Source organism: Nuphar pumila, chromosome 6, assembly GCF_984573655.1.
Source record: "Nuphar pumila chromosome 6, dmNupPumi1.hap1.1, whole genome shotgun sequence".
NCBI lineage: Eukaryota > Viridiplantae > Streptophyta > Magnoliopsida > Nymphaeales > Nymphaeaceae > Nuphar > Nuphar pumila.
The window spans coordinates 24,357,996-24,496,343 of record NC_143254.1 but is presented as its reverse complement, the minus strand read 5'-3'; the positions used below and the strand labels follow the sequence as shown (position 1 = coordinate 24,496,343).

General features: G+C 38.3%; 4 protein-coding genes and 4 pseudogenes across 4 annotated transcripts; 4 read left to right on the top strand and 4 right to left on the bottom strand.

Annotated features, from left to right (window-relative positions):
- Positions 1–6,635: 6,635 nt before the first annotated feature.
- On the bottom strand, positions 6,636–7,295 carry LOC149834379 (secreted RxLR effector protein 161 pseudogene; annotated as a pseudogene).
- A 25,659-nt stretch (positions 7,296–32,954) lies between these two features.
- Positions 32,955–95,010, top strand: LOC149834377 (SIT4 phosphatase-associated family protein). Its single transcript, XM_090011363.1, has 19 exons — positions 32,955–33,351; positions 34,618–34,721; positions 62,642–62,728; positions 62,830–62,905; positions 63,407–63,481; positions 63,696–63,749; positions 66,724–66,783; positions 67,169–67,285; positions 67,476–67,570; positions 67,721–67,923; positions 72,139–72,236; positions 72,519–72,622; positions 72,733–72,898; positions 73,003–73,122; positions 89,551–89,633; positions 92,161–92,302; positions 93,335–93,364; positions 93,681–93,751; positions 94,072–95,010. The coding sequence occupies exons 1-19, from the start codon at positions 33,313–33,315 to the stop codon at positions 94,643–94,645; spliced, it is 2,298 nt and encodes a 765-aa protein (XP_089867489.1). The 5' UTR covers positions 32,955–33,312; the 3' UTR covers positions 94,646–95,010.
- On the bottom strand, positions 80,848–83,177 carry LOC149834378 (putative transcriptional regulator tpeD). Its single transcript, XM_090011364.1, has 2 exons — positions 81,116–83,177; positions 80,848–81,017 (listed from the first exon to the last, which is right to left on the bottom strand). Exons 1-2 carry the CDS (start codon positions 83,125–83,127, stop codon positions 80,873–80,875), a joined length of 2,157 nt encoding a protein of 718 aa, XP_089867490.1. The 5' UTR covers positions 83,128–83,177; the 3' UTR covers positions 80,848–80,872.
- A 17,383-nt stretch (positions 95,011–112,393) lies between the features above and the next one.
- Positions 112,394–115,676, bottom strand: LOC149834376 (BTB/POZ and MATH domain-containing protein 1-like; the record flags this gene model as incomplete). Its single annotated transcript, XM_090009354.1, has 5 exons — positions 112,394–112,512; positions 112,773–113,031; positions 113,192–113,540; positions 113,758–114,115; positions 115,655–115,676. Coding segments are annotated over 5 exons (1,107 nt in total), but the record flags the coding sequence as incomplete, so codon positions are not given.
- Positions 115,677–116,104: 428 nt separating this feature from the next.
- Positions 116,105–118,163, top strand: LOC149834375 (cationic amino acid transporter 1 pseudogene; annotated as a pseudogene).
- Positions 118,164–118,783: 620 nt separating this feature from the next.
- LOC149834374 (cationic amino acid transporter 1 pseudogene) lies at positions 118,784–120,766 on the top strand (annotated as a pseudogene).
- A 1,348-nt stretch (positions 120,767–122,114) lies between these two features.
- Positions 122,115–126,746, top strand: LOC149834373 (accelerated cell death 11-like; annotated as a pseudogene).
- Positions 126,747–127,530: 784 nt separating this feature from the next.
- On the bottom strand, positions 127,531–133,751 carry LOC149834372 (small ribosomal subunit protein eS12-like). The gene is made up of 5 exons (XM_090011360.1): positions 133,698–133,751; positions 133,566–133,612; positions 128,249–128,540; positions 127,885–127,950; positions 127,531–127,787 (listed from the first exon to the last, which is right to left on the bottom strand). Exons 2-5 carry the CDS (start codon positions 133,574–133,576, stop codon positions 127,728–127,730), a joined length of 429 nt encoding a protein of 142 aa, XP_089867486.1. The 5' UTR covers positions 133,577–133,612; positions 133,698–133,751; the 3' UTR covers positions 127,531–127,727.
- Positions 133,752–138,348: the final 4,597 nt, after the last annotated feature.

Below are 138,348 nucleotides of genomic sequence, written 5' to 3'. Positions count from 1 at the left end.
TTTTTATTTTTCTTCTTTTTTCCCTTTTTAATTTTCGGCTTTTGTGCCACATAGGGAGGCTCCCCAAAGAGTCATTGGGGAGCCTCCAACGGTCACATATGTGACCGTTGGGGGCTCCCAACGACTCTCTTGGGAGCCCCCTTTGTGGCTCCTTTTCTTGCTTATAAATAGGGGCTCTCCCCTTTGTATTTTCTAATTCTTGAGGGAGCTCTTGCTCCATTGTAATGGGGTTTTTACCCCTTCTCCATTATTTCTTCAATGATATGCAACTTATGACTTTATGTCATATTTTTCCCTTTTTATGGGTTTTATGTGTTAGCACATTATGTGCTTGTGTTGTTTCCCTTTAATGGGTATATTTGCACTTCACGTGCATAGGTATGGGTTCATTATTGAACCCAATGTATTTCAAGTCATTTTCTAACATGGTATCAGAGCAAGGTCACGATGGGGTTGTCCTTGGGTGCAACGGAAAGCGTGTCGCTCAAGAAATGGTGAAGTATTCATTGCTCTTCCTTTTTGTTTTGAAGTTATTCGGTATGTATCCCTTTTCTTAAAGTATTATGCATTTGAAAATATGTTTCTTGCATATAGTTTGTTCGTTTAATGGTTATGATAGTTGAATTGTGTCTTTTCACATTTCGTATGCTCGTATATTTTAAAAATATCTCCCTCAAATTTGGTGAACTCGTTTGTTGTTCAAATATATAATTTGCGTATATCGAACTACTCATCGCATATAATAGCAATTTATGTTTTTTTAAAATTACCTTCAATTATGTGAGATTTATAATTCTTACATAAGTATCTCATGATTGACCTATAAGTTAATTTTTAAAATTATATATATGTTTTCTTGCTAAAGTAATGATCTTTGCTTAAAATTTCTTAACTCTCATATGAACCCTAATTTGATTTGAGTTCCTCTTTTCGATTATGAATTTTAGTGCATTTTTTGAAAAATTTGATATAATCCTTATATGAAAATCTCTCACATCTAAAATCTTTGTTGAATCCTAAAGTAGTTCTTGTTAATGATAACTTATAAGAACTCCTAAAAGTTTTTTCAATGTTTCTTTTTTGAAATTTTTTTTATGATAAACCATTAGGAAAGATTTTTTAAAAGGAATTTCTCACACTACATAGAGTGCATAGTTCATCTATTGCATCCTTTTGGTATAAATGATTTCATTTTTCATCTTTATAAACTTGTTGGTTTGTATTTTTCATAAGGTTTCGAAACCTCTTAATAATATCTTTTAAAAAAATGCCTACATTGGCCATAATATGGTTTTCTTTGTCCTCAATTACAATTGTTAAAGTTTGAGAATTTCAAGCATTGCTCTTTTTATAAAGTGCATACTTGCTCACTTTTGTGTATTTTTGTATTTTGTGCACATTTGTTTCTCAAATATTTGCGCTTGTATGCATTCCCTCTTTTTTATGATATACATGCCTTAGTGCATGTTTGTTTACACCTTGGTGTGTATTTTTTCAAGTATTGTATGAGTGCCTTCGTGCACATCTTTTATAAAGCCTTTTGTGCTTACATGTGTATTGTCTCTTCGTAGACATTTTTGCATTATGGAGCCTTTATGCGCATTTCTTTTTGTGAAAAAATATAATGAATTTAGATATTGAGTCATTTTTAAATCATTGTAAGTGCTTTTAGCACTTTGTATGTTTCCGCATATCTCATCACAATCAAAGGATTTTTTAAAAATTGTTGTATGGGACTTAATCCCTAAATCTATAAATTTTCAAGTGTTTTAAATATTCTTTCCTTGAGTATTGTGTTAAAGCCTTCTTTGTGAACCATTACGGTTCTTATGATTTCTTTGATTAAAAGCTCGATTGTCTTGATGAATTCTTTATGTTGTTGTGTTTATTGCTTAATAAGTCTTTTTTTGGTATAAATGACTTGTTTGAAGATTAAGCATAATTTGTGTTTATGCAAAATTGTTGTTATAAAGCACATTATTGATTATTGGACCTTTTTTAATCGGTCCTCTTTTCTTTGAAAAATGATTCCTAAAGTGTTTATTGCCTTTTTGTGGCATTTATATTTGTCCATCACATGTTATTTAATGCATCATTGTTTTGGCCTTATTATTGTTTTATTAGAGATGTTTGTTGAGGTGAGTTATGGGCACCTCGTGTTATATCATTTTAGATTGTCCAAATTGCCATATTATAGATGGTGGTTGAGGTAAGTTATGGGCACCTTGGGACTGTAGAATGATTTGGTATATGATCTCTAATTATGAGTGTGACACTCGTTGTTATGTTTTTTTAGATTGTCCACTTACCATATTATAGATGGGGGTTGAGGTGAGTTATGGGCACCTTGGGACTCTAGTATGATTTGGTATATGAGTGTGTCACTAGTTTGATGTTGGCCATTGATCTTATGGATACTCTTATTTATATATAAATGTGATGAATATATGATGTTTGAAACCTTAAAATGTTTTAAGGTATATTGAAATCAAGAATTTCGGGATTATTGCCCAACCTTCCACTGTTTATGAAAATTATGAGTGCATTTGCACATTTATGATTTTGTGCTTTTTTGCACAAGTGTTTCATATGTTCTTGGTGTGCGTATGTTCACACATTTATTTTCAAGAATTTTATTTTATCGATTATAGTATCTTGTTGAAGATATTTTTTTACATGCATGTTATTGTTATGAGAATTCATTTTTAAAAGGAGTATTGTTTTATTCGAGGTTTATTTTCATTACAAGTTTATTGCCTCAAAAGTCTTTTCCTTTTATGCCCATTATCTAAGTGTTATCATATGTAGACAAGAATTTTATTACACCTTCGTGTGTTTTTAGCCCTTTGTTGGCTTTTTGCTCTCTTGGTCTAGTAGCTGAACACATTTGACTTGAGTGTTTTTATATGTAGACAAGGCACGTTAATTCACACCATGGTGTGTGATTTTTAGCCTATGTTGGCGTTTGTGTTATTGTTCTAGTCGCTTAGATGTATGCCCATGGTTGGCTTATTTCACTCATTTCAAGTGCCATCTTATGTAGACAAGATATGCATTGTGTTTTAGCCCATGGTTGGCTTATTACTCATGTTCTAGTAGCTGAACATACTTGGTTTTAAGTGTATTTTTTACGTAGACAAGAGATACTTTTTAGTCCATGTTGGCATGTATTCTCTTGTTCTTGTCGTAGATGCACTTATTTCAAATATTATTATATGTAAACAAGAGGTTCTTTTACACATCTTTGTGTGTGTCTTTGGCCTTTAATGGCTTTTATATTCTTGATCTAGTAGCTTATACACTTGATTTATGAGTCTTGGAGGACTAATGAGGTAGTTGTTTGTAATGAATAAACTATTGTTGAAATTTGCAAAATTTCATTCATGACTTGTGTTTTTCAAATGAATCATATTTTTGATATGCATATCAAGTTAATTTCTTAGCATTTAATCGATATATTAAGTGCTTATGGTTTTTGCCACCCTTATATGTAGAATGTGTTTTTTGTCAATTAAGTGGGACTTTCATAATCATTTTTAAAACCTTGTGAACTCTTGGGTTTATTTTGCCTAAAGTATGCTTGGAAACTTCGTTTCTCTTGTTTGGCACTTCATTACATGTTTGAAGCATGTTTTCTTTGAGTATTAAGTCATTTAATTATATGTATATGCATATGCTCTTTATGGCCTTTTTTGGGCTCTCATTCAATAAAGCATAGGTATTTTATGCCTCTTCGTAGGCTTCTTGTGGTATCCCTTTGTGGATCATTTTGTTATTCCTCATTATGGGGTTATATTTGTCCAATGTTGGATCTTATGAATGCATTATGCATTCTTACAATTTATTTTTGCATAATTTGCTTCCGCTCAGTTTGTTTTAACATGATGTATGATTTTGAAACTTTAAGTGTCATTTCTGCATAATTTGCATAATTTCTAACATAGGTCATCCATAACTATGCTAGTTAGAAATGGTCCATTTGAGTAAAAGTGCAAAGATATGTTTTACTTGTTTCTTTGTTGATTCTCTACAGGATCGTTAAAGATGTGGAACATTAGATGCATCATGGATTCGATCGATGGGGAATTGGACTTGAAGACCTAGCTCAAACTGTCATGAAGATGGAGTTTTTTCTTAAAGACTTTTGAAGAATTGGACTTCGTATCAAGACTTCCCTTTGATTTTCCAAACTTTCGGGTTTTTTCCCCGCAAAGTTTGAGGGGGGATGTTAAAATATGTGTATTATCGTCATTTGTAATCTCGTATATATTTATATTCATATATATATATATATACATATATATATATATATATATATATATGTATATGTATATCTATATAGATATGAATATAAATATATATTCTTTATTCACCCAAAAGGGTATTTCTATAAATTCCTGTTTTACGCATATTCCACTTTGGAATATTGCTTGTAATTTTCCATTTTTATTTTTTATTTTTCTTCTTTTTTCCCTTTTTAATTTTCGGCTTTTGTGCCACATAGGGAGGCTCCCCAAAGAGTCGTTGGGGAGCCTCCAACGGTCACATATGTGACCGTTGGGGGCTCCCAACGACTCTCTTGGGAGCCCCCTTTGTGGCTCCTTTTCTTGCTTATAAATAGGGGCTCTCCCCTTTGTATTTTCTAATTCTTGAGGGAGCTCTTGCTCCATTGTAATGGGGTTTTTACCCCTTCTCCATTATTTCTTCAATGATATGCAACTTATGACTTTATGTCATATTTTTCCCTTTTTATGGATTTTATGTGTTAGCACATTATGTGCTTGTGTTGTTTCCCTTTAATGGGTATATTTGCACTTCACGTGCATAGGTATGGGTTCATTATTGAACCCAATGTATTTCAAGTCATTTTCTAACAGCAGGGTGTTTATCATTGTCAATTTTTTTCTCAGCAAGGTGTTTATAGTTATTCTGATGTTTGTTTATAATCTGCGCTCTGTTTAGGTATGCATTATCACTTGTAAATCTGCCTATGCTAATTCAGTCCCATCCGATTGCATATGATTGTAGCAACATGCATGATGCATCATATACGATAAAACTTTAGTTTTCCAAGATCTTCGTGAGGTACATTATCCTTTTTTTCATGTTTCATATGGTATTTTCACACAACTTCATGTCGCATGCCTTTGTTACATGGATTCTCTGTTCAAGGGTGTGAATGTCATGATCATGAAATTAGCGAAATATTTGCTGTCTGATCAACTAAGAAAGTATATCTGCATTTTGAGAAAAGGACACTAAGCAAGTGTTTCTCTTGACCTTTTTCTAGGGAATTATGCTATGGAGACGTTAATTGAAATGATAGCTTTACATTTGGATGCTACATGTGGCACATCCTACGTGTGGCAAGAGCTTGCTATGCTTCTTTTAAAAGTTCAAACCGAGCATTTTCAATCTGAAGAGGATCGGTTCTCCACAAGACAGAGTGAAAGTAGCACAAGGTTATCTTTGTTTATGTTGACAAATTCATTGCCAAAAACAATTTCAGCGCAGAAAAAAGTTTGGAAACTTGGGTGCCGATGGTGGTCTACTCGTCACTTCTGCTGCAAAACTTATCTTGCTGAGAAACAAGCAGGATTATCCAATGTTGCTTATGTTTTTGATGTTATGCCGGCTTGTTCTGTCAGTTTCTTTATCGTTTATTTTTAATTTCTTTTCTGTTTCTGCCTGTCTTAATTAAATTCTAGTATAGTTTGTGTTGGCCCAGATCAGGGCCTCCCTTAGATACACTTGTCCCTTCATGATAGGTCAACTCCCCCTATTTCATGTATGATGTTGACATGCTCAAAATTTTGGGTTATTCTGGTGGATCCATGCTTGGAATCCAGTGCTTGAAAGCTTGTGCTTGTAGGGTTTAAATGGGTTCATTCATTTTTTTTTATATACATGAAGTAGAAGCATTTTTCGATTTGGAAGTTCCCTTAATTTCATCTTGGCCTTACAGGTCATATATGCATCTCCCTCTCCACCACCTTCTTCTCCTTCTTCTTCCTCTTCTTTTTCCCCTTCTCCTCTTCTTCTTCTTCTTCTTCCGCCGCTGTGGGTTCTTGTGAAGACTATAAAGAAAAGAAAAATTTTGCTCGTTTCTGGGCCTGACCTGACCCTATCCAGAACATACATACCGGGTTGAAAGCGTAAGAGAGAGCGCAGAGAGTAACGCATGAGGACAGGATCATGTACGTGGTTCGGCTGATATCAGCCTACATCCACGGGAACTCCTACCGAATCTCATTATAAGCTTTTCGTAAAATGATACACGCCCTTGATGGGTTTATATACACAGCAGCCATAACTCCGAAATAAGAAAACTATATCAGCTACACCAGATAACAGGAAAGCACCGAAACAGAAGGGAGCCGTTGAAGCCATTTTGGTAGATGTTGGTCATCCATGCGGATGTATAGGAGGTTACCATTATCTTCAGCAGGGAGACGTTAGGGGATCTTCAACAATATGGAAGGTTACCATTCTGGTGGGATCCGTCAGGACTAACGATGCTTATCCTCAACACTCCCCCTCAAGTGGGGCGTGTATGTCAAAACATCCCCACTTGCTTATGTAGTTCTCAAATTGAACTGAGCTTGTAGCCTTAGTAAGTGCATCTGCCAGTTGTTTTAAGCTTTTGGTGGAGGGGTTTGAATCTCACCTCTGGTAACTTTTTCTCGGATGAAATGGCAATCGATCTCGAAGTGCTTGGTCCTTTCATGGAAGACTGGATTCGCGGCTATGTGTATGGTTGCCTTGTTGTCGCAATGCAAGTTCATAGGGGCTTCAATTTTGAAGTCCAGTTCCTCCAGAAGGGATTTAGTCCATGCGAGCTCCCCTACAGTTGATGCCATGGCCCTATACTCCGCTTCGGCGCTTGACCTGGCTATGACGCTTTGTTTTTTACTCTTCCAGGTGACTATGTTACCTCCGACGAAGATGTAGTATCCTGTGGTCGATTTTCGGTCATCAAGGTCTCCAGCCCAGTCGGCATCCGAGTATCCCTCAATCTTGACATGATTGTTTCTTTTGAATATGATGCCTTGCCCGGGTGCCTTCTTTATGTATCTTAGAATTCTGTCAACAGCTTGCATGTGAGGGACTCTAGGGTCGTGCATGTACTTGCTCATGGTATTGACTACGTAGGCCAGGTCGGGGCGAGTAAGTGTAAGGTAGATGAGTTTCCCGATGATTCGTTGATACCTTTCTTTATCTATGGGAGTTTCGCCTTCGTGTCCTGTGACTTTGACATTGAGATCCATGGGAGTTTTGGCTGGCTTGCACCCCATTTTCCGATCTCTTTTAGAATCTCCAAAGCATATTTTCTCTGAGATAGGAAAATTCCCTTTTTTGAGTATGCGACCTCGATTCCTAAAAAGAACCTTAGTCTTCGGAGGTCCTTGATATCAAATACCTTATGAAGGTAGGTTTTCAGGTCTTCTATGAGGAGTCTGTTGCTTCCTATTATTATGATGTCGTCAACATAGACTAGAAGGATAGTGGTATATGCGCCTTCTTTTTTGATGAATACGGAGTTATCCGCCTGACTTCGTTGAAATTTTTTGCTTTCTAAAGTAGAGCTGAGCTTGGCATACCATGCTCTTGGGAATTGCTTTAGGTCGTATATGGCCTTTTTTAATTTGCAGACGAGGTCACTGTTTGCCTTAGGGTGCCCGAGAGGTAATTTCATATATACTTCCTCCTTTAGTTCTCCTTGCAGGAATGCATTTTTGACGTCTAGCTGATGTAGGTCACATCCTTGGTTGCATGCAACGGATAGTAGGATGCGAACTGTCTTCATTTTGGCTACTGGGGCGAATGTTTCGCTGTAATCTATGTCATAGGTTTAAGTGTACCCTTTAGCAACCTACCGAGCTTTGTATCTCTCTATTGTCCCATCACTTCTATATTTGATTTTGTATGTCCATCGGGATCCGACTGCCTTGTGCCCTTTGAGGAGGTGAGAGATTTCCCAGGTATGATTTTTCTTGAGAGCGGTCAGTTCTTCCTCCATGGCGTTTACCCAGAGATCATCTTTCATTGCTTCTTCGTATGACTCAGGCTCGCGATTTTGACTGATCTTGCATTGGTATGATACATACCGAGGTGTGAGGCCTTTATAGCAAATTTGTTTATTGATGGGATAAGTGATATGAGACACGTAGTCCTTAAGCCGTGTGGATGGTCGAGTGATTCTTTCTGACTTTCGGAGAGGTTTTCGGCAGCCTGAGACGAAGGATCGGATGGGGATTCATTCTCGTCATTGATTTGTTGACTGATAGTGGGATCAAGTTGCTTGTTCTGTTGTATTACAGTGCATTGAATGAGATCATCGTAGTCACTTGGCGCTGGAGATTGGCTCACCCTGATAGTTTGCATCAGGCTCTTTGGAAAGGAAGTAGGGTTGTTCTTCATCGAAACTGACGTCCTGGGATATATAGAGTTTATGTGTGTTGCAGTCATAACACTTGTACCCCTTCTTAGAGGAAAAGTAGCCCAGGAATAAACATTTGGTCGCTCTCCTGCTGAGTTTATCTCGATTGTGAGGGGATATCCAAACGTATGTTGTGCACCCGAATGTTCGAAGATGCTTTAGCTGTGTCTTCTTCCCTTTCAGCCTTTCCCAGGGAGAGTCACCCTGGAGTCTTTTGCTGAGAGTCCTGTTGATTAGGTAGCAGGCGGTGGCTATAGCATCGCTCCAGAATCTTTTTGGCACGTTAGTTTGGAACATAATTGGCCTTGTTACTTTGAGGAGATGACAATTTTTCCTTTCAGCTACCTCGTTCTGTTGCGAAGTATCCACACAGGTGGTCTGGTGATCTATGCCTTGCTGTTTGCAAAATTCATCGAAGGCTCAGTTTTTGTATTCTCCGTCGTTGTCGGTCCGAAGGGTTTTAATTTTCTGGCCGAATTGAGTCTCCACCATTTGAGAAAAGATTTTAAAATTCTGGTAGACTTTGTCTTTAGATTTCAAGAAGTATATCCAAGTGGCTTTTGAGAAATCATCTATGAACGAGACATAGTATTTATAGTCCCAAATAGAATTTTCTGGCGCTGAGCCCCATACATCAGAATGAACTAAATCAAAAGCATTTGTGGAAGTGCTTACAAAAATAAGGTAGTGTGTGTGTGTGTGTGTGAGTTTTGCGTATCGACACACTTCACAAGTATTATCATCAAATGAAAGTTCGGGGAATAGGGCTCTAAACACCCGGTTTGAAGGGTGTCCGAGTCTATGATGCCAGTGTCTCCCTTTATCGACTCTACTCATCATTGCTTCTAGCCCTTGATGGATCTGATAGAGCCCGTTGACCTGTCGTCCTTTACCAATTGTCTTCCCCGTAGTTAGATCCTGAAACTCAATGTTAGTTTTAGAAAATATGACCCTACAGTTAAGTTCTTTTGTGATGGTGGACACAGATAGGAGATTGGCTATCAGGGATGGGACGTATAGGATCTGGCTGGCAGTTTTGAAGTCAAAGAATCTGGTGTCACCGATTCCCTTGAGGGTCATGAGTGACCCACTGGCGGTGATGATAGATTCTTTATCCTCTTGGTGCCTCAACTGCACGTTTCTTAAGTCCTTGGTCATATGGTGAGTGGCCCCAGAGTCAACAATCCATGGTTGGTTGTTTATGGAGGTAAGTAAAGAGTGTGTACCTGTCCCGCTGGAGGCGTTGAGATCGGAAGAGACGATAGTCATTCCTGCGGTCTTCTCCTTCTCCTGCGTGCTCGGCTTGTGAAGTCCGAGCCCTTTGAGAAGTTCAGCCATAGTTTTGACAGTCAGTGGGGTTCCAGCAGTGTGGGCCTGAGCCGTGTGAGGTCCGCTTGGGTCAGGCTCGACCTTTCCTCGCATACAATCCAGTTTGCTATGAATGAACCAGCAGGTCTTGTGCAAATGGCCTGGTTTTTTGCAGTGAGAGCATCTGAGCCTTTTTCCCTTGTCCCAGTTGGTGCCGTTGTTGTTGGCGTTTGACTCCCCGTATTTGGAGCGAGGCTTGGAGCCTCTATGATCGGAGTAGAAGGCAGATTTTTTTGGGTTGTCTTTGGCTTCTTCTGTATCGCCTATCGGGTTCATGACTTTGCGTCGAGCCTCCTCTCGCATTATGGTGGCACAGACAGAATTCAATGATGGGAGGTCGCGGGTCATAAGGATCTGACTCCTCAGACCTTCGTATTCGGGTCCAAGCGCGGCGAGGATATGAAAGACGCGCTCTTGCTCTTTCAGTTTGGTCGCGTCTCTGGGGTCGTTGGTGGTGACCTGGTGTGAGTCCAGCTCGTCCCACAGGCTTTAGATGTGACCCAAGAACTCGCTAAAGTGGGCGTTGTCTGGTTTTTTTGCGTCACGGATTTCTTTGGTGAGCTGGTACATCTGAGCTATGTTGTATTGTTCCCCGTAGAGCTCCTTGGCGGCTCTCCAAATGTCTTCGGCTGATTCAAGGAATAAAAAACCATTTGCGATTTTGGGTTCTATGGAGCTCAAGAGCCAGGACATGACCTGATGATTACCGGATTCCCATTCCTCATACTTGGGATCGGTAATTTCTGGTTTGATCTTCTTGCCGTTTACGAAGCCAAGTTTCGAATTGCTGCTCAAGTATAATGTTGCGGCTTTGGACCATGGCAAGTAGCTGAAGCCATTCAGCAGGCTGGTGGTAATTCTGATATTAGGAGTTACCTGTTCATGGATGACGACTCTCTAAGCAAGAGCCTCTGTATTCGTTGATGAGCCTTCACGGTTTTGGTTCGCCATTGGCAGGGAGCGGAGGTTAGTTGTAGCAGCGTTGAGTCTGGTCGAGAGGATCACGCTCTGATACCATGAAAGCTTAAGAGAGAGCGCAGAGAGTAACGCATGAGGACAAGATCATGTACGTGGTTCGGCTGATATCAGCCTACATCCACGGGAACTCCTATCGAATCTCATTATAAGATTTTCGTAAAATGATACACGCCCTTGATGGGTTTATATACACAGCAGCCATAACTTCGAAATAGGAAAACTATATCAGCTACATCAGATAGTAGGAAAGCACCGAAACAAAAGGGAGCCGTTGAGGTCATTCTGGTAGATGTTGGTCATCCATGCGGATGTATAGGAGGTTACCATTATCTTCAGCAGGGAGACAATAGGGGATCTTCAACAGTATGGAAGGTTACCATTCTGGTGGGATCCGTCAGGACTAACGATGCTTATCCTCAACACGGGTGTTTGTCCCATTCCCATACCCATACCCATGTCGACACAGGTACTTGACCCCGGGTCACATACGCATGACATAGCTTAGAATATATATAAATTTTGAGTTCATGCTGTAAGGTGAGAGACTAGAATTAGGAGTCAAAGGAGCACGAGCTGCGTTGATTTTTTTGTTTCTTGGGGCAGCTGATCACCAACCTGTTGTGTTCATCCCCAGTTGGTGGACATCATGTTTAGATGCAACCTGCATCAGAATTTGCTGTTGTATTTATATTCCTTATTCACGGATTTGTGATGTTCTCTCTGATGAGAGAGTTTGGATATTAGATGCATTATGCATGCCACCTTTTCTCGAGGACGGATGATGATAATCTTTGGTTCTTCACCTGATTTTCTGATCTTCTGTTGCTGTTGACTGTTTCATATCATAGGACACCACATAAAATATAGCAAACTAACCATAGATTGCCCGAATTGTGCACACTTGGATGAAAATATGATTGCTGTATATTCCTTATTCACGGATTTGTGATGTTCTCTCTGATCAGAGAGTTTGGATATTAGATGCATTATGCATGCCACCTTTTCTCGGGGACAGATGATGATAATCTTTGGTTATTCACCTGATTTTCTGATCTTCTGTTGCTGTTGACTGTTTCATATCATAGGACCACCACATAAATATGCAAACTAATCATAGATTTCCCGAATTGTTCACACTTGGATGAAAATATGATTGTTGATTATATTTCTTGCAACTCCTATAAAGGATTTGAGAGTCACTAAGTTTTAGAATAACCTACAGGTGATCTGCAGCTTCTAACATTCAAGGCAGCATGTGCGGCTCACTTTTATGGAAGGTCATTTCAGTATGTTGCTAATGTGTACAGTGATCTACAGAAGCATGATGACAAGGGTCATATTCTGATTTTGGAGAAGCATATGGAGAGTTGTATTGGTCTGCACAATAAATTTAACAGGACACCATGAGAATGTAATTTTCCATCAGAAGAAAATAAAATGAAAGAAATCTAATTTATTTCTTCGACTAAAGTCAGACTTTTCCTTCTGGAGCAGGATGTCCTCTTGAAAGTTGCTTTTTTAATGTCTGTGTTCTCTGGCCACTCACATGAGTACATAGGCATCATGTGATTGGAAGCCATGGGGGTTATATACTTGCAAGCAGCAGCAGTCTGTAGGATTTGAACTGCCACCTGAGTGTGGACAACCCTCTGGTCCATGGACTAAATCCCATGGTTTTGTAATCATAGTTTAAACTCAGAACGCTAGACCACTGAGCCTTGGCGTGTGTTGACACATGTTTTCAATGTTTTTTTTTTTTCTGTTTCTAGTGTTCCTTGTGTGCTATATCAGGTGCAGATTTCTTACTCTTTCCATCTGAACTTGCTTGACTCATGTAACTTTGAAGCTTATAAATTAGATATTTGCTTCATGCAACCCTGCTGTTAGGCCTTATCGATATATGCAAGCAAAACTCTGCCCAAATGGGTCTGCATTGTCCTTATCAATTGGCTGGGATCTGTAAGTTTGTGAAATAGATTAGTGGCTTAAAGCAAGACAGCAAAACCCATCTGTATCCAACTCCTCCATCCCACTTGCACAAGGTAATTGTCAGCTTCAGCTATTGCAGGGACCACATTCAAAGATAAATTAAACTTATGAATGACACTACTAGAGATGACGAGGAAACAAAAAAAGGAAAGAAAGAGAAAGGACCACCAGCACCATCTAATGCTAGCTGGAGGACACTATAGTATGCATGTCCTGGTTCCTCTGGCTCCTAATATGAATTTGAGTCATCAAAGCCTTTCTGACTCAGACGTGCCAGTACTTGGCAAAAAAATTGCCGTTGTTTGGCACCTTTTTACAAAGAAGTCAGAAGTGAAGGAGTAGACAACGAGCTTCGCGAAGCAAGCAAGTTTGCAGCACAAGCTAGGCAGACACTTGATGATATCTGAAGGCGAAGACAGATGCCTCTAACTTCACTGCGCTCATCCTTGCCTTGCTTTGTTTTGTGCTAAAAGTCATCTGTATTTTTTTGTGCTTGATTGTGAGGGTAGTTGGTTCCATATAACACCATTTTTTTTATGACCAAGTTCCCCACCGAAGCGGGTAATCTCCGAGTGGGGTCACCAACACCAAAGCCCTTACAAAAGGCATCCTCATTGGGAGTTAAACCTGAGATGATAGGGTCAGCACCTTCTCCTCAGGCTCTCTGTACCACATATTAAGGCACTAAAATTTATTATCTCTGCTGCATGTGCATGTGCATGTCCCTGTGCAAATATAATAGGTTCACCCTTGAGGGATAAACATGTCATGGTCCTTGTCACCGTGTGGCCTAAGGCAAACTAGTTTGTTTGGCTATGTCTCTAGGCCTACATACGAGTTGAGCAGAACCTGAGCTCAAATGCTTGGCACCCTCAGTACTGGGCTTGAGCTTGGGCTGAGCTCAAATGCATGTTCAAGCTAGATAAAGATCAAGCTCGGGTTGACTAAGCTTAGACTGAGCTACACATACCAAAAAGATGTATTTTTCAAGTAACCACTGTAACTGTCATGGGCTTAGAAGCGAAGGCCCCCGTGCGACGAAGTAACATTGGCTTTGTATGAGTTGTAAGGTTCACTTAAGAATCAATGGGGGGCTCCGCGTAGTTGGCAGGAGCTGTCAGTGCACGTCTCCTTGTGTTGGGACGTTGCAGGTTCAAACCCCAGTGGATACGTTGAATAGTAACTGGTGGGGGGTCTGCCCAACCCCAGCTTGCCTTTCAAAAAAAGAAGTGTCGAAATTAAGAAGCCCATCCAATTAATTGAGCTTAAGCAAGCTCTTAATGAACTCAAATATAGCTTGAACTTGAACTTGAACTTGATAAAGTAAATGATCTTGCGACTAAGCTCAACCTTGGATTGCTTACTCATTAAATAAAGAAACCTGATATGTGCTTTAACTAAGCCAAGCTGCTCGAGTAGGGATGTAAACGCTTCAGATTCATATCGGATGTGGAAAATACCATATTCTGCTAATTGGATGTTGGCTAAACAGGTTCAAATTCAGATGTGGATTCTGATGGTGAAAAGCTCATATATAGTAGATCCACTTTTTTACATGTAAATGGATTTGGATATCCTTCAAATTCGGATATTTGTAGTAGTTAGTAGAAAAAGATCAAAACCATGTCCACATCCGATTATAATCAGATATGGTTTTGGCTTACTGAATGCAACTAAACAGAATTTAATTTGGTCGGATATTGGATAAAATCCAATTCATTGCTAGAACTTGTTTTCTCTAAATGGCTTCAATTAGAGTTCGGGTCCTTGTGTAAATTAGTTAGCCATACAGATCAGAGGGACTCGGAACTTGGAGTCTTCCCATTGATGGGTGTAGATTTGAGTGAAACTGTAGACCCCTATGGGTTAATGGGTTTGAGCATAATTCAGATTACATATAAGCAGATTGGGCTTCAAAAGGACAAGTTCTTTTATCGAGTTCAAAAGTTTGATCAGAACACGAACCAAAATGAAACAGATTTGGGTTTGGTTTTGGGTATGTACTGGGTCGAAGAATTTTGGATTCAGGTTTGGTTTTTGGGCATGAACTAGGTCAGGTCTTTAATTATATGTTCGGATATAAAAAGTCATTGGGTATGAAATGGTCGGACCCATAATGGATCATGTTTAGTTTAGTTCTGATTCAAACAAGACGAGGTTCAGATCGATTTAGTTCAGGTGCGAAACGAATTTAATTCAAGCTTAATACAAAAGTTTTATGAGCGAACTAGATTTAGGAAATCTTGAAGTAAAAGATTATCCTTTAACATGTTAATGTATTAACAAACTCTTACCATGAAGTTTTGTAATTGGAAAGGTTTATAAGAATCATCATTTGGAAGCATACCAAAGATTTACAGATGAAAAGAACATTATTTGAAAACTAACCAATTATATCAGTTTAAATTGAAAACTACATTAATATGGTATGATAAAGTGAATTAAAATCAATAAGTTTTTGAATAATTATTCCTTGAAATAGTTACAGTATCAGGTCAGCTATGAAACGGGTTTGGGTGCAAACTGGATTGGGGATTTGGTCGGTCTGGGTACATATACTACATAACCAGATGGATCGGGTTCAGGTTTGGGTCTAATATTTGTTTAGATCTGGGTCAGTTCTCATACAGATAGCATAGTATCGATTGGGTCAAGCATAAAGTCAGGTGGAGTACAAATGAGTTCAGGCCTATAATTTCCTTATCCAAGAGCTACCCCATTTTTGAAACAGGTCTGCACCTGACTGGAACCCATGGCCATGGGTCTATGAAGATCAAGTCTGGTCGGGTCAGGAATGCCCGACCCAGTTACACCCCCTGATTGAAATAATGTCTTTTGCACGTCTCTCTCTCTCTCTCTCTCTCTCTCTCTCTCTCTCTCTCTCTAACATGGACTTGCTTTTTCTTACTTTGGATACCCTGATCATGCAAGTGTAAATATAACCCATATAAGTCCATCAGATAGGTGAGAGGATGGATCTCAGTATTCAGATCCAAAGTCTATAAGCTACAAGCTTATGTATTTTATAGGATAGATACAAGTCACAGACTCACATCCTGCTAGTTCTAGACTTGATACAAACCACATAATCTCAGTATGGAACGTATATAACTGGACCTGAAATACATACATGGTCCGGATTGAACCCTTGTTAATTGGTTCTAGTCATCTATTCCCACCCTAACAAATGGATCCGGCTCATGAACAGCTCCTATCATCGAATCTGGCATTGTTGAAGCAGCTATTCATTGAAGCTGTTGCTTGCCCCACCAAATATTGGCATATTTTTATCATTCCAGGTAGGAGTGTCAATGGGTTGGGTTTTACCAGGACCCGACCCGTACCATACCCTATAGGGTCAGGGTTTGGTGATAAACAAGAAGGTCCGATTAGAATCTGGGTTGGACCTGAAGGGTCCGATTAATATATGGAACTGGTTATGGCTTGTGAAATTTCATACCAGACCCATGTCTGACCCGATTTCCGATTAAGATCCACAATTTTTCAATGTAAAAAAGATAAAAAAAAAAAATACTATTTTACTGGCTATGGTCCAGGTCTGGTTCATGAAACTCTTATATGATCCGGGTATGGTTTCTCTTATGGTGAGTCCGGTTAGACCCAGATCCGGACCCAGTACCATCATCTCAAATCAAGTATGGGTTTGTTTCCACCTGGGTCCGAACCAAACCCGACCCGTTGACATACGAGACCACTGATAGATCAAATTTATTGGCATATTTTGATCCAAAGTCCAAATATCATGAGATCTGCCTTCTTAGCTCACAGGAATTGTGAAGACGTGCACAATTTGCCTTCTTAAGTCAACTTTTTCCCACGTTACTTGCTTTCCTCCTCTCCAAGATATTGGTCATATTTTGAAAATATCATGAATGAACTTCCGTTTATTCAAAAAAATGTCAAATCGCTATAAATTTGTGGCATATTAAAAAAATTACTCAGTTTTAGACATTATGATTCTATTCTTAGGTTAATACTTTTTTTATTTAATATTTGGATGTGGGGTAGCAAGTAATAAAACAAGGTAATTGATTGGTCTAGGGATGTCAATGGATCAGACATATGTGATACCCGATGTCAAATCTCATTAGTCAGATTTGGTTAAGAAAACTGAAACCTATCAGTAATCAGATTCAGATTCAGTTTAGAATCTCATGACCGAATGTGATTGGGTATCCGAGTATGATTATAGGTATTTTTTTGGATTCTGTATTAGTTCTTTTCCTATCCAGATTTGAATCCAAATCCGAGTCCAATTAGCTAAGATCGGATTTGGTATTGGTTATATATATATATGTATATATATATATACAACCCCAATCCAAAGATTCTCCTTAGATTGGTCTTAGTTCTTCCTATTCTGCTTTCCATCCCAGCCTTTAGTTGCATTCATTTAAGGGATGAGAATAAACAAAAACTAAAGAAAAATGGTATGATCTACTGAGTTCATTTGCATAAAACCTCAAAAAGCCCTTGACTACCAGGAAATACACTCAGCTTCGGCCTCATGGCAAATGGCGCACACCCTTAGGTTTTGAATTCGTGACATCCCGTCAACTTGGTAATAATTAATAAGCGCCTCTACCAGATGCCTGAAGCCCTCGTGGGCCCAAGACCAATAATTCTTCCATGTAGTGATTGTAATAGATGGGAGCTGATTGTTTTGCACTTCAAACTTGTTGTTTTGGATCTGGATCTGGATCTGGATCTGAATCTAGATCTATACATCCATGGTCCTGCATGTGCGTCACATAATGGACAGTCCGATCATGTCATGTTCTTATTTGTGGTTCTATGAATAAAATTTAGAAAGATGGTAAGTGGAAGGAGTGGATCTCTCTATTTTTTTTTCCTTATAAGCTCAGCCTTGGCTGACATTGGACGCAAAAGACGTCCAAACAAGTTTTTTACACCATTTTTTTTTTGTTTTAAGAAAATGAAAGACTTAGGTGTGAATAGGATAGACTTAGTTCGGATCTAGGCATTACCAAATCTAACCTAGTCGGTTATACCTTAATTAGATCCCGATTCGGATTCAAAGTCAGATGGGAATCAGCTAAAACCAAATCTGAATCCAACTTTCATTAAAATTCAACATTTACATATATAAGAATTTAGATTTTACTCCGACTTCGACTTCGGATGCAAAAAATTGGTACCAAGTCTGGATTTTCTTTGGCCACCGACTCCGACTAAATGGATTCGAATTCTGTCAGATATGTGATCTGAATCTTAACAGTTTATATCCCTATTAAGGTTGTTCAGGGTTCTTGAACTCATCTGAGTCACATAAAATTGTTACACAATCTTAACCAAGAAAATTCAGGTTTCAATTATTGGAGGCCACCAGTAACTTAAACTATTGAAAAAGAAAAAAAAATGGAATTTGAATAGTTGTAATCAAATAGTGGCACATTCCTATAAGCACAAAAATTAGACCATATTCAAGAAAAATGATATTATAACTAAAAATGTACTCACAACATTTTTGAAACGCTTGCAAAGCAAAGTAAGTTTGCAATACAACTTTATTGGTAAGTATACTTATTCTAAGTAACAAAAAATACATAAGAGCTAGGAATTTGGACATAAATTTTTAGTGAATTTAGGGTTTTTAATTATTATTATTATTTTTTGAAATGCCCATTTAAGTATTGGTTTTCTCCTAGCATTTGAAGGAATGGTGGGAAAGCAATTACAAATTTCATTTCAATTTTACAAAGTCAACCTCCTTTTTTTCTCATGACAAGACCAAAACCCTCATCCTTCAAGCAGAAAGTAGGAGTTGAATGTCCCAATTTCGCCAATTCCCTGAGAATATGTCACAAAGATACGCTTGCTATTAGAAAAATAAAATATGGCAACATAGATTTTTTTAATATTTTAATAACTTAAATATATTTATTAAAAAAATATTGTTATTATTAAAATAATATTCATACATTTTTTTTTAAAGGCAAGCTGGGGTTAGGTAAACCCCACCAGGGTTAGGGAGACCCGCCATTATACAACTAAGACCATTGGGTTTGCAACGTCCCAACACAAGGTGACGTACAAACCTCACCAGTTATTATTCAACATACGGCTGGGGGGGTTTGAACCTGCAATGTCCCACCACAAGGAAAAGTGCACTGACAACTCCAATCGACCACATAGACCCATCATTGGTAATAATATCCATTAGGAGTGTCAACAGGTTGGGTTTACCCAGACCCGAACCATACCAAACCCTATAGGGTCCAGGTATGGTGATAAATGAGAAGACCTGGGTTCGGACCCGAAGGTCCGATTAATACATGGAGCCAGGTATAGTTTGTGAAATTTTATATCAGATGGGGCCCGGCCAAAGTTTCGATTAAGATGCACAAATTTCAATGTAAAAATGATAAAAGATATTATTTTATCGGGCATGGTTCATGTAATTTTTATCCAGTCTGGGTATGGTTTCTTCTATAATGGGTCTGGTTAGACCTAGGTCCAAACCCGATACCATACCCAAAGTTTGGGGCCAAGTCTGGTTTCACAGTCCGAACAAAACCTGACCCGTTGACACCTCTAATATCTACGGTGTCAGCATGTCATATATAGCACATCTAACTCATGTCGCGCCCTCCAAATGGCATGTCGTTGTGGCATAGATATCAAGTTGATATAGTGTTTTGTTAAATCATATTGCACCCAATCCAAACTTATTTTAGATGAGAGAGGATCACGGCGGAGGAGACACCTTGGATGCCGTTCATCTTAAAAATAGATGACACCCATTCTGATGTCGTCCATCCAAAATATGAACAACATTGAAAAACAAAGAGTGTGGCCCATCCAAGTGATGAGCAGCCCATCCCCACAGGTTTTAGATGCTGTTCATCTTGAGATCAATGGCATCCAGAGCAGGCTCCCACCTGATCCCATCTCATTTTAGATCAATAGCAAATCTGCAATTCTATGACCATTGCTTCCTATTCAGCTGACTTCACAAGGCCTGATTTTCCTAAAGAAGGGTTAAAAAGAAATAACAATCTTGTATGAAATCTGGCTCCCCTTGTCTGGTGAGAGCAGCTACTACACGTTAGCTTGAGATGAGACGTTGCAAGTTCAAACCCCAATGGTATAGTTGTATAACCTAACCCCAGCTTGTCTTTCAAAAAAAACTAACCACCTTGTATGAAATCTGGCTCACACGATTCAACAACCAAGGTGTTATGGTGATAATGGAGATGATAGGCATTTTGCATTGTAATATTAAAGTTTTGTCATTTTATAACATTGAAGTTTGAGATGATGGTGTTTTTATTGCTGATTTTTTTTTTCTAAGGTGAAACCACTGTTAGGGTTCAGAGTCCAAACATGTCACCCCATTCCCATGTTGGGTGCACAAAATTATTTGAAGTATCTTTTCCTTACTGTAACACCCCGAATTTTCAAAACAAAGCTAACTTAAAATTTTCATTTTTTTTTTGCAGCGAAACTTAGAAAAATTTTTAGCAACGGAATCAGATGATAATGAGTCATCAGTTTTAGAAAACTCTGGGCGAGTCACAGGTATGTGGCCAAGCACTCCTTGACCACCATGGTGTTCCATTTATCAAAACCACTTGTTTATTACAAACATCACTGCTTGAGAAAAACAATATTTGGTTTAATAAAAGAAGCAGTACAACAATGTCTAGAGAAAACTTGAAACTCGATGTCGTCTTGCTCCACATATCGCAACACAGGTCCAACACCTTAAATTCTCATTAAATAGGGTCAGAACCATTGATGGTCTGATAAGCAAGAAATCATGTATTCATTCAACTTAAGTAAATGCGTTGACCACTCAGGGTCACAATTCGTAACAACGACACTCACACAACTTGGCGTATATCGCAAGAGCCTCTTCAGGGCTACGAGTTGAACATTCGCTCAAGTCTTCATGACCTAGCGCAAGCCTCTTCAGGGCTGTGATTTGAATCTCTCACTCAAGTCTGCATGACTTAGCGTAAGTCTTCTTTAGAACTGTGATTTGAATAACCTGCTCAAGTCTCCAAGACTTAACATTGACCTTTTCAGGGTCTTAATTGGGATGTCAAAGCTCAAGTCTACATACTTGGCGCATCTGTATCTTACGAGCCTAAGGCACGAGCTTCGCTTAGTCGTACACATACAATATGGGTATTTGCTCAATAAGTTTAGTAGTATACCGACCATGATACCTTTCATAAGGTTATGCAGGACTTGACACAACAACGTCCATCCACTCATACATTCAATACATCACTGAACCTAAAGCTAATGCATTATTTTGATATTAACATTTTACCCCATAGTACACGAGAGAATTCTTTGTCCAGGCATCAACGCGACATTCTAGGGGTTGATTATTCTATTTATTTTAGATACCCCAGAGGCCTGATGACTTCATCCATGTTAGGGCGGAATTCTCGTACTGAGAGAACCCTAACATGTCAATTTGAATGTATCATCTACTTGCATTAGTTGGTTTCAATCCTTATATATTTAAGAATAACCACGACCTCAAACCCCTTGAGTGACTGAGGCCTCATTGAACTCTGTCAGGTTCAGTATCAAACATATGTCACTCAAGTTGTACCATCACCGTCTTTTATGATGAGTCAGTCCTGAAAGGGTTCGTCAGCCTACACTACAACAAAGCAGTGGATTAGCGACGACCCCATTCTGTTGCTATTTCGTCGCTAATCAGTCGTTAACCGGCTTAACGACGGATTAACGACAAAGAGGCGACGGACAACTTATGTTGCGAATTTTTTGACGCTAATTGGCGACAGAATAAATTCGTCGTCAGTTCTGTCGCTAATTGTGACAGAATAACGAATGACGGATTCCGTCGCAAATCCGTCGATACTAAACGGCGACCTCAGCTTGGCGATGGATTTACATCCGTCGCAATATTATATATATAGCGACGAATATATCTGTCGCTAATCCATCGCAAACAACAACAAAAATAAAAAAAATTTATTTGAAAATTAAATATCGAGAACACTACAATTTATATTTCCTGTATAATTTATATTTCCTGTAAATAAAAAACAAAGTACACATAAAATTTCATATAAAAGGAATCTAAAACAATTGATCGTTCCACTTTAAAATTAACAAGTTTAATTATTTACAATTCAACAATTATATTTTCGAAACAAAAAAAAAACTTCTTCAACACATTAATCTAATCATCGCCAAGATTTTGTGCGTCTTCTTGTTCATTGCCTTGATCTGTCCCTTCAGCTCCGCTACGCTGATTATCGCTAGCAACCTACACAAGAAAAGAACAGTCAGTATTGATAAACAAAATATATTGAAATAAATTATACACTATATGTGATTCTATCATGTGCTCATATGTGTTCTAAGGCAGTAAAAAAACTCTATATGTGATTTTATCATGCTCATATATACTCTAAGGCAGACAAAAAACTCTATATGTGATTCTATCATGAATGATATGTGTTCTAAGGCAGTAAAAAAACTTTATATGTGATTATATCATGCTCATATGTGTTCTAAAGCAGCCAGAAAAACTCTATATGTGATTCTACCATGCTCATATGTGCTCTAAGGCAGGCAAAAAGCTATATATGTGATTCGATCATGCTCATATGTGTTCTAAGGCAGTCAAAAAATTTAATATGTGATTATAGCATGCATATATGTGTTCTAAGACAGTCAGAAAAACCTTATATGTGATTCTATCATGCTCATATGTGCTCTAAGGCAGTCAGAAAAACCCTATATGTGATTCTATCATGCTCATATGTGCTCTAAGGCAGGTAAAACAAAAAACTTTATATGTGATTCTATTATGAATGATATGTGTTCTAAGGCAGTAAAAAAACTCTATATGTGATTCTAGCATGCTCATATGTGTTTTAAGACAGTCAAAAAACTGAATATGTGATTATAGCATGCTCATATGTGTTCTAAGGCAGTCAAAAAAACTTTATATGTGATTCTATCATACTCATGTGTGCTCTAAGGCAGGCAAAAAACTTTATATGTGATTATAGCATGCTCATATGTGCTCTAAGGCAGGCAAAAAACTCTATATGTGATTCTACTATGCTTATATGTGCTCTAAGACAAACAAAAAGTTATATACGTGATTTGATCATGCTCATATGTGTTCTAAGGCAGTAAAAAAACTGAATATGTGATTATAGCATGCTCATATGTGTTATAAGGCAGTCAAAAAAAACTCTATATGTGATTCTACCATGCTAATATGTGCTCTAAGGCAGTTAAAAAACTATATATGTGATTCTAACATACTCATATGTGTTCTACGACAGTCAAAAAACTGAATATGTGATTATAGCATGCTCATATGTGTTCTAAGGCAGTCAAAAAAGCTGAATATGTTAAGGCAATCAAAGTTATATGAAATCTAACGACATGCAATATATTGCATGAAACTTTCATATCTGAGAGGGATCTGCAATTGAAGTTCCCATGTTCAGCAAAAAACTTTTGAACTCATCTCGAAGAACATCAGCGACAATTTTATGAAAGTAGTCACGCATTGTGTCCTTAACGATCTGGCGTACATCTTTACCGAAAAGAATAGGCTGCTGCTTGGAGCTTATGTCGACGGAAGAAGTCTGTGAGCCGTAACTTGAAGAAGTAATAACAGATGAAGTGTTCATATTACTCCCAAACCCGAACACACGACCCTTTTTGGGTTCACCTGCTGCAGTCACCCATGCTGCAGGACCAAATGATGGATGTTAAGTAGCGTCATCGCCATATCGCTCTGCAATATGTTGCTCATATGCCTCCTACAAAATGATGTTTAAAGTATGCATTAATAATTAATGATAACTTGCATATTGCAATGATTATTAATAGAATAAATGCATACCATTGTCGTTCTCGCCTTCTCTGATACGAAGTCTTCCGTGGTCTTCCGTTTATGTGTTTTTCAACAAACACATCCTTATATGGTACAATGCCTCATTTTTCTCTTTCCTGCAAAGTTAATTCATAAAAGATTTAGTTAACAAGTTTGCAACAATACTTATAAAATTAATATTATATATTGATGAGTTACCATTTTCTTCAGGTGACTTCGAAATGCCTTAGATCCACCTGTGTGTAGATGGGCTTCGAGCATTTTCGCTCGATTTTGTGCAGCCTTCGCAAAGCGATTTCGAAATGCATCCCCCGCCCACTTATCGCACATTCCATATCAATAATCTCTCATGATAGTAATAAGGTCATGGCCTTTCCACTGTAGTGGATCATCTATTCTGCCACAAACTTTTTTTGTTGTAGTCTTCATATTGTGTAGCATGTCTGCAAATCGATTGACAGCCACCTTCTGCCACATCTTCCTTGCATCATTTTCCTCCATCGTAGTTGTGAAGCGATTCGAAGCCTATAAATATTTTCAGAAAGTTAGTAGACATGACTAAAAAAAATTTAAATATGAAACACATTAACTATGAGAAACAACTATATACCGTGAATGAGGACCACAATCTATCTATCACATTTTTTTGATACTTTTTCCATTGAGCGACTGGTCCTGGTAGATGTTGAAGAAGTGAATTCCTAATCTTGTGTACTACTTCTTGTGGCTCAAACCTCGTGTTGCACATAAATTGGTACACAATAAATATCAATATAAAATATTTATAAGATATGCAATAATTGAAAACGAAATACTTACGGTCGATTATCGATATACATTATTTGAATGAGTCTTCTTGTGCCAGACTGAGAAGACCCTGCATCCTGTGTTGGCTCCTGACTTGTGTGATCAACTGGTGTAGGTGGGTCATGTACAGGCAAAACATCATCTGTAAAAAAATACGTTAGAAATTCTCAGAATGCGCATTTCAACTAATCAGGCATCCAATTAGTTAAATGATATATCTATCATAGGAGCCCGTGAAGATAAAGGTTGTGTCTGACTACTACTGGATGAACGACCAGTGTAACCTCCAAGAACTATATTCTAACAAATAACATATGTCATACAATACATTCAAATAATTCGCATCAAGTATTGCTATACATTCAAATCATTCGCATCAAGTATTGCAACACATTCAAATGATTCACAACAATTATTACAATACATTCAAATAATTCAAATCATTCACATCAAGTACAATACAACTCATTCATTTGCATCAAGTATTACAATACATTCAAGTCATTCACATCAAGTATTACAATAATTCAAGTCATTCACATCAAGTATTACAATACATTCAAGTCATTCACATCAAGTATTGCAATGCATTCAAATCATTCACATTAGGTACTGCAATGCATTCAAATCATTCACATTAGGTATTGCAATGCATTCAAATAATTCAAATCATTCACATCAAGTATTGCAATACAACTCATTCATTCGCATCAAGTATTACAATACATTCAAGTCATTAACATCAAGTATTACAATGCATTTAAGTCATTCACATTAAGTATTACAATGCATTAAAGTCATTCACGTCAAGTATTGCAATGCATTCAAATCATTTACATCAAGTATTGCAATGCATTCAAATCATTCGCATCAAGTATTATAATACATTCAAATCATTCACATCAAGTATTACAATATATTCAAATAATTCAAATCATTCACATCAAGTATTGCAATGCATTCAAATCATTCGTATCAAGTATTACAATACATTCAAATCATTCAAATCATTCACATCAAGTATTGCAATACAACTTATTCATTCACATCAAATATTACAATACATTCAAATCATTCACATCAAGTATTGCAATGCATTCAAATAGTGGTTTGTATTACAAGATTTTGCTCACTAACTTGAGAATTCTTCCTCGTCATTTGTTTGACTTTCATATTCTTCTTCTTCTTCATTGTTTACCCATCCACTTGGTATATCATTTGAATCACATTCTTCTATGAATGTTTCATCGACCAATGGAGATATGACATGCATATCATGCGCAACATCGTGACCATAAGCGAAGTCATAGATATCATCTGATTGATAGTAATCACTGTCTTCAGCTAACTTGTCTTCCTGTAACTGATCATACTCAGGGTATAGTTTGAACTTCACATTGCAAACTGCCCACCATTCATTTTATATCTGACTTTTTATACTCGGATATGAAGTATAATAAACATGTTGAGCTTGCGAGGCTAATATGAATGGTTCATATGTTCTAAACCTTGATTTATGATTCACTTCCACAATGCTTGAAGCTTTGTCAAGTTTTGTTGCAGTTGGATCAAACCAATAACGCTTGAATAAAGTTACCATATTATTTATGCCTAAGTAAGTCAACTCCATTATTTCCTCTATAACACCGTAGCAATCATGTTCATTTTCACCGTAGCTGCAACCCTTGACACACACGCCACTAGTCATCATTGATTTGTTTATACCGTAATCTTTTGTATGGAATCGATAACCATTTACGATGTACCCGTTGTAGCATTGCACAACTTTGGTCAGACCATTTTCTAAATAACGTATTCCTTGATCTTGAACATCACCATGGCGGACCTACGCACAGCCATAAACAATGTTTGTGATCAAGACCAATTAAGTAATTTAGTGTTGTTTACAAGTACAAAATTTATGTTATTGTCCTTACCAACTGTTTCAACCACTCCACAAACTTAGTTTCACGTTCTTTTTGTACTGCTGCATCAGTGAGATGTGAAACTTCTCTTTGCAACTCCAGATCAAATTGTCTCCAAACCACAAATACTTATATTACCGAACCATGTATACACGTATATAATATAAAAGAATTTATAATTGTGTTGCGTCTACATATACTTACTCGATGTATGGGTCAATCGCTGAGCAATTAAAAAGAATATAGATGTGTGTTGCGTCTTGCTCTCGATCTGTCAAGTGCCTTGATCGGCAACTACCAAATGCATGCCCAAGTGGTTGAAATATCGACAGCTTGTCAGCTACAGTTACTTGTTCTCCATCATCGTTAAGGGGCAGGCATGTGTAACGTGTTGGAATGTGAGGTTCAAAGTACATAGATGAGAAATTTGAAATCTCTTCTAAAGTGTACGCCTCACAAATAGAGCCTTCTAATCTTGCTTTATTACGAACCTTTTTTTAAGGTCAAACATGCATCTGACAAAAATATATATTTCAAATTTGAAATATCTGTCATTAAAGAGACAAATATAAAAACATATACCTTTCAAATGGGTACATCCATTGATATTGCACAGGACCACCAACCCTTAGTTCATATGGCAAATGTATGATCAAATGTTCCATAACATCAAAAAATGCTGGCAGAAATATCTTTTCTAGCAGACAAACAGTGGCGATGACAGAGTCCTCGAGATTCTTTACATCAGATACTACGACTTCCGATAAGCATGATGTTCTAAAAAATCTACTCAACTCAGACAATACCCCCCATATAGGTTTGTCTAACATATCATGGAATGCTAGGGGTATTAATCGTTGCATAAAGATATGACAATCATGGCTCTTCAACCCATATAACTGTCCATCGTTAATCTTCACAGCCCGAACAATGTTAGAGACATATCCATCTGGAAATCTCAATTGTCTCAACCATTGACATACATGCTTTATTTGATCAGGTCCAAGCACGTACTTTGCCTTTGGTTTCAGTACTTTGCCATTATACTCTTTGAGTTTCAATTATGGTCTTTTACATATTACTTTTAAATTCATACGGGCTTTCAGATTACTCTTCGTTTCCCTTTAACATTCATTACTGTATTGAACACATTATCAAACACATTTTTCTCCACTGGCATCACATCCAAATTATGTCGTATCAATAGGGTCGTCCAATACGGTTGTTCCCAAAAAATAGATTTCTTCGTCTAATTGTGATCCTTCCCAAATATACGAAAGGGTGTAGGACTGCAAGCATCTGTTAATACATCTGGAAAGTATCACAATCTTCTTAGAATCTCTATACTAGACAATCTTGTGGATGAACCTTCTATTTCAGTTGTGCATGCTTTAAACGCGTTATTTTATCGTTAGAACGGATGATCGCTCCATAGAAATCGACGATAGCACTCAAACCAGCAAGACTTCCTTTCATGCGTCAATCTAAAAGCTTTGAAATCATCCATGTAGTAGGGACATGCCAACCTTCCATGTGTGTTTCAACCAGATAGCATACCATATAAAGAAAAGTCACTGATTGTCCATAGAACAACGACCTTCATGTTGAAATTTTGTTTTTTGTGGGCATCATATGTGGTAACACCGTCATCCTAGAGTACTTTTAGTTCATCATTCAATGGCCTTAAATTTACATCAAGATTTTGGACAGGTGAGGTCGGATCAGGGATCAACAAAGACAAGAAAAAATTTGGACGTTTCATACACAAGCTTGGTGGAAGGTTGTATGGAGTTACAAATACTGACCAACATGAGTATGAAGTTGATCTACCCCCAAATGGATTAAATCCATCTGCACATAGACCGAGTCTAACATTTCGCACTTCCATTGCGAAGTTCTGATGAGTACGATCAAAGTGCTTCCAAGCTTCAGCGTCAACAGGATGCATGATCTTGTTTTCATCGTGTCGAACTTTATTTGCATGCCATCTTATGTGTTTAGCTGTCCTTGAAGACATATACAATCATTGTAATCTAGGAGTGATAGGAAAATAGAGGAGCGACTTGTATGAAACTTTTTTTGATCTCGTGCTACCATTGTCTCTTGTCTTTAGCTTAAACTGAGGATGCCCACATGACGGACATGATATGTTATTTTCTTGCTCCTTGAAATACAACATGTAGTGATTTGGATAAACATTAATCTTTTTGTACCTCATACCTAGAGCATTGACCATAACTTTCGCACGATAGAAATTGTGGCAATTTCTCATCTTTGGGCAACATACTCTTCACAATCATGCACAAACGGTCAAAACATTATTGACTTAAATTATACTCGGACTTCAAATTCATTAGTTGAAGAACGCAGACAAGATAGTGTGTCTCTCGCAACCGTTCCAAAGTGGCTCATCAGCAATTCTAAGTAAATAATAAAATTTACTATCTGCATCGTTTGATGATTCTTCATCTACGACAGTTCTTATATCACTAGGACTCATAGCAGAACCCAATTCTGTTCCTGCGGCATCAAATATCAAATCCATATATGGATTATCGTGAACCACATTCACCCGTGCATCAAAATTGTTTCTAACTTCTTCTCCATGAAACGTCCAATTCTGATAATCACTCACAAAACCATTCCTGTATAGGTGATGTTTAACGCCATGAGGTTTTATAAATCTTGCAGGGACACCTAATCCGACCTATGAGATCCACTGTACTGACACTTGCCGTTGCAAATTCAATAAAACTTTCAACACCATCCATATATTCATGCGATAACTCATTGTCCACTATCCTACGGTACATTCATTCACGGTTTGCAGTTATTTTCTTATGATGTTACGAATAATAACCTAACTAGTTAAAAAAGAACCATCAGAATGCTATGATGAAAAAAATATCAAATTTATCATGCAATATATGATGTTATATAATAACAAGAATTATGATGCATGCATTAATAACTTAATATTTTCATGTGTAAACTATTAATGACACGATACAATCATTTGAAGCATGCTTTCATTATACAATTTCACATGAAAGCCATAATCAAATTAAAAGTAACGCAAGCATGAATACAATTACATCAAACATTGCAATACATTGTAATCATTCATATCAAACAAATGATAAACATGTACATACAACAAACACACTTTAATATTCCACTAACTACTATTATGCCTAGCATGAAATCCGTACTCAAAAAATAAGAACAATTCTATATTCATACATTAAAATCATGCTCAACATGATCTCCGAACTCCAACAAAGCAACCCTAGATATCAACAACTAAGTGAGTGTGTGAACAATAAAATGTTACATCTAATAAATTAAATAACATGTGATACGCTTGCATCATTTACACACTACGAGTATTTACCCAATTTGCATTGTTTTTGTCACTTACTTACCATGGGTGGCTGAGCACAAGTGAGTTCCGTTGAGAAATCTGCAAAAAATACTGTTTTAAAATGAATTCAAACAAAAAAAAACTGAGGCAAATGAAAACATCTTGCATAAGCCTTGAGAAACCCAGTACCCAATAACTTATCGAAACCGCAAGGGGTCGACCCTTGCAGGAACACAGAGGGTCGACCCCCTGCTGAAAACCGCAGGGGGTCGACTCTCTGCTGTTCCGGCAGGGGGTCGACCCCCTCCCGGAACATAGGGGGTTAACCCTTTGCCTTTCCGGCAGGGGGTCAACCCCCTACCTTTCCAGCAGGGAGTCGACCCCCTGCCTGGGGGTTAACCCCCTGCCTTTCCGACAGGGGGTCGACCCCCTGCTGTTCCGTCAGGAGGTCGACCCCCTGTCGAAAAGGCAGGGGGTTAACCCCCAGGCAGGGGGTCGACCTCCTGCATTTCCGGCAAGGGGTCGACCCCCTGTCTTTTCGACAGGGAGTCGACCCCCTGTCTTTTCGACAGGGAGTCGACCCCCTGCCGGAATAGCATGGGGTCGACTTCCTGTCGGAACAGCAGGGGGTCGACCCTCTGCCGAAAAAAGCAGGGGGTCGACCCCCTGCCGAAAAATGTTGCGGGGGGGGGCGATCCCCTTAAGGTATTTTAGAATACCTGTCTCCGGGCGGCGGCGAACAGTGGGGCCGGCAGACGGCGAACGATGAAGGGCTGTCGGGAGCGAGAGCAAGGAAAGAAGAAAATAAAAAGAGGGCTGAGATTAGGGTTATTCGACAATTCGCGACGAATTAATTTCGTCGCTAAGCCGCTGTAAATCAAATTTACGAAAATAGCGACGAAATATATTTCATCGCCAATTCCGTCGCTAATTAGCGATGGAAAATCTTCCGTCGCAATGGTTATGACCATGATATATTGGCTTAATATTTAGTCACATCCTTCGTATATCTTTTTTATTTTTTTTTAGAGAACGTCCATGATATATCTTATTTAATAAAATAATCTTTTGAGAAAATGGTCGCTCTATTGTCGCTCCCTACCTTATTTGACATTAGTGCAAAATGTCCTCCAGTTAAAAGCTGTGTTAAATATACTAAAATTAGATAGTAATCATGGTTTGAGGGCTATGCAAAACGACTGTTTTAGACTTAATAATTAAAATAAATGCAACTTATTGATGTTTTTGGAAAAAAGTCCTTAATTGGAGCACAATGGTCCTTTTATGAGTATTAATAAGAAGGTGATGTTGTTCTTAGCCCCAAGGAAGGCCTTGGTAAGGGTTAAGCAAAATGGAGAAACTTATTTGCAGAATAGCATAAAGCAATGACGATTTTGCAAATCCAACATAAGACATAGACTAATTTGCAAAAAAAAAAAAACATAATAAAACCACTTTTTCACATTTTATGAATGTTTCTTTGTAGGTTTTCACACTTAGGGTGTGTTTGTCACAGAATGGGGTGCCGCGTCACCCCCTTCCGCGGATTCCACTGCCATGGAAATGGAATCAGACCCCTGCGAGAACAGTTTTCGTGGGAAAGGACGGTCCAACGTGCATTTTGGCATGCCCATCCAGGTAAATTCACTCCCACGTTTGTTTTGAAATTTTGGGCACCGCAAAAGTGCACACTATTTTCGCGAAAAATGCCGTCTTTCCGTGACATGCAAACGCCTCCCTAGACATGATGTAAAGGTTTTTTCATCAGAAGACACGTTTTGAGTTTGGATGTGATGTCTAAACAGCTTGTAACAAGAAATTGATGGCCCCAAATTCATCAAAATTACAAGTTCTAGAAGAACATTATTTTACAATTAAATCGACATGAACTACAACACCAACCCCCTCTTTTTCTAATGATGAGAGACCCTTCAAGATTGAGCCCAATGTAGCTAAAACCAGTTAACTAGGTGAATTGGTTTCTTAAAAAAAAAAAAATTACTATCAATACTATCATGTGTCATTTAAAAGTAAAAACTAAAGGTTCTAATTTTTATCTCCTTGAAAAATAGTAAAAAATTGATTTGAATCAACCCCTTTTGAATTGTCCGAAGGCCTCTAAACATCCCGAGCCTCGCCCTAACCGAGCAACTCTGTGGAGGTTCGAAGCTACGATCTTTAATAAACAAACTATGCTGAACACATTGTTCAGACTGATTAGATAAATAAAGTTTGCACTGTCAGGTCGACTTAATGAAATATTTACCTTGGTATTACGGTTGGGAAACGAGACGAGCAACTAACTGCTCGGCTCGGCTCAGCCGGTGAGAAGCTCAGCTCGAATCAGAAATTGAGCTCGCGAGCGAAGCTACAAGCCAACTTGTTTAGTTGAACGAGATGAGCATGAACATGGCAAGCTCGGCTGGGTTTGGCTCGTATAGGCTTGTTTTACATATTATATACTTATATATTATATTTTATGCATATATTGTACATATTATATATAATATATTATATGTATTTTATAGATATTTGATATATCATCAAGCTTAAAAACACATAAAAACAGTTTTTTTAAGAAAACGAGCTAGCTTTTGATCGGCTCACCAAGCTCGGGCTTGACTCAGCTCGTGACAAGCTGCTGAGCCGAGCTCGAGCTGGGGTGTAGCCTTAACGAGCCGAGTGAGGCCTACTTGGTATAATAGAAGATAATTAACAAGACAATTTATACTTTATGGTCTATGTCACAAAGATACGGGTACTAACCCATATGTGACTTGAGTTTGACATGCATGGTCGATTTTTTTTCAAAAATAAGATTCGATGATACAAATTTTTGAATATTTTAATCAAACAAAAACTATTTTTTTGATGTCTGAATATATGAAAATTGTATTTTCTACTGAATTATTATTAAAAAGCAATAAAATAATATTTATAAATATTCAACTAATGTGAGTACGTGTCGTGATCTGCCACCGTGTCTATGTTATTGTGACATACCTTATGGTAAGTCGATTGTTTTCCGAATGGCATAAAAAGGATCCCCAGCAGCAAAATTTGGTCCTTTGGTTTGATCGCTATGCCAAAGACTTGAAAACAAATTTCCTCCACGTTTGGTTAGAGAAATAAAAGCTCCTCTCTCTCTCTAGTTTTATGAGTAGAGAGAGAGAGAGAGTAGAGAAAGAGACTAAATAAATGGTATTTATTTACAACACGATCTCTCTCTCTCTCTCTCTTGTTTCCCCGACCACTCTGCCTCGTCTCCGATTTCACAGGTTCTGCTCGATCCGGACCCCATTTTTGGCGCCCCCACCAAGATCGAAGCGAGGGATCGTCAACGAATCTGCCCCCTCTTCTTATCGTTCAGGCCTCTCTTCCGTCCTATTCGATCGATCCCCTTCCCACCATTCTTGGTTCGGAGGTGAAATTGGGATTAGGGTTCTTCTTGTTGTCTCCGACGGATTCCAGGGATCTTGATTCGTAGTTGGTGCCGGTGAATTTCGGGGTTTTCCTTATCTTGTATTCGTCTCAGATTGCGTCCTTCAAGATGTTTTGGCGTATGACCGGATTGTCCACAACATCTCCTGTAAGTCCATTTTCTTATGGCCGTTTTGGCCCTTTTTCGTTTTGTGGTTGATGTTTGGGAATTCGATGTGGGGATTCGATGTCTTTTTCTTCTACTATTTCGGTTATTTTTTGGGGTAATGCGTTTTGATGATTTGAGTATCGTTTTCCTCGAATTTTTGTTGTAAAAGTAGGCTGTGCTCAGAAGAATAACGAAATTTTAGGTGGCATCCGAGCCTTTTAGCTTCTCAACTCTCGTCTTTCTCGGAGGATTACCTCAAATTTTGGTTGGTGTTTGAGATTTTGCACTTCTTTTTTTTGTTTTTGCTTGGAGGATTAGTTGTTGAGGGAAACGTAAAGATTTTGAGGTGGACTATTCCATACGATGAGGAAAATCTTCAGTTTTTGTTATTCAAATGCAATTATAGGGAGCTGGGTTGAGCTGAATCTCTTATTAGGCTTTGTGTTGGAGGAAGGATTGTTGTAAAGGTGGTAGGAGTGGATGTATTTGTGTTTGAAATGTTTGGCCGAAATGCTTCTGGGTTTGGTGTTGTGATCTATTTAATGTTGGTAAGAATTTTGTAACAGGATGAATTGTTCACCGTGGCTCTTCTGTTTCAAGTTGCCTACTGTAGTCTGACACCGTGTTGACTTGAACACTGAATTTGATTACTATATGATTCTAACATTTTTACTAGTAAGTGATTCTTGGTTCGACCATGGGGCTTGTGGCTTGCACTGGGTAGATTATGAAATGTTTTTTATCTTTTAAAATGTCAAAAATAGCTTTTGGATGTTTTTTTTTTTAATTTTTAATTTTTATTTTTAATTTTTTAATTTTTAATTTTTAATTGAGGCATATGCGCTTTCTAATGTTTATAAGATCTATGTGCTTCTTCCTCTGTAGTGCAAGGGTCTTGAAGCCCTGGTACTTGTTCTATAGGCTGGGTAGTTCTGAGATTTCTTACAGGGAGCTGCTCATATTTCTGCTTCTTTAGGTTTCACCTGTGATCCCTGGTTTGTTTCATGTTAATAATCTACTTGTGCTTAACACATTTTTTATATTTTTTTCATTATGTCTTAAGAACATGTGGTTGTTTTTCTAAGAATCCTGGCATGCCTTTTGTCATCATTTTATATTTTGATAGCAGAAATGAAGTACGCTAAATTGGTCAAACATCTTTCAACTGCAGCTCAAGGATATGTGGAATGTTGTGTTATTTGTTGGGCTAATTTTATAGTTATTGGATTCTTCACTAGTCATGTTTATCTTTCTACCCCCTTCCAGGTAGATTCTATTCTTGATAAAGAAAATTATACTTTGGAAGAGTTGCTGGATGAGGATGAAATAATTCAAGAATGCAAAGCCCTTAATAGTCGTCTTATCAACTTGTAAGATTCCTTCTTTATTTCCTGTTAAAGTTCTCCAATGGTTGACCATCTACGTTGTTTTTAAAAGTGTGTATAGTCACGGTTCACATCTGCACTGAGATGTTTCTAGAAGCCTCTGTATGGTGTACAAATACAACTTAAAATACCATCTTCTTATTCAACATGTCAAGGGATATAGAATGGTAAATTAGCTTTTGAAAATGATTTTCTTTTCTTCATTTAAATAGGGAATCACTTATCATTAAGCTTTCCCCAAATTTTCACTTGCATTGTTTCATTTATTCATTATTATGTAATTTCTCTTATATCTACCAAGGCAGTCTTTGTGTTTTATTTTTCCCCTCCCTGTTCACTTCATTGTTTCTTTTTTCCTTTCCCCCTAATGGGCCATACTGTTGTCATGAAAGTTTCTTACGTGTTCAAAATCTTGGGCAGTTCACTGTGTACTCTTTTGGAATTACTTGATATGTATATGATGAAATGAGAATTGATGGTGAGAGATAGAGTAAGGAAGAGTTTCCATACACAGGCAACATAAAGGATGGTAGAAGGAGACATGTGGGAGGTGAAATAATGAACTGTGTGTTTTGGGGACCACCATGGAAGCAGCCAAGGGAGGTGAACTGTTTATTTCTTGGGTTATCGAAATGTATTTGTTTTTTTTTTTTTTTTTGGAGGGTATTGGGAGGGGGGGAGGGGGAAATTCTTTTGAGAAAGCACTAGTGGTCCTAGAGCTTTTTTTTTTTGGAAACTGAGGGAGGTTTTTTGGACTGCCTAAAAGCTGGTTCATTGAAGCTTGAGGATGTAAGAGATTTTCTACTAGCTTTACATCGAGAGTTGCTTGTACAAAACAAAACCAAAGTATCTCTTTTTAATTATTCTTCACAAGTGACCCTGACATGGGAAAAACTAAAGACGAGACAAAGTTGTCAGCATCATGAGGGGAGAGAACTGGTCAGTGGAATCTAGGAAATCTAGATGAGTAAAGATGATTCTAAGTGTGTGACTTCTAGCCTATACAGGAGATTGAAGTGCATGAACTACATCATGCTAAATTTAAGAGAAGAAAATCATTTGTTGCTGTTGGTCTAGGGTTGGAATGAACAATCCAAACTTGATATTGTGTAGGGATCTGTGTAACACAGACTCTTCTTTATCTATATTATATATATATAAATACATAAATGCACACACATACATGTAATGTTAACTTAAAACTGTTATATATATATATATATACCCTCCCCGCACCCCTGCACCCAAGTTTTTTTAAAGTGCCGCATCGCCGCATCTGCATCCGTATCCGCACCGCATCTATGTGACATAGGTAGGGATGATACCTGTAGTGGTAAAATAAGCCCCAAGCACAAGATGAATGAAAAGGATCCTCTTGTTGGACAGAGCTGGATAAGCACGACATAAAGACTATCTAAAAAGTTGATGGGAATGTGTGACTGAGTGGGGAATTAAACTTGTGCGCAAAGGGTAAAGGATCCTTTTCAACACCATCTGGGTGGGGCTAGCCTCTCATTTAAAACTGAGATGGTCCATGATTGAGGAGCCATTGTGGGAGTATGTCTTTACTGGTATAACCCTAGTTCAAAACGTTCCAAGAGATGAGACTTTCTAAAATTTGAAATTTGAAGAGCTTCAAAATTAGGTTAGAAATTTCAGCATTATCGTGCCTATCAGTGGCATCAAATCTTGAGGCCTTGAGTAGGGATGTCAATAAATCAGTTTTAGATTGATATCTAGCCGAATATGAATCTGATTAGTTGGATTCGATAAAGCAATTGAATTCGACTAATAATTAGATTTGGGTTCAGTATTCATATTTGTGAAAACTACCCTAGATTGGCAGACTTTATCGAGAGAACCGAGAAGGAATGGAGGGGGAAGAGGAGGAGAGAGAGAAGAACTCGGCTATGCTGGGAATCGGCAGCTAGAACCTTAGCTGCACTAATTCTTCATTAACATTAATAGGGTTTACAAACCTTTTTTTTACATGGACAAAACTGTCCTGTGTAAGTAATATATATTACATCCATATGCAAACTCGTGTCGGATATGGATCCATATTCTAATACTCTCCCTCAAGTTGTGCATGGGAGTGAACCATGTGCAACTTGTTCTTCAAATACCAAAAACGGTTACTGGTGAGGCCTTTTGTGAACATATTAGCGACTTGGTCTTCTGAAGATACATAAACCGGTTCAATCTCTTTGTCCGCTATCTTTTGTTTGATGAAATGTTGGTCAATTTCAATATGCTTAGTCCGACTGTGATGAACAAGATTGAATGCAATTTGTATATCACTTCTATTATCACACATGAGAGTCGAATTTGAGATATTCTCTCTCATTTCAATAAGTAAATGCCTAATCCAGGTTACTTCTGCTGTGGTAGCTACCATAGATCTACACTCTACCTCTGTGCTAGATCTTGCTACGGCCTTTTGTTTTCTGCTACTCCATGAGACAAGGTTTCTACCAATAAAAACACAGTATCTTGAAACAGACCTTCTCTCATCTGGGTCCTTTGCTGAGTCTGCATCTGTATAGGCCAATATGTCATGTTTTGGTGTTTCCCATAAAGATTGTACATATGTGAGTCCATCACCCATTGTGCCTTTTAAGTAACGAAGAATGCGTTTGACGACATCCATATGATCAGTTTTTGGTTCATGCATGAACTGAGATACTTGATTTACAAAATATACAATGTCTGGTCTAGTAAAGGTGAGGTACTGTAACATGTCCACTAAACTGCGATATTTGCCTGCGTCAGGATATAGTTCACCATCACAAAGACTGAGTTTTTGATTGACAACGCTGGGTGTTGGCAGTGATTTGCAATCTGTCATTCTTGCTTTGGCTAGAAGATCAAGAGTGTATTTATGTTGAGTTAATAACATTTTTTCATCATGTCTGTCCACCTCTACACCAAAAAAATATCTCAGTTCCCCAAGATCTTTCATCTTGAACCGCATACTTAGTAAAGCTTTAATTCGTTGAATATGATATGGAGCATTACCAGTGATCACGATATCATCAACATATATAAGTAAGAAAACCATAGTGGTTCCATCCCTGTATATGAATAGAGAATGATCCAGTTGAGAGCGAAAGAAACAGTGGTTCTGAATCTCTAAGGAGAAGCTTTCAAACCATGACCTAGAGGCTTGTTTTAAACCGTACAATGCTCTGGTTAACTTGCAAACATATTCTTTTGGGTCTCCCTCCGCATAACCTTGAGGTTGCTCCACGTAGACTTCTTCTTTCAGATCCCCATGAAGAAATGCATTTTTAACATCAAGCTGACTAAGGTTCCACCCATGTTCAATAGCAAGGCCAAGAATAATACGAATAGTTCCCATTTTCACCACTGGGCTGAATGTCTCATCATAATCTTGACCATATTCTTGAATAAAACCTTTGGCAACAAGACGTGCTTTGTATCATTCAATGCTATCATCCGGTTTATATTTAATTTTATATACCCATTTTGAGCCAACAACATTTTTATCTGGGGGGCGAGCAACTACTTCTCATGTTTGACACTCATGAAGTGCCTCGATCTCCTCATTCATCGCTTCAATTCATTTGTTGGATTGAATGGCTTGACAAAATCCAAGTGGTTCCTCGTGTTTTTCAATCTTGGATAAAAAGATCTGAAAATCCATAGAAAAGTTATCATAAGTCACCCATTTTTCAATGGGATGCCTTATCCTGTCTGATCTTCTTGGTGCTTCTCTGTCGTTGGGCAATGTCACGTGTTCTTCAGCAGGTACATTTGCTTGCTCTGGGTCACCTAGTATAGACATTTCCTTTGTATCTCAGACATTCTGTTTCCAATGCCTTATCTGATGTCGTCTCATCATGTATGCTTTCAGGATCCAAAGTAGTATGTTCTGCAGTGTGTGAAATAAGTTCATCACTGAGCCATGAATCATACCAATTAGCAGTTGTGTCAATATGTTCACGATTGTTTGTTTTATTCTCCAGAAAACTATTTTTATCAAAAACAACATTTTTGAAGATTTTGATCTTTTTACTGGCAGGATCATAGCACCTGTAACCCTTGTGTTCATCTGCATAGCCTACAAATTGACATACAGAGACTTTGTTTGAAATTTAGTTCTCATGGATTTATCGATATGTACATAACATCTGCATCTAAAAACTCGTAACTCATCATAATCAGGCTGTACACCAAAGAGGACATAATAGAGAGACTGATTTTCAAGGATATGCATAGGGAGACGATTTATCACATGAGTGACAGTATGGAAAGCTTCTGTCCAAAGACTAATAGACAAGTTGCAACCATGCATCATACTCATTGCACTTTCCAAAATATGTCTGTGTTTGCATTCTACAATTCCATTTTGCTGTGGAGTGTGCGGGCAAGAAACCCTACGATGTATCCCATTATCTTGGAGAAAATCTAAAAATTCTTTGGAGGAATACTCACCACCTCCATCACATTGGAGAGTTTGAATATTTTGAGAGAATTGAGTTTTAACATAGGCATGAAAGCGACGAAAAAGGAGCAAAACCTCTGATTTGTGCTTCATAAAGAATATCCAGGTAAAACAAGAGAAATTGCCAATAAATGATACATAATATTTACTTCCAGAAGAGGAAGGATTAGGGGCTGGACCCCAAACATCAGAACATACTATCTCAAAAGGCATGAAAGCTCTTTTATTTATTTGATGAAAAGGAAGTACATGACTTTTGCGGACCTGACAATTGGGACACACTGTGTCTTTCAACAAAGATGAAACAGACTCTGAAAGGAAACCATTGGACACTAATTTTTCAATAAAGACTTGACTATAATGACCAAGACGAGAATGCCAAAGATCTGACTTATTACATTTGGATATACTAAGAATGCTTTTAGAGACATGATTGGACTTGGGATTCGAAACACTGAAGGCTGAATCTTCATTGAAGATGTACATGTTTCCACGTCGCTCTCCTTTAGTGAACATCTCCTTCGTTTGAAGATCCTTGACAAAGACAGAAGTAGGAGTAAATTTTACAGATGAATTTGTAGAGTCAACAAGCTTGGAAACAGAAACTATTTTTCTTTATATTTGGTGCATGAACAACATCAGATAAAGGAATGGATGACTTAGACAAATGAATGAGAACGTTGCCTATGTTCGAAATATGGTGGTGAGTCCCATCTCCAGTTACAATATTAGATTTACCAAAATAAAGAGTCAAAGTAGATAACTTACCTGCATTGCCAGTGACATGAGCTGCCGCCCCAGAGTCTACATACCAAATTCCATCATCATTCTGCTTCAGATTCAAGTTGGTCATAGCAGATAAGAGAAGATCTTTAACATCATCGCTGACCCGAACTGTACCTGCAGCTCCTGATATAGCAACATTTCTATTGTTTTGCGTTCTATTTCGATTTTGTGGATTGAACCAACAGTTGACTTTGATGTGACCTCGTTTGTTACACTGGTAGCATGTGAGAACATTCTTGGAAAAACTGACAATGAAATTTGGTGTAGGTAGTAACCTACGTCCACCCTGGATTGAGGCTCCCCTGTCCCTGCCACACCCTCCTCGTGTACGATCAACGATCTTCCCTGTGGGAAGAACATCATGCGTAGACGATTGTCTTGCTGAAGTATCAGACATGATTTTCAGAGTCATTTTGTACTGAAGGAGTTTGACACGTAATTCCTCAAAACTGGGTAATGTAGGCAAGCATAATAAAGAGGTGACAAGGACATGATACTCTGATCCCAGGGCATTCAGTGCCTGCTGCACCTTTTCTTTATCTGATACTGGATACCCAACAATGGCTAGTTGATCTGTGATGCTTTTGACTTGGTTTAAGAATTCAATAATGCTCATTGCCCCCCTTTTTTAACATTTGAAATTCACGTTTAAGAAACAATACTTTGGCCTCTGATATCTGATAGTAGGTCTAAGCTAAAGCCTCCCACAATACTTTAGACGTGCAATCATCAGGAATGGAAATCAATACTTCTTGTGACAATGTGGAAGTGATGTACGCGACAAGGGCCTGATCGCGCTTCATCCAAGTAACAAACGCAGGGTTGCGAGTGATATTTGGCAATCCTCTGTCTTCTTTTGCTTCGGTTGTGATAAATTCTGGAGGTATTGGAGTGGAGCCATCTAAGTGCCCTGAAAGGTCTTGACTTCGAATAAAAGGAGCAATTTGTCTTTTCCAAGTCAAATAGTTGTTGGTGGTTAACTTTTTTGAAACCAGCTGCCCCAGGAAATTGGACGAAAGACTAGAATTGAATGAAGTATCCATTGACAGACTTGTTGACAGAAATCAGAATTTGAACGGAAAACACTAGTGACTGAAACTGGATAAACTGACACAGATATTGATTTATGATAGAAATCGGCCCAGAAAAAGCAATGTCACAACAATATATATATATATATATATATATATATATATTTGTGCGTGTTAAAAAAAAACTTGACAGAAAATGAATAAGGATAAGGATACGACAACTGAAATTAAATACAATTTCAGAACTGTGTGATACTTCTAGTAGATCTGAAATAATATTCAGATGCGTGAGACAAATGGCAGAGCTTAGGCAGGTAAAAGGAACGGAACGAGAAAGAATTGTTTCCAGACCAAAGATTAAAAAAAAATGTGATATGAGAAAGAAGGTAGGGAACTTGGCTGTTACGTGATGCAGGTGGAGAAGAAAAGGTAGGTCACGTGACTAGACCGATCATGTGAAAGGCTAGAAGTCGGCTTTGGCTTTTGCGTGAAGAAGGCAATAACGACAGTGAATCTGAATAGATTTCAGATCTGCGATAGAAGAAGGCAGCAAGAGGGGATGACAGCAGGTCAGATCTGCGATAGGAGAACTCAGCAAGTGAACAGAAGAACGTAACAAGAGGGAACAACAACAGATCTGAATATGTTTCAGATCTGAGATAGAGAAACCCAAAAAAAACTGAAAAGAAATAAAATGCAGAAAAGGATGAGAATAGCGTGACCTTGGAAAGAAAAACAATGCAGAAAAGGAAGAGAATAGCGTGACCTGTCGACGATGAGTGGAAGCCGACCTTTCATGTTGACAAGTCCTGACAACTTTTCACGCCCAGAAGTTGTGCTGCTCTGATACCATGTGAAAACTGTCCTAGATTGGCAGACTTTATCGAGAGAACCGAGAAGGAATGGAGGGGAAGAGGAGGAGAGAGAGAGGAACTCGGCTATGCTGGGAATTGGCAGCCAGAACCTTAGCTGCACTAATTCTTCATTAACATTAATAAGGTTTACAAACCTTTTTTTTACATGGACAAAACTGTCCTGTATAAGTAATATATATATTACATCCATATACAAACTTGTGTCGGATATGGATCCTCTACTGGATCCATATCCGATCCATATTCTAATAATATTTACATTCAAATTCGAATCCAAGCCCGAGTTTGAACTTTCAAATGTGTGTGCGTGCCTGAGTGTGTGCATGTGCCCATGTGTTTGTGTGTGTGGGGTATGCATGTGGGTGTATGTGTGTGCATGCATGCGTGCCTGTCACTTGTTTGTCATTTCATGGCTTTGTGCTACATGACTATTGCATACATATCTGTAGATGGACATGTGTCTGAGTGGGTTTGTCTGTGCAATATCATAAAGTATGTGATGAAAATGTAATAATATTTTTATTAGTATTGCCTGTCTTTACTTTTTTTCTTAAGGACGAGAAAATGAGGTTGACTAACCAAAAAAATGAAACAAGAAGGTGGTGCAGGAAATTAGTCGCAATCTCACCTATTTCTATTATATGACTATTTTGTTGTGGTTTTATTTTTAAGACATTCCCTTTTATTTTCCTTTTTTAATGTAAATTGTGCCAAGATTTTAATTTATCGCTTGATTTTCCCTTGTGTTGAAAATCCCAGGAACGAGTTTTATGACAATGGTTACAAGCAAATGAAGACAGAAAAAAATTCAAAGTAACAACCAAAAATCAAGAATCACTAGAAACTCTTTTTTAATTTGACATGCTTCTTGAATCTATGTGAATGTATCATGCAGTCATTGTTGCAGGAAGTAGAAGCAGAATTCCATTTGATATAAATTTTAAAAGGATTTGGCAAGTTGAGAATGGGAAAAATAGACGTCTGTACAAGTGTAGGGAGTAAAATAGGATTCATTTGTAGAAGCTGGTAACAAGAATCTTCTAAAATGGTGGAGATCATAAAAGTAAAATTTCTAGACCACTTTATCCAAAAGAAGTACGTGGAAATATTCACTAGTGACTTTTTGCAACATTTGAAACAAAAAAGACTGTCCTTACTTTCTATGTCCTGGTATTAAAAAATGACAACCAAAATTTACACAATCATTTGAGACATATTCTATAAGATTGTGTATAATTAGTAACAAAATTTTGTTATGAGTCAATTAATGCATGCATTTGGTTACATATTCTGTAAGGTCAATGATTAATATATCTGAGTATATGAGTTATGTATAATGATTTCTAGTAAACAAAAATTTAGTAACATGAGTCAATTATTATAAAATCACTTACAGAAGAATAAAAGTTTAAGTATTACAAATGATTCATAGTTCCATACCGGTTCTAGTATAATTTAAGGCTGTCTAAGTCATTTCAGTAGAAGTGAATCTTGTGAAACAATAATAAAATTTGTGTTTCAAGAATTGCATGAAAATGGTGTCAATTCAGAATCCAATTTGTCTTAATACCATTTAACCTTTTTTTGTTTTTGCTTCTTAATTTACCTTAATGCCCCTTTAAAATCTTTACACTAAAAGAGAAGATACAGTAATGGAAATGCAAATCTTAAAAACTTCTATATCTTGTTCTCGATACCTGTTGTTTTTCATGACTCGTGATTCTCCAAATTGCTTGTTCTTTCAAACTGTTATTCTCTAGAATAGAAGATAAAATAATGGACTACAATTTTAAATGACCCTAGGTATGTACATATGTGTCATGTGTGTTGAAATTTCATATTGATTTTTAATGAATCATGATTCCCCTTTCTTGAAATCGTAATTCTTTTTATCCAGGAAATGTGATCCTTGATTGCAATTTACAGAAATGGGAACAGTTGTAGGTAGGCGGCAATCACAATTCGATAAAGATCCTGTACATCTAGGGCGCGAGCTGGTTTCCACTTCCTTTGAACTACTGTGTATAAGTGATTTCAATTTAAAGTAGCCCTAAATTGGCTATTTCATCATGGTCCACAATCCTAGATAGATGCATAACTATATTGATATCACTCTCCCACTAGAGAAAACATGTCCTTAGAAATCCTATAGTTCCTTTACAACCATGTAAGCCACTGTTCAAAGAACAGTCATCATCCATAAAGAATTATTCATTATCCGTTCAGGAGAGAAAAGAATTACCCATTTCTAGTTACCTGCAACCAAACAATGGGATGATCTCTTAGAAGCTCGATGTGTAATAATACAGGCTTATATTCTCAGGCTATATGACTCCTGGTAGCTCCATTGAAAGCCACCTCCATGATAGATGAGTGATTTATTTGCACTGGAGCTTGGTAGGCGCATCTTCCAGGATGCCTCTTCCAGCATGTTTACCATTCTCTATAAATTCGATCTGATTTATGTTGTGTGAAATCCAAATGGGGTAACTCCGACCTGTCTTAGATTGGTGCAGCAAGATTGGCTTCATACTTTCTTTAATGTTTCGTCTGATGTGTATTCCTTGGTATTTGCTTGTCACCTTGTTTTGTTCTTTCAATAAATTTTTCCTTTCTCTCTCTCCGAAAAAAGGAAAGAAAGATGAGTGATCTATTTATCTGAACCTTCATACTACGACATATCATGTACTTTCGCAAGAAATTGATTTACAGGACTGTTATAGAATCTGTCCATGTTAAGACTGATGAGTTGTAGAGCCTGATTCAGAGTTTTTGCCCTTGTAGTAAGGGGGGTCCGGGGGCTCCCCCCGGCGCAAGGGGGGGCGGGGGCAGTGCCCCCTCAAAAGAAATTTTTTCCTGGGCTTATGTTTGAGACCCGGTTTCTTATGGATCAGACCCGATTTGTTTAGGTTTAGGGCTGTCGTCCTTGCCTTGTATAAATTCTTTCTTTTCTTTCTCTCTTGTATCTGTCGAGAAAGAGCAATAAAATTTTTTCCTCTGGGCGGCCATGATTTTTTACTTCCTCTCGGATTTGAGGGGAGTTTTTTCCACGTAAATCTGTGTGTTCTTGCTGTGTTTTGTTTCCTTCGGTTGTTTCTTGCTCGCGGTTTTCCTAACAACTGGTATCAGAGCGAGGTTCAAATTTGTTTTCTTGTGAGAAACACTCCTCGACAGAAGAACTGTGAGAATGGCCCTAAGAGAGAGAGAGAGAGAGAGAGAGAGAGAGAGAGAGAGAGAGAGAGCTGCGGCAGTAAATGGGGAGACTCCACTGTCGAAGCCGTGCCCTACTTCATGTATATAAATATACAAAGTAGTAACTGGGTTGGACCAAATGTTTAGATCCATACCCAAACATAAAGTTATATGTTATATTAAAGAACCCAACATTAACTGGAAAACCCGATCCAGTTTATAATACAATCTTAATACCCTCCCTCAAGTTGTGCATGGTCTTGTACCATGGACAACTTGCCTTTGAGATACCAAAACCGCGCACTCGTAAGTCCTTTGGTAAGTAGATCAGCAACTTGATCTTCTGTTGGTACATAGACTGGAATAACTTCTTGGTCTTCTACCTTCTGTCGGACAAAATGTTGATCTATCTCTATGTGTTTCGTTCGACCATGGTGGATAGGATTGAAAGCAATTTGAATGGCACTTTGATTCTCACAAAACAGATTCGCAACCTTCACTTTTTCTCCTATATCTGTTGATAAATGTCTTAACCACGTAACTTCGGCAGTGGCAGAGGCCATGGATCGGTACTCAGCTTCTGTGCTCGAACGCGCAACAACACGTTGCTTCCGGCTACTCCACGCTATTAAGTTGTCATCAACATACACACAATACCCAGAGACCGACTTTCTATCGTCTGGATCTCCTGCCCAATCTGCATCTGCATACACTTCTAGTTGTCTATGTTCTCCTTTTGCCTTTGATTGACGATAAGCAAGCCCATCTCCAAGAGTACCCTTCAAGTACCGAAGAATTCTTTTAACTGCATTCATGTGTTTTGTACGTGGATCATGCATGAACTGAGAGACTTGATTCACTGCATATACAATATCCGGCCTCGTAAAAGTAAGATATTGAAGCATCCCAACTAAACGACGATAATATTTCGGGTCCTCATAGATTTCCCCATCTTGAGCACTGAGTTTATGGTTTAACACGCTAGGAGTATTCAATGGCTTGCAATTTTTCATTTCTGATTTCTCCAAAAGATCCAGAGCGTACTTGTGTTGAGTCAACAAGAGGCTAGTGTCTTGTCGATCCACTTCAACCCCCAAGAAATATCGTAGGACACCCAGGTCCATCTTGAACTTTTGGCTCAATAGGATCTTTGTAGCCTCTATATGCTTACAAGAACTTCCTGTAATAATAATGTCATCTACATATATGAGAAGTAAGGTGTTGACCTGATGTTCTTGAAAGATGAACAATGAATGATCGAGTTGAGAACGGACGAATCCATATCGTTGTACTTCAATGGAGAAACTGTCAAACCATGATCTAGATACTTGTTTTAGTCCATAAATAGCTCGTCGCAGCCTGCAGACATGTGTCTCAGGACTGTTTTCTGCATAACCAAGAGGTTGCTCCATGTAAACTTCCTCCTTTAGATCACCATGTAAGAATGCATTTTTAACATCAAGTTGGCTTAGAGACCATCCATGTTGAACCGCCAAGGATAACACAAGTCGAATGGTTCCCATTTTTACAACTGGACTAAAGGTCTCGTCATAGTCTTCTCCATATGCTTGTGTGAAGCCTTTAGCAACTAGTCTTGCCTTATATCTTTCAATGGATCCGTCAGGTTTGTACTTGATTTTATATACCCACTTAGACCCTACAACATTCTTATCCGGAGGTCTAGGAACTATTTCTCAGGTCCTACATTCATGTAAAGCTCCCATTTCTTCATTCATAGCATCTGCCCATTTTGATGACAAGGATGCTTGGGGAAAATCGATGGGTTCTTCCTGTTTCTCAACCTGTGCAACAAATAATTGCATTTCTGTGGAAAAATTCTCATAGCTTACCCATCTTTCAATAGGATGTCTAATCCTTTCCGAACGTCTAACCTGCTCAGTTATGTGGGGTGTATCCCTTCTTCTGGCATATACTGCCCCTTTGAATCTTCTGTCATCTGGACGAGCAGTACCAGATGTCAAGGTTTCTTCTGCGATGGGAGGCACAGTAGATCCCTGAGTAACTGTCAACATGTTCCCACTAGATTCTGCATTGGTTCCCATGGGCTCACACTCATCTATCACTGTGTGACATGGAGCAGAGTTATCCATCTCTAGCTGATCAAACAATTCATTCGCTAGCCATGGCTGATAGCTTTCTTCCTCCTTAGTAACCCTTGCATCTTTGTTCAAGATCTGGACATTACTCTCATCAAAGACAACGTTTCGTGAGATTTTAATGCGTCGAGTGTCTGGATCATAGCATCGATATCCTTTATACTCTTCAACATACCCAACAAACCTGCATCTACAAGCTTTATCCTGAAATTTGTTACGTTGGGAACTGTCAATGTGAACATAGCATACACATCCAAACACTCGTAGTTGACTGTATTGAGGCTGGATACCAAATAACACGAAATAAGGAGTCAAATTATTTAATATTTTCATCGGTAAACGATTTATTACATAAACCGCATAGTGGAAAGCTTTTGTCCAAAGACTTAAAGGAATGTGAGTGTCATGCAGCATACTTAGGGCACTTTCAACAATATGACGATGTTTTCTTTCTGCAACCCCATTTTGTTGTGGTGTGTGTGGGCAAGATATTCTACGCCTGATCCCATTGTTTTGAAGAAATTCAGTAAATTCCTTTGATAGATACTCTCCCCCTCCGTCACACTGGAATTGTTGAATACTTGTCGAGAATTGATTGACAACAAGAGCATGAAATAAACAAAAGAATTTGAATACCTCAGATTTGTATTTCATAAAATAAATCCAAGTATATCTGGAATAACTATCAATGAATGTGACATAGTAGCGACTGCCAGACAAAGAGGGTTGGGGAGCAGGTCCCCAAACATCAGAATGAATAAGTTCAAAAGGAAAAGAAGCTCTTTCATTTATTGAATTGAAGGGAAGTACATGACTCTTACACAACTGACAACTAGAACAAAGGGAACCATCAACCTTATTATGCGAACTTAACCGTGAAATAAAGCCGCTCGACACCAGTTTCTCAAGAGAAGCATTATTACAATGACCCAAACGACAATGCCAAATATTTGGCTTATTATACGAAGATAAATTCAAACAATCCTTAGATGAATCCAATTTGAATGGTTGACCAATGGACGATTTTGATCCAGCTCTACGAACAGGTGAAGAAGTCTCTTTGAGGATATACATATTTCCCTTTCGCTTTCCCTCAACGAGCGTCTTCTTCGTGAGTGGATCCTTGACACAGACAGAAGGAGTAAATTCGACGCAAGAACGAATGTTATCAACCAATTTAGAAACGGAAATGATATTTTTGACAATATTAGGAGAATGAAAAACACTGGACAATTTTAGGGAACCATCAGAAAGAGGAATATTCACATTTCCAGTGTAAGTTATTGGATGGAGAGCTCCATCTCCAGTTTTAATACTTGCATTTCCATGATAAGGGATAGGTTTCAAAATCTTACCAATATCACCTGTCACGTGAGCTGCAACTCCAGAATCAACATACCAAGTTTCCTGATCACCCTGTTTGAAATTCAATCATGACAAAGCTGATATTAAAAGGCTCTTGACATTGTCTTCATCCCATTGATTTCCTCCAGCTTTTCCCTTGCTCGACGACCCTGTGACATTCATTTTCCCTTTGTTTTGCGGGTTGTGCCAACAATTTGCCTTGATATGCCCTTTTTTGTTACACAAATAGCACGTTGGAACATTTTTGAAATTGTGATTTCCCGAAAAGCTACCTGACGGCATGCTAGGCGTGGGCAGCAATCCACGCCCCCCTTGATTATTTCTTATTTGTCCATGTCCTCCTCGAAAGTGGCCCCGTCCTCTCCCTGAATTTGTCCCTGTAAACAATACTTCTTGGTTTCCTGAATTGTTGCCTACATCTTCTCCTTTAATGAAAATTTCATATTGTAGTAATTTCGCTCGAAGGTCCTCAAAGTTAGGAAGTGAAGGAAGACACAAGAGAGATGTTACCAACATATGATAATCTGATCCAAGTCCGTTTAGCGCTTGTTGAACTTTATCCTTATCAGAAATCACACAACCCACCATTGCCAATTGATCTGTGATGATCTTCACCTTGTTCATATACTCTGTAACAATCATGCTTTCTTTCTTTAGGAGTTGAAACTCCCTCTTCAAATGCATAATCCTTGCCTCTGAGATCTGGGAATAGGTCTTCGCAAGTTGTTCCCACAACTCCATTGCTGAGCACTCATCTGGAATACCTACAAGAACCTCTTGCGAAAGAGTAGAGGTAATGTAGGCTACAACTGCTTGATCTCGTTTTCTCCAAGTGGTGAATTCAAGATTTCGAACCGACCTACTAGAAGCCTCCCCCTTATCGTTCACAATTTCCTGCACAATAAATTCTGGTGGTGCAGAGATCGTTCCATCTAGGTGTCCATAGAGATCAAGACTCTTAATGAAAGGCAGTATCTGCCTCTTTCAGGTCAAATAGTTGTTGTTACTCAGTTTGTTCGAGATAAGTTGACCTAGAAAACTAGATGGCAGGGTAGGAGAATCCATGAAAACTGAACCAAAAACTGAATGTATCTGACTGCTACCAAACACTTAAGGAATGACTTTAGAACTGAAATAAATTCAGACCAGATTAAATGAAGAAGAAAAAAAATAAAGAATAAAGAATTGGTATTTTAGGTCTGGAAGGAATGACCAGAAATCGAGAATAAAGGGATGAATTTGGATCAGAAAAAAAAAATGATTCGCTTCAGATCTGAAGTGAACTCAGATCAAACCGTGACAGGGGAAGAAGACGCAACAACTAAGAAAACATATCTGATATCAGAATACACGTCTGGGCAGATTCGGACTTCAGATAGTCTTTGGGTCCGACTGTCTGATCCAAATCAGACGTGATGAACAAAAAAAAAAGGGAATATAGGTAAAGAGGACAGCAGTCACGCAGGGTAAAGAGATCTACTATTAGATCTACGATCAGATCTGACCGATAGTTGAAGAAAACAAAAGAAATAGAAGCAGTCGATGACTAAACAGAGAGGAGGGGAGAGGACGATCGACTAAACAGAGAGGAGAGGAGAGGAGAGGATGGTCGACTAAATACCAGGGCACGGTAATAGAAAAGATGGCAGATGGCAGAACCTGGAAGAATCAGCACCTGGGACGTTGATCTCGCTGGATAGTCCTGGACGAAACAGCACCTGCAGTGTCGATCTCGCTGGACATGCCCTTCGGAGTCGACTCACGGTGCAGAAGCCAGCTCTGATACCATGTGAGAATGGCCCTGAGAGAGAGAGAGAGAGAGAGAGAGAGAGAGCTGCGACAGTAAATGGGGAGACTCCACTGTCGAAGCCGTGCCCTACTTCATGTATATAAATATACAAAGTAGTAACTGGGTTGGACCAAATGTTTAGATCCATACCCAAACATAAAGTTATATGTTACATTAAAGAACCCAACATTAACTGGAAAACCCGATCCAGTTTATAATACAATCTTAATAAGAACGTGAATTTTCGCCGTTCTGTGGCTTTGAGTCGAAGTGGTCTGAGTACGTGAATATCGACCGTACTGCAATCTCAAAAAACAGAGAGAAATTCGTCGAAGCAAGAATGGATGAGGGAAAGATAAAGATCGATCGGTTCGACGACAAGGATTTCAGTTTCTGAAAGATGCAGATCGAGGATCTGCTGTATCAGAAGAAACTGTATAAGCCCTTATCGGGAAAGAAACCGAAAACAATGGGGGAAGATGAACGAGAGTTGTTGGATCTGCAAGCCCTAGGTGTGATTCGCCTCACACTGTCTCACAATGTTGCGTTTAACATTGCGAATGAAAGAACGATGGCAGGTTTGATGGCAGCCCTATCAAACATGTACGAGAAGCCATCCGCTTCTAACAAAGTGTATCTGATGCATCGACTGTTCAATCTTAAGATGACTGAGGGTACTTCTGTGACCGATCATATCAATGAGTTCAACACCATCACGAGCCAGTTGAGTTCGGTGAGCTTCAATTTTGATGATGAGGTAAAAGCCCTCTTTCTACTCTCCTCTTTACCCGAGAGTTGGGGTGCGACGGTAACTGCGGTGAGCAGTTCGTCTGGCCGGAAGAAGCTGAAACATTTGGAAATCCGAGATGTGATTCTCAATGAGGATATTCAGAGAAAGGAGTCGGGAGAATCCTCAGGCACTGTTTTGAGTTTTGAAGGTAGAGAGAGAAACTTCCAACAGGGCCAGAGTTCAAACCGTGGCAAGTCAAGGTCGAAGGGAAGGAGTAAGTTGAGACCTCGTGGTGACTTTGTGTGTTGGAACTGCGATAAGAAGGGTCATCTAAAGCGGGATTGCAAAGCCCCTAAGAAGAGGAACCAGAACAACGATCGGTCCGTGAATGCAACGGTTGAAGAAACTATATGTTTTGAGGATGCTCTGATCTTGAGCGTGGACAGTCTGATTGAGTCATGGATCCTAGACTCAGGCGCCTCTTTACACTCCACTCCGTGTAAAGAGCTTATGCACAATTTTGTGGCCGAAAAGTTCGTTTAGGTTTATCTAGCTGATGATGAGCAGTTAGATATCATGAGAAGGGGTGACGTGCATATTAGGACTGCTAGTGGGTCCAAATGGACGTTGCATAATGTTCGTTATATACCCTGCCTAAAGAGAAATCTGATTTCAATAGGTATAGTGCTGGATATAAAACAATATTTGGACATGGTTCTTGGAAAATTGTGAAAGAAATCTTTGTTGTTGCACAGAGAAGAAAATTGGGGATCCTGTACATGACTGATAACAACCGAGATATTGTTGCTTCGGTGATATCAGAAGCAGATGCTAAGTTATGACATTGTAGACTCGGGTACATGAGCGAGAAAAGGATGGAGGTGTTAGCATCAAAGGGACTACTGCCAGATTTGAAGTCAGTACACACTGGTTTATGTGAGGATTGCGTGTTAGGCAAACAAAAATGAGTCAGTTTCTCGAAGATCGGAAGAAAACCGAGGGCAGAGAATATGGAGTTGATGCACACTGATGTTTGAGGACCAACCCCTGTTTGTTCTCTTGGAGGCTCACAATACTATGTGACCTTCATTGATGATTCCACCAGAAAGGTATGGGTTTATTTTTTGAAGAATAAATCTGATGTTTTTGCCACTTTTAAGAAGTAAAAAATAGAGGTGGAAAATGAGACTGGGTTGAAAGTGAAGGGTCTACGGTCTGACAATGGAGGGGAGTATGACAGTGTAGAGTTCAAAGCATTTTGTGCGGAGAACAAAATTATAATGAGTTGGACTGTTCTGAACCGACCACAACAGAATGGAGTTCCTGAGAGGATGAATAGAACTTTCAATGAGCGTGCGAGGAGCATGAGTTCAATGAGCGTGCGAGGAGCATGAGACTGCACGCGGGTTTGCCCAAGGCATTTTGGGCAGATGCTATCAGTACTGCAACCTATCTGATCAACCGAGGTCCCTTAGTCCCGTTGGATCTGAAACTGCTAGAAGAAGAATGGACGGAGAATAAGGTAAATCATCTCATTTAAGAATTTTCGGTTGTGTTTCTTATGTACACATTGATTATGAGAATAGGGATAAGCTAGATGATAAGGTCCGAAAATGTTATTTCATTGGATATGGTTCTAATTACTTTGGTTATCGTTTCTGGGATGAACAAAATCAGAAAATAATAAGAACTAATGATGTAACATTTAATGAGAATGCGTTTTATAAAGATAGGTCCAGTGTAGAATCAGATGGGACAGGAAAACAAAGAGATATGACGAGAGAGATTGACTTGGAGGAAATCTCAACAAATATCCCTGTTGAGAATTCTGAGAGTCTAAGACAGTCGAGGTAGACTCTAACACCGAGCCAGCCACTTCTGCACCTGAGTTGAGGAGATTTGTTAGAGTACCTAAACCTTTGATTCAGTATTTTCCATCTTTACACTATTTACTGTTGACTGACTCTGGGGAGCCAAAACATTTTTCTGAGGCAATGCAGGTGAAAGATTCAATTAAGTGGGAGTTAGCAATGCAAGATGAAATCAAGTCTTTGCAAAAGAATGAGACTTGGGTGCTAACCAAATTACCGAATGGAAAGAAAGCATTGCTGAACAAATGGGTATACAGAGTGAAAGATGAGCTTGATGGCAACAAGAGGTACAAGGCAAGATTGGTAGTCAAGGGATTCTTGCAAAAGGAGGAGATTTACTACACTGAGATATTCTCCCCCGTGGTGAAGTTGACTACCATCAGGACAATTCTTGGTATTGTACCTAGAGCAGTTGGATGTGAAAATTGCTTTTCTTCATGGGGACTTGGAAGAGGAAATCTATATGGTATAGTCGGAAGGGTTCAAGGCTTCGAAGAAAGAAGATTTGGTGTGCAAACTAAAGAAGAGTTTATATGGCCTAAAACAAGCCCATAGGCATAAGAAGTTTGACACCTTCATGTGTAACTGTGGGTTCACCAGATCTGAGTTGGACCATTGTTGTTAATACAAGAACTTTGGTGAGTCTTACACTATTTTGCTTTTGTATGTAGATGCCATGCTTGTTGCAAGTTCTAGCATGCAGAAAATAAACATACTTAAGAGACAATTGTCAAAAGAGTTTGAGATGAAGGACTTGGGCCCAACAAACCAGATTCTTGGGATGCGGATCACTCGGGATAGAGAGAAGGGAACTCTAAACCTATCACAGGAAAAACACATTGAAAAGGTGTTGGAAAGGTTTAGAGTTCAAGATGCAAAGCCTAGAAACACCCCGCTGGGAAGTCACTTCAAACTGTCGAAGGAGCAGTCACCAAAGACAGACGAGGAGCGAGAGAAAATGGCTAAGGTCCCATATGCCTCAGCCGTTGGCAGTCTCATGTATGCCATGGTGTGCACCAGACCGGACATTGCTCATGCAGTGGGAATTGTGAGCCGTTATATGGCGGATCCCGGATCAGAGCATTGGGAAGCCGTGAAGTGGCTATTGAGATATCTGAAGGGGACATCATGTATGACACTTTGTTTTAGTAGAAGTGCAAACTTTCAAGGTTTTGTAGATGCAGACTTTGGTGGAAATGTGGACGGACGGAAGAGCACTTCCGGATATGTGTTTACACTTGGTAACACGACGATCAACTGGATGTCAAGACTTCAGAAATGTGTTGCCCTCTCAACCACAGAAGCTGAATATATTGTTATTTTCGAGGCCGGAAAGGAGATGGTGTGGTTGGAGAATTTTCTGAAGGAGATTGACAAGGAACATGAAAGAAGTGTTCTCTTTAGTGACAATAAGAGTGTTTTGTGCTTTGCAAAGACTTCAGTATTTCATTCAAGGACAAAGCACAATTAATTGAAGTATCATTACATTCGAGAGATGATAAATGATGGGACATTGACATTAGAGAAGATCCTTGATGCCAAGAATCCAGCAGACATGTTGACAAAGGGTGTGACCATTGAGAAACTTATTAGAATATATTAGAATATGGGCTGGATATGGATCCATTCAATAAATGATCCATATCCATTCTCGGGTTTTGTATTTTAATGTAATATGTGTTAAGGCTAATGAAGTATTAGCGCAACCTTTGAGAAGAATACTGGCTGCTGATTCCCAACAATATCAGAGCTCTCTCTCTCTCTCTCTCTCTTTCCCCCCGCCTTTGATTTCTGCAGGAGTTTTGACATGGTATCAGAGCAACGACAGGTTTGGGCATAAAAATCTCTTCATCAGGAACGTGAAAAGCACGTCTTTATCTCTTCTTCAGTCAGCCGAGTCCTTCCCATTCAGAGGCTGAGATCCTTCAGCTGAGTTCTCCTTATATATTCAAAGGCTGAGATTCTTCAGCCGAGTCCTCTTTACCTATCCAAAGGCCGAGATTCTTCAGCCGAGTCCTCTTTACCTATCCAAAGGCCGAGATCCTTCAGCGAGTCCTCTTCATCTTCTTCAGCCGAACCCAACAGCCCAGTCTGAAGCCCTCGTCTCTTCTAAACAGGTTGAGTTTCCTGTTTTCCATTTGTTTTGCTTCATCATCTACTAATATCTATTTTTCTAGTTTCTACCATGAAAATTTATTGGTCGAGTTTCCAGTTTTCCATTTGTTTTGCTTCATCATCTTCTAATTATCTATTTTTCTAGTTTCTGCCTTGAAAATCTATTCTCTAGTTTCCTGTTACTTCATTATTTAACATTAGAAAAGTCGTCTAATATTCTAATATTAGAAAAGTCGAGTTCTCTGGTTTTCCAACCAAGAATCTGCCTGAGGTATCCTTATTCATTTTCGTTCACTTTACCTTCGTTTCCTCGTTCATTTTCTGTCAAACTTTCCATACACTAAAAAAAAATATATATAGAGCTCTTATTTCTCTTGTCGTGACATTGTGCCGATTTCTGTCAATTGTGTCAGTTTATGATAAAACAGCCCAGTTTCAGCCATTAGTGTTATTTTCAAAATAATTTTTTTTTGTAAAAGCTGTCAACAAGCTTACAAATGGATACTTCAGCCAATTCGGGTCTTCCAATTTCCTGGGGCAGCTAGTTTCGGAAAAGCTAACTACAAAAACTATCTGACTTGGAAAAGGCAAATTGCTCCTTTTATTCGAAGTCAAGACCTTTTCGGTCACTTGGATGACTCCACTCCAATGCCTCCAGAATTTATCATAACCGAAGCCAAAGAGGATGGAGGATTGCCGAATATTGTTCGCAATCCTGCATTTGTTTCTTGGATGAAGCGCGATCAGGCCCTTGTCGCATACATCACTTCTACGTTATCACAAGAAGTACTGATTTTCATTCTTGATGATTGTACATCCAAAGTTTTGTGGGAGGATTTAGCTCAGACCTACTCTCAGATATCGGAGGCCAAAGTGCTGTTTCTCAAACGCGAATTTCAGATGTTAAAAAAAGGGGCAATGAGCATCATTGAATTCTTAAATCAAGTCAAAAACATCACAGATCAGTTAGCCATGGTTGGATATCCAGTGTCACGTAAAGAAAAGGTGCAGCAAACACTAAATGCTTTGAGATCAGAATATCATGTTCTTGTGACGTCTTTATTGTGCCTACCTACGCTACTCAGTTTTGAGGAATTACATGCCAAACTCTTTTAGTACGAGATGACTCTGAAAAGCATGTCTGATGCTTCAACAGGACAATCATCTACGCATGAGTTTCTTGCCACAGGGATAATAGCTGATCGTTCAAGAGGAGGACGTGGCAGGGACAGGGGAGCCTCAATCTAGGGTGGACGTGGGTTACTACCTACACCAAATTCCACTGTCAGTTTTTCTAAGAATGTTCCCACATGCTACCAGTGTAACAAACGAGGTCACATCAAAGTCAACTGTTGGTTCAATCCATAAAATCGGAATAGAACGCAAAATAATAGAAATGTTGCTACATCAGGAACTTCAGGTACATTTCGAGTCAGTGATGATGCTAAGGATCTTCTCTTATCTGCGATGACCAACTTGAATCTGAAACAGAGTGATGATGAAATATGGTATGTTGACTCTGGGGCAGCAGCTCATGTCACTGGCAATGCAAGTAAGTTCTCTACTTTGACTTCTTATCTTGGTAAATCTAATATTGTAACTGGAGATGAGACTCACCACCCTATTTCAAACATAGGCAATGTCCTCGTTCCTTTGTCTGAGTCATCTATTCCTTTATCTGATATTGTTCATGCGCCAAATATAAAGAAAAATATTATCTCTGTTTCTAAGCTTGTTGACTCTACCAATTCATCTGTGAAATTTACTCATACTTCTGTTTCAAACGAAGGAGATGTTCGCTAAAGGAGAGCGACGTGGAAACATGTATGTCTTCAATAAAGATCCAACCTCCAGTGTCCTGAAGCCTAAGTCTGATCATGTCTCCAAAAGCGTCCTAAGTATATCCAAATGTAATAAGTCAGATCTCTGACATTTTCGTCTTGGTCATTGTAGTCAAGTCTTTATTGAAAAGTTAGTGTCCAATGGTTTTCTTTCAGAGTCTGTTTCACCTTCATTGAAGGATAAAATGTGTCCTCGTTGTCAGTTATGCAAAAGTCATGTACTTCCTTTTCATCAAATAAATAAAAGAGCCTCCATGCCTTTTGAGATAATATGTTCTGATGTTTGGGGCCAGCCCCCAATCCTTCCTCTTCTGGAAGCAAATATTATGTATCATTTATTAACAATTTCTCTTTTTTTACATGGATATTCTTTATGAAGCACAAATCAGAGGTTTTGCTCCTTTTTCGTCGCTTTCATGCCTATGTTAAAACTCAATTCTCCCAAAATATTCAAACTCTCCAATGTGATGGAGGTGGTGAGTATTCCTTCAAAGAATTTTTAGATTTTCTCCAAGATAATGGGATACATCGTAGAGTTTCTTGCCCGCACACTCCACAGCAAAATGGAATTGCAGAATGCAAACACAGACATATTGTGGAAAGTGCAATGAGTATGATGCATGGTTGTAACTTGCCCATTAGTCTTTGGACAAAAGCTTTTCACACTGCCACTCATGTGATAAATCGTCTCCCTATCCTTGAAAACCAGTCTCCCTATTATGTTCTCTTTGGTGTACATCCTGATTATGACGAGTTACGAGTTTTTGGATGCACATGTTATGTACATATTGACAAATCCATGAGAACTAAATTTCAGGACAAAGCCTCCATATGCCAATTTGTTGGTTATGCAGATGAACATAGGGGTTACAGGTACTATGACCTTGCCAATAAGAAGATCAGAATTTTCAGAAATGTTGTTTTTGATGAAAATAGTTTTCTAGAAAGTAAAGCAAATCACAGTCGAAAACATGGTGACACAGCTGGTAATTGGTATGATCCATGGCTTAGTGCTGAACTTATTTCACATACTGCCAAACATACTAATTTGACCCCTGAAGGCATACATGGTGAGACAGTTTCAGATGATGCATCACAAATAGAATTTCTGAGATATAAAGGTAATGTGTATACCAGGAGACCGAGAGAGCAAACAAATGTACCTGCTGAAGAACACGTTGCATTGTCTGATAACAGAGAAGCACCAAGAAGATCAAGCGGAATAAGACATTCTATTGAAAAATGGGTTAGTTATGACAACCTTTCTATGGACTTTCAAATTTTTCTATCCAAGATTGAAAAACACGATGAACCACTTGGTTTTCATCAAGCTGTCCAAATCCAACAAATGGATTGAAGCGATGAATGAGAAGATCGAGGCACTTCATGAGTGTCAAACATGGGAGATAGTTGGCCGTCCTCCAGATAAGAATGTTGTTGGTTCCAAATGGGTATATAAAATTAAATATAAACCGGATGGTAGCATTGAACGATACAAGGCACGTCTTGTAGCCAAGGGTTTCACTCAAGAATATGGTTAGGATTATGATGAGACATTCAGCCCAGTGGTGAAAATGGGAACTATTCGCATCATACTTGGCTTGACAATTGAACATGACTGGATCCTTAGTCAGCTTGATGTTAAAAATGCATTCCTTTATGGAAATTTAAAGGAAGTCTACATGGAGCAGCCTCAAGATTATATAGAGGGAGACCCAAAAGAGTATGTATGCAAATTAACCAGAGCTTTGTATGGTTTGAAGCAAGCTTCCAGGTCATGGTTCGAAAGCTTCTCAGAAATTCAGAAGTATGGTTTCTTTCGTTCCCAACTAGATCATTCTTTGTTTATATACAGGAATGATACCACCATGGTTTTCTTACTCATATATGTTGATGATATTGTGATCACTGGTAATGCTCCAGACCACATTCAACAAATTAAAGTTTTATTGAGTATGCAGTTTAAAATGAAAGACCTTGGGGAACTAAGATACTTTCTTGGTGTAGAGGTGGACAAACAAGATAAAAAAAATGTCATTAACTCAATACAAATACACTCTTGATCTTCTGGCTAAAGCAGGAATGACAGATTGTAAACCTCTACCTACACCCAGTGTTGTCAACCAAAAGCTCAGTATTTGTGATGGTGAGTTATATCCTGATGCAGTCAAGTATCGCAGTTTAGTGGGTATGTTGCAATATCTTACTTTTACTAGACCAGACATTGTATATTCTATTAATCAAGTATCTCAGTTCATGCATGAACCAAAGATTGGTCACATGGATGCTGTCAAACGCATCCTTCGCTATCTAAAAGGAACGGTAGGCGATGGGCTCACATATATTCAATTTTCATGAAAGTCACCAAAACATAACATACTGGCTATACAGATGCAGACTGGTCAGGGGATCCAGATAAGAGAAGGTCTCTTTCAGGATACTGTGTTTTCATTGGAAGAAATCTTGTCTCATGGAGTAGCAGAAAACAGAAGGCTGTGGCAAGGTCTAACACAGAGGCAGAGTATAGATCTATGACAGCCACCATTGTAGAAGTGACCTGGATTAGGCATCTACTTACAGAGATGGGGGAGGATATCTCTTCGACACTTATGTGTGATAATAAAAGTGCTATACAAATTGCATTCAATCCTATTCATCATAGTCAAACTAAGCATATCGAGATTGGTCAACATTTCATCAGACAAAAGATAGCAGACAAAGAGATTGAACCAGTTTATGTGCCTTCAGAAGACCAAATTGCCGATATGTTTACAAAAGGTCTTACAAGTCACCGTTTCTGGTATCTGAAGAACAAGTTGCACATGATTCACTCCCATGCACAACTTGAGGGAGGGTATTAGAATATATTAGAATATGGGCTAGATATTCAATAAAGGATCCATATCCATTCCCGGGTTTTGTATTTTAATGTAATATGTGTTACTAATACAGGGGCACTTTTGTCTATGTGTAAATTATTGTAACCCTATTAAGGCTAATGAAGTATTAGCGCAGCCTTTGAGAAGAATACTGGCTGCCGATTTCCAACAATATCAGAGCTCTCTCTCTCTCTCACAAAACTGAGGCTGTGGATTGCCTAAGTTGGACTCTTTCATTGAGCATGAGAGAGGGCTGCCGTTCCAGAGATGCAGAGAAGAGTTAGGGAAGACAAGATAGATGGAAGAACTTTTTTTGTATTAGTCTCCAAGTGAGAGATTGATGAGTTGTGGAGCCTGATTGAGAGCTTTTGCCCTTGCAGTAAGGGGGGTCCGGGGACTCCCCCCGGTGCGGTTCCCGGGGGCCCCGCCTCTGGCGGGGGTCTTAGGGGGGCAGCGCCCCCCAAAAGAAATTTTTCTTGGGCTTATTTGAGACCCAATTTCTTATGGATCAGACCCGATTTGTTTAGATTTAGGGATGTCGCCCTTGCCTTGTATAAATTCTTTCTTTTCTTTCTCTCTTGTATCTGTCGAGAAAGAGCAATAAAGTTTTTTCCTCTAGGCAGCCGTGGTTTTTTACTCCCTCTCGGATTTGAGGGAGGGTTTTTCACGTAAATATGTGTGTTCTTGTTGTGTTTTGTTTCCTTCGGTTGTTTCTTGCTCGCGGTTTTCCTAACAAAAACCTGATTAGGGCTTGAGTTTTAATCCCGAGTGACATTTAAATGAAAGGGAGAATGGCATGCTTCCAGCAGTAGTAGAAATGTTCCAGTGAAAAAGGTTATGAGAAAGCGCAGCTTCGGTATGTCCAATTTGGATAGTTTGAAGGCTTCTGTTAAGGGAAGTGAACCCATTTGCTTCATCTAGTTTGGGAAATCTGCTTCTGACTGGTGCCTTTTGAACCATACATTTTGCACCTCTTGGGTAGGTCATTGCTTTGTACCTTGCATCTTGGATACTGGGAGAGTGAAGAGAAATGGGGAAAGGATATAGAAAGAAACATATCACACATCATGGGTGCACGGAGTCCCGTTGTGTAGATAAGCTTTAATCTACTTCTTAGACTGATTCGATTTTTTAATTTCCGCCTTCCAAGTCCTTGAGCAAATTTGCCTATGTATAGTTCAATAACTTATTCCTAAAGCGGCCATACTCTTTTAATGCTAAGAGGTCCAGTGTCTGTGTCACCCTGTATATCAGGAAAGGTGAATAATTGCCTTTACTTAACAAAAATCACTAGATTCTTTTGTCTTTCCATTGGAACAAGCGAGAAAAGCTGCCAATAAATTTCTCTATTATTTCTGAATGCAAGGCAAGGTTAAAAAAGGATCTCAGATAGTAAATATAATGGGGATTTTTTTTTGGTTGTTTAGATTTGATTCTGGAAGAAATTATAGTATCAATGGTGTTTCTTATGAAGCGGAAAACTGGTGTGTTTTATTTGTAGCTCTAATACTATGCATCCAAGATGTGGTAGGAAAATCACCCAAGCCTGGATGTGTTGACGGAAAATAGGCTGAATTTTGAATAGGGATGAATTCAGCAAAGGGACGATTCAGATCGATTTTTAACATGATTGGTTTAAATTGCCAATATTTTTCCAAGAAAAGATGGTTCCTCTTAAATTGCTAATTTGGTGATTGGATAAAATGTGGGTTTCTGCTGTCTTTGTATTTATTGTTAGAATCCTCTTTGAATAACTGCAGTGGCCCAATCACTTGGACGGTAAGGGACATTATTTTATAGGGTGTAAAGTGAAATAAAATGACGAAAAATACAAAAACAATGCCACTAAGGGATATACAAGATTATGATTACAAAAGTGCAAAAGCACAAACCAATGTCATTAAGGCCTTCCAAGATCGCAATACAATGTACACAAGCACAAGTCCACTATAGGACAAAACACTAGCCATCAAGGGGCAACAACACAAGCACTAAGTGCATATAAAACATTAAGGAACTAAATAGAAAAACACAAAATGTAAAAAAATATTTATCTTTATTGAGCACAAATGCTTAAGAGAAGCATTAACAATTGGAGGGGAACAAAGCCCCTTTATATACATATTACAAGGGAGAGAGAAACCAAATGAGAGCTCCCAACGGTCATATTTATGACCGTTGGAGAGCATCCAATGACTCTATGGTCAAAAGACTATAGCGCCCTTGCTTGAAAGGGCAAATTACAAAAAAATAAAAATAAAAATAAAAAAGAGAAAAATTGTTCCTTATGAACAGTCCCTATTGCATGAGTAAAATGATAAAAATACCCCTAGAAGATATTTACCTATTACATTATTATAAATAATAGACCATCTAGCCCTTGCTTAAAAGGGCAAATTACAAAAAATAAAAAAATAAAAAAGAGAAAAACTGCTCCTAATGAACAGTCCCTATTACATGAGTAAAATGACGAAAATACCCCTAGAGGATATTTACCTATTACATTATTATAAATAATATATATATATATATATATATATATATATATATATATATATACTTTCTTAATATAAACTGGATCATTGGTCTCAGATCAAAATTCCACTAATTTACGACCTTTCTCTGTGCTAACAATGGAATTTAGCAGAATGCCATTTTTGTGTTGGCTTTAAAATAACCAATAAATAGATAGTGGCAAAGAATTCTCTATACTGGCACCCTAAAAGCACCTTATTACGATATCTAGCGAGCCATCCTGTGGACGTCAATTTGATAATTTATTTTTGAAAAAGCCATGTTTCCCTGTTTGTATTGTACCACATTGAAAACTAACATTTGTTTTTCAGCCTACGTGAACGGACTCAGGTAGAGCAACTTGTTCGATATATTGTCGAAGAACCTCCTGTTGATGCTGAAAAGCGGCGCATTTTTAAGTAAGTTGTGCAAATTGGTAGATAGCTTCTCTCCGAGCGATATACCTTCCTTGCAACTTCATTCATTTTATGATTCATTTAACATCATATTTTTGATGCAGATTTCCATTTATTGCTTGTGAAATATTTACCTGTGAAGTGGATGTCATCCTCAAAACTTTAATTGAAGATGAAGAAGTATGCTTTCCATATTTTCTATTATATCAGCAATTAAGTTTGCTTAACTGCATATAGGTCAGATTCCAATCTGATTTCACTTGACCTGTGACTGTACCAAAGACGTATGCCAGATTTATGGTCCCAGACCCATTATTGGGTCCTATGATTCCTATCCCCATATTGTTGTCTATATCAGTGTCAGAAACATGTCACATGGCCTGACATGGGTTTCACTGTGTTTCCTATATAAAAAGAAATTTAAAAATATTATCCAGAAGGATTTGAGTTCAACCCACATTATGGGGCTAATTCGCTCTGTTTTAGCCCTTAGCTGGACAAGGAGTCTAATACGCAGACAGATCAGGTATAGACTCTGATCTGGATGTGCCAGGTCAAGAACTCAGTACTCTGTCGGACATCCAACCCATTATCCGCAAGTCTGCATGGTATTATTTTCTGTGTGATTCAGTAGGTGGTACAATTTGTCGATATTCATTTGGCTTATCATTATTTGTGCAGTTGTTGAATATCCTTTTCTCCTTCTTGGAGCCAGACCGGCCACACAGTACGTTGCTGTCTGGATATTTTAGTAAGGTATGCGCTATTCATTACCTGTTGACTCCCTCGCTTTTGTTGCTAACATGTGCATCCTAATTCCTTTTTCATCTAGCTTGAGAGGAGCTTTGAATTATAATGTTGTTTTGGGTTATGTTCACTTTTGTTGCTAACATGTGCATCCTAATTCCTTTTTCATCTGGCTTGAGAGGAGCTTTGAATTATTCTCTTGTTTTGGGTTATGTTCGAGCAGGTTCTCATCTGCCTGATGATACGAAAGACCATCCCATTTATGAATTTCATTCAAGTAAGTGCATCCTGTTTATGCCACTTAATGTCTAGATAGATTTGGTGTGATTTACACATAAAAGATTAAATAAAATCATATATATCTGGACAGTATATTTCTACTGCTACTAGTAAATTTTTATGGAGTTATATTCTTTTTGATATCTATGTCATGGAGCAGTTTTCACATTTTTGTGGGCTTGAAATTAAATTTTGGTGCTTAAGAACATTGAGCTCTATATTGTTGCTTATTTCCATTATTTATATTGGATTTGGAGCCTAAAAGTTTTAGTTCCCATTCTTTTGGATCATGCGATCTTAAAAAAAATGCTCATCTTTGCTTGAAATTTATGTTAGTACCTTGATTGTGTGAACCTATGCAAGGCACCACCATTGTGCTATATGAAAACAGGAGCAAGAATAGTTGCTGGACTTGATGATGTTTGCTAAAGGTAGTACTTTGCATGATGGCGTCTTCAAACATATTTGAGTGAGAAAGAGAGAGTGAGACACACAAACTAACAAGCCTTCATTCAAAATCACAAAGGGGCGGCTACAGTAGTGTATATTACAATACAACAAAAAATGTTTATCCACTGCCGGACATGGGAACCTAAAGACCAAGCTGCACATGTCTCAAAACTTTCTACAACTTGAGGAGCTTTATTGAGCAAGTCTTTTTATCATTTAACAGTCATAAGATCTGAAGGTTTCTTGTAATTTGTTATGTATTTATTTCCTGTTTGTATGTCTGTTGCTGTGATTTATTTCAGACCATGTACTTTTGTGTTTTACCCTTTAGGGTTCTTTTATATAATATAAGTAAAGATATGGAGGTGGCAGCTGGAGTTTTTATTCTTTCCTACCTCTTTTCCTGTGCTACTACAGGTCTGGCCTGGTTTACTGTATCATCACAGCTGGGTCCTTAGATGGACCATCAATGTGACCCACCAGTTGTTGGTGTCTGACATGAGGTAGAAGAACCCCTTTCCAGGTGAAATAATTATATCATGTAATTTAATGTTCACCTTGGGAGAGGTTAATTGAGTAGAACTATGAGGAAGCATTTAACTTAATATGCACCTTGGGAAGAATAATTAAGTAGGACTGGAAGGGACCATGGGCGGACCCCCCTTACTGCAAGGGCAAAAACTCTGAATCAGGCTCCACGACTCATCAGTTGGACGTATGTTAAAATGAGTGAGTCCAAACCTGAATCCGACTAAGTAATGTAGGTATCATATAAAGATTCGGGTTTAACTGGATTTTTATAAGAAAAACTACACCCAGATCCGATAAAAATTACATAAACTAGACCCAGTCCATATCTGGCAAAATAATATTTTTTAATTATTTTACATTGAAAATTTGAGAATCTTAACTGAAACTCCGGTCAGACTTGGTTTGGTATACAATTTTATAAACCATACCCAACCCATATAATAATCGGGCCTCATGGATCTAACCTGAATAATTAATCAGAATCCCTTCTTTGCAACCAAACCCTGGCCCTATAAGATCCAATATGTGTTAGGATCGGGTTATACCCAATCCATTGACACCCTTAGTAGCAGGTTCACCAATTTACAGTCTAATAGACACTCAAAGCAACCACGTTAATGAAGTCATTGAGATTAGTTGCTTCGTTTCACAAAAAATTAATATCACCGTGTCAACTTGTTCAATGTATTCAATTTCGTAGGAGCAATAATCTCTTCTAGAATGTGACGTTAAACCCTTTTAGTGGCAAAATCAAGTCATGCAATTACATGCAGTCACAACCCTATATATATGGAAATGAAAACATGCATTTTCTAATATATATATATATATTAACATTTGGTTGTTAATGCTAAAATGCATTTTCTAATTATGACATGATATTGTTAATGCTAATATGCATTTCGTTGTTAATGTTAATTTTTTATTTAATGAATGCTCATGTTTTATTTCTTAGATACTTACATAGATCAAGTTGTTGCATTAATGTTATTTTTACATGTTAATCTCATATTTTTTCAGTATTTATTTGAGATTTTTTATTTCTTGTTGGTTGTTGCTTCATCAATAAAGAATTTTTTATTTATTTATAATTTTAGATATTTTTTATAGTTTTTTTAAGTTAAAAAAAAAAACTTTGAGGCTTATGCTTTACGCCTCGCCTCAGATTTTGGTGGAGCGCCTCTCTACGCTTCGACGCTTTTCACAACACTGCCCCCTCCTTTATTCAAAATGTCATCCCACAACTCCCTCTTTTACTAAAACCTGTCCCTCTTTTACTAAAAACTGCATTGGACCTACAGACCAATATATGGATCTTGCATTGGACATATACATATGTCATCCCTTGTCTCTCTCTCTCTCTCTCTCTCTCTATATATATATATATATATATATATATATATATAGCCATGTCCCGGTACCCTCATTTTTCAAATTGCATTGTCGTACTCGAACCCAGGTGACATAGCTTATACCAAATATGTACATGGACTCCCTTAACTGACTAATACACCACTATTGAGAGGAGATGCTTTTTATATTTGTCAGAAACAGTGCTTTCTACTAGATGATTGATCAGAGGTGGTCTGTTTTTGTGCCTGAACTATATGAAGTGTTCATTTGTTTGCATTATCACACTACGTAATGCATTTTCTTCCTTGCCTTTCAAATAAATCTCCTGTAGATAGTCTTTTTTTTGTTCATGTTATTAATGGATGAAATTACCCTAGAATTAGAAGTGTGTTCATACCAATTGCTGCACAACTTTTTCTGTTTTGCACTTCAATGAGGATGATGCGTACAATCCTATATGTTTTTCTATGCTCTCTCTCTCTCTCTCTATGTATATTTTTTATAATGTGACCAAGTGGTTATGATCATGTTCTGTGGGTCCCATGATGTTTTTGTACAGCATCTTTCAAATGCCAAATTTTTTGCTTGTATTTTTGTTGTTTCCATCTGATATTCTATCTTGATTTTGCATAATGCAGGGCCTTACAGACATTATTCGTCAATTGGTTGATTTGATTGGCATCACATCTATCATGGAGGTTGGTATATAATTGTCTGGAGGCTGGACACTATGATGTTTCTTTTAGTGGAAGCTCTAACCTATGGCTGATGTTTGGATTTGCATTTTTGGTGCAAAATATCATACTTTGTTCAATATTTTAGATAGCTACCTCTGTAATTGTACTGCTTAATTGTACTGTACAGACAAGTTATACTGGAATATTACCCTATTCAGGAGAAAGAAAAGATCCAACATATTAGAGGAGAATTGTTACAATTTATACATGTCCATTGTGTATCGATCTATAATTTTTCTGCATTATCTTATTCATCTTTTTTCTGTAACTAGATGCACATCTGGATAGAAGCATTCCTTAAGAGGCCTTTTGCTTGTTTGGCTTTTTATTGATCTGTGGCAACCAGGTTCTAGTTCGACTTGTTGGTGGTGACGATCATATCTACACCAACTGTGTGGATGCAATGCAATGGTTAGATGATACTAATGTGCTTGAGATGATTGTTGATAAGTTTAATTCATCAGTAAGTATCATAATCCATATTCTTCTGTCTGTTATTACCTTTGAAATAGGAAACCTGAATATTTGGAGCAAATTGATGTGTCCTCTTCCTTCTGAGAATGTCCCTTTGATGTCTATGTTGATTACCAATTGTTTGCGGATGGGGTATTAGATTGTCACCCATTTGTCTTTCCTTGCTTACTTTGATGCAGGATTCTCCGGAGGTACATGCTAATGCAGCAGAGACATTGTGTTCTATTATGAGATATGCTCCTTCAGCATTGGCTACTAAAATTGCTAGCCCAAGGTAAGTAGTTTCATCAGTTTCATTTTTTTCTCTTCGCAGCAAGACTTTTAGTCATTTGAATTTGGTTCTTTGCTGGAGATTCATTTTGAGCATTTTTAAACTATGAGAGATTTCTGAAATTTTGTAGTATCGGTTTCTTGTTCTATGCAGTTTTGTTGCAAGATTATTTGGTCATGCACTGGATGGCTCACGACCAAAGTCTGTTTTAGTACACTCCCTATCTGTATGTATCGCGTTGTTAGACCCTAAGAGAATAGTTTCAACTCCTAGTTATTCAAGCCATAGCCAACTGCCATTTGGATCATCAATAACCGCTAATCCAGAGACAGTTGATGGTATGCTGGAGAAACTTGGTAAGGTCTCTATACTTCATCTTCTACAATTTAGGAGAAACCATCTTTATTAAAAGGCTATATTTCAAAGTTTCCTTGAAAGTTAGTATCATATTTTCTTGCCATAGGCTGTAGTGTTATATTTGTTTCAGTTTTGTATCATGTCTCAACTGCAGGATGCTGATTTTTATTCTCTCACTTGATGAAATTTCTTTTAACTATTGATGCAACTCGTACTCTTTGATAAACTATTCATTCATATCCAACAACAGCAGTTGGCTTGCAGTATGGTAGTCGATGAGAAATAGATGCACAAAAAAAAATGCCGAGAAGGCTGTTTGCCTGCCTGTGTTGCTCCCAAGTGCCTTTCAGGATGCATGAAGATTGTTGTATACATGTATACCCTCTGTGCACGTATGTGCACACATGCACATGTATTTGCATAAAGCTCAATAATATTGTGATATTCTCACTCTTTGTTCTGTTTGCTTCTGCAAGTATATATGCTTTTCTTACCAGATATTGTTTTCTACACTGTTAACTTCTGTATGCACATGTATATGCATAAAGCTCAATAATATTCTGATATTCTCACTCTTTGTTCTGTTTGCTTCTGCAAGTATATATGCTTTTCTTACCAGATATTGTTTTCTACACTGTTAACTTCTGTAATTTGTTATAGTGTTGGGATTTTCCTAGGATTTATTTTATGCTGTACATGAACAAGTTCACTGAGATTGAGAAATTGGTGTCACTTGCAAGAACCAATAGTACTCATGCATGTTCACAACATCATTCATCATATTCTGCAAGTGGATAACTTAAAGGTTTCTTGTTGTTCTCTGTAGCTTATATTGTATGCTAACAAAAACTTTCATTATGTCTAAGAAATTTTGGAAGAATCCTGTGTCATTTTGCCTTTCACAGCCTTATTAGGTTTGCTTTTGTAAGCCTTCAAAAAGTTTAACTGCACTGATTGAGTTGTATTTTCTCCAAGAATCTTGAGTCTAGTTTTAAAAGGCATAGCATGGAACATGTTATAAATTCAAAAGGTAACCTTTGTGGTACCATTCTAGACAAAGTACTAATGGGATTTTCGAACTTGTTAAAGGTAAAGAAAGTTGGTTAACTTTTTAACAGCCACTACATTCTTTGGGCCCCGTTTGTAACTGTTTTTATTTATTGTTTACATGCATAACTTAAATCACATATTATAAATAAGAAACTTGCTAAATTAAAGCACATTTTATAAAGAAGAATCTTGTCTTTATTTTTAATTAGGTGGATGTTTGGATCATCGATTATGTAAACTAAAATGAAAAAAGAGCGGTATGAGAACTGGTGGTGGTGGTGATAGTGATGATGGTGGTAGTGGTGACAATGGTGGTCGGGTGGTGCTGGTGGTGGGTGATGGCGGTGGGGTGGTGGTGATGGTGGTGATGGTGATGATGGAGGTGGTGGTGATAGTGATGGTAGTGGCAGCGGTGGTGGTGATAGTGATGGTAGTGGCAGCGGTGGTGGTGGTGATGATCTTGGAGAAGTGATAGCATTGATGATGATGCTGGTGGGATGGGAGAAAATAAATAGTTGTAAAAAAAAAAATGTAGGCCCCTTTCTGTTTTTTGAGACAAGGGATGATTTCTCATCAAATTTCTAATAGCTCACTGAAAAAATAAAAATAGATCTAAATACCAAAACTTGGTATTTAAAACAAGCATAAATGGCATGGATCTATTTATAAAGTGATCCAAACATGGCCAAGACCTTGAATAAAATTGATGGGGATGTGTAGGTGTTAGGTGTTCAATAGGCAACCCCAAGAAGGTCAGTCATAAATGCCATCCTCATGATGTTATCAACAAGGGAAGTCTTTCAAGATTTGAAAATTTTTGTTTTGTCAGGAAAATATCACAAAATTATTGGCAAGAGAAGCTAAAAAAATTACAAATATAAAGAAAATTAAAAAAAAGCTTGTTTAAGATCATGTTAAATTCATGGTAAAGTCACAATATGTTGAACAAAGGTGATAAATGGAATTCCTTACTATTTTTGAAAAATAAAAAATCTTGTCAAAATCATGTTAAAATCGTCGTAATTCACAATATGTTGAACAGCAGTGATAAGTGGAATCCTCACAATTTTATCAAGATTTCGTGCTTTTGTAATTTTTATGTAAAATCAAAAGAAATTCAATATGTCACATGGCATATTTGGCTTTTTCTTTTTATGTTATCTTATATTTTTTGTTACCCTGTTGGGTTTTTCTGGGGGTTGGAGGGCTGGGATTTTGTTTACTCAGAGTTCTGTCGATTTTCATGAATATGATATATGCACGTTTATTTCAGTGACTTTTCAGGAAGACCTTAGAGAAGTAGGTGTTCAATGACAAATGTTTTCTTGATAATTTTCTCCTCTTATATTACTCTCTTGGCACTTAATGATTCAGTTGCCTCTCAGAGTCAACCTCAAATTACCTTCTCTCTCATCTATAGTCAGGCAAAGCTAAAACGGGTGCCTCGGTCATCTTTTGCTTATTCCACTTTCCACTATCATCAGCATTTGATCTCCTTGAACCATAAACTTGCAAGATTAAAGTTCAACCCTTCGGACGACACCATAATGTGGAGTTGTTCAATTGACCGGTAATTTCCATAAATTCATGTTACCTATCATTGCTGGAACTGTCAAATGCAACTTTTCCCAATAAAACCAATTGGGGCCTACATTCAACCTGAGATCGGCGACTTTTGCATGGCAGTTATCCTTGGACAGAATTTCAACCCAAGAAAATTTAAAGCTGTCATTTCAATCTACCTAGCCATTGCTGTATGTGGTGATCTTTTCTGCTCACGTGATTTTTTTGCTAAGCTCCTTCACCTTACATGGTTGGACTGGTCCTTTCATTCATGGGAAGTCAAGTATCTGGGATACTATGTCACAGGGATTCGGCTAGCAGGGTGCCGCACCCGCGTCGACGCGACTCGACGCGGCACCGGGTGCGGTCAACTCACCCAGGGTCATTTTGGTCCAATTCTCGGACTTAAAAAAAATTGCCAAGATTTTTTTTTTGCCCTATATGTCACAGGGATTCTCCAACTAGGTGCCGCACCCGTGTCGCAGCCACACCCGATGTGGTCAACCTGACCCTGGGTGCATTCAACGCACCCAAGGTCATCTATGTCCAACTTTTGGACTTTATATATATATATTTTTGCCACACCCCCGCACCCAGGTTTTTGAAAGTGCCGCACACCTGCACCCGCACCCGCACCCGCACCTGCACCCGCACCCGCACCCACACCCGCACCCATGTGACATAGCTGGGATATTGTTCTGGCACCATGTGCAGAAGAAAGGGGAAAAATGGAACCAAGTTTAGCATTGGTGGATCTTCCATGCCTGACAGCAGATTTGGTGCAGAGGAACAATGTGAAATTCAACGGCGAAGTGAATTATGCTGGGGCCATTCACAGAAGGATTTAATCAGATCTACCTGCATGTGAAGGACAAATGGGCTGGACAAGATATCTCTTGGATATGACTGTGTTGACTGGGCTCTTTGACCAAATATTAACCTTCTCCATGTCCTTTTAGTTTTGTTGTATTCTGTTTTTTATATATTTTTTGCAACTTCTCATCACACTTAATGAGAGTGTGTTCCTTGAAAAAATGTATGGCATCAATTCACCACCTCGCCCCATATGAAACCCTTTCTATGCCTTTATTCACAGATTTTTTTTTTGGACTTGTTAAGTATCGTTTCCTGTGCCATACAACAGTATGGTTTGGATTCTCTTCAGCATTTTGAATTGGTGCATGCACTGTATCTCATAAAACTGCTGGATGATGGTGGTGTTTTATGTCTATTCATGAATAGTCAGATCAATAAGTCATTGAATTGTGGTGTGATGATTTGAGACTGAAAGTAGTAGTTCCAGCTACTTTGAAAATTCACTCAGTTATGCTTGTGCCTAATGAGAGTAAATTAATATTCGAAACTGAAATTACTTGGGTTCCTATTTTGTAAGGGGTGGGGGGAGAGGGAGTGGTTTGACTTACAAAATGATTACTGCTCTTTCCCATAGAAATTGTTGGTAATTGCATATCATGGCTCCAAATGCACGCGTCTATTTGACATTATTTTCTATATTTACTTTTTCAACTCATTGAAGTTGTGTATGCATGGTGTCTCCATATGTTAAATAAAATCAAGCCTTTTCTTTTACGTTATTTCAGGTGATCTGCTTCAGCTTCTGAATGTGTCCAACTCTGAGGTTGTTCTGCCTACTACATATGGAAAGTTACAGCCTCCTCTTGGCAAGCATCGTTTGAAGGTAATTCCATTTTAAAGGTACCCTTATCTGGTCTTTATTGTGGACTAGCTTAGTGGACCCTACATACTGTCATGTACTTTGGAGATTGTGTCTTGTGTTTCATTTGTATTAAAAATACTAGGAAGCTTCTGTTACTTGGGACAGAGTATTCTTCACATTGTTGTCCTGGTTAGTCAATGCAGGGAAAAGCTTTTCTTGTAATTTTTAGTCTTCACTGTTGGGGCTCTTAAGTGTTTCTCTAGTTTAGATGTGTCATCTTTGCTGATAAAATGGCAATTTCAGATTGTGGAATTCATCTCAGTCCTGTTGACTGCTGGTAGTGAAGCTGCTGAGAAGGAACTTGTTCGCTTAGGAGCTTTACGGCGTATTCTAGATTTGTTTTTCGAGTAAGACCCAACTCTGTGTTCCATAGTACTGTTACACAAGTATATTCCTTTGTATTGTTTTTTAAAAGCACAACCAGCAGCATCTTCCCTGCTTATAATGATAACTTCAGGTATCCATTCAATAACTTTCTGCATCACCATGTGGAGAATATACTTCTGTCATGTTTGGAGAGCAAGAAGGCTATCCTTATTGAACATCTTTTCCAAGATTGTGATTTTACTGGGAAGATTCTTGAAGCAGAAAAGAATATCAGACTTTCAAGTGATTCAGATAAAGTAACCCCTTCCTGAACTTTTAGTTTGTTTCTTGGTTTATATAATACATTGGTAATTTGTGTGGGAAACAAAAGTGTAACTGCTACGAATCCATGTTTCTGCAGCCAACTTCTGCTCCTGGAAGATTAACCCCAAGGATAGGGAACATTGGACACCTTACTCGAATAGCAAACAAGCTCATTCAGCTGGGGAATTCGAATGACCAGATATTGGCATATCTTCAGGTTGAGCATTTATGTTTATTATATTTGTAGATTCTGTTCACCTTTTTTTTCCACACTTGATATGCAATGGTTCTAAGTTCTGTATTCTAGGGGTAAACTTTTGAAAGCAAGACTCAGCCCTCCACAGTGTTTGTCCCAGAGTTACCGGAAGCTTCTTAGATAGGTGGGAAGCTCGCTTCCTGGAAACTCGCTTCGGAAGTGCGATACTCCTCGCTTCCGAAACTTGATGAGAACCTCGATTCCTCCATGCTTCTCCTATGCTTTCCACACACTTCATTTATTCATCTTATATGTTCTCTTACTCAACTTTTCATGTTTTTATGTGTTTTCTCTCACTCTTCTCACTCACTTCCATGTGCTTTCTCTAAATTGGTAATCATCATTTTTATATTTTGTTAAAAATTTAATTCTTACACTAACAAATCATGAAATTTAATATTAGACACTTTTATTTTAGTTTTTATTTGTGTTTCATTATGATTCACATTCAATTATTATATTTCTTTTTTTTATTCCTCGCTTCCCGCTTTCTATACATTTTAAAATGCATCGCTTCTCTCTTTCACTTCCCGTATCGTTTCCTGCTTCCACTTCCTAGTCTGGCAACCTTGGTTTGTTCCATTTTAGTTGTGTGCATGATGTCAAGGCCTAGAGTCTTATGGTGCTTGACCTAGTGGTGTTGGGTCTATTCCTATGTCACATGGGTGCGGGTGTGGGTGCGGCACTTTCAAAAACCTTAGGTGCGGCAAAAAAAATTTAAAATATATATATATATATATATATATATATATATATATATATATATATATATATATATATATATATATATATATATATATATATATATATATATATATATATATATATATATATATATATATATAGAAGGGGGGTCCGCGGGTCCCGCTGCGCGGTCAATGGGCAGGGGTCCAGGGGGGGCCGCCCCGGGTGGGGGGTTGTAGGGGGGCAGCCCACCCCCCACCTTCCACCCCAAGATATATTTTTTTTAAAATTCCGCAGCCCATTTCATGGGGCAATTTAAAAAAAAAAACCAAAAAATGGACCAAAATGATCCTAGGTGCATTGACTTGTTTATGATGCAGCGAGGATCAAAGTTCCGATGGTACTTAACTTGTTTATTGAAAAAGGAACGAATTACAACGAAGAATAATGGAGAAAATAGGGAATGAAATAATGGCTGTAGAAGAACAAATGCTGGCAGCAAAGCAGAAAAAAATAAAAGAAAAGAGCAAATCTTCAAACTTCTTCAACCCCACGTAACCCTAGGGCCGGGTACTAGGATGCGCTGTGCACCGAGTCTGGATCTCGGATCTGGAACCCAGGACCGAGACCCGATGCTCTCAACTTTTGTTGGGACTGTTGACGTGCGTTGTTCCATTCTTCGCTCGCCTGGCATAAGTGCACAGGGGCACGTCCCTGCATCGTGGTGTCGGACTTGCGATCGAAACCATCACCTGGGTCCGATCATCCATCCCATTGGAGCTGGGTTCTCTGGCCGTGCCTGGGTCATGCGGTATGGATCCGCGTCGGTCATGCTCTGCATCATTCTCCCCTGGTTGGGAAGAAGTCGGCTCTGACGACTTGTTGTCACCAGACTCACCACAGTAAGCGTATAGATCAAACACATTGAAGATAGGTGAAATGTGCCAATCTTCGGGCAGTTCAAGGAGGTAGGCATTTAGACCCAATCGCCGGAGGATCTTCAAAGGGCCATGCTTCTTAGGACTCAACTTACCTTAAGTACCTATTGGAAAACGCTCAGGACGCAGGTAAACCCACACTAACTGTCCTACTTGAAACTGAACATCTCGATAACCCTGGTCCACAAAGGCTTTGTAAGCTTCATAACTTTCAACAAGCTTGGCTTTGACTTGTCTGTGAATATCACACATGTACTCAACGACATCAAATGCGTCTGGGTCTTGGAGACTAGACACAGGTGCTAGATCTACTACATGGGTTGGTGAACGACCATAAACCACTTGGAAAGGGGACTTGCCCGTGGACCTGTTGATGGAACTATTGTAGGCAAACTCGGCTTGCGGTAAGACTAGGTCCCAAGTTTTGACATTCTCTCCAACTAGACTCCTGAGCAGAGTTACCAGTCGAGGAAGCAAGAGCGGGAAGCTATACGGGAAGCGGGAGTGGGAAGTGAGGCACTTTCAAAAATTTAAGTAGCGGGGAAGCGTGGGACCACTTAGAAGAAAATTATGAACCGTCTCGAAAGCGACCTAGGAAGCGAACCGGCGTGGGACCACTTAGAAGAAAATTATGAACCGTCTCGAAAGCGACCTAGGAAGCGAACCGGAAGTGACCTAGGAAGCGAACTGGAAGCGAGGGAGAAGCGAAAAAATAAAAAAATGGGAAAGCAAGGGGGAAGCGCTCTTCCCATAAATGGGAAGTGCGTTTCCCATAAAAGGGAAACACACTTCCCATAAAAGGGAAGCACGCTTCCAAAAAAAAGAGGACGCTTCCCCACGCGTTTCGGAAGTGTGACGTTTCGCGCGCGTATCGGGGAAGCGCGCTTCCCCATACGCCTAGGCGCTTCTGGTAACTCTGCTTCTGAGTAGGTTCCCTAAGGTGCGGTTCACGAATTTGGTTTGGCCATCGGTCTGCGGGTGATATGCACTGTTGAACTAGAGCTTGGTTTTCAATAAGGTCCATAACGATTTTCAAAAATGACTCATAAAGCGAGTGTCACGATCTGAGGTGATCGGGTGAGGCAATCCATGAAAGCGGGCCACGTCCTTGAAGTAGTACAAGGCGCTACTAACGGGGCGTCAGTGGTTCGCTTACATGGGAAAAAGATATCCATTTTGGAAAATCAATCAACCACAATTAAGATGAAATAAAAAAATGCGGGGTTCTGGGAAGACCCACAATAAAATCCATGGAAACGTGTTCCCAAGGCCTCTCAGTGATGGGCAAAGGAGTGTACAAACCACTATTCTAACATCGACCCTTGGACACTTGACATACTCGACAACTCTGGACAAACTTGACAACATCTTTGCACATTTTGGGCCAAAAGTAGTGTTCATCTAACAGAGCAAACGTCTTATCATGTCCAAAATGCCCAGCTAGTCCCCCTTCATGTAACTCGAAAATCAATTGTAGCCTAAGAGAGAAGGCTGACACACATAACTTATTACTTCGAAAGAGGTAACCGTTATGTATAACGACCCGTGGGTCTGCTGTGCTGGTAGAGGAGATGCACCCTTCACAGATCTGCTGAAAATCAGGGTCCATTGGGTACAACTCCTTGCATTGCTCAAACCCAATGATCTGCACGAACATAGTCATTAAAAGACTATTTTTCCTGCTAAGTGCGTCAGCTACCTTGTTCAGAGTACCTGATTGATGGCGAATCGTAAAAGTGTAGTCTTGCAAGAAACTGATCCACTTGGCATGTCTAGCACTCAACTTCTTTTGGCTTACTTCAACGCCTCATGATCCATGTACAAGACGAACTCTTTATAAATGAGATAATGCCTCCAGTAACGAAGGGCTTGCACCACGGCATAAAACTCGACATCATAAGTGGAGTACTGACACCTGACCTGAGTCAGCTTTTCACTAAAGAAAGCAATGGGCCTGCGGTTCTGACTCAAGACTGCACCAATTCCCACTTTAGAGGCATCACACTCAACCTCAAAGACTGCGCTAAAATCAGGAAGGGCTAAGATAGGGGCACTAATCATTTTCTCTTTGATGAGCGTGAAGGCCTTTCCCGCAGCAGACGTCCAATGGAAACTAGTACCCTTTAGGCACTCCGTGATAGGGGCCATGCGGGTGCTGAAGTTTCTCACAAAACGACGATAGAAAGTGGCTAACCCGTGGAAACTATGGATCTCTCCTATAGTCTTTGGGGTAGGCCATTCTACAATCACACGGACTTTGGCGGGATCCTCTTTAACTCCATCAAACGACACAATAAAGCCCAAAAATACAACACTTGGTGTCAGAAACTCGCACTTTTTGGCATTGACATATAACTTTTTCCTTCTTAAAATCTCGAAGACCTGACGTAAAAGACTCAAATGATCAGACAAAGACGAGCTATAAATCAAAATGTCATCAAAATATACAACGACAAACTTCTCTATACAAGGACGCAATACTTGGGTCATCATGTTCATGAAAGTGCTCGGGGCATTTGATAACCCAAATGGCGTGACTAACCACTCATACAATCCATCACGTGTCTTGAATGCCATTTTCCACTCATCCCCCTCTCGGATACTAATTCGGTGGTACCCACTCTTTAAATCAATTTTGGAAAAAATAGAGGCACCGACCAACATATCAAACATATCATCCAATCGAGGGATGGGAAAACGGTACTTGACAGTGATGCGATTGATCGCTCTACTGTCGACACACATGCACATTGACCCATCTTTCTTAGGAGTGAGCAGGGCGGGTACTGCGTAAGGGCTCACACTCTCACGAATAAAACCCTTTTGCAGTAACTCCTGAACTTGCCTCAACAACTCGGCATGCTCAGATGGGTTCATGTGATACGCGGGGAGGTTAGGGAGACTCGACCCCGGGATAAAATCAATGTCATGTTGCACCACCCGCGTCAAAGGTAGGCCATCTAGCATAATATCGCGGAACTCCTTGACAAGGGGCGCGATGTCCGCGGGAACGGGCAACGACGTACTCATAGACGGTTTGGTCACTAGGGCATAACAATAACCATCCTCCCTACAATGGCTCAAGAAAGTCCGGTATGATAGGCCCACGAGTCTGGGAACTCGCTCAGGATTATCCACATTAGAAAAACCAGTCTCTTTAATAGGGAGAAGGATTATTTTATGACCCTTAAAAATAAATGAGTACGTGTTCCTACGGCCATCGTGAATGGTCTTGCGATCACACTGCCAAGGACATCCCAAAAGAATATGGCACACACTCATAGGGGCTACATCACACCACACCTCATCGTGGTAATGCTCCCCCATAGAGAACCGAACTAGACAACGCTGGGTAATGGGGACTTCGTTCCCTCTTTTAAACCACGCCATCGTGTATGGTTGGGACAATTTTTCTGTTTTCAGATTCAGGGTGGACACGACACTCTCGAAAACCATGTTCTCACAAGCCCCAGTGTCGAGGATGACATCGCACACATGCCCCTCACAGTTGCATCGGGTTCTAAAAATGTTGTTCCGCAACCATTTTTGCAGGGGCCGACTCTCGGAGTGCGGTCAAAACATAACGGATGAACAACGAATTCTTGACGTTACCATCGAACTCTATAACTTCCCTCTCATTCTCTCCCTCAACCGATGACTCACTCTTAGTCTCACTATCGGATGCTGACTCAAAAATACCCTCGATGAAATGAGCATTTTTGTTCACGGTGGGGCATTTGGATGCTATGTGTCCTAACTCCTGACACCTAAAAGAACGGATGGTAGGCTCACTAGTCTTGGCCTTGGATCTGGTATGATATGCTGGTCCCGACTTGTCAGGCTTGCTAGGGTTGACTCTTGGAGTTGACTTTAAGTTTTTCTTCATAGGGGAGCTCGCTCCTCTGGTTAAGAAACTCGACTTGGATCGACTGGGCCAATCACTTCGGGTGACCCTATATTCCTGCCTCCTTTTCAACTTTTCCTCCACATTCATGGCATAACTGCTGGCTTGATCCAATGACTCGACTGTGACACAACTGAAGTCATTAGAAATAGCAGAACAGAGACAAAAAATATACCTCGTGACCTGCTGGCGGACGGTCTCATCGATCTGCACTCGCAAGGATAGACGATGGAACTCAACAGTGTATTCCGCCACGGTACGGGTGCCTTGACACAGGGTCAGGTACTCCTTGTAGGCTCTCTCGGCGTGGTCTGAAGGCACGAACTTGGACTGTATCAATCTCTGCATCTCCTCCCATGTCTGCACGCGCTCCCTCGACCTTTGCAGCTCAACCCACCATGTCTGCGCTAGGCTCCTCAACCGAGTGGACGCTAGAGAGACACGACGATGCTCAGCTGCAGTGTGATAGTCGAAGAAAAACTGCACAACATAGGACCAGTCGAAGAACTGCTCTGCGTCAAATCATCCCGCGAACTATGGAATGTCCAACTTCACCCCGTGGGTAGAGGGGTGCTCTGGCATTCCTGCAGGGTACTCGTTCTAGAAGACATCATCATCCATCAGGGCATCATCATCTTCATCACGATACTGCTCGCCTGGGGGTTGATGCTGATGAACTCCAGTGACATGTGGTCGGCGCTCAGGTCGTGCTGGTCCCTGTTGAATCTGCATAGCCGATGTCTGAAACTGCCTCGGTCTGGCCTGTCCTTGGATGGGAGCCATCTGCTGCCGGCGTTGAGCCACCAGTATGATAGGTGGTAGGACTGGTCGGTGAACTGTTTCTGGGTTGGTGAGAATGGGGTAATATGGATTCGGGTCGGAAGTTGGGTTATGATGAAAGTAGTGGGTTGGATATGGGATAGGGTTCTGGATCAGGGATGAGATAATGGGTTGGGTCATGTTTGGGGTTTGGTATGGGTATTGGGTCTGGTTTGTGTAGTAATGGGATGACTCACCCGATTGGATCTGGATCGGGTCAAAACCTAAACTATTCGTTGGATCCAGAATGGGGTGGGTAGGATCATGGATAGAGTTGTGGTGTGAGACAGTCTGGTTAGAACTCGATCCTTGATCCATAACGGGATGGGTCTGGTTTTGACCCGGCTCAAGTTCAAACTGGAGCTCCGTTTGGGTCCGATATAGGTTTGGGTCGGCAGGGGATCTGAATTGGGGTTCAAAAGTAATAGGTTGGATCTGGTTCGGGGCGACCCACGAACCAGACCCAATTGGGTAGGTCGGGTAATGGGGTTCGAGGCCCAAACCCGCTCCCTGGGACCCAAAGGATGGTCCCCGGGATCCGGGTCTGGGCCCTGATAGTACCGGCTCCTGGCCGGACCCTGTCGGGTTCGGTCCGACCCATAAGGGTCCACACCCCCCTTCTCGCTGGTGGGCTGCGATCGACCCACCATGCACGCGCGGCGGGAGGGTTGTTAGAGCAGCCTCGGCTCGGGTTGACACAGTCGCACCTGTAACCTGGCCCGACATCGCGCTCGGGCCTTGCAGGCCATGGCTCGCGCTCGGGCCTTGCAGGCCATGGCTCGAGGCCAGGCCTGCACACCCAGGCCGATGTTGGGAGGCCCTTCAATGGCCCCCTGGTTCGTCTGGAGGGCTCCGACCACCCGAGTGGCAGTCACTCCATGGTTCAGAAGCGTACCACCTGCTGGAGCGTCACACGACCGACATCTCTGCGCAGGCCTGCCTCGGTGCCATCCGATTGAACAACAAGTTGACGGGGGGTTTGGGTGGACCTATGTCACATGGGTGCGGGTGCGGGAGCGGGTGCGGGTGCGGGTGCGGGTGCGGGGATTCGGCACTTCCAAAAAACCCGGGTGCGGGGGTGCGGCAGGGGCAAAAATGTAAAAAAAAAAATTATATATATATATATATATATATATAATTTTGAAGTTTTAACAGTTTTAACATTTAACAGTAAACATTGTCATAAACTCATAATATGATTTATCATGCATGTAGTATATCAACCTAAATATCAAATTACCTAAATATCAAATTATCAATCAAATAAGTAAATCAATTACATAAATCGACCTAAATATCAATCAAATAAGTATGCATAAAAGAACTAAATTACATACCAAAGTATATCCTGATGAAGTAATGAATGCTAATAATTTTCTTCTTCATCATCAAATGCATCATTAGAAGGAATACTGGGCTCAGCTAAATCCATGTTTGTTACGTTGAATTCATGTTCTCCCTCGAAGTCACACTCTTCTGGGTTTACATCCCAAAATTTGGATGTTCCTTGTCTGCATTATAAACCCAAATTGAAAATGATAAATACAATACAAGTATATTTAAATGAAAACTAAGAAATAATCAAATAACTAAGAGAGCAAATTAGTACCTGTATTCATCATTGCTTCGCGAAAGTAATCGAAGATTTGAATGAACATATACTAAATCCTCTGCACGCTTGCTGGTGAGTTTATTTCTCTTCATGTTGTGGATTTGAGAATATGTGCTCCAATTTCTTTCACAACAAGATGAACTAGCAGGCTGCGATAGCAATCTTAATGCAAGACGTTGCAGAAGAGGTGTTTCCGATCCAAATGTTGACCACCATGTGATAGGATCTATATTATCTTCTTCTCTCGCGAATAATGCCGGTGCATATAATCTCGAAGATGAAAATTTTCCAAACTCTTGTGTGACTTGATGTAGAAGATGTGCTTCTGGAAAAAGTCTTGTCATACACATATTTCTATGTCTTGATAGCTCTGGGTCTAAATTTGGAGGGACACGACCAATACCACCAGCCCGCCACTTATTTGCATAATATTTTGGATTAAGAGAATGTGCCATGCAATGCAAAGGAGTGTTGCTCTTATCCCATCTTCTGACTAAAATTGAATGAATATGATTAAAAAAATCTGAATCATCCAATGCAGGATTTTTTTCTTCATGCATGAAAACTATAGCTTGTATTTTTTCAATCATATTATCCCACATTTCATAAACTCTGTGAAGCATGGGCTCATCCTTATCAACTTCTCTTAACATTTCCCAAATAGGTTGCGTAAATTGAAGGAAGTATACCACTCTGTCCCAAAACTCATCATCAAGAATGAATTTCTTAATTTCTTGAGCCTTCATATCATCATCAACACGATAGAATGTCCAATTTTCATCAGTCACCATGTTAATCAAAGCATTCTTCACTCTTTTAATCCTCTTCATCATCACAATGATGGACGCAAAACGTGTTTCAGCGACCTTCAACAATTTCAAATCAGAATGCCTATTAAATATAGCATTAGCACGATGGTGGTTAACAACAAAATTCCTAATGCTTTTGACATTTCTTTCTAAATCTTCAATCCATGAACATAAAGCATATGCTTGTGAATTTTCTTCTTCTTTGGGGTTGCATATGCTCTTTAGGGCTAGATTTAAGCTGTGTGCTACACAGGGAGTCCAAAAAATATGAGGGTACTCACTCTCCAAACTCAACGCTGCACTTTTACAAACCGGAGCGTTGTCTGTAATGATTTGTACCACTTTCTGATCACCCACTTCTTTTATCACTTCTATAAACAATCCCTTCAAATACTCTGCATTTTTATATTCCCCAGATGCATCAACTGCTTTCAAGAATATTGGGCCACTAAGCGAACAAGCAATGAAATTGATTAATGGACGCCTTTGAATATCTGTCCATCCATCAGACACAATGGAAACTCCATTTTGCTCCCATGAATATTTTTTAATTTCTAGCAACCTCTCCACGTTTGCCCTCTCTTCTGCAAGAAGTGTGGTTCGTATTTTTTCTGAACTTGGAGGCACATAACCACTCAAATTACAATTTGCCAAGGATGTTACTAAATCCTTCCAATAAGGATTTCTAGCCGCATTAAATGGGAGTGAACCAGAATAAAAATACCTCCCAACTTTTCTATCCAACTCTTCTCTTCCATATGTATTGAATGCTGCTTGTATCGTTCCTCTACCTCCTAGATTGACTTTTCTTTTTTTTTCAGCATCTTCTTGATGGCTTGCAAATGGCACACTGACTGCAGAAGAATCGGCCATTGCCTTTCTCTTCTCATATTCTTCTTGTATTTTCTTGTATTGCCTTCGCATTGACTCATCAACTTTTCTGCAAGCTGAAATGCCATGTCCTGGTATCTTCAACAAATGAGCCTTCACTCTTGTGTAAGACCCAACAAAATCTTTTTCGCAGAGCTTGCATCGAAATCTTTTGTTCCCACCACCTCCTTCTCCAGTTTTTGCAAGTTTATCTACATGTATCCATAGTGGCCCCACATCATCAATCCCACTGCAACTATCAGCAAAACTAGCAGCAGAACTCACATGTTGGGATGAGGATGACGCAAGTCCTTTCCCTTTATCCGTCATTTTTATCCTGAAAACACAAAAAAAAAATACATTACAATTTTCAATTCAATTAAAAAAAAAAAAACAGATGGGGGAGGGGCTCGGCCCCTCTCCTGTCAACCCAAAAAAAAAAAACTGATGGGGGAGGGGCTCGGCCCCTCCCCTGTCGACCCCCCAAAAAAAAAGATGGGGGAGGGGCTCAGCCCCTCCCCTGTCGACCCAAAAAAAAAAAAAAAACAGATGGGGGAGGGGCTCGGCCCCTCCCCTGTCAACCCCAAAAAAAAAAAGCTGATGGGGGAGGGGCTCGGCCCCTCCCCTGTCGACCCCAAAAAAAAAAAAGATGGGGGAAGGGCTCGGCCCCTCCCCTGTCGACCCCCAAAAAAAAAAAACTGATGGGGGAGGGGCTCGGCCCCTCCCCTGTCGACCCCCAAAAAAAAAAGATGGGGGAGGGGCTCGGCCCCTCCCCTGTCGACCCAAACAAAAAAAAAAGATGGGGGAGGGGCTCGGCCCCTCCCCTGTCGACCCAAAAAAAAAAAAGATGGGGGAGGGGCTCGGCCCCTCCCCTGTCGACCCAAAAAAAAAATGATGGGGGAGGGGCTCGGCCCCTCCCCTGTCGACCCCAAAAAAAAAAGATGGGGGAGGGGTTCGGCCCCTCCCCTGTCGACCCAAAAAAAAAAAAAAGATGGGGGAGGGGCTCGGCCCCTCCCCTGTCGACCCAAAAAAAAAAAGGATGGGGGAGGGGCTCGGCCCCTCCTGTGCCGAAAAATGAGGGAGCAGGGGAGGCTCAGCCCCTCCCCTGCCGACCCAACAAGAGACCGAGAGGGGGGGGGGGGTGCTCGGCCCCTCCCCAGCCGACCCAAGAAGACGAGAGACATACCTGCGAGCCGAGAGGAGGAGTCTGGGAGGCGGAGCTGGGGGCGGCGGCGCTGGGGGCGGCGACGCTGGGGGCGGCGGAGCTGGGGCGGCGATGGGAGAGCTCGAGCTCAGGGGGAGAGAGAGGAGAGATTAGGGCAAAAAATTTTTTTTGCCCTAATCCTCCTCCTTTTCATCGGGGTGGGGGAAAAAAAAATTCGCCCAAAAATTTGGACAAAAATGACCCTGGGTGCGTTGACCGCACCCAGGGTCGTGTTGACCGCACCCGGTGCCGCACCCGCACGCGATCCCGCGTCGCGTCGCGTCGACGCGGGTGCGGCACCTGTTTTGCCGAGTCCCTGTGACATAGGGGTGGACTTGTTCGAGCGCCATTGCAGCCGCGGGGTCTGCAGTCTCGCCGCCCAATCCAACACTCGTTTTCAGCATGGTCGTTGCGTGCGTCTCCACCGATGACTCAAGAACGACGATCCATCCTTCGATCCCATCCAAACGCTTTGACATGCCAGCTACGTCCTTGCTTATGCGTAGCAGATTTTCTTGGATCTTTATCATCATGTTGATCATCCGCATCATCGGATCTTCGTTGATGGTACCCGATTCTTCTTGCTCCTTCCCGTTCGTAGGATTGTCCCTCGCTTCTTGCATCATGCCGTCAACCAAGGAGGAGGGGCTGTGCTCTGATACCACTTTGATGCAGCGAGAATCGGAGTTCCAATGCTACTTAACTTGTTTATTGAAAAATGAACGAATTACAATAAAGAATAATGGAGAAAATAGGGAATGAAATAATGGCTGCAGAAGAACAAATGCTGGCAGCAAAGCCGAAAACAAAAAACAATTAAATAAAAGAGCAAATCTTCAAACTTCTTCAACCCCACGTAACCCTAGGGCCGGGCACTTAATAGGCTGCACACCGGGTTTGGATCTCGGATCTGGAACCCGGGACTGAGACCCGATGCTCTCAACTTTTGTTGGGGCTGTTGACGTGCACTGTTCCATTCTTCGCTTGCCTGGCATAAGTGCGCAGGGGCACGTCCCTGCATCGTGGTGCCGGACTCGCGATTGGATCCATCACCTGGGTCCGATCGTCCATCCCATTGGAGCCAAGTTCCCTGGCCGTGCCTGGGTCATGCGGTATGAATCCGGGTCGGTCCTGCTCTGCATCACTTTTCCAACCATTGATGTTTTTCTTTTCTTTCTTGTTAGTTCCATATGAATCATAACTTGGATTTATTAGAAATAGCTGTTTACCTGGAATCTACAATAAAGGGTCTAATTTCAAAATATAATCTAGAGAAATAGCTGCTGAAATATTCAGGTGCAAGGGAGTATCTATATCCATGAAATACTTGGGTATGTACCTACATCTCGATAGAAATTCACTGGGGTAGGATGAAAAACAAACTGCAAGTATGGAAGGCCTCGTTCACAAGTTGGACTATCTTGATTAAGCATGTGCTACCATCTTTATTTGAAAGTTAACAAGGTACATGACCACCGTCTTAAGGACAAGATCCATCCAGTAGATTGGAACACCAATGCTCTACCTTTGGAATGCCCTCAACATTATATTTGTTCTTAACAAGGCTTGTCTGGGGATTATTTTTCAGCTCTCCGATTGGCAGACAAGCCTTGTTAAGAACAAATATAATGTCAAGGGCTTCTTTTCAGGTGGACGTGGAATACACACTGTAGTAACTTCTCAAGTATATGGAAAGGATGGTGTGAGGTCCTCAATGATTTTATGGACTGTTTAACTAACATTGGTAATGGGGAATGGTTCTAAAATACTCTTTTGTCTTCATCCTTGGGTCAGTGGAGGTGCCCTCATATTCAGACCTCTGCCACTTAGCCACCAACAAATAATCTTTTGTTGTTGATAGCTGGTGTGGGCAGGGTGTATCAGTTATTACCTTTAGGGGATTTCTCTTTCACTCATATTAGTGCTTGGTTGGAATTGGATCTAAACCAAGAGCTTGTGAGGGTAGCGGCTCCACTTTGGAGGATATAATCAGCTGGAAGTGCTTTAGACAAGGTGAATTCACTACCAAATCATGTTTCTTGTCATTACTACCACCATAAACAACATTATCCCATGAAAACAATCTGGGGATCCCACCCAAACCCCAGGGAAGTATCCTTCACCTGGTTGGTCTTGCTTGATAGGATCCCTACACCATCAAATCTCAAAACTAAGGACAGAAAGTCCACTTCCCATCTTCTTTGTCCTTTGATTTTTTTTTTTCAAAAATTCTTGTAAATATAGCATGAGAGGATTGGCATCCTGTGAACCAGTCTACAGTTTCAATGAGACAAGTTAGCACCTTGGACCAGGAAAAAAGGTAAAAAGTGATTTGAGGATTTGTTAGTCATTCATAGCAGGAACTATTTATTTTTACCAAGGAAAAATGGGGTAACAACAATATAGATTGGATTGTTCCCTGCAGATTGGGAGTTGTCACTGCACCCTGATCTTGCTATCGTTACACTATTTACTCAGTTTTATCTTTCTGATTCTTTTATTAACTTGTAAACTACTCCTTGTGACTACTCATCACCTTTTCTTAATTAAAGTTATCTTTCCTTCAGAAAAAGGGAAAATGCAAGCTACTCATACTTAGTTTTGCAAAAATCTTATTTTACTTCTTTGATTTACTTAGCAAGCCAATTTCAGGTTAAAACTAGCGTTTTTCCTTTTTTTTTTAAATAATGAATCTCCTACCTTAGTGGTAGAATCTTTTCCTAGTTATTGAGGTCATGGTCTTCTCTTCCTTGTCGAGAGTAAGAGACAAAAAATAGTTTTTAGTGAATAAAAAAAAGCTTCTTGAGCTTAGCTGAAGCATGTTTGATAGCTGAACTTGAAGTTGGCTATTCAAGCTGGACTCAAACTGAGTCAACAGACTCAACACTCATATCAGCAGAACAGAGCTTGGACAGCCAGAGTTAGGGCTTGGTTTAATTCCTTTTCAGCATACTTTAAACCTATAATATGCTTGTGAGTTTGTTTTCATCAACTATATCTGCTTCAAGATTTCAAGTTTGCAAATGTATTCTCCATCATGAAAAAGTGCAAAAATGGTTTCCTACTCCATCACCACTCTATATGCGCATAATGAGACACCTGTTGTCTACTTCTTACCTTGTGTTAAAGTTTTTCTATGAAATGCCAAAAGAGGGCATCCATAATTTTGGATTTTAGTTCACTGTATTTCCAAACCTTGAGTTACAATGGGGTTCTGGAAGCACAGGTTACACTTATGTTTTATGTTAATAGACTCATTAGATATATGAAACGTGTTGAAGCATTCACATTGAGTAAAAATATTCAGAAAGGATTTTTCTGTGTGAAATTTATGCTGGATTCACCAAAATGCCAACTGTGGACAGAAGTCCAGAACTATGAATAATGTTTCTAAATTGTAAGTTGACTGTGGAACTGGAATCATTGGCATATGCCATTTTGTTACTGCAACACTGAACACCTGTGTGGATGTATGATGAAAAGGTTATGTTGGGGATGGAAGGAGTGGGAAATATGTTAGCTAAGCATGTGGTGTGTTTGAAGTCTGAAACTTGGCTTATCCACAGCTGGATTATGGAAATGTTTTTGTCCACCAAGGGTATTTGTTGTGGTTATGAATTATTGCATGCTTTTGTGAGAAAACTACTAGGAGCTATGTCACATGGGTGCGGGTGCGGCACTTTCAAAAACCTTGGGTGCGGGGGTGCGGCCAAAATAAAAGTATATATATATATATATATATATATATATATATATATTCCCCCCGGTGCGGGTCCATTTCATAGGTCAAATTTTTTTTTAAAATAAATCCAAAAATGGGCCAAAATGACCCTGGTTGCGTTGACAGCACCCAGTGTTGGGTTGACTGCACCGGGTGCCGCATCCGCGTCGTGTCGTGTCGACGCGGGTGCGGCACCTGTCTGGTTGAATCCCTGTGACATAGACTAAGAGCATTCATAGATAGGGTTTCCATTTAAAGCAATGAGACTGAGTTTTCCTCAAAAGCTGACCAAAATGAAGAAAAAACTGTCTATTGAGCTCATCTAAGAGTTGAGGTTTAAGACTCATGAACGGGCTTCCCTGAATATGTTTCGTCTTTAGGCATTCTCATGGGCATGGGCATGGGCATGGGAATGGGAATGTGCTTGCCTGCCTGCATATGTGTGCAACTACTGCTATATGAAAGTATTTGTTTCTCTTGCATTGATTTTAAGTGTTCTTGCCAACTAGTTTCTATTAAAGAGGAGTTTGATTCATGGACAATGCTGGACAAGAACCATGTTGTCCTTGCTCAGGACAGTTACGTGGTGTCCTTGTCTAGCGTTTGCATGAACCATGTTAGAACACTACTGTCCATGTGTTTCACATTTCATTCATTATTGCGGACAACTTGAACACAAATGTTTAAAATTTGCGTATTTTGATAAAAATAGAAATTCATATTTAAGCAAAAAGATTAGATTTAACATGTGTTCACTCAATAAATTGCAAAAATAGGATTAAAATGCACTAAAAAAATGGCTAAAATAGGGATTAATATACAAATCCACTAAAATCTAAGCATACCTGAAACAATTTTGGATTTAGCATACATTCACTCAATAAATTGCAAAAATGAGGATTGAAATATAAAACCCCTAAATTCTAAAACATATCTAAAAAAATTTGGATTTAGAATCATTTACTCAATAAATTGCAGAGGGATTAAAATACAAAATCTATGAAATCTAAAGCACACACAAAACAAAAATTGGATTTAGTTGTAAAATGCAAAAATAGAGATTAAAATACAAAATCCCTAAAATCTAAATAATATACAAAAAAATTCAGATTTAGCATAATTCACTCAATAAATTCCAAAAATAGGGATTAAATACAAAACCCCTAAAATCTACGCATACCGAAAAAACCAGATTTAACATGCATTCACTTAATAAATTGCAAAAATAGTGTTTAAAATGCAAAACCCCTAAAATCTAAGCATAGCTGAAAAAATGGATTTAGCAAACAGTAACCCTAAATCTGATTATAAGGGTTTTACAAACCCTAAATTCAATTTTAGGGGTTTTGCAAACCTAACTCTAACTACAAGAAAGAGAGAGCACCTCTGATCAACAAATGCCGATGTTGGAGAGAGGAAACAGTCAGGGAAGGCGGGGTGGGGGGGGGGGGGGTGGAGGCGTCGGGGTATACCACTGATGCATTTTTTGTGCCCGTCGGCATCTGTTCCACTCTACTCCATGGGAAGGGGTGGAAAGCTGTGAGATGCCAAAACCGCATCTGCGCGCCCCACATTTGCGTGGGCCCACGTGGTGGGCATCCTGCGGACATGGTGTCTGGGCGATTCAAACGCCCCCCTAAATGTTACAAGCGTAATTTAGGTTTTTTGAGTGGGACATGCTTAGCCTAGGTTATGCTTTAATTTAGGTTTTTTGAGTGGGACACGCTTAACCTAGGTTATGCTTTGTGTAATCTATTATATTTGAAACATTCAGTTATTATTGCTTCTACCTTCCTTTGTCACTCAGCTTTTATTTTTATTTTCACAGGGAAAAAGTGAGTGGGCTGATTGGCAAACTAATGTCTTAGTGAAACGTAACGCAGTGGAAAATATCTACCAATGGGCATGCGGGTGGGTACCTTTAAACAACTTTTGATTTACCGAACTTATTTGACCACTATATATTGTTGGATACTTTTATCTGCACACTAATGGAACCTCCTAGTTGGTTTTATTCCTAAAATGCTTTTCATAGACTCAACATTATCAATCGAATCGCTTCAAGGAATGTGTTTTGATTGGATATCTACATTTGGTGACTGAACTTTTTGTTGCTCATAACTGTTAAAACTTTTTGCAAAATTGGTTAACAGCTGAACGATCTCTTTACAAAGATTAGAGGCTATATTGAATTCTTGTATTCTGTTTAACTTATCTCTCACAACCTATAAAGCTAGCTCTTTGCTTGCTAAAGTTACTTTGGGAGCAACATGTTAAGTTATATGTATAATTTCATAGGTAGTTATATATATTCAAGATGTGTATATATAACTATAATTAATAATGTAATTTAGGTTGCCCACCAGGGGCATTTTGGTCATTTTGTACATGTTAAAAAATAGGTTTTTCTTTATTCTTTTTTTTTTATAATTTTTTTTTGTATTTTATCTCATTATGTAAGAACATTCTTGTAAAATACTTTCTTATAGTCATTGGGAGTACTCCCAACGGTCACAAATATGACCGTTGGGAGCCTCCCAACGTCTATTTGGAGGCTTTCTTGGCCTCTTCTTTTCTATAAATAAGGGCTTAAGGCCCCATGTATTTGTAAGCTTCTTTGAAGCTCCTTGATGAATAAATTCATTATTTTTAAGTGTTGTTTTTCTTTTGATATTGTATGTACTCTTGTGCTTGTGTAAGCCTTAGTTCTTTTTGGATTGTCCCATAGTGGACTTGTGCATGTGCACTTTGTGATTGCGTTCTTCATAAGTTCTTAGTGTTTTTTATGCTTTGGACGATTTGTGGGTGTAGTTTGTGCCTCTTGAGTGAGGTGTGCAAAGAATCCTTGTTTCATTACACAACAAGCATATAATATAAACTTTCCCTGATTTTCAGTTTTTCTATTGATCCAAGGTTTATTGTTTTCCACAATAATTCAGGAAAGGAAGTGAAATTGAACAGCAGTGCTGGAAGCAGGGTGATTTCTTGCAAAGCAAGAAATCTTATGTACATATAAAGCTTGAAATCTGTCACATGGGTACGGGTACAGAGGGTACGACACGACAATTCCAAAAAATGTGGTTACGGGGACACGGCTAAATATATACTGAAAAATATATATTATATATCTAAAATATATATTATATATCTAAAATATATATTATATATCTAAAATATATATTATATATCTAAAATATATATTATATATTGAAATATAATACATAATATAATATAGGACATGGCAAATGCCGTGTCCAGGTAAGAGTACCCGTGTCACAGTAACATAGCTTGAAATTTGTAATTTGAAGAGGTTAGGAAGTGAAAATAAAGGTGCTTAGGAAGCAAACCTAGATCTTTTTGCAGATATAAAAGCTGATCTTAGAAGTATCATAGTCTAATACTATTGCAATCTCAAATTAACTAAATTAAAATTTTGATCTACAAACAGCATTGGAAAGAACGACATTTTCTTACTCACAAGGATTACCAAGATTTTTTGCTTTCTTTATATATAAAAGTCTTAGTATTGGTGGCTATTCTTCTCAGGAATTTTAGAACAAAAAATAACAAAAATAAAAATGTGAAAAAATGAAAAGTGAAGATTGAATTTCTTGGGAAGTATCAGAAAAATATCACGATATTTTTGTTTCACCTTTTTTTTTTTCATTTATGCAAGATGTCTTCTTCATTTATGAAAGAAAAGCTGTTAAAAATATGACAAATAAAAAAACAGCATTATATATATTTATATATTTGGTCAACCTGATTGAATCAACATGCCTCTTGGCTTACAATGCCTAGGTACAATAGGTCTGTTTAATCTTATTATGGCTGGTAAATGTCAGTATTGGCCTTAATTCTTGGAAGCATGCTCATTAATGTCGACTTGAATTCAAAAGTGTGGACACTTGTTGAATATTGTGAAGGAATATTTCATATACTTGGACAAGATTACTAATCTATATATATATATATATATATATATATATATTGTTTTAACTTTTTCCCATCATTTGAATTAAGGTTATGGCACCACTTTCTATTTCAAAACATGTCATCCTTCATATCATTTTTGTGTCATTGGGATATGGTATAAATTTTTTGGCAGATATTATAGACTTGTTTGTGTTGCACAGACCAATCCCCCATACTTCCATCAAGCCAATTGCTAGTACAAAACTTTCGCTTATGTCTTATTCGATGTTAGAGTGTTTTGATATTCATGGTTGAGAAACTAAGTCAGGTGGAAACTGCACTATTGAGTAGTCAGCTGTGCAAAATATTTTCTGTAAGGATGATCTCTTTTCTTGGACTTTTTGATTTATTTTCTCATTCTTACCTAGATTAGTATGTAGCAGTGAAAATGGAAATTTTGATATATATTTATAGCTATCTGCATTTCGAGTATGGGTTTACTCGTTGAAAATATCTTGTGCAGCCGCCCAACTGCATTGCAAGATCGAACAAGGGACAGCGATGATGATGACTTTCGAGACAGGGATTTTGATGTTGCAGCTCTAGCAAGTAACTTAAGCCAGGCATTTCGTTATGGCATTTATTGCAATGATGACATTGAAGGGGTAACTTAACAGATCTGACAACTCATGTATTGCATGTTTTTACTGTTTTTGTTGTCTTGCTTGTCGCGGTTTGAGACGCTGTAAAGAAACTTGATGACAAACTTAGTATGATATCGAGCATTAGTAGTAGTTCCCTATCTGGTATTCAGTTTGGACTCTGAATCCAGGAACTTGCCACCCAAATTTTTACTGCTTATTCCTATTGCCCTATTGGAAGTTGTGTTATACCAAAGTAGAAACATTCTGTGCACCTATTTGTTGAATAACATTGTATCCATGTTTATTGCGCCTGGTGTTATCGGTTATCCTCTCCATCAGAAAAGATCAAAAGGAACTCCAGAAAACAGTCTCACGAGTTTGTATACTGCCTACTGCAGACTTTCTGGAGAGAACATTAGTTTCTTATTACCTTTTAACCCTTTTCGTAGAACCTAGATATTGTTCGGCATTGGTTTTCTGAGAACCCTTTGAGATACACTGCTTTACGGACTTCATGTGAAAGTTCCATTTGGGGCTCTCATATGCATATATGTTTGCATAGGCTTTCTCCAGATAAGTTTTTGACACTGTTCTTTATGTTTTCAGCGTTCTCTCTCTTGTGATGTATCCCTTTAATTTATTTTGAACTATACTAGTCTTGAGCTTCGTTTCTCAAAAACAGCTGAACATCATTAGTGATCATCTTTCTGCAGATTTATCAATTTCATCTTCTCTTGTGTTTTCAGTTGTATCTGTAAAAGGACCAAGAGAAAACAACATTTGAAAACGTCCCTGAAAAATGAAGTGGCACTCTGTTTTACCAGAATCGGGATGTTTGTTATAAATTTTTCTTACGAGGGTTTACTGGTGGAATTCAACATTTGACTGATTTATGAATTTCAAATTTCATGCAAATATTAAAAGGTGTTGTCTCCCCGTTCAGGGCTACACATTTTAAACACTTGCTTATTGTTTGTTTAGAATAATTTTGTGCAACTAGTATAGTCTTTGCAAGTATTGTCCTTGGCTAATTGTGATTGGTGATACTTGCAGGCTCATGGATCCCTTGAGCGGGACGATGAGGTAAAGTTATTTTAGAAAAAAAAAATAAAAAGTAATGTTTTTGTTTTCTTGCTTGATGTTTAATTTTGTGCACAATGGTTACTTCTTTTGCTTTGGTAAACACTGTTATGAAAAAATACTTGCTATTGAAGTTAAAATAATGACACTCGGGACTTGAGTTTGCCTCAATTGTTCTCCTTGGCATCCTCTCTGATGACTTGAGTTGGCACAAATTGGCCTAGATCCCAAGTTGACCAGTTGATTTGTTTCCTTCTTAGTTCAAAAATTGCATGTAAAATATCATTCCAAGTTAGATCGCTGTTTGATGAATTGGCAGGATGTATATTTTGATGATGAATCGGCAGAAGTAGTTATCTCCTCTCTCAGGCTGGGGGATGACCAGGACAGGTAAATTTAAACTCTTTCCTGAATTTGTAATCAGTTGGGATAAGTTGATAAGATGCAATCCTTAGATAAAGTATCTTTGAAATCCTTAAAGAATATCCTCCAGTGGTTTTAACTGCTGTATAAAGATTCAACTAGTGAAGTTGGTGCACTGACTGATTCAACCAGACTGTCTCAATCGTTGCACAAAGTCTGATCACCTATGATTCAATGATTTTTTGGTCCGTGCTTTTATAATTCCTGTTTCACTGGGATCTCATGTTAAGCTTGTGTGTTTCATTCTTTGTTCATGCTTTAGCTGACAGGGCTTCCTTGTGTTGCAGTGGATCCCTCTTTACTAATTCCAACTGGTTTGCTTTTGAGGATGACCGAGTTGCTAATGATCGGATGAACAATTCTCTTGCCTCCGTATCACCCAGTACAGAGGATGATGAGGTTGTGGTCGGTGAAGATGATTTAGGTGACACTGCAGCATCATCAGAAAATCCTGAATCTCAACAAACTCCAGAGGTTTCAGATAATGGTATTCATGCGGAGGTCAATGACACAGGACCGACAATCCCGATTGAGGGCGAAAAGCCACCTGAATGGGTAGAATGGAGGGAATCATCTGATTTAGGCACATCGTCAGGGCCCAACTTTAAACCAACAGTTCCTGTTAATGGTGACTCTGAAATATGCCCCAATGGTCCACATCATGTGGTGCAACCCAATTCTGTTTTGTCATCTACAGCCATTGCCGTTTCGAACACGACTGAACCTTTGCCAGCATTCAACCCACGCTTGGACGATCCATCTACCTCTATGTTTGAAGATGTAGAGTTGGTAGGCAAGGAAGAAACTGCAGCCGCGATGGAGCATGAAGGGGTGGAACATGGTGTTGCTGCTGCCAATTAATGAAGAGCCCCCCGTTCCAAAAGAGAATGATGCGACTCTTATGAGCTGGATGGCTGTTGATCATGCTGTTGAGGTTACTGTAACTTTATTTAGAATTCTGTAAATCTGGGGAAGTAAGCCACCACCATTTTTAGAGGCTGATTTTTCTCCATGATCCATGGTCAATGCTAGCATGGCAGTCTCTCTCTCTCTCTCTCTCTCTCTCTCTCTGCTACAACGTCAGAGACGTTAAGGACTAGGTCATGGATGAGCATAATGAACAGCTCCAATTTATTAATTTCTGCTGAGCCCCATCTGCATGTGGAGGCAGAAAACGTTGGCTTGTACCTTTCTCTAATATCATTGATTTTTTCTTTTCTTTTTCTCTGTATAACTAGTTGCTTCACTTTTGTTGATCAAGCTTTGTGCTTGTTGTGAGATCTGACCAAACACTTGCCAGAATTATCCGTGCAGCCAATGATGCAGTAAAGTTTTTGAAGTCTTGATGTTTGATGGCTGGTCTCTAACTGTAAAGTTTCTATCGTATCAATCTACTATATGTGATTCATGTTTAAGCATTGGTGGATGATTTCAAAGTGAACTTCGTTCCTTTAGACAGAGCAGGTTAAAATGTAAATTGTAACACATATATATATATATATATATATATTAACTTTTTTATTTTATTTCTTCTTTATATATCTAGTTCTATTTGAACTAGATATATAATCTAGTCAAGTTCTTGTTAGAACTTGACTAGGTTCTAGTCCAACGGCTACAATAACAGCTGTAGTCCAATGACTTTTTGGGAGAGCTCTCCATTCCATTAAATAGGGGGAACTCCTCCATTGTATTTACTAAATGCTTTTTAAGCATTTTTTGTTATTAATAAAGATTTATTATTTTATTGTTGTGTTCTTTTATACCCTTTTATGGGTTTTGCTTGAAGTGTCTTTATAAACACTCTTTTGGTGAAGGTGCTTTTGTGTAAAACTATCATTTTATTACTTGGTATATGAGGTATGAAGATCTTGAAGAGCTTTTTACCAGCAAAAGGTGTTTTATCACTTTGTTCTTAGTTTAAGAAGATTCGTTTGAAAAAAAGAGGCTATTAAAGAAACTTTTGCTACAAAAATTTGTATTATTCATCCTCTCTTATACTTTTATCTCTTCTTTTCTCTTTCTCTTCTTTCATATGTTCCTTTCTCATCATTGTAAAAGATAGATGTCAATGATAAGATCACCATAATACCCATGAAGTTAAATGATGCTAATTATGTAATATGAGCATCGATTATGAAGTGCTACATTTGAAAAAAAAAGGTTATGGGTTAGAGTGGATGGTTTCGATTTGAAACTTAAACTATCTTTCACCAAAATAGAGGGTGATAAAAAAGTTCTTCTAACGAAAGAGGAGAAGGGCAAGGCATTAGCCACTTATGAAAAGAGTGAATGATAGGTCATGCAAAAACTATGTCATGGTTAATTAATAGCGTAGACATTAAAAAATACTCTAGACTTGTTAAGTTCGAACATGCCTATAAGGCTTGAGAATACCTTAAAAATATGTATTTTTTTAAAGATATTGCACATATGTACAATTTATAAGACAAAGTTCAGACAATAACTCAAAAAGATAAAACCATTTGAGAATATTATAATGAGTTGTCCGAACATTGAGAAAAATAGACTCTTTTAGAGCCAAAATGACATTGTCCCGAAGATATTGAACACCATAAAAAATAATTTGATATGCAACATTTTTATCAATTTATAAACGATTTAAGATCGAAATTTGAGTTGACTAAATTAACTCTTCTTCATCGAAGAAAAGTTATCTCTATCGTTGATACTACAGAGGAACTAACTATGGAGGAAAGCAAAATTAGAAAGAATACTCCAAAACCAGAAGATGATTCTGTTCTAGCTGTGTCTAGACCGAGTAACCATGTATGCTCTTATAGGCCACCTCACTTCAATAGACAAAAATGATGACTTTGACAAGAGAAAAGTTATTTGCCACCATTGTCATGAAGCAGGGCATTATAAGCCTCAATGTTTTAAACTTAGTGAGCTAAGAGAAAAGAGAGTTGCGATTGTTGGATTGGAACCCAAAGATCAAGATGCACCAGTTTCTATAGCTCCATTAATGAAGATTCTCAAATCCCTTATCAAAGGAGCTTCTTTCTCATCTGAAGCCTCAATTGGAGCAGCCGTTTCATCCTTTTTCGATGCAGGTATCTTTCCTTGGCTTCTTGATTTTGGTGTTTTTTTATATGATCCCAAATGAGAATAACTTATCCGAATGTTTCAAAAATAAGTTAAGTGTGTCAAAAGTTTTTATAGTTGATGGAACCTCTCTTGAAATAAAAGGAATATTTTTTTTTGAAAGAGTTCATAAAACTAAGAATTTTTTTATTCCAGAAGTTAGATATATTCCTAAACTAAATATAAATCTTTCATCTGTTTATCAAATATCTGATTATGAATATAACCTCTCATTTTCTTTTGATAGTTGTTGGGTACACGATCACCAATCAGGAAAGCTGATTGGGAAATGCGAAGGACTCTATTACATGGATTTTTTAGAATTGCCTAAGAATGCTTTCCGTTATAATATTCAAAAAATAGAGTTGGATTTGTGATACAAAAGACTTGGTCATTTTCATATAGCCAAAATTCAACATTTTTTTTATCTTGAAAATTTTTGTAATTATAAAAATTTTACTTGTAAAGATTGTATTCTTAGCAAAAGGAAAATATTACCATTTTTTGATAGAATCATTGTTTCTTTCAAACCACTTGAATTAGTACATTTGGATGTTTGGGGTCATGCACCAATTGTTTCAAAAAGTGGATTTGTATATTATGTCATTTTTGTTGATGGTTTTTCTAGGCATACTTGGATTTACTTTCTTAAACATAAATCATAAGCCTTTCATACTTTCAAACATTTCATAACATTGTTAAAAGCAAATTTCAAAATGATATATCCATTTTTTGCACATATTTAGAGGAAAAATATGTCTAAAGAATTTAAAAACTATCTAAGTTTACATGGCATTACGCATCAAAGGTCTTGTCCATACACACCACAACAAAATGGACTGGTTGAACATAAACATCAATACATCATGGAAACAACTAGGACTTTATTAATAGTAAATCATGTTCCAAAGAAATTTTAGGCAGAAACTGTCTTAACTGTTACCTATCTTATTAATCAAATGTCATTTTCCTCTTTGAAAAATATAACTCCAATTGAAAAACTTGTGAATCTTTCTCCGGATTACTCTAGATTGAGAGTGTTTGAATGCAAGTGTTTTCACTAAAAAAAATGACAAACTCTCTCTCTGTGCAATTTTCTGTGCCTTTTTAAGATATGCCGATAATAAAAAAGGCTATAGGTGTTTTGATTTTCAAAATAAAAAACTATATGTATTAAAACATGTATCTTTCATTGAAAAAGAAAGCTTCTTTGATTTTAAAAAACCTAAGTCACTGAATATTCCTTCCTAATAGATTTGACCTCAAACTTATTGAATGCGATCTTGAATATGACTTTGGTAATGATTAAAATACTATTGATCTCGAACATAATGACGACAATGAAGAACAAATTTATAGGGATGTTAGTTTACAATATTCTAGACGAAGAGAGTCAAATCTTTCATGTGCACTAGAAAAATATTCGGAAGTATCTACCAGAAGGTCATTCCGAGTTTTGAGGCTTCTTGGAAAATTTGTGTCATATGAATCCTTTTCACCTACATATGGGTAGGGGTGGCAAAATCTGACACGACCCGCCAACCTCTTCTTAGTCGGGTTAGGGTTTGGCTTAAATGGGTTCGTGTCGTAAAAGGGTCGATCCGCCTAACCCGTTTATTAAACGGGTCGGGTTCGTGTTAGGGGTATGCCAACTCGGCTGACCCGTTTAATAAACGGGTTCGACGGGTGGGTCAACCCATTTACCCAAACCCGACTCGCCAATCCGTTTAGTAAACAGGTTCGGCAGGTGGGTCAACCCGTTTACCCGAACCCGATCCGCCAACCTGTTTACTCGACCCCGACCCGCCCGCCAACCCGTTTACTCAAACCCGACCCGCCAACCCATTTACCCGAACCCGATCAGCCAACCCGCCCGCTAACCCACCAACTCGTTTACCTGACCCGACCCGTTTATTAAACGAGTTAACCGTGTCGTGTTACCCATTTAATAAATGGGTCAGGTTCGTGTTTGCCACAGCCGACCCGTTTAATAAACGGGTCGGGTTCGTGTTGAGGTATGCTAACCCGCCAACCCGACCCGATTGCCACCCCTACATATGGGGTAGTTATTGCATTAATACACTCATATGAGGAATCATCATCGTACTCTCAAGCCAAAAATCATGTAGAATGGGTAGAAGCCATGAAAACTGAGTTAGATGCACTTGAAAAAGATTCTACTTGGACTATTCAAAATCTTCCTCTAGGTAAGAAATCTATAGTTTGTCGATGAGTTTACAAAGTTAAAACCAAAAGTGATGAAATTCGTGAAAGATCATATAAAGCCCGATTAGTGGCCAAAGGCTATTATACCCAAGAATATGACATCAATTATAAAGAAACCTTTGCCCCAGTTGCCCACAGTTAGAACCTTAATTGGCTTAGCTTCTATTAAAAAATTGCTCATATATCAGATAGATGCCAAAAATGAATTTTTAAATTGAAATCTAGTTAAAGAAGTGTACATGGAAGCCCCATCTGGTATTAGTATTTCCAAGGGTAAAACTCTTCATTTAGAAAAAGCTCTTTATTGTCTTAAACAAACACCAAAATCTTGGTATGATAGGTTTAGTCAAGTTATGCTTAATATTGGTTTTCAATTTTTTTTTACTAACACTGCTTTGTTTATTAAGAGTTCTGTTGTAGGGATTATAATGCTTCTTCTCTATGCTGATAACATGAACATCATTGAAAGCGATAAACATGGAGTTGAAAACATAAAAAAACTTCTTAAAACTCATTTTGAAATGACTCATTTAGGTTTATTAAGATATTTTTTAGTAATTAAAGTTGCTTATTTCCTTTATAGGTATTTAATGTCACAATTTAAATTTGCTTTTGATATTGTTTTCAGGTCTGAAATTATAGATGATAAGAAAATGGACACGACAGAAGTTGTCAACGTTAAGATGACAATTGATGATGGAGAACCTCTTGAAGATCCCACTCCTTACAAACAACTTATCGAAACACTTTTCTATCTTTTCATTACAGGAGCATACATAACACACACTATACACATAACTGGCCAGTTCCAACATGCTCCCACCACTGTTCACATGAGAGTTGTTTTGCGTATTATTAGATATATTAAGTCATCTTTTTCAAGAGGACTTTTCTTATCTTCTACCTCCTCACTAGATCTAATTGCATATACTGATGCTGATTGAGGATGTGATCTTAATAACAGACATTCAACCATTCATTTTTGTGTTTTCTTAAGTAAATTGTTAATCTCGTGAAGACGCAAAAGGCAACAAAAGGTCTCTCTCGTCTACAGAAGCTGAATACCGAGCTATGGTAACCACGATTATGGAAGTAGTTTGGCTCAGACATCTACTTGCCGACATGGGAGTTGAAGCAACACAAGCTTCATGTATGTGTTATGATAACAAGTGTGCGATCTACATTGCAAGCAATCGAACATTTCACGAGCACACCAAACATATTGAAATAGACTTACGTCAGAGAGGAATATCTACATGAAACCATTTATTTGCCATATGTTACATTATAGTATCAATTAACAGACTTCTTTATCAAGCCTCTCGCTGCTCTCAGATTTCACTTTTTCTTAGACAAACTTTCGCTCATTATACCGTAAGTTTGAGGGGGAGTGTTAAAATATAAATTGTAACATATATATAATAATATAATATTATATTATTATATATATATTTATTAGCTTTTTTATTTGTATTTTTATTTTATTTTTCTTCTTTATATATCTAGTTCCATTTGAACTAGATATATAATCTAGTCAAGTTCTAACAAGAACTTGACTAGGTTCTAGCCGTTGGACTCTACAATAAGAGTTGTTGGACTAGAGTCCAACGACTCTTTTTGGGAGAGCTCAAAGTGAGCTCTTCCCATTCCATTATTCTTGTATAAATAGGGGTGAACTCATTCATTGTATTTACTAAATGCTTCTTAAGCATGTTTTGTTATTAATAAGGATTAATTGTTTCATTTATATGTTCTTGCTTTTATACCCTTTTATGGGTTTTGCATAAATTGTCTTTATAAAGACACTCTTTTGGTGGATTCAAGTGCTTTTGTGAAAGACCTCTATTTGATATTGGCTCTATATATTTTGGGCTGGTAAATGAACCATGATGCTTGATTATTTGCTGGTTTGCATTCATAATGTTTGTATATTAACCATGATGCTTGGGCTTTTCTATAAGCTCAAAAAGACAAAATGTATGTATATTTTGAGCCGTCTCATATTATCCTTTAAAAAGGTAGTCGCTAAGCATGGCTTAAGTACAAGAAGTATGGAGTTTGCTATCATTAGTTGTTGTTTTGTCATCTAGAGAAGATGATAATTACATAGCTGAATGCTTAAAGATTGGGTTTGGTGATCGTTCAGTGTCTTTGAGTGGGAGTTCATGGGCTTTGCAGGAAGGGTGATTTATCTACCAATTTTTGGGCTGTTATCTTCGAAAAACCAAACTCTTCCATGTGTAAAGTTGGGGTACATTTAACCTTGGGATTTGAAATCATTGCTTATGAAGTTGGTATAGACCAAATTTACCAGAGCATTCTGTAGTACTAGTAAGAGGATGGGTTCAATATTTTGTAAGATTGGAGAGCGGTTTAATATTTTCTCTGATAAAATTGCATCTGATGGGCCTCCCATTCTTTGGTGTGACCATTACCATGATTCAGATTCCAGCATTGGGAAACTGCAAATGCAGAAGATGTTTACATGAGCAACCGAAAAAAGAAGAGAGGATTGCAGATGAAAGGGCCTTGGAAACAAAGAAAATAAGGCTAATTATAATAAAGGCAAATAATAGCTCAAACGTTAAAAGGTAAAATAGTAATCTAATTGCCAGCTTAGCAGCTTCTATTTACAATTTGAAGTATATGTAATTTCATCATACATTGGGGCATGTACATGTAAATTACCACAAAAAAAAAACATAAGAATTAGGAAAAGGCAATAATAAAGAAATAAACAACCCCATCTTCTCCTTCAAAAATAACCACATGCATCCCGCGAAGGAGAGACCGTGGCCATCATCATCATCATCATCATCATCATCTTCAAGTCATCATCATGGTCGTCGTCATGACAATTATACATAAGGGTGTCAACAGGTCGGGTTTACCTGGACTCTACCCATACAAAACCTATAAGGTCCGGGTATAGTGATAAATAAGAATACCTGATTAAGACCGGAGTCTGAATCCGAAGGTCCGATTAATACATAGATCCAGGTATAGTTTGTGAAATTTTATACCATACTCGGGCCTGACCTGATTTCCGATTAAGACACAAATTTTCAATGTAAAAATGATAAACTAGTATTTTACCTGGTATAGCCCGGGTATTGTTCATGTAGTTCTTAATGATTTTCTTATGGTGGGTCCTATTAGACCTGGGTCCGGACTCAATACCATACCCCAAAACCGGGGCCAGGTCTGGTTCTACCTGGGTCCGAACCAAACCCGACCCATTGACACCCTTATACATGAACCCGAAGACGTGCTTTCAAATGACCAAAATAACCATGTTACTTTGAGCGTTTTTTTTGTTTTGTTTTTGTCTTCAATTGATAAAACCTTTGATGTTTCCCCTGCTCGTCACCATGCAGCAAGGACATCCCTCCTCGAGTTCTAAACTCTTGCCTGTCAACTTGGTAAAGTTGACGAGTTGCTCCTACAAATTAGAAATGCTAGACGTATAAACCTACTACATATGTATTTGGGGAATGACATTTTAGTAAATTAATTCCAAAAAATGTTACACCAATTTACATGCTATGTCATAAATCTTATAAAAGCAGAAGCAAGGGCAGTGGAGGCAAAAAATTTGACTCTTTATAACTTTATCTGAATTGACAATTTTGTTATGCGTCGAAAGAATGAAAATATAAATTTGTGTGGGCATTGATTGATTTTTTTCCCCCCATAAACAGAATGTGTTACTTTCATGGTAACCATGTAATTTTTGAAATTAAATGTACATTGAATTAAACAAGAAACTTTCAATATTTCACAAGTCTCTCTCTTTCTCTCTATATAACAGTTCCTTTCTTTTTTTTTTAATGGCAAACGTATATATGCTTTCAACATGGTTGCTTTTTACGTTCACCTTTTAACCATGGTAAGCATTTTTTTCTCTTTATCTATAGTTTTTGGATAAACATCATGCAAAGTATATTTAGTTTACCTATATATCTTTTTTTTTCTTCCTCTCGTTACAATTTTTGTTGTAAACTAAAAGCAGGTCATACTTTCACATGGTGAGTATGCTCATTTCTTTGTGCTTTTTAAACCTTAAATGACATATATCAACATTTTTTTTCACCTTATAATGTGGCAACTAAAATTTATTATTTTCATATTTTTATTAAATATATAGTAAGCAACATAAAACAAACTTTTATTTTCATATTTTTATTAAATATATAGTAAGCAACATAAAACAAACATTTTTTTTCACCTTATAATGTGGCAACTAAAATTAATATAATTTGTTTTAAACATATACATATTTTCATTCTTTAATCGTCTATTTATCATATAAGCATCATGTATGTAGGCCCGGCCATGCAGACAGGTCGATTGGATCTGCACTAGACAACTGTAAGTCTAGATTTGGACCCAAGGTTGAGGTGTTACTATTGGATTCAGATCCTGATTTTATCAGGCCTTCTGTTAGCGACAACAAAACCGGGTTTTGGTTGTAGATAAATACAAACCAGCCCCAAAGGGTTTTGGCACAGTGGGATTAGGCCTTGGTTATCATATGGGTGGTCAAGGTTCGAATCTTGTGGGCATCAAGGGCAAGGGTCTTAGCCATGGAGTTTTCTCCCTTTGGGGTCGATCTATGATATACTTGTTGCCGGGCTGTAGGTTTCTTCTTGTAACTAAATGAAAAAAGAAAAGTACAAACCAGAACATCAGATCGAAGTCTATGTATCATTTGGATCTCATGAATCTGACCTGATTAATTAATTGGACCTATTTGATTTAAGTATGAAACCATATCCTATCATCTCCAATCCTCTTGGAATCAAGTAATACCTGAACACAGCCTTTGGTTCATGTATGAAACAGTTCAGGTTATTGCTAATGTGAATATAAATGAGATTGGAGAAAATGGGTTCAAGCATAAAATGGGTTGTTGGTTGAGCTCATTTTAGGTGCAGATTATAATGAACCACTAAGATCAGGTTAAAGCATTTTAATTTAATTATATGCTTATTTTTTATATTTATTAATTTTATTTATTTTGATAATTTAAATCTTGACATCAATATTACCTATCTAGAGCCCAATCATAGACGGGGTTGCCTATCATTCTTAGTCATAAATAATGGCAATATTTTCAGTATGTTGCCAATTTATCATTAATTCTTGTAAAAGCCACTACTATCTTAAAATATTGTAACTGTTCTAAAATATCACTTATTTTTTTATGATGTAAGAAAACCCTCGAGAACTGGGTCACTTAATGGGCTCGTCTCACTGGGACGTAAGACTCTGGGTTGAGGACACAACCAACCTTGCCTTACGTGCCCCAACCATGAAATATCACTTATCACACAATTTAAAAATACATCTTCTAATATTTAAATATTTTTATTATACATATTTTCTTTAAAATGCTTTATTTATTTAATATTTCCTTGATTTTCTTGAAGAAATAAACTGTTTCAAATTATTGCGAGATTTTTTACACGGAGATTTGTGGCATTGTTTTGCATAAGGCAGTAAGTAGAAACCCTTGAACTTGTGCCTGGTTTATTTGGACCCGTCTGGATCAGGTGATCACCGTAAGCATTAAGGCTTTTTTTGGGAGCCGTTGGTGGCAACGGTAACGAGATTGACAGATTTGACAACAACATCTGCATGATATATATATATATATATATATATATATATATATATAAACACCACAAAAATCACTCCATGCAAACTGAAGGAGCATCTGGAATGCTAGACATAGTGCCAAGCAGTGATATGCGGATTCTTCATTGGTGTAGCTCATGCTGGGAAGAAAAAAAGGCTCTGAGTTTCAGCTGATCCTCGGTACTGACCTGCTATAGAGAAACAAAACAAATAAGCTGCCTTACCCGTCGGGCTGAAGCCTGAAATAGCATTCACTGGGAATGGATTGGGTCCTGCTTGTGACAATTTATTTTTTGACTTTTTAAATAAATAGAAGAGGAATTTTTATGAATTGTTTTGGCATTTAGTTTAGGTAATTAACATTTTTGATAAATTAATTAGCTAATATTGGACAATAATTAGCAATTATTTATTGATAATATTTTAACATTTATATAAGTTATTTAAAATTTAATTAGAGATTTATGAGGTTTTGGAATCTGGATCTTAGTGGAGATCGATCAAAGATGATCAACCCACACAAACATAAGTTCAAACCATCAGGCCAACATGAATGGGTTGGGTAAGATTTAGACCCGTATTGAAGTTTAAACCCGATATACATGGGATTTGGATCAATTTAACATTACAAGAAAATTGTTAATTGGCGACGGAAATTTGCGACGGATTTTTTCCATTGCAAATTAGCGACAAATTAGCTAGAGAAAACTTTCTTCATGAATCCGTCGCTAATTAGCGACGGATTAGCGATGAAAGTTGTTTCATCGCTAATCCGTCGCTAATTAGCGATAGATTAACGACAACAATTTTTCGTCGCTAATTCTCAATACAAGAAAGCCATTTTAGCGAGGGATTTAGCGAGGGAATTTTTCCGTCGCTAATCCGTCGCTAATTAGCGACGGAAAAATTCCCTCGCTAATTTTCGATTTAAACCGAGCGCGAAATTTTCCCTCTCTCCTCGTTCGAAATTTAAATCGACCGCGCACGATTTAAACCACTCTCTCCCCGCCGAAGAGCGCGCTGGAGAGCATGACGGCGATGAGGCAGTTTCACGGAGGATGGCGACGCCGGCGGACGACGACGCCGGAGGACGGAGATGACGGAGGATGGCGACGACTTCGAAGGACGCAATTTCATGGAGGACGGCGACGCCGGAGGACGACGACGATGGAGGACGACGACGATGGAGAACGGCGACGATGGAGAACGGCGACGACTTCGGAGGATGCAGTTTCATGGAGGACGACGATGACTTCGGAGGACGCAGTTTCACGGAGGACGGCGACACCAGAGGATGGCGACAACGACTTCGGAGGACGCCGTTTCAAGGTGGATGGCGACGAGGCGAGCGATTGCTGGAGGACGACGACGCCGGTTCACGGAGGACGGCGATGCCGGAGAGCACCGGTTCACGGAGGACGATACAAGTCTGTGCAATGCCTGTCGGGTGTGGTATAAGTCCGGCTTATTGCTGCCAGAATACCGCCCGACATGGATCAAATTTTTTTTATTTTTTTTTAAAATTTAGCAACAGATTAGCGACGGATAATGTTCGTCGCTAATCTATCGCAAATTTGCGACAAAATTAACGATAGATAAGTTTTTCGCCAATTAGCGAGCAAAAATTCGCGATGGCCTCTATCCATCGCTAATCCGTCGCTAAACTGTTTAGCGACGGCTTAGCGACTGATTAGCGACGGATTTAGGTCGTCGCTAATCCACAGGTTTCTTGTAGTGTAAAACCCAAATGGATCTCACTAAAGTAAATAAGATTTAGATTCATTTGAGACACAAATGGATCTCACTAAAGAAAATAAGATTTGGGTTCATTCAAGACCCAAATGGATCTCATTAATATATATTATTAAGTGGATTGGATTTGGATCTAATGAGATCTGGATGGGCCTCACCAAATCCAAACTCATCCCTCTCAAAATTTAAAAATTTAATTATCAAGAAAATTAATCATTAATTATTATTTAATTCAATTATCAAAGAAATTAATTATTAATTATTAATTAATAAACAATAAATGTAAATTTATGAAGTTTATAAATACATTTATGAGTTTGGATCCCTATTGGGTTTCAACAAGGATTTGGAGTTGGATCCACTTGATTTAACCAACCCAACACAAAACCTAATCCCATGGTTTTCACCCACCTTATTCACTCACATAGTTTTTGCTTTTCACCCACCATATTCACCCTTTTTTTTTCATCTCATGGTTTTCACTCCCCTTTTTACCCTCTCTTGCCTATAAAAGGGCTCTTTCTGCCTCTCTAATTTCATTACTCTCACTCTCACTCTCTCTTCTCTCCCACTTGTGTTCTCTCTCCCCTCCATTTCTGTAGACTCAGGTGGTTGGATGCCACTACCACCTACATCCTCTTCTTCTATATCTTCCTGTCGGATGGAGGGTAGCAAGATCCATTTCTCCTCCTTCCATGTTCCTGCCTGAGATCGACAACCCAACCGTGCTTCCCTGCTACAACCACCATTGATTACTACACTGAGGGTGGTGTAATTGCTTCGACATCTTGAATATGCATGCTCAAATATTAAATTATGTATACTGATACATATGTATGAATTTAGATGATTTTACACATGATTTGCATACAAATGGAGGATTTTACAAAACATTAACTATGCATGTCTCAAACTTTAAGTTGTTCAAAAATAGGTTTTTAATGCATATGCAATTTTAGAGCACACAATTGGCATATTTTGACTATGCAATTGTGAGACTTCGATTATGTTGATTGTGATCGAAGATATATCGAGTTCTTTGATATATATCTAGAAAATCTAGATTATCATGACTTAAGATTTGAGTATTGTTTATGGAATATGTCAAATTTGACTATACTGATTTTTCAAAGTACCGCTGTTGGTTTACAAATATAGATGTGTTAGCTTTTTAAAAACCCAAATACTTGTATGTTATGCATGTTGAAATGTAATGTTGCATGTAGCCACGTTACGATGTCAATGTATATTATGATATATTTACATATGATGTGATTTACATACATTTGTATATGGCTCGTGTTCGAGACGGTGGTTCAAGGAACCAAACTGATGTCTTGTTAGTTATTTTAAGATGCAGTGTTAGCACCCATTTGATAGTAAATTTTGGGATGCAGTGTTAGTATCCTATTGATAGTTATTTTGGGATGCGGTGTTAGCACCCGTTCGATAGTTATTTTGGGATGCAATGTTTTCACTCCTTCGATACTTAATTTGGGATGTGGTACGTGTTAGCACCCATTTGATAGTTATTTTAGGATGAATATTAGCACTTGTTTGATAATGATTTTGGGATGCGATGTTAGCATCCATTTGATAGTTATTTTAGGATGAATATTATCACTTGTTTGATAATGATTTTGGGATGCGATGTTACCACTCACTTGATGATTATTTTAAAATGCGGTGTTAGCGCCTGCTTTATGATTATTTTAGAATGTTGTGTTAGCACCCGTTGGATGATTATTTTGGGATGTTGTGTTAGCACCCGTTTGATGATTATATTGGGATGCAATGCTAGCACCTATATGATAATTATTTTGGGATATAGTGTTAGCACTTGTTTGATAATTATTTTGAAATACAGTGTTAACACCCATTTGATAATTATTTTAAGAAACAATGTTAGCACCTATTTGATAGTTATTTTGAGATGCAGTGTTAGCACATGTTTGATAATTATTTTGAGATGCAATGTTAGCACCCATTTGATAGTCATTTTGTGATGTTGATTTTATGATAGAATGATCTTGGCCGATTTAACGATGAGTGGTTCTGCGAGCACCCGTAGGAAAAGTGAATATTAAAACATTATAAAGTTGTTTGAAAGAAAAATATATTCTATTAATAAATATAAGAGTAGGCATTTGTGTTATATTGAATGCGAGAGTAGACGTTGAAATTACATTGCACGTTTTGTGTTATGTTCAATATATAGTATAATTATGAGCATGTTTCTGAATAATGTTGCTTAGCATTCTTATGCTTTATGTAAGTTGTATGCAAGATTATGGTTGATGGGATAAAATTATAATAACATGTAGTATTGCTTTTGAATACCATGAACTTGCATTTACACTATCTTCATAAGTTTCATATAAGCTGTGTGAAATTATGAATGATGAGATGATGTGATACTGAATGATAGCATATTGTATTGTTGCAAATATTGTGGTCATTTCATATCTATCGTGCTGATCTGACCCATTTTTTTTTAAACATTTTTAGGTAATGAGTAAATTGTTGTTCTAGGTGATGATGAGACAAGTCATGAAACCACACTGTGAATAGTTTTGTTTTTGGATTTGTTTAATGCATTAAAAAATGTTAATTATATGTTAAACAATCTCAATTCAATTATGTTTTGAAGTTTTGTTTGAAATGAATCATCTTTGAAATTCTGTTTTCTCTATTTCAAAATCTATGTGTGTGTGATTAGACTCAGATCCAATAAGACTAAGATTCATTTCTTGTTGTACTTTTCTATAACCCGCCCAATGTTAGCTAACTTTGATCAATTAAACTATTTTTGTTGTGCTACCAAATGTAATTTTAAAATGATCAGTTACAAAAAGTTTTTTTTTTTTAATTTTCAAAGTTAACAAATTTGGGGCATTATAGTCCGGTTGGCCCTCCCTGTCTAGCGACAAACTGTTGAAGATGAAGCTATCAGTGGCCCTGTAATTTCCTATCATAATTTAAAGGAAAGAAGAGGAAGGAGGGATTGTGAACCTCTGCCCCCCTTCCACCATTGTTAACTATAGGGGCTGTCCTGTTAGCTGGTTGGGCCTCTGTCGGGTTGTTTCTGGTTGGGACAATCATCAGTGATGACCATGGCCCCACCCAAACTTCCTTCTATCCCCTCCTTTATTTCATGGGATGGGAAAGAAGAGGGTGAGGAGCCAGTGGTTGGCAATCCCATGCTCGTTGATGGATGAGATTCTCGCGGGTATGCTCAAACCAGTTGCAAATTGCCAGAGGGTCCTACTGCCCCTGAACTCACTTGAAGAGAGAGGAGCAAGAACTTACAGTGGGTCCTGACCACCCTTTTTATCATGCACCTCTGCTAATGAATGGTTGGTGTAAGCATGTGAACTATTGTTGGAGTATGACAGGTGTGAGCTATCATTCACCAACACCGCTGAATTGTGCCCTTTACATGGACCTCTATTGCTATCAATTTTATTCTTTTATGCATCTATACGCTGCATGGATCGTTCCTTGAATGGAATTGAGGCGACCCTAGCTCTAATACCACTTTGATGCAAGTGGAAAGCCCAATTCACAAAGGAACAATACTCCTATAGATCTATGCTATCAAAACATGAATAATGAAAATTGGTAATTACCTAATGCATAAAATCAAATAAAATAATAATTCTCAATCCAGTCAAGTCTCCCCAATCTTAAATCTTCTCGTTACTTATAGGAAAAGAATCCTAATCCTAGTACACCAAAACTATCATTTTTTATAAACATCAATTAAGAAAGCAAATCTTAATTCCACAAAACTACTAAAATAAGATATGGATCAATTACTTAGATCCAATATCCATTACAACGACCCAAAACAAGAAAATATCCAAACTAAAACAATATGAATCTTAAATGATCCAATGAACCATGTGGACCAGGATATATGTCACTTTTCTCCCGCATCAGGTATGGACTATTACTGCCATGTACACCGCACTCAGACGTGTTGGTGAAGTCAGACAAGGAATTTTTTTTGGATGATAGAGCTGGGGTTAGGCAGACCCCTAGTGGTTCACTAATCAAATAATTTTCAATAATAACCTTACACAATGTTCATACCGCCGGGAAACCAGTCCAATGGTTTATGTTTCCAAACAGAGCAGTTGTTTATAGCCGTTAGATTAGCTAAAGCATAACACCACCTAATGATGGAGGGATGAGTACTATTAGTGCCAATACGAAGCACAACCACCCTAACAGAATTCACACAAGATCTTATAATTTCTTTGGGGAGACATATCCTTGTCTTCAAAAATTATCGAATGCCAAAGCTTTCATAACATGATGCAATTCTTTGTACAAAGGTAGGATCACCTGTTGAAAACACAAAGAAATAAGAGGATGATAGTTCACTCATGGATCGAACCAAGACTCTACTTGATCACCCTTCCCCATAGTTCACTTGGCATCTTCCAACATGCACTCCGCTCCCTATATGATGCCCTTCCAAATCCACCAAGTTTGGCTACTATTTCTTGGCCTCCAGATTGAGTGGTATTTAATATACTTGGCCTGCATTAGCTCAACCCAAGGGGCTTCATGACAAGGATTTGAATATTGGACTCGTTGAACCCATTTGACCACAGCATGCAAATAGATGCAGAACCTTTTTTTTTTTTGGATAATCCAAGGGAAACAGCCCCCCCTTCCCCCAATCACCAACCACATTGGCTGTCCTCCGGTCGGTAAAACACTTGAGGCCCCCCTACCCACCGGAGAGTACACCCAGCTTCGATATTGTGCCAAGGAATACCACCCATGGGTTACGAACTTGTGGTGTTCCGTCAACTTGGTGACATTGATAATTAGAAGACTGGAGTAACTGCAATGCCTGACACAAAGACCTGGGTAGTGGAAAAGAGCTGCGAAAGGCAAAGGAGCCTGAACTTAATTTTCAGGACAATAGCACTTATGATGACATGGTAACTGCCCAAATCCTAAAATGTTGATGATTGACATCCCTCACAGCTCTAGAAGTGTGTTTGTTTCATGGCTTGATGTCACATAATCACACAAGATTTTCTTGGCAAGGAAAAAATCTCACAACCTGAAATTTTGTGTGTTTGGGAAAGATATTGGAAGAATGTAGGGGTAAATTGTATTTTAAAACTACTAAAACAAAACTAGATATATAAACAGTTTAAAAATTCAAAGCTATAGAACATTGAAATACCATCTCATGTAATGCAAAATAAGCCAGAGTTTTAACATAGTGTGCTCTTATTGATATTTTCATGGTTCTGTGAATTTGTCACGATAATACCATGTGATCCTCAAAATCGTGGCAACATTTATGATATATCTTCCCCCAAGAATTTTGATTTTGAGATTCGAACATTAATCTGCCACACCCTCATGGTTATTGTTCCACAATGTTCTGCTATAGTTTTTAACTATCCTCATGCCATGCATTGCCCTATGTCATAGGGACACGCCATTTTGGTTTCGTGTCCATAGTGCACGGACACTGACATGCACAATATTTTTTAAATAATATTTGATTATATTTAATTTTCTTTTAATAAAAACCATTTTTAATGTTAAAATGTTCAAAAAATAGTTTTTATTGATTAAAAAATTTCATGTCCTCGTGGTCTCACTTTTGCAAAAACATGAATAATTGTGACAGGCATTGCCTATGTAATGATGACATGACAGTAAAAATGCCGAGTACATTCAATTTGACAAGTAAAATCTGGCTTTTTTGATGCCTACTGCAGGGAAGAAGAATATCTACAAATAACTGAAAACTAAAGAGTAGAAAAAAAATGAAGCAATAACACATCTTTGAACAATTTCAGAAATAAAGTGCAATAAAATGTCCACTGCTTCAATCTTCTTCCACTGCTATCGCTCCCATCCAGCTTGACTTGAATGCTCACTTCCTGCGATGTATCCCAAGAGTTCATTCAAAACAGATGGGCAACTCTTCGCCAAGTGCTTATAACCCTCAGTTCTCATAACAACTGCAACATTATGACATAAACATGTTAACATCACTGATCCCACAGTCATGGATGAAAATAAACTTTGGTCCATCTTGAACTACTTTATCCTGATAATAAGCTTCCATTTTTAGTTTTCTTGAAGTCAAAATCCCATTTGAAAAACATATAAGATGGTAAATCTCATTAACTGATTTTCATGACAATACTAGTTGTGAGACCTTGGGCTGGAGTTTGTTCAATATGCACAAGAATCAAGTGGAGAGAATGTGTCTACTTACCTGTTAGATTTGCTGCAATAAATTTGAGACAAGTTGATTTAAGCCGAACACAGTGGTGCTGCTCTGCCAAGGCTAAAGTTGTTGCAACCGTGTCTGTACTGATTTCTTTATAGAGCTCAACTTCACAAATTAGCCTTAGTCTTTCTATGTCATAGCGGTCAGCTGCTGCTAGTAGATGTTGTGCCATTAAAGTTGAAGCTACAGCCGCGGGCTCTTGCAGGTCAGGAAGCGAATCCCAGTATATAAAGTGGAGTAAAGCCTACAAATGCAGCAACAAGAAGAACCCGTATTGAGTTCATTGAATGAGCTTGGCAAAGTACTTACGTATTTAATTATTTATATCTAGTAAGATAAGTAATGGGCTAAGAAATTGATTGAAAATTAGTAAAAGCATAAGATCTTGAAGGATAGTTGACAACCTTGAACACTGATGCTTGCATGTCTTCAACCTTTATGTTACTTGTGTTTTGATCTTTCATTGGCCCAAAAAGCTGAGCTTGGAATACAGGTGAACGTGTGGCAAGTACCAACTTGTGAGCAGTAAAGGTTTCCCCATCAACCACAAAACTCACATCTGCATCATTTCCACTCTCTAAGAGCTGTCCAAATTGTTGCCCAATGTTAGAGGGCGGTATCGAAATGGGGCACAGATTTGGTCGCTCAGTGTGTGATAGAATAACACCAATACTACAGCAAATTAAAAGGCAATCGTCTTTAAGGTAGTTTGACCCTTCTAAAATAGATCTCTTCAAGAAGTCTGGGTACCCCCTGTGCATTACCCAAAACATGCATCATAAGTAGCTGTGGACAGAAAGCATGCAACTTTTTTTCACGTATATTATAATCAAATTGTTAACCCAAACGAATATAATAGCATGATTAAGAGATCTTTACAGAGCCCATAAAAAAAAACAGAAAAAGAAGAAGGAAGAACAAAATTTGCAGATAAAGAGAAAAACCAACAGCAGGTTAATTAAAGTCATACCAGGAGGTTTCCCGATTTGTTAACGTGTATGGTCCGTCCCTGTCAAACAGTTGGGTGTGATCACTGTGCTCATCTCTCCCGCTCTGATCCATCAACTTCAATCCGAACACGGCCCTCACGTTGGTCGCGTCGCTGGCGAGGGCGACGAAGAGGGAGACGTATTTCGGTTTATAGAAGCGATCACCGTCCGGGTAGAAGCGGACCTCCCAGAAGTGCTCGCCGACCATGAAGGCATCGGAGGCTATGTAATTGCCGACGCCCATGCCCTTGGAGAGGGAGTAGCCGTTGATCTTGAGATGGTGATGACCATTGATGGTTTGGGTGACATAGGTGGTGGTGGTGACGTCGGGGGAGGAGGAAGCGTTGTCAATATCCATATCAACAGTCCCCAAACATGTACAGGGTCGTCTGAGGGAGGGACGGAAGGCGGAAGGAAGGAATAGTTTGTATTGGTTCCTTTTTAAAGCCCAACCATATCCAGAGTCTTGAGGAATAACAACTCCTAAATTCCTTGGTTTCCTATTCAATGTGGTTCTCTTCCTTGGATGAGATTCTATTCAAACCATAAAACACCTGTTAGTGGCTTTCTTTATGTTGAAAATCAGCTCAATAAAGAAAATATCATGATATTCTCAAAATATGGGAGATCTGAAATATCGTTATAGTACCAGGATATTTTCAGTTCCAGTTACCTCTTTTATTCCCTACTTATTATGTTTTTTTTTTTTTTAAACTATCGAGATTTTCTTAGAAAGCCTATAAATTCCAAGATATTTAATGCTTGTGACTATTGAATAAATCATGACTCTCTCTCCCCTTTGGATATCCGTTTCTGAAAAGGTGTTTTTAGAGGATCTTTGAGAAGCAGTTGGAAATCGGTTTTCACATGACATCTGTTATCAGATTATGGTTTAGTTTAATGCGTTTAGGACTGCAAATTTCCGGTAAGAGATGCCAACCGTTTTTTTTTATTACTTGAATGAACCCTGACCCCAGATCCTATTTGTATAGTATCTGTAGAAAATAGATACGATACGATACTGACCTGAATCTTAGATCGACCCTGGAGGCAATGTTGTCAGTATCAGTGCGAATATATAGACCTATTTGTATAGTATCTGTAGAAAATCGATACGATACTAACCTGAATCGGCTATTTTTTAATAAATATAAAAATTTGCTTAAAATTAATTTTTAATATCATTTTAATGGTTTCAACATGTGTCACGTTCTTATTTACACATAATATTTTTTAATCAGAACGATTTACTTGAGAATCGGTATCGGCCAATTCACCGGAATCGTTGGCCAAATGATTCGATAGTTGATACGATTTTGACAACATTGCTCATGCATGGTAAAACTCCTTTGCTACGTCCCTGGCTCCCAGAGATTATGCTGGCTGGGCATCGGCCAAAACACGAACCTTATCTGTGTTCGTCAAGAAAGCATTATATGCTAACGAGGTCACATATTAGGGTGAAATTGGTTCCAATGCTATTGCAGATTAGGGATCCCGGATGGAGGTTTTGAAATTTTTTGGCTGTTCAGAATCGGACTCTCCATGTGTTTAGCCTTGTCCAATTAAAAGGTCGATCTATATAGTCAAGCTGGTGGATCAGAAAACAGCCTCACCTATTATTCGGCCAAGTTGGGATTGGGCCAGGGTACGTATCAAACGGGGAAACCAACCATTGAAGTCCAAATGCATAGACCAACCAACCAAAGGGGCTCCGCTTGTCTGGTAGGAGCAGCTAGTGCATGTCACCTTGTGTTGGGAGGTTGCAGGTTCAAAAGTCAATGGTATAGTTGTATAACTCAGGGTAACCCAGAAGCTTTTATTGGGAGGAGCTAGAAGATATTTTATTTTTCTTGGAGGGTCAGAAGATATTTCTTTGGGGGTGGGGGGCGGATGCAGAAGATTATTTCATTTTTTTTGGGGCATATTTTTTTTTTCCCTGTACAATGGGAAACTTTGTTGTACTCTGGCAAATTGGCAGTATCCAAGTACAACCCAAACCGGATCTCTCTTATATAGAATAATATCTTCCTTCCCCATACTTTCCTTTTTCGCTCTATGGAAATCCCTTCTCTTGCCAACTAGTTTATAGCGGTGATTGGTGAGAGTGACCCTCTAAGGAAGTCTCCCCAGTTTCCCTTCCTCTTTCCAAGAGACCAGGATAGCCTTTTCCGACTTGCAATTTTCTCATCCCCTCTCTCTCTCTCTCTCTCTCTCTCTCTCTCTCTCTCTAGGTTATTAGGATAAGTGAATCAGCAACACCGTGAAGAAGACCCCCAACCATCTCCTTGAATCAAGGGAAAGAAGAAGAAGAAGAAAAAAAAAATGATGGTCGCGAAGAGGAGAGGCTGTTCGTGCAGCAAGGATGATTTCTTCCCGGAGGAGTCCTTCAACAGTTGGGGGAGTTACCTCAACGCCCTCAAGGAGACCAAGATCCGTCTGACGGATCGGATCACGAGTCGGTCCCTTGACCAGACTGAGCTCAACGAGGTGCGGGCCAGGAGCCAGCATGACATGAAACGGAACCTCTCCTGGTGGGACCTCATCTGGTTCGGCATGGGGGCCGTCATAGGCGCCGGCATATTCGTCCTTACCGGGTTGGAGGCCGAGGCTGACGCGGGGCCCGCCGTGGTTCTCTCTTATGTGGTCTCCGGCATCTCCGCGATGCTCTCTGTCTTCTGCTACACCGAGTTCGCCGTCGAGATTCCTGTTGCAGGTGTGCCCCATTTTTCTTTCTCACCCACCTATTTCTCTCGATCATATCCAGTGATCGAGACCAAGTACTTTACAAAGTACTCGGCCCACACAAAACACAGAAAATCGCTGCACTTATAACGATTTTCTGTATTTTGTGTTTTATACAGAAAATTGTTGCATGCATAGCGATTTTCTGTATTTGGTTTTACACAGAAAATCACTGCACTCGTTAGTGATTTTCTGTATTTTGTGTCGCCCGATTACTTTGTAAAGTACTTGGGCCGGCCTGATCACCTAACCACGCCTGGTGTTGATCTGATCCCTCTGTGCAGGTGGTTCTTTTGCTTATCTTCGAGTTGAGCTCGGAGATTTTGTAGCTTTCATCGCGGCCGGAAACATTCTTTTGGAGTATATAATCGGTGGAGCAGCCGTAGCCCGGTCCTGGACATCTTATTTCGCCACCCTTCTAGGCCACCATCCTGATAAGTTCCGGATCATCACAAACCTCGCCACAAACTACAACAAGCTTGATCCCATAGCTGTTGTAGTAGTAATCATCATCGGTATCATCGCTTCGCTTAGCACCAAGGGAACTTCACGATTCAACTACATTGCATCCATAATTCATATGCTGGTAATTGTGTTTATCATCATCGCCGGATTGACGAAGGCGAAAACCAACAACTACTCAGATTTCATCCCCTACGGCATTCGCGGCGTCTTCAAGGCCTCTGCGGTGCTGTTCTTTGCGTATGTAGGCTTTGACGCGGTCTCGACCATGGCCGAAGAGACCAAGAACCCGGCTAGAGACATACCAATCGGTCTAGTGGGCTCGATGACTGTCACAACAATTTGCTACTGCCTCATGGCTGTGACCCTCTGCCTGATGCAGAACTACAAAAGCATTGATGCGGATGCACCCTTCTCAATTGCATTTGGGAGTGTGGGAATGACATGGGCTAAGTACATTGTAGCATTTGGTGCATTGAAGGGGATGACAACGGTCCTTTTGGTGAGTGCGGTCGGCCAGGCCCGGTACTTGACCCACATCTCCCGGACCCATATGATCCCTCCTTGGTTCGCGCTGGTCAACGAGCGGACGGGTACACCGGTTAATGCAACTGCCGTTATGCTAGCAGCTACTGGTATCATTGCCTTCTTCACCAACCTCAACATCTTGTCCAACCTGCTGTCCATTTCAACCCTGTTCATCTTCATGTTGGTCGCGGTGGCTCTGCTGGTACGCCGGTACTATGTGTCCGGTGAGACGACTAAGTCGAACCAGATTAAGCTGATCTTCTTCATTGTGTTGATACTTGGGTCCTCTATTGCTACTGCGGTCTACTGGGCTACCATCCCAAATGGGTGGATTGCTTACTGTATCACTGTGCCCATATGGTTCTTGGCAACACTGGGCTTGGACATCTTCGTGCCAAAGGCCAGGGCTCCGAAGCTGTGGGGCGTACCGCTCGTGCCGTGGTTGCCCTCAGCGTCGATTGCGATAAACATTTTTCTGCTGGGCTCGATCGATGCGAAATCGTTCATGAGGTTTGGGATATGGACTGCATTCCTTCTGGTGTACTATTTCCTTGTGGGTCTTCATGCATCTTATGACACTGCAAAGGCGTCGGAACCCAGCAAGTTGAACTCAGTGGAAGAGGGTCAGTCTGGCTTGGCAGGACATATATAGTTGATACTTGGTTGCTTGAATGTTTCGGATGTGTTTGGCCTATTCAATGCTTTCTGTTATTTATGTGTTGACTGTTAGTATATAAAACTTTTGTTGAAGAAAGGGTTTAAAAGTTTCAATCTCTCTTTACCCCGTGCCTAAGGCCAGGGTAGCTGTTACTCAGTTTTTTAGCTAACTGTCATGCTAATCGGTTTTCGTATAGTTTTTTCATGTTTTTCTTAAATCTGATCCTACAAATGTGTTTTACATGTTTGATTTTATAGAAATCTAGTCTCGAATCATTACGTAATGGTCTAAGATTTTTTTAAATATTCAAAGCTTAAAAAATCATGTATTTCATCTAAAAACATGATCCAAGTTTTGTTTCCTGTTTCTTATTAAATGTGTCTGTATGATCAGATTTAAGTAATACTTAGTACCGCGTGCTTAATGAAAAATGCACGCGTAACAGTCGCTCAGTGTGCGTCCAGAAAAAAGATCATTGCAGTGCTTTTGAAGCGCCGCTGAAAACAAAATTTTTAAACCTCGGCATCCACTGAGCTATTTAGCGGCACCTCAAAAGCGCCATTAAATAATCTTTTTCTTTGTAGGATGCGCATTGAGAGTCCATCACATGCGCGATGGATAATCAGCGTGTGTGCATTTTCTTTAAGTACAAATGCATTTAGCCACTACAACTTTTCCTATATATATTTATATATATACGATGAAAATATCTAAATGGATTTTATGTGTTTTCTACAATTCTGACTCCACAAATGTGTTCATAGTGCTCTTTACTAGAAATTGACACGTAGATTATGTTTCTACCATAAAAAAAATATTTGGAGGCTAAAAAATTTACAAAGTTTTTGGATCAATTTTATAAAAACTTACCCATGCATCAGAATCAAACTCTCCAAGAGCAGATCCCTTTAAAGCCTTTAACATGTTTTGCTTTTAACATGTATGTTACATCTCTATGGTAAAAAAAGGAGAGAGCCTTTAACATGTTTTGCTTAGCATGTTTTGGTCATCTGTGTGTATATGAGCTTGTGCATGTGCAGGGGGGGGGGGTTGAGGCAGGGAGAGGGAGCCGGTCACTGAGTTCATTGGTGTAAAACCTTAGGCCCCTTGGGCCCAAAAGAAAGTACACCCATCCTTGGCCTCCCATCATGGGATGCACACTCGTGGGTTTTGAACTTGTAACATCCCGTCAACTGGATGATGTTCATGAATCACTCCTACCAAATGACTCGCAGCAAGGGATGCACGCTCATGGGTTTTGAACTTGTGACATCCCGTCAACAACTTGATGTTCATGAGTCGCTCCTACCAAATGAGTGCAGTGCTCATCGACGCCCTCTGATCTTTTCTAGAGAGAAATTAATTGACTATATTTTTTAGATGTTATTTGCTTTGAAGTTGGTATCATCAATTTTTGCGATAAAATATAGTTTGATCCCATAGCAGTTGCGGTCACCATCCTCATCAGGATCATTGCTTCGCTTAGTACCAAGGGGGCTTTGCGCTTCAACTACATTGCGTCCATAATCTATGTGTTAATAATTCTATTCATTATCGTCACCGGCTTGACCAAGGCCCAGCCTAGCAACTATACAGACTTCACCCCGTAAGGTCTTCGTGTCATCTTCAAGGACTCTGCAGTACTGTTCTTTGCATATGTGGGCTTTGATGCTGTCTCTACCATGGCTGAAGTGTCCAAGAACCCAGCTAGGGACATACCAATTGGTCTGGTAGGCTCGATGTCTGTTACAACATTGTTCTACTGCCTCATGGCTGTGACCCTCTGCTTCATGCAGAACTACAAAACCATTCATGCATATGCACCCTTCTCAATTGCATTTGGGAATGCAGGGATGGACTGGGCTAAGTACATTGTAGCATTTGGTGCACTGAAGGGGATGGCAACCATCCTCTTGGTGAGTGCGGTCGGTCAGGCCTGGTACTTGACCCACATCTCCCGGACCCATATGATCCCTCATTGGTTTGCACTCGTCAATGATCACACCGGTACCCCGGTTAACGCTACCGTGGTCATGCTAGCAGCCACTGGCATCATTGCCTTCTTCACCAGCCTCAACATCTTGTCCAACCTGCTGTCCATTTAAACTGTGTTCATCTTCATGTTGGTCACGGTAGCTCTGCTGGTAAGCCTGTACTATGTCACCGGTGAGACGAACCAGATTAAGCTGATCTTCTTCATTGTGTTGATACTGCGGTCTACTGGGCTAATACCCGCACAAATGGGTGGATCGATTGCATACTGTATCACTGTGCCCATATGGTTCTTGGCAACACTGGGCTTGGACATCTTCGTGACTAAGGCCAGGGCTCCGAAGCTGTGGGGCATACCGCTCGTGTCGTGGCTGCCATCGGCTTCGAACGCGATCAACATCTTTCTGCTGGGCTCGTTCGATGTAGCATCATTCATGAGGTTCGGGGTATGGACTGCATTGCTTCTAGTGTAGTATCTCCTTGTGGGACTCCATGCATCTTATGATACTGCAAAGTCCTCCGAGCCCAGTAAACTGAGCTCACTGGAAGAGGGTGGGACAAAATTGAAGCTGGGTTGCATAAATGGCTCTAGACTTTTTTTTTGATCTTTTGATGCAACCGAATTGGTTTAGTTATTGCTTTCATTGGATTCGTTATCTGTGCCCTCTTCTTGTACATGAAGATTCGATCAAAGAAGGGCTTTCAAATTTAATCTCTCTCTCTCTCTCTCTCAATATCCAAGTTGATGTGGCAACTATTAGAAAGTTCAAATATTTGCTTTTCACAAACCTTAGGCTGCAATATTCCCTACAAACAATAGGAAACTAGAATTTTTATTTGATATTTTAAAATTTTATAAAACTTAATAGATATTTCAGAATGTAAATCTTTTTTGGTGATACTGTGGCCATTCCTCTTCTTTCTTTACCTTTTTCCCTTTTTCTATTCAAATATAATTGCAATCATCTTGGCTTAAAAAAGATCCATTGTTAGTGGATTTATAATATGAAGGCATAAAACAAAAGATCCAATAATAGTTTTGACCTAAAAAACTATCAAAGTTTTGAGAGGGATGTTAGCCTTCTCCAAGGAAAGCAAGATAACAATCAAAAGAAGGCGACAATCAGGTTCAAACTGATGACTTCCACAATATGAAAATCCTTCTCATCGAAGGAAGGCCTGTTTGGGTATGGGTTATTTGGCAATAAAAAATATCATAACTTTATCACGATTTTTCAAAAGCCAACATTATTCGAAAAAGTCACGATATTTACAAAATATTACTTAATTTGCAAATGTCATGATTTTAACATGATATTGAAGTGGTAAGAAACACTTTTTAAATACTTTAATATTTTAACTTTATGGTTTTTTACGTATTTTATAATTTAAAAAATATTTGCTGATATTTTTCGATATTTTCCAGAAAAAAACTTTTCCAAATTATAGCAAAACTTTTCCTCATCCAGATTTCACCGATACCAAGATTTGTGACACTTGTTATGGTAAAACCAATGTTGTCAGTATCGGTAACGGCCCTGAATCGCTTGGCCAACAGCCAATACCGATTCTCAAGTAAATCGTTCTGAATCTGCTAAAAAATAATTAAAAAATATTTCATGTCAATCAGAACGTGACACATGTTAAAACCATTAAAATAATATTTAAATTTTAATTTTAAGTATTTTTTTACATTTATTAAAAAATAGCCAATTCAGGTTAATATCGTATCGATTTTATGCCGATACGATACGTATTGGGTTAAACATAAGTTGGATCGAGATCCAGATGGGTTGTACTTGCAACCAATATCAGCCATACGATCTGTCCAAGGTTGTCAGAATCAATCAGAATCGGCCATCCGATACAAACCCGACCCGTTGACAGCTTTCAAAGAAATTGCCCTGCAAGAACGAGAGAGAGAGAGAGAGAGAGAGAGAGAGAGAGAGAGAGATGGGTGAGAAGGAGAAACCTCTGAGGCGGATCTCGGAGGCCTTCAAGGATCTCTCCGTCGACGTCGAGGTCGCTCCCTTCTCTCGCGCATGCTCCCTCGTCTCCGTTCTCTTCGGCCACCTCGGTATGACTTCAAGTTCGCTGAGATGGACTACGTTGCCAAGGTGAAAAGCAACGACCATGATCAGATTTTCGGCCACCCATTCCGCCTATCGCTCGTTTTCCTTTGCCTTTGTGATAACTATCTGACACCATGATCAGATTTTTCGGAATTGGTGATGAATTCATCTGTTTCCTTGTGATCTTTTGGCGGATTTGAGATTGTCATCGTTCCGTTCGTGACGATTTTATTGTTGGTTCTTAGAGGAATGGAGAATTTCTGGTATTCATTTTGCGAATTTTCCTTCTCGGATAGTGGTGGATTTGAGATTGCCATGGTTATCGTTTCGTAACGATTTTGTTGTTATTTCTAGGGGTGATAGATATTTTCTTTAGTTTTTTATTTCATATAGTAGATTGAATTGTATAATCTAAATTTTCTTATCGTATTCTGATGCGAAGAATTAGAATACACACCTGTTCTTGTGTCATTCTTTAGATACAGAGACCTATCGGGGAATTTTCAATGTATTTTTTGGAGGGGCGAGACTGTTTTGAAATTTTTTCTCTCAGTTGCTTGGGTTCTTGGAAGATCTTGCAAAAATATGAAGGCAATAACGTGGAATTGTCGACTTTACTGCTAAGCATTAGCTCACTGTGAACACTGCTTGATTCGGCCAATTTATAACGGGTTTTCCCGTAACCCATTTTGAAGAAATGCATAATTTGTGTATAATTTTTTCTTCTCGACCGAATCCATGTTTTCTTTTCATCTTGAGCATGTGTGTTGCTTGCTAGAATGTAGCTGAAGCGCATTATAGTTTATAATACCAATGATTGCCTTGTATTTACCTGTTTCTCTTACTGCTTATTGCGTTATTTGAAACATGTTTCCCATTGCATGAGTACTAGGTATTTTTTTGATCTATTTCTGGTGCATGGAGTTCTAGTCAAAAGGTAGTTATTTTGGCTAAATTCATCTCCTTAATCAAGCTCTATAGCTCGGCTTAAATGTACTCATTTTAACCACAAAATATGGCAAAAGAATTTGAAAATTCAAGTAAAAGTCTTTGAATCTGCAACAGTACTTTAGTTCTTCATCTACAGTTTATTGAATTTGTGAGATGGTTGAATACAATGTAAACTATGGACCGAAAGATACAGGGCAGGCTGGAATTTTCAAGTTTCGAGCTATCTTTTTTGAAGAACCATCCGGCACCAAGGATAAAGACTTCTTTTCAAGACATATTATGACCTAAAAGAGAAAGTTTCAACTGATTCAATTATATATTATACGAGAATTTCCAATATGATTTACATTGGAAGAATAGATGAGAGAGAGCTTTATCATGAATTTGATTAAGCTACTTAATTTAGATTGCAGTCTAAAACTTTAAATTTTTTATATCAAAGGAGCTTTTTTCTAAAAAGGAAAAGAACTTTTTAAATGTATCTATCCTTCATGATAAGGAGAAGAAAAACTACCTTTTGCCAATTTCAAAATATTATAAATTTTAAAAAGCTCATTTTGAACATGTTTTCTGGTTTCTTTATGTATAATAAGCATTTCGCTTCAGGCTAATTAAGGTTATCCTTATTCACCAGTATTTCCATTAAGCTCATGAAATGGAAGAATATGAAACTTTCCATGCCATAGAACTGCCACAGATGCCAACAGGTGTGCACACATGCACATGCTGTCATGCACATTCATACACACACGCGCACACAAACCTATTCTAGAGTGAAACATAATAAAAAGCATCATACTGGAAGTGTTATGTAAAACGCTATTCAACTTCAATGGCTATTGAAAAGGAAAAAGGAAACAACACTTTAACTTCAACTTAAGAAATACTTCTGTTTCTCATCAAGTTTCAATTGAATTAACTGTACAGGAACTTTGGAATCAAGAAACTTCCGATAGGAACACATGCCCCAATATGATTGGAGGGATCTGAAAAGGCATTTAGTTTTGTTGATTTTCTCCATAAAGACATCTAGCACCAATATCTAAATATTTTTTGTTTAATAGCAAATTTTATATTATCTAAACAGTTTCTAACGCTAAAAATACAGTTTAAAATTTTAGTCCAAAAGGTTTTCATCAATCCAAATTCTTTGTGCATACTAGTACACAAGTATTCATTTTCTTATAATGAAGAGAGAGCAATTTAATCTGTTATTCTAAATGCATTCCGTAGATTACATTCAAGTGTAAAAGTAAACCAATGACCAGATACTTCTGCATATGTCATCAGGGCCATTCTTCTGAGGCATATTGATCTGTTCTTATAGTATTGAATTGTTTTCTCATTGCGATATATTGTAATTGTATTCTTATATGATTGACATATATCTGCTATTGTCACTAACAAGTGTTTGAATGCAGTAACAGTGTTGAGCTTTCTGTGTCATCCTTCTCTCTACAATGCAGATGATCTACAGAAGGCATCAAATTCAATCAACACATTGCAATTATTGCTTGATGATGATGTCAAGCAAAACTGTCAGGAAAGCTGGGAGCCATTCTCGCAACCTTCTTAGAGTGAAACGTGGACTTGACATGGTTAGGGTTCTTTTTGAGCAAATTCTAGTTAATGAGTATGTCTCTGTATCCTTCCTTTTTTATTCTGGGGATTGCCACTTTTCTTTTTTTTTCCCTTATCAAGTGCTTTGAGTTTCTAACAATTCTTTCAGATAATTACCCATTGCTTAAGGGTTACAAGAACTAAAATGAACTTACACTTCTTACCTTGATAATGTAGATGAAATATAACATCGAGGATATGCAGTACACAGTGATCAACTTTTTGGTCGCTTATGAAATTGTTGAAGCTTTTCCTTGTAATTGATAATTTATAATAGAGCAGAGTGAATCAACAAATTAATGCATAATGTGGTTAAATTTTTTTTTTATATCTAGAGTGGCTAATACTAGGCTGCTCTTATGACATCACTACTTTGATCTTCATCTGTGATATTCTTTCATACCAAACATGCTTTTGGTGTTTCACAAAATGGAGTGAGAAAATTGTCATAAAGGCAACACAATGCATCCCTCTGGATATTGCACCATTGAAATACAAAGCATGCTTGCTTAGTTAAGATTTTATACATACCACGTGCACACCCTGAAATTGCTATCAATAATTTCTTATGATAATCTAGACATAATTTAACCTCTGAAAGTCTTTGCATTTTTTAAACGGAAAATGATTAAAAATGTGTAAAAGAACAAAAGGATATTATCAATGTTTTTCATAATGTTATAAAAAGAGGTAGATTTTTTTTTTGTTGGTGTCTACTATTGACTTCTGATGTATCACAGGATGGAGGTCATGGAACAAACATAGCACGTCTCTAGATGCATGAATACTGAAATCACCTCCCAGTTGTGTTGGCTGTTGTGCTCAACAGCCAACTTCTAAGATCCTTCTGATTAATTGTGTTTGATAATCAGTCCCATACTTCACTTTCCCTCGGATCAGCATCATGAGCATGTCCTTTTGATGCCTTCAAGGGATCACTTACAGTAAATCTCTCTCTCTCTCTCTCTGCTATTTAATGGGTTATTGCATTTAAGTTTTGTGCAACCAGAAGAATTATACGTTACCTTATTATTGTGTTACCATTGCTGCATTTGTTCTTACATTTCAAATATTTTTAAGAGTTTTCTGGAAAGAGAACTTTTCTGCCCATTCAACCGTATAGTGGTGAACAAAGGAAAGTGAGATTCTAGTTGCTTTCTAATTTGATGGAATGATCTAAAATGGGCTCTTGGTATAATGATCTTATTTGTGACTTTATTTTGTTAGGGGGAATTCTCTCAGGTTTTTGCTCCTTACCATGGATGGGCCATCAGGAAAGCAGTTTCTGCAGGCATGTATGCTCTTCCTACCTGGTCACAGCTCTTGGCAAAGCTAAATGAAGACGGTAAGTGAAGCCATTCATTGAAGAATGATAAATTTCTGTACCAAAGTTCACTGTTAATAGCATCATTAGTTTTCTTTGTATGCAGTTGATGCACAAACTTCCTTTCAGATATCAATAGTTTATCTTAGTGGCTGCTTATCCTGCAGACCAGTATTCTAATTTAGCTTTCTAGCACTAGCTCATCCGAGAAACAAAGAAAAAAATTATTTTCTTCATTCTGTGCTGATCCCAGCATCATCCTATTATTGCTTATCCATGTCATGGCCTGAACTTGGGTACAGTGGATCCACTCTTATTCAAGGGTTGACTAATCACTTTCTCTGTAGATGTAAAATATATCATAAAACTTCTGCCCTGGGCCTAGTTAACATGGATTGAGTTTAGCTTTTATCTTTCACGGAATTGGCATCCCCACACAGTATTGTTGGTTTTATGGGTATGATCTAATGAGGTTTGTTTCTTGCAGAGGATTCAGCTCGGATCCAGATGCAAGCTTATGTGACTGCATCTGCACCGGTTATAAACTACATTGACCAACTCTTTTCGTCGAGAGGATTAGGGGTAGATTGGTGTCTGCTGATCCTCCTCTTTAGTTGAAAAAATTACTCCAAGGAACAAATTTAAGTCTCACTGCATTCTTCGTCAATAGAGTGATTCTAGGAAAGCTTTCTGTAAGCTATGTTTGTAATATGCTAATAAATAAAATCTCTCTGATAGTTGTTAATGTAGTATGCAACATCTATTCCATTAATAAAGAAACTAGATCTTATAGATTGTGCATTATGAATGCTACTTTTTCTTTAATTATTGTGTTAGCACTTTTCCAGTCATCAATTTTGTGGGTGTACCGCTACGTTGACCTATTTTTCTATCGTTAATCAGCATTTGAGATAAATTCGTGCTCATGTCCCATTTCCGTTAATATAAGCATAAAAATGTAAATCTAAATGCAAATTTATACATTCAGTATTAAATTTCGATATGAACAGTTTATCATCCTGAAAAAGGGTTGTTTTCCAAGTTTTTCAATAAACGCCTACATGTATTACTAGTGTCTGGCACACTTAATTTAACAAAAGACTTCCAGCTCATTATTATCAAGGGTGTTACCTCATACGTCATTTGTATAATTTTCCATTTTGGAATAGTTTACAAGGGGACACGACACGGATGTAAATTGAGAAGAATCGCTTACAAGGTTAGATATAGAAACAAGGAACACAGATTTATGTTGCATTTTGATGCAAAAGTTCCCCAATTAGGGCATCCAAAAGTCTTTGGCATTCCGCTAATTATAAATCGGCAGGGCAATTATAAAGCCATAAGAACAAGCACGATTGGATTGCAACTAATCAATCAAATGGCAAGAAAATGTAAGATATCACACTCAAGGCCTTAGCTTGATCTATAAAGTTGTAGAGAATTTTCTACGATGGTTGATAAATAGCTAACAGATTCTCCCATCCAATTTGTTTAAAGCATAGCAATCATCGGAAAAGCTCAAAATACAAAATTGGTAACCGCTAACACGTCCTCTTGATTTGGAGAAATTTCAGAAAATTCAAAAGGTACAGTGGCTCAGTGGGATTTCACATATTCCTGAACAATGTGAAGTCCCTCGGATTCTTCTCCATAGTCCTGGAAAACCAACAAAGCATTAACAAACAAGAATAAAGAAATTCAGGGGTGAGCAAGAGAGAGAGAGAGAGAGAGAGAGAGAGAGAGAGAGATTTACCTTCACAACAACACAAGAACAACCAACCACCTTACGAGCTTTTCCTTCCGAATCAATCTTACAAAGCTGTAGAATACATCAAAATTCAGTTAATTCAAATTCTATGGATTGCATGAACATGCTAAGAATGGTGATTTTTTTTTCATGGACAGAAAAACCACCCGAGGGGTGTAAACCTGGGTGCACCCCTCGACCCACCGGCTTCGGCTTAGTGCAAGGGGGGATAACACCCACGGAAATCGAACCCGACTGCCTGTCTGACAGCTGAGGCCCGCTCCAACTACACTAACCCCTTGGGTATGCTAAGAATGGTGAATTGGAAATTGAAAAAACAAACAGAGCAGTAGGGTGCAGTTCTGTTTACCCCAGCCCATTCACCAAGTGTCTTGGCACTAGGAACTGAAACCAAGCGCACATCGTGGTCTGCACAAAGGGCTCGGACCAGCTTTACATAGTCAGGTTGGTTGCAATCTTCAGCAAGGACGCATAACTGTGCTGAGTGCTTCTCAATCGCCTTTGCAGCTTCATGGAGGCCACGAGCAATCCCATCATGAGCCAGAGACTTTTTGAGAACAAGCTGCAGAGCTGTCATGATGTCCATTGGCTCGCCCAGTGCCGGCGTTGATGCCTCAGCAACAGCAGCAGAACCATCTTCCCTGGCATTAGTGATTAGATTAAGCATGTTAGAGAAATGATGTTTCTGCGTTTGGGGGAAATCCTATTTTGTAGTTATGTGAGATGGCTACGGCTATTTTTATGAAGTTTAAGAATGACTGATATATAAGGAATAGGGAATGGGAGTCAAAATGGAGTATATCTGCATGACATAGTTTTATAGAACAGAGGAGAATGACCTAAGCCTAACAGCTATGTCAGACATGGCAATTCCAAAAAATGTGGATATGTGGACACGGCTATATATATATATATCACATAAATACAAAATAAACTGAATATAATCTAAATATATATCCTATATCTAAAATCTATAGTTATGAACTACAAATATAATTATAAATTATAAATTAAATACAAACTTGTATGTACGCAGGTAAAATGGCATGTCTGGGTGTCGACGTATGTTTGGGTGGCGACAAGGGGATAGGCGTGTCGACACAGGTACGGAGGGCAAAATAGAGTGTCCGGGTACCATAGCCTAACAGATGACGTGAATTCATAAACTTCAAAATCCACTATATAAAGGGATCCATGGGACTAATAGGCACATTCTTTCAATGATGCTCTTTTGAGTCGCTCGTTCATCAAAGACTAATAAAAGCTTCTCTTAAAAGAAAAATATGCCAATCAAGGATTCAGAGCTTTTATCAAATAATGTTTAACAAGAGACCCTTGGAAGTGAGCAATAGATACTTTCAATGATGTCCTTTGAGTTTCTTTTTGGTCATCACAAACTAACAAAAGCTTCTCTAAAAAGACAAATATGCCAATCAAGCACTCAGAGCTTTTTTATACATTGGAGGAAATACTCCATGATCTAACTATTGACAAATTGCAGACAAAAATACTGTCCATTGCAACCAGTAAAAAGTGAGTAACTCTGATGAAACTTGTTCGCAATATGCCTAAATGCATCAAGCAAAAGATAATCGAGTTTAGAAAATCTCCAAAGCAACATAAATTCCAATGCTAACATGAAATTGCCTTCAGCATTATTTGCTCAGGATGTTTTAACAAAGTTTGACTTGGCAAACCTGAGAGCTGTTGTGGAACTGACAAAGTTTGACTTGTTGACTGCGGTGATGGTAGAAATAGTTCTTCTTAAACTTATATCTAACAGAGAAATGTTAACTTAAAAAATAAATAAAACATCGAACACTGGATCAAATATAAAAGGGAAGAAGAAAAAGAACAGGATGAAAATCAACAGATCTAAAAATTTATGGAAAATTTTAAATGTTTTTTTTAAATCATGTAATTCACTTTCAGCTTGTTTTCACACAGATTGGTGGATAGCTGTTCTTTTTCTGAATTCTCTGTCCCTGTCATTGAACCCTAAATCCATATCCTAAAAATAACTTATTAAAATCAAGGAGTTTTACCGGCATTGCTATTCATTCACACATCTAAAGGATTGATAATTGCAATTATGAAACATCAGCTCTGTTTTAGTGTCTTCTTTTAGGTCATTTGAATGATCCAAGGAGTCTTCTTGGCATATGCTTACATTTCCTGCTTTTCTATATTTTGGCCCTTATTGTAGCATCCATCATACATTACATAAATCATTTTTCGAGGATTTTCACTGCATCCTTGTGGAAAGTTGATCGACATAAGTTATATTTATGTTTGAGCATCATTGAAAGCTCCTTATAGTCAGAAGAAACCTAATATATTCTATTGCCCAAGGATCTAAGATATCCTGGGCTGGGATCTGATAATTTGGTCATAATACAATATCCTAAGCTATGTCACATGGGTGCAGGTGCAGGTGCGGGTGTGGGGGCGGGGGTGCGGCAAAAATATAAAAAATTATTGATATATATATATATATATATATATATATATATATATATAAAGCCCAAAAGTTGGACATAAATGACCCTGGGTGTTTTGACTGCACCCAGGGTCAGGTTGACTGCATCGGATGCGGATGCGGGTGCGGGTGCAGGTGCTGTGGGTGCGGGTGCGGGTGCCGATGCGGCACCTAGTTGAAGAGTCCCTGTGACATAGATCCTAAGCAATCATATTAATTGCATTGCATAACTTGAGCACACCTTTGCATGCCTAGCTACTTAACCAAGAGAGTTTCACCTCTTCTTTTTTGCCATTTTAACTTGAACTTCAAATTCCCATTCACCAAATCACAAAGGGTTCAAAATGCATCAATCACAATCTAGGTAATGAAAAGCAGCGCCTAGGCGACCTAGGCAAAGCCCCACTGCCTGGGCGACTAGGCTTGGGTGTTGGGGCCCTAATTTAGCGCCTAGGCTGGGACTGACTAGGCATAAGCCTAAATCGGTCCTGTTTTTTTTGTTGACCCATATGGGTCATATAAAAGGGAAAAAAGGGGCCCTAATTGCCCCCTTTCCCCCTCTTTTCGCACTCTCTCCCTCTCTCCTCTCGGTTTTTGCAAGAAGAAGAAGAAGAGGATGACCCAACTAAGGTATGCTCTCTCTCTCTCTCTCTCTCTCTCTCTCTCTCTCTCTCTCTCTCTCTCTCTCTCTCTTCCTTTTTTTCCTTTTCCTTTCCTCTTCATTTTTTTCTTCTTCTTCCTGTTTTTCTTCCTCTTCCTTTTTTTCCTTCTTCTTCCTGTTAATTATATTGTATTTCAGCATATACAATATTGTATTTCTGCATATTATATATTATATATAGTGCAAGTATATATAAATATATATGTGTATGTATGTGATTTATAATATAATCTGTTTATTATATAGTTTCCCACTTGCCTTTTATTTACATTGAACAGGTTATCAGTTATATGGTTTGTTTATTCAATTGTTCATTTCTTATTCTTATTTGTCTATTGTTTATATTATGTCTATGTTAATTTTTTGTATACATGATTTTGTTTTTTGTATATTGTCTATTCACTTTATTAGTTGTATGGTTTGGTTATTCAATTGTTCATTTATTCTTAATTTTTTGAGCAGGTTATCAGCTGCATGGTTTGTCTATTCAATTGTTCATTTTTTATTCTTATTTATCTATTGCTTATATTAAGTCTACTATTGACTTGTTAATTTTTTTGTATACATGATTTTATTTTTTTGTATATTGTTCAATCACATTGTTAGTTGTATGGTTTGTTTATTCAATTGTTTATTTATTTTTTATTTTTTATTTTTTGAGAAGATTATTTAATATAATTGCTTTCCAGTGTTTGACAACATGTTATTTTTTGTCTATTGCTTATTGTTGATTGTTTTTATGTTGAATACATGTTTGTTATTAGTTTTCACAGATTGTTTACATATTTTCTACGGTTTTTTTTATTTTTTGATTTGGGGTACCAACTAGTCCCGACTAGGCCCCGCCTAGTCTTTTTAGGGAGCTCACCACCTAGGCTCCGCTTGGCGCCTTTGAAAACTAAGATCACAATATACATCATCTTCTATTATTCAACATATAAAATCTTATAACAACAGGAAAGAGAAATCCAAGTACCGATCAATATCATAAAGCCTTTGCCGATCAAACCACATCTTTCTACAGTAATATATGTGTGCTTCCTCTGGATGATGGAAGAGGCCTAAGAGATTATTAACAGCAGTGGCACATATATCTTTGTTGGATTCTGCAAGTGGAATTTGAGAGCCTAATGATTTGATGTTGTGAACCAAAAACTCAAGGTCATTATCATCCAGAAATCCATCACAGTAAGGACCCAATAGAGCCGCCTGCTGCTTGATGCTTTTATGAACCCGTTCACTCTTTACAGATATCTTAATGGTAATAAACTCAAGTATGTGGCTCCCATAGTCACCTATATCGTTCAAGGTAATTTCTCGGCGAGCGTTTTTCCCAGAGAGAATTTTCAAAAGTTTGTTTTTCTTGGCAAAATCTTGGGAGTTTAAAAAATTGAAAAATATAAATAATAATAAACAAGATAAGAAAATAATAATCTTTCATTAATTTTCCTAAAAAAATACAAAGAACCAAGTTTTAAAATATAAAAGAAACAAAAATAGAAGATGCAAGCTTAAAATATTAAAAATTTGATTTTTTTCAAAAATATTGCTCGCTTTAATATTTTGAAAATATCATGATATATTGCCAATAATATCAGCTGACCTTAAATCACTGATATTATCACGATAAGTGAGGGCTCCTAATATGTCAAAACATTATGGCATCAAGATTTAGAATCCAATAAGAAAGATGGTACCTCCGCAACTGCCATAAATCTGCTAAAGGCATCCCAACAATGCTAATTTATTATTGTAGAAAGCAGTGCCCAATTTATGACTTTCAGTTTCCACTTTTGCTTTGACCCAATTCGATAATATTATGAAAAGGGCATTGTAGAAGCAAATGGCAGGAAAATTACAGCCACGAAATTATGTCGTGGTTGAGTCACAACGTTTTCTCTTTTTCCTTATTTCACTCCAATTTGGCATGTTGGGGATTGAAATTCAAGCTGAACGAGCAAAGAGGCAAATATATTGCAATGTTCGCTGATATCATATACATTTTCTCTGATAGGAAAATGTTGAATTTCATGGTTGAGACTTAGAATACCAAATGCTTCTTTTAACTAATGTTTAGTAGGGTCTTCAATCTTAATAAATAGTACCCAACATCAATAATCACAATCTAGAAAAAAGGAATAAAGACACCGAATATTCCCAATAATGTAACGAAGTAACATTTTTATGATGGAAACATGAACCTCACTTATATGATTACCAAAGCACCAAAAGAAAAATCAGCAAAGAAATCACTCGAATCACCCACTTTCAAGTCAACACTAAAATTCAAAACAAATAAGAAGCACATCTTAAACTTCCATCCCGAGTTCAATTACAATAAGACCTTAACAAAACCAGCCACAATTAAATAGAAACAAGACTAAAAACAAAACCCAGCAACCCCATCACACACTCAAGAGGAGAAACAACAAATTTCCGCAACACCCACTAAGAGAACAACCAAAATCTCCGATACCACCAAATAAAAAACGAATAATGTGAGGGGAAAAAGTTGAAAAATAGTACCCGGCAGACATTTTAATGGCTGAAGGATGGCCTCTGAGCGTCTCTTCCTGCAACACTAATTGAAAAAACTCAGAAAAAACAGCAGAAAAAGAGAACCAAGATAATTATTCGACGGGAAGAGAGAAAAAAAACCCTGCGATTTCGACTTTAAGGAAGAAGCGCGAACGGTAGAGACAGAGAGAACGCAACGATAGCGGTGGACTCTTTATAACGGAGACTTGGGGTTTTAGGGTTTCTAAGAGCCCGGGTCGGTTAAATGGACCCATAGTAACGTAAACGGGTCGGATATGGACCTGGTTAAGCTTGAACAGGCAACGGATCCAAATTTTGAGGGTCCACACTTGTATATGGACCCCACTCGGATCTTGCAGCATACTTTTGTACCCGGTTCCGACTTGAAGCTTTACTATGTTTTTTTTTCTGGTTAGTCCAAGGGATGTAATACCTCTAATTTTTTCAAGATTATAGAAATTTAATTAATAGTATTTTTAGCTATTTTTGTGGTAAATAATAATATTATTATTTTAAATGGTCTTAAGGGGTTTAGTATATGCGAGGACCATTGGATTGGATCATAAACTTTGTAGATAAGATCCATGATCCAAGGTTAATTAAGGTTTTAAATTTTAAATTAAATAAGAAAATTTTATTTAAAAAATAAACTTTTCTTTTTGTTAGTTAAAAAAACTTATCTTTCCTAAGAGTTACCAAGGAGAGATGCCACCTAGGGAGGGACTGACCTAGGTGGCATCCCCTTTTATAGAAAAGGCGTGAAATCCCCCTCTCAAAAATGGAGGTCATCAAATTTGAAGCATCTTATTCTTCCTTCGATTTGAACCAGAACAAGGTAGGACAACCTTTCATTATTTGATAGGCAAGGAGATTAACATGCATGGGTTCAAATCAGGCATATGGTTAAAAATAAAAATGAGTTTAGTTTATGCATGTTAGAATATTTTTTTATGGGTCGGAATCTTGTTTGAGTGTATATCGAATTTCACATTATAGAGTTAGTGATTCGTATAGGTTGCTAGTTTTTTTTCATGCTGATACCAGTTGTCACAGTTTTTTTTTCTGGGGGACCATGCTATACCTAGGATGCGGATTAAGCAAGCCTACAAGGAGGAAGCGGCACAATGGAGCAACCCAAGAGCAACATGAGGCGGTACTTCGAGAGAAGACACCGAAAAACGAAAGCAATGTGTGGGAGGCAACTATTGAAGGCGATCGCGTAAGAGCGGATGATTAATCGGCGCTCTGAGCACTTGAGAGGATCAATGAGACAAGAGGCTCGTGGGCATGCAATAATTCGGGAGGGATGGCCGCACTCAAAGCCACAAAGGCAAGCGGTGTAGCAAGCAATCACCAATTAGCACGAACACAAGCAAGCACACAAGTGGTGCAGTGAGGCATCGAGCAAGCAAGCAAACAAACAAAAGAGGTAAAAGCACAATGTCAAAAAGAATTCAACTTGTATTCATAAGTTGGCCGAGGAGGGGAGTTGTATTCATAAGTTGGCCAAGGAGTTGAGCTATGTGAGGTGAGATGGTCTTGGATAGTGGGCCTTTGAGGGGGATCGAGTATGAATAAGTAATCTTTATAGGTTAACAACAGGCTTAAGTAACAGATTTTTTTTTATATATCAACCACGTGAACATATTTGATGTTCTGATTGATTCTTGTTTGTTGTTGTATCCTTGTAGATTTATTTTGCTTTGTTCTTGTACTTGTATGGATTAATCATGCATACAACTTGTGTTGTTGTCATGCTTATACAGATTTGGGTTTTCATGTATCGATTTTCTTTTCATTGTTTATGCACTGATTTTTTTTTTATTCTTCATGTTTGATCCATGATAAAATTTTCTTGGGGTTTAAACTGAATTGAAATCGGTTTAGAGGGTTCAGAACCTGCTGAACTTAGGGATCGGTTTGGACCGAGTTCTTGCTGGGTATGATTGAACTCAAGGCCTTGTCCAGAACCCAAATGTACGATGGGTTTGGATTTTGCTCTACCGATTTGCTGAAGGGGTTCCTGAGTGAGTCCGTGATATCACGCCATGATGGATTAAGCATAATATATATATATATATTCCATGCATTCTGAACTCTTTTTGTTTCTGGCTTTCATCCTTATATGATCTGAATTTTTCCTGTTTGGCGCATTCACCTTATGATCTGATTTTTTATTTATTTAATTTATCGCACTCACCATAAGATCTGAATTTTTTTTATATTTATTGCAATTACCTTATGATCCGATTTTCTGTTTATATGTGGTTACCAGTAAGATCCGATTGTTTTTCTAAACTAAGTAACATCTGAACGTTTCTCAAATTAAATAAACCTGTTTTGGATTTTTAATACAAAATTTGAGTTTGATTATCTTTACATTATTACACGTTAAATCTGAAATATTAGGGAATGAACTCAAATTTTGGTAAAAATGACTTAAATCTGAAATGATTACACGAATTGAGGTTTTGGTTTAAGTGGGTTTAAATCTGAATTTAATTAAATAAAAAAATATGAATCTCGTTAAGTGATTTAAATCTGAGATTTTGAATTAAATTAAATCTGGATATTTGTCATACACGATTTAATCTGAATTTTTAGTAAGTGAATTTGAAGTTTCGTTTAAACATAAAAAAGTTCAGGATTTTATAAATAAACCCATTGATTTCCTTGTTCGAGTATGATAGAAAAAAATAAATGTTGACCTTTGCAGGTATGATTAAATTTTGATTTTTTTCCTTAGGTCCATACACCTGTCTCTTTCCAATCAAATTCATAACCCGTATTGCTTTTAGTGATCCTTTGAAATTTGACCATAAATGAGCTAACAATATGTTTTTTTTTTTTTTTTAACTATTATACGAATCTGGTTTAGCCATAAACGTAGTTATGTGTTTTCTTAATATGTGATCATATGAGAATGCACTTGTGTATATTTTTTACTTATGTGAACCAGTGGTTGATATGAGACTATGTCATTTAACTGACACATTGTGGGCCTTTGAGGTCATGTGTTTGTGCCTTAGTATTTAAGAATAATGCTTGTGAAGTTAAATACATTTTGTGATTTGAATTCACATGTGGCACAATATTATACTGTTTGTGACTGAGCGATAACTCAAATAAGATGTTGCATGATAAAAAAAAAATATTATAATAAATTGTTTTTTTTTCATGAGATTGCTCTACGAGAATGGTGGCATCCTAGTATGACGGTTATGGGAGACCGTGAAGATATTAAACGTCATGTGTAATGTTTATCTCAAAAACATAATAGAGAGGTTTGAGTTCCTAGTCGCGGTTGTAAAAAACTTTCTGCCCCTTTGCTTGGAGGTGGTGTTATTTAACTTTGTTGTAGTTATTGACATACCAAAAAAAGTGACATTAGAAGATAATGATACTCTTGTCGTCTTGACATTAGATGATGATTCATAATGTTTCGACTTAGGATGATGATTCCTGACATTGGTTGACCCAATTAATAAAATAAAAATTGTGTGAATAAAATATAGTTGAAGACTGCCTTGGACCTCAGAAATTTGACGTGTTTTAGTATTCATAAGTGTTATGCAAAATGAAACTTAAATGAGTTACATTAAGTATTGACATAAATTCAAAAGCAATGATTTACAATTAAATAAAAAAGCATTCATGAAATATACATTGATTATATATTAGTTCCTGCATTGATTGGAAAAGCCTATGTTGCAATAGCATGCATCAAACTTGTTTACAATGCAATATCATGAGAAATTGCTTGACAGTTTAAAATGACAAATTTTCTTGAGATTTTTAAAATATCATGACACTTATGAAAAAACATAAATATCATGATCTAAATGTGATATTTATGTTTTAAACAGCTATTTATCATGAAAAAAGGATGTATTTTTATTTTTAAATAAATTTTATTAATATTTTCTTATAAAAACTATTTTTTATATTTTATATATTTTTTTATTGCCAAGATTTTGCCAAAAAAAACAAGAGATTTTTGAAAAAAAAAATCAATTTCTCACGAGTTTTTTGAAAAACAAGATTTTTTTTTCCTCTTAAAACTTTTGCCACTATGGTGTTATCCCATGTGGTAAGCCGGGTCCTGTGCCAAGCCAAATGCCCAGGTTCGATTTCCTGTGCTACATGGGGCTTAAAAGATACCTGTTAGGGGTCGGACTAACTCCAGCTTGCCTTTCAAGAAAATGTAATTGTTTGTGCTGTCTACTTTTTTGAAATAGGGATGCAAAAGATTCTGGTCTGGAACAGGTAAATACATGAGTGAGACGGATCTGAAACAGCAAAAATTTGTACAACCTCCATCCTGGATCCGACCTATTTGCATCCCTACTCTCAAACAAATAAATTTTTAGGTCTTTTTTACAGGACAGAATTTCTTCTTTTTTTTATTTTCATAATTTAATTGAAAAAATATATAATTTTAAACAGAATTTTGGTATGTCTACCCCCACACAGTGGAGCTGTTATAACAGGTTGAGTACCTTAGCCATCAGGGTTACCTGAACTCGACCACATAAGAAATAGCAGGGTTTGGGTTGGAATTCGAGTCAGGTAGACTCCAAAAAATGAAAGCTTAACCCTGACCTATATAATTTAATTAAACAGTTTAAAAATTATAGGACCACTAAAATATGAGAATTAGTGTAAACCAAGATTTTCATTGTTATTTTCTTAAATTTGACTGTAGGGATGTGATATATATTCTTAGTTTTAAAAGGACACGCTCTTGAATCATCTGATTGCTATGCATAAG

Bases quoted from the DNA above. Each gene is read 5' to 3' on its own strand.
- LOC149834372 (XM_090011360.1), bottom strand. The intron at 127,951-128,248 runs GTAAACAGAACT...TGTATTCTACAG, and splicing joins CACTTGGTGAATGGGCTGGG to CTTTGTAAGATTGATTCGGA. The intron at 127,788-127,884 runs GTAAATCTCTCT...TTGGTTTTCCAG, and splicing joins GTTCTTGTGTTGTTGTGAAG to GACTATGGAGAAGAATCCGA.
- LOC149834377 (XM_090011363.1), top strand. From the start codon at position 33,313: ATGTTTTGGCGTATGACCGGATTGTCCACAACATCTCCT. The intron at 62,906-63,406 runs GTATGCTTTCCA...TTATTTGTGCAG, and splicing joins CTTTAATTGAAGATGAAGAA to TTGTTGAATATCCTTTTCTC. The intron at 67,571-67,720 runs GTAAGTAGTTTC...TGTTCTATGCAG, and splicing joins ACTAAAATTGCTAGCCCAAG to TTTTGTTGCAAGATTATTTG.
- LOC149834378 (XM_090011364.1), bottom strand. From the start codon at position 83,127: ATGACGGATAAAGGGAAAGGACTTGCGTCATCCTCATCCCAACATGTG. The intron at 81,018-81,115 runs GTACTAATTTGC...TTTATAATGCAG, and splicing joins CGAAGCAATGATGAATACAG to ACAAGGAACATCCAAATTTT.